Raw genomic sequence first — 144179 nt, forward strand, 5'->3', positions numbered from 1 at the left:
GAGTGATCATAATTATCACCTATTGTGAGCAACGACAGATTACTCATGCCACCAAAATCCTGAGCATAGTAGCTACTCGGCCTATATTAGTAGGACTCATAGGTAGATATATTTATGCATGTAGTTTCCAAAAAGTGCATGTAACGTAAATGCACATTATATATATTCAGTGATCATTTAAAATAAGAGTTATGCACCGAGGCTTGCCTTGGACAGACGGTGGGTCAACAAAGTCAGCAACGAATGGCTCTGGGGCTCCCTCCTGTACGAGAATCTCCTCCTTGTACTCCTCAATAATCTCCTCGTAGTCCTGTTCGTCCGTAGGCACGAACTCTATCAACTTGTGATCTACATACATAAAATGATGATGCAACACTTAATAATACGGCAACAGCAACTCTTAAAATAAAATACATCTATCAAGCTACTAAACTAGCTCTACCAACTAAGATGTTACGTTACTTATCATTTCCATTAAACAGGTATGCCACATTTCATGTATTAACTTAGCAACTAAAGGAATCCCTATTCTTAATATCGATTTACTCTATATATGATAAAACAAAGAGTACTAGCTATTCTATTTATCATCCTACTCTAGTGCTACAAAAATTATAGTAAACACATAATAATTTAATGAGCCTACTGTAAAAAATTCATAGCCAAAGCTATCACCGATTTGCCACAAAAATTCCTATCAATATTAAGCTAACTAATACTAAGCTTTCTAAATAGAATTTTATGAGTCTATTAATATCATAGTTAACTGTAAACTAACTACACCAACAGATAGACATCATTTTTGTGAACCTAACAAATTTTGTTTCACTGTTTTTGAACATCTATAGAATTTATTATATTTTTTCAAAGTTTAGCTCAAAACTAAATTGAATAAACATTTATTACTTTACTGGAAAATGAAAAACCTAATCTACCACGTGTCCCAAAGCACAAGCGGCTCGGCCCACTCTGGCGCAACGCGCGCGCGCACGTGACGCACGGCGCGGCCCAGCTACCGCGACGACGGCCCATGACAGGGAGGACCCGCGCGCGCCGATCATCTTACGAAAATGCCCTCGGACTACTCGGTAATCGCGCAAGCACTAAGAGCACTTTTCTGCCAGTCTGCTATCTTACAATTATGCCCCTCCCCCTTTTCATCTTTACCACGGCCATACCCTTAGGCCCCCACGCGCGCACCGGCGCGGCGGCACTGGCACCGGACGGTTATGCCAGCCAGACCAACCCCTCCCCGCCCTATCTAAGGAGCCGATATCTACCTAGGCGCGAGCGTGAGACGCTGAGCGAAGAAAGCATAAGCCGGGATGCCGCAGTAAGGCTGGACCACGGTGACGGAGCTCCTACAAAAAGGCGGTGGCGTTCCGGTGAGTTACAACAGCGCCGAGGTAAATAGGATAGCGAGTGAGCTCTAGGCACTCACCACGGAACCAATCGAGGCAGTGGTTCGACCGGAGGTGGCCCGAGCTGAGCTAGCCACGTGCGCACGGACGGTGCGATGGTGCACGACGGTGGCAATGCTGCGTCAGGGGTGGCTAGGCGGTGGTAGCGACTTGGCAAGGGTGCGTAGGGTGATGAGTAGGTGGAGGCGAAGTTGGCGGTGCAACGAATTGAACGTGAGCAGCTCTGGAGAGGGTGCTTGCCGTCGACGCATATCGACACGGTCTTATAGACTCGGCGGGAAGGAAGCTCCAAATTGGAGCATGGCACGACAAGGCTCACTGCAAGCTAGGGTCAGGTGGTTGGATGACTACACGATGGAGCCGCGGGCAAAGTTAATTGGACCGAGGTGCCTCCATTGACCCGAATTGAAAGCGCGGGTCCAGCGACCATGGCGACCGAGGAACAGAGGATGGGAGGCATGGCTTGGCTCGTCGCTGCCATGGCGGGACATGGCTGTCAACTCAGTGCACAAACGCGCACAGGCTATAGGGCAATGGGGGGGATAGCGAAACGTGCTCCAGATGTTGGTCGCATGGCCATAAATCACAAACTAACGACGACGGCTCGGTCCTGCGTGCTACAGTGGATGGCGTCGGTCAGCGTAGCGTCGCATTGAAGCGGATGTGATGGCAATGTAGGTGGGGCAAGCCCACACGTGGCAAGGGTACATGCGGGCAGGGCCATGTGCCAGTCGTAGCAGGCCAAGTGCGGCCACGCGCGCACGGTACCGCACTAGCGAGCGCAAGGCGGTAGAGCGGCCAGGCGGACGCGACGGCGGTGGCAGAACGCACGCAGGCGACTTCACACAAGCGGTCGCGGCTAGCAACAACACGGTGACATGACGCATGGAGTCAGCGACACGACGAAGCGGTGACAGTGGACTGGGTAGGGCAGTGGGCCCGCGACAACGGTGGTGGTGACGAAGCAGCTAGTCCGTCGGGCACAGCGTGCGCGTGCGTGCGTGAATCGCGTGCCCGGGGCGCAACAACGGCGATGCGGGGCCTACGTGGCTGTGCGCGTGTGCGCGCTAGGACAAGCCCGTGTCGCGGCGCCGAGCCGACCTGAAGCCTGGTGACCGCGTCCAGAAGCAGAAGCCGGCCGGGAACGTGCCTTGCACGCTTTTTAAAGCGTCCTAAAAATCCATCTCAGTGATCCAGTTGCTAAACCACCTATTTAACACTTGGGATGGTATGTCAAGCTACTAGAACACACCCTAAGACCATATCACTACTTAGCCCGATTCGTCTGCAAAAATTGCCGAACTTAGCTTTGTCAAACCATTTTCTAACTTAAGAAATGTGACTACGTCTTGATCGGTTTCGCGTCGAATGCGATTTCCAAGCTACTAAGTAAGCTAGCTAGTGAATCCCGTTCTCGACCGCACGTATTTCATCGTCACCTACGAAACTTACACTACAAACTTTATTAAAGTGCCAGATATACGTTCTATAGTATTTTCGTTCAATAAAAATTCGTTTAGAACTCTAAGCGATATAACGCGACATGAAATATAACATTCGTTTCATTTTTCCGATGAACGTTTCGAGTTACGTACATTGCTATACACCATATATTACACACATTTACACATAATAATGATGCTCATACAGTGTTTTAGCAAAAGACTGTACAGTGTAACACCGAGGGTATTACACGTAGCCCACTTTGCAAATGGTTGAAAATTGACTCTTGCTCCATAATTTCTTGTGAGACTTCCTAAGATATGCAGTTGCTGCTGGCTTAACTATCTCCATTGCAACCCAATGTTTGTCAAACAAATATTGGCTCCATGAGTACGCTGCTGGCCAGAGGTGGTCATAAAAAACCTTTACCATGATGCCATTTGTTGAAATTCATCACCAAGTGAAACATGCATTTCCTATGTCCTGCCTCTAGGAACATCTCAGCTACCCCTGACATCACTGCCTGCCCAGCATCTGTGCATATTGCTAACCCCCGTGGTGATCTAATGGCCTTCTTAACCATTTGCATAAACCAAACCCAATTGTCACTTGTTTCATAATCAAACACCCCAACACAAACCGGATATATCCAATTATGCCCATCAATAGCGGTAGCACTAGCCAACTATCCTTTAAATTTCCTAGTCAAGAATGTGCTGTCAATTGCTAAGTAAGGCCTGCAACCACTAAGAAAGCCATCTATGCAAGGTTTCATAGCAAAGAAAAATCTTCTGAACATGATTTTGCCATCTATTTCATAATGATCAATCTCTATTATGCTACCAGGGCAAGATATCTCAACTTGTGACTTAAATCTAAATAAATTGTCAAAGCTACTATCCCAATCACCATATAGTTCCTTCAATGCTAATTTGTCACCATCCCATACTCTCTTGTATGGGATGCTCACCTTGTGATGTTCTTTTGCTCCAAGGGTTGCATCTTCAATCAGCCAATCTTTCACATTTTCACATATCCAAAACTTGGTTGCATTCTTTATCGTTTTTTACCGTCTACTACTAGAGCATCGATGAGCAGCAGTGTTCTTTTTAACCTACACAAGACAAAACAAGCTTAAAAAGAGGCAATGAAAAATGATGCACAAGGTCAGATAAATGAATAAGGTTAGATTATTACCATAAATAGTGCGTATATCGTGCATTGTAGATGCATGTAACCTCCATGGACAATTGTCTTTGTCTCTCCTTGAGCAATAGACCCAGTATCTAGATGGTGCACTCTTCTCAATATTGAATTCGAATTCATATTTGATTGCATGCTAAGAAAGGGCCACCTTGAACTCTTTCATATTGGGATACATGGTACCTACTGCCATTGGAGGGTTGTTTTTATCATAATCGACATTAGGTGTGTGATCTTTCCCATAGCCAGCCAACTCCTCATCAACTTCCATATCCTCACTCCCATCACCATCCTCACCATCACCGTCCTCACCATCACCATCACCATCTTCATGACCATCACCATCATCATCTTCATCACCTCCCCTATCACCATCACCATCCATATGCTTTCCCACATTGTCTGTAGGAACAATCTATAGATACATACCCTCTTCATCAACACCTACAAATTCATTCTCTGGTAATGGGTTACGAAGGTAAGAATCATCTTTCGTTTCTTTTGTGTTCATATTAAGTTGCTCTTCCTCATCAAAATTCCACTCAGTGATAGGTTCATACATCTCAGAGGGGTCACAATATGCAACGAACATATGCACAACCTTTGTCTTATGGTGTTTCTCAAACATAGACATTAAATCTTGGTCACATTTCACTTCTAGGAAGGTTTTCAAAGAATCATCATAATACTGAACATGTGCAACTTCTAAATAGCCAGGAGGGTACTGCTGAACAATTGATTTAACTAAATCCATATAATTTGCCAAGTCCGAATCAAGAACCTTCTTAAAGTTAAAACATCTGACATCTTTTCTTGCTTTTTTTGGTTACCAAGCAACTTAATTTTGAGATAGAAAGTTGAATTTGGATCCAACCTATACATGAACAAGGAACTAGTTTCAGATATGCTGATGTCGTACATTTTCCTGCTATACTAATCTTACTGAACTGGGGCACAAGCATGGGGAACTCACCGATCATCCGAGTCAATGCGTGCTCCATGCTGTGTTTCCGGCTTGTACCGCGCCCTCGGCCTCAGCTTCCGCCTCGTCCCCGACCATCAGGAGCAGGGCGTCGCGCCCCACCCTGGCTGCTTGCCGCGGGCCTGGCCGCGCCCCCTGCAGGAGGCGGCGCCGCTGGCCGCGGCCCTTTGCCCCTTGCTGCGCCCACGCCCTTGGCTTGGCCCCTCGTCGCGCCCTTGGTTGCGCCCCTCGACGCGCACCAGGCAGCGCCCCTTGCCGCCCAAGCGCCGCTGGCCTAGCCCCCTGAGTCCACGCGCCGGTTTGTCCTCCTGCCGCGTCCGCCCGCGCCCCTGCCTCTTGATCTAGGGTTCCGGTGGGGGAGGGAGACGAGGGAGAAACAAGTCGGGCTTTTTTTTTCTTTTACAAAACTTGCTCGGTCATTTAGAAGGGAGAGGAGGCTAGGGGTATTTATGTCTCCTACAACACAATATGACAAGAGGGACCCACTTTTTAACTAAGAAATCTAACAAAATGGATGGTAGTGTCATATGGGGGCATTGAAAATGGAACACGGGGCCATACAAGAAATTTCAAAATTTTCAGGGCCATACAATGAATAACTGAGTTTCACGCCATACAAATAATTTTCTCCGGACAAAACGACGCTACCAACCAATACAAACCGGTGCAACCAATACAAACCGGTGCATGTCACTTGTCACGTCCGGCGCCGTCCGCCGTTTAGGCCAGGCATGTTTTTGTCACTGGCCAGCAAGAATTGAACCAACGGGACCAAACAAATCGCCGGAACGATACGTAGGTAACCCAATAAGAAAACGGTGGCCATTTTTTCGCCCACGGAATACGAATAACTAAAGCGACGAGCAAAGCATGTACTATGCAAAACTGACGAAAACTTGATTTCACGATGTCTGACTACCACTCGTATCAGGGGGATAGACACGACAATGGGAAATGCCCATTGCCAATGGTATCAGGGGGGATAGACACTACAATGGGAAATGGCCATTGCCGCATCTGTTCCTTTTCAGTAGTGTTATTCAGTGATGGAATACTCGCGGCCTTCTTCTGTTGGGATGGTAACTCTATCATCAACATCTCCGACTGAAACTGAAACCGGAACACAAGATTTGACGACAAGTCAACTCTGGTGCTTTTCATCCGCACGCTCTAGAGCTCATCCTGCGCAAGCATAAAACAGCAAGGAACGTTAGAAGTGGAAAACAAAATATATAGGGACGACTAGTTGGTATAGGGACGACGTTTTTTCTTTTTGATAAGGGTATAGGGACGACGTTAACGCACATGTTTCTTCTCCTCAGCAGGAGCATCTTTGCTGTCCTCGGCCGGCTTCGCATCGGAAGCGACCTTGCCTTCAGCGTCAGCAGAGACCTTGGCCACACCGGTAGCAGTATTATCAGCCTTGTCATCGTCGGCATCATCTTCGTCCTCCTGTCAAGCATAAGAAATTGCCACTTGGCGTTAACAAAAGATTGGCACAGTATATAGGCAGAAACTTAAGTACAAACAAATCAACCCAAAGCTTACATCTACATCTAGGTCGTCATCGTCGTCCTTCGCGCTTGCAGATTCCTGGTAAAGAGGAACATTGCAAGTTAATACAGTCTCTAAAAAAGAACAGGGATGGCATTGCACAAAAGATAGTGAGTAATTCTGCATTACCTCCTCAAGCCTCTTTTTCTCAGCCTCGTCAAAGGCAGCCTTCTCGGCCTGAAATAGATCACTACTTTAGTTGTGTGCAATTAGGAATGTGTAGTACAAAACAGTAACCCTATATAGACAAGTTGGCATACATCTTTGTGCTTGCCCCAGGTCTCATCTGCAAACTTCTTGGCGTACTCAGGGTCGTCTGTTATCAGAATGTTGTCGAACAAAGTTCCTGATTTAACCTAGTATGATATAGAGAATGAAAATTAGTGGGGGCATCAAACAAGATAACTAAGAAAGTCAATATGTTCATGGAGTAAATCAATAACCTGCCACAGCTCAATGCCAATGTGCTTCAAACTGTCAAAAGCGTAGATGTAAGGATCATCCTTGAATTCTGCATGCATCAATAAACAAATGCATATGAACTCCTAAAATAAGCATAAAAGGTGAAATGGACTCTTCTCAAAATTGAAATGTAAATATACCTGGGTTGTCAATCAAAGGGGCCTTCCACTTGCCCTTGTAATCAGGATTCTTGATTTTCTGAAGAACATAAGGACCAGCTCATGTCAGCAGCTGTGTCGTGGTGCACTTCAGCTTTGTCTAGCATAATTAAGCCACTTAGTCATGTTCATACCTTTTGTTTCCATGGTCCTTTGTACTCTGGGTTAGGAATGGTTGGGGCTGTCCATTCACCATCTTCCTCATCATCCCAATCCTCTGGCTGCAACAGGTATTGAAGAATGTGAAATCAAGGACCTGCTTAAGATCAGATCACAGAAGATGTATATACTATGGAATAAGTGCCATAAAAAATAATATGTAATAAGCAAAATATGCACCTTCTTTGCATCGGGGTCAGGAATTTCCTTGGGAATATCATCATAACCCTGCAAAGAACAATCGAAGTCAGATACCAACAGTGATAAAGATCATTCGTAAAAGGCTGCTTATAATACTACAATATAGGCTCATATTGTCATACAAGTAAATGATACTTTCTGAGTTACAGAACATAGTGGACAGAATATGACCCAAACTACTATGCCAAGCTTAGTAAAGTATATACCTCTGGCTTCTTGTCCTCAGGATCAGGAATGTATTCCTTATCATCCCAGTCTTCTGGCTGCAACCATTACATTCTACATTAAGCTCCTCTGTGAAAAGAGTTCAACCAAGATTTTACAGTATTTAGCAAAGGCAGGAAGAATTGTCTAAACATCACCTTCTTGGCTTCAGGGTCTTTGATCTTCTTTGGAGGAAGAATATCCCAATCATCATAGATGCTGCCAGATTGCTTCTCATCGTTATCAATGAGAATGCTGTATGTGGCATCAGGCCGGATGATCAGGGTGTAAACATGTGTCAGCTGGTCTGTCTCGCATGGCACCTCCTTCTTGATCAAATGGTTCTTGCCGTTCTTAGTAAGGATAGAATGGACCTTCTTGGTGGCATACCCACAGATATCCGGCCCAAACATGATGCTGAAAGTGAAAATTACAGATACAGTTTGTTCAATCAACCAGTCAGAGATGTTATACCTTGAATACGCAAGGAGATCGATGGAGACCGATCTTTACCTGTATGGGGTGTCGCCACCAAACTTCTTCTGATCAACATCAGACCCAAGCAATTTCACATAGCCACCGCCACAGTCGAGCTTCTGCTCGTGCTTCACCGAGAACTGCAGCAGTAGGGTCTTGTCCTTGTTGCTGAACTCGGGGTACTGCGCTGAAATGGCGTAGAACCTGTAGTCTTCAGAGGTCTGGATTCCTGTACCCACAAACAGAAATGGATGTCACTTAAGCAACATGCCGATCGAACAGAACAGAGACCATCACGGTCAGTGACCCTACAGATGTCGCTCCTCACCTTTGTCGTCGGCATCTCCGTTCCATTTGCCGGACGTGTGGTTCCACTCGCCTGCCGTGTTGTCGTCCTTCTTCCAGTCGGACTTGACCCATCGATCCTCCCATCCATCTGTTTCCGTCAGTTTGCACAATTCAGACGATAGATAGATTCTCCGGGTAATGACGAAGCCATCTCACAAACAACAGATGGCAAACATGGGAGGCACACAACGGCAAAAAATTGAACTCATACTCCAAACCTTGGGCCCAACAAAACCTATCGAGTTACCCGAAATTATTGCAAACTAATTAAAAACACCCACACGATTACCACTGGAACAGGTTGAATCAGTGTAGAATACAGACTTTCGCAAAAAAAAAGTAGAATACAGACGAAATGAAACACACTCCTAGACCGTGAGATCACGAGAGAAAACATCCAGCGGCGTGTTGGGCTAGAGATCCCTCGCGGCGCGGCGCGCGCGCTGGTCAGCCACGGACGCGAACGCGCTCTAGAACAAACGAGACCACAAAAAACAGCAGCAGCCGCACCGGCATCGCTCCACGAACCAACGAACAGCAATGCAAGCACATTGTCTCAGATCTAGCACCGGAACGCCTAACCTATTTTTGCTAGATCCGCCACTCGGGAGGACAGGAGATCCAGAGACCACGAAGAGACGGGTGAGATCCAGGTGTTTACCGTCAAACTTCTCCTGGAAGAAGACCTCGCCGGCGACGTCGGCGACGGACGCGAGCGCGATCAGGGCCGCGACGGCGGCGGCCGCGGCGGGGGACGACGACCTCTCGAGGACCGCCATCACTGTGGACGGCGAGCGAACGCCCACCACTTCGAGTGGAACCTGCTAGAACCTTCCGCTGATTCTTCTCGTGCCCCGGAAACTCTCCTGGTGGATAGCGAGCGCGAAACGCACCGCGCTTAATAAGGAGTGGGGGCGGCCGGTGAGGTCCATCCTTGTGTCTGACGGCTGGGGCCGCGAGATGACGAGGCTCGCAGTGCACACGTGTGCTTGCGTTGCGTGGCCCGCAACGGCTGCCCAATAGTAACTCACGGGAACAGCGGCTGGCCAATGAGGTCGCGCCGCGTGGCAAGGGCGACGTGTTTCGGAGTTCCGAGACGTGAGTGCCACTTGTCACCATGCGCGCCGGTGCCTCGCCCCTATCGAGTGATCGCTCTTCGTCCTTTTCTGTGCAGATGGCCCGCATGCTTGGAAGCTCTGTGCATTGTACGTGCAAATGCCACCTCTCCCCCAAAAAGATGCAATTCTGGATTTAGACAAATCAAACTTCCTAAAATATCACTAAGTTTTAAATAAATAGTATTAATGTTTGCTGCTCAAAATAATATTACTCTTTATACATATTTAATTAAAGTTGAGATAAATTGATTTTGTAAAAAAAAGCCACAACTACGTCCTTTCGGAGATAGAGGTAGTATATGCATACTTCTGTAGTTCCATTTTGTGCTTCCAGAAAGAAAGAGCATCAACACTTATGCCTCTCTCTGTTTCAAAATTCAAACTAACTACACATAAATTTGAGAGAATTCCTTATTTGACACCAGACAAATGACTTGTTCCTTTTTTTGACCCTCAAAAAATTTTCGTTCCCTATTTGACACCGAGTTCATCTTCCATTCCTTATACAACACTCCGTTCGATTTTTCATCCACGAACCGTTAACTGCTATGCGAAAAGACGATTTTACCCCATGGGCCCCACCACCCTTCTCCCTCCTCTCCTCCCTCCTGTCGTTCGACTTGGAGCCGTTCGAGGTGCGGGACTTCCCGGTGTGCGCGGTTGTCAACAGGGCGACTTCGCTCGGGTTCTTCTAGTGGCCAGGGATGGAGAGTTTCCGGCGAGAGACGCTGGAAGCCGAGGCTACTGCTGACGGCCTGCTCGTCAACACGTGCTCGGCCTTGGAGGGCGCGTTCGTCGAGGGCTACGCGGCGGCGCTCGGCCGGAAGGTATGGGCTGTCGGGCCGCTCTGCCTCACCGACACCGACGCGGCCACGATGGCGGGTAGAGGCAACCGCGCGGCGATGGACGCCGAGCACATCGTGTCCTGGCTCGACGCGCGGCCGGCGGCGTCTGTGCTCTATGTCAAACTTCGGCAGCATCGCCCGCCTGTTCCCAACACAGGTCGCCGAGCTCGCCGCCGGCCTAGAGGCGTCGCGCCGGCCGTTCATCTGGTCGACTAAAGAGACTGCCGGACTGGAAACGGAGTTCGAGGCCCGCGTCAAGGACTACGGCCTCGTCATCCGTGGGTGGGCGCCACAGATGACCATCCTGTCGCACCCCGCCGTCGGTGGCTTCTTGACGCACTGTGGGTGGAACTCAACGCTCGAGGCCATCTCCAACGGCGTGCCGCTGCTGACCTGGCCACAGTTCGCCGACCAGTTCCTGAACGAGGCGCTGGTCGTGGACATGCTCAGCGTCGGCGTCCGCGCCGGCGTGAAGGTCCCGGCCACGCACGTGATGCTCCTGAATCCCGGGGACCCGCTGGTGGTGCAGGTCGGGAGGGACGATGTGGAGAGGGTGGTGGCCGAGCTGATGGACGGCGGGCCGACCTGCGTGATTGGACTTGGACGGTACTCTGTAGGGATTTAGAACACAAGCGAGGCTGGAGGTGTGGTGGTGCTCTGCGACGGCTATGGCGACGATAGTAGCAGCAGTAGCGCGAGGCGGCCAGGGAGAGGAGCCGTGCTTGGCTGCTTGCTAATGCTAGTCCTTGCTTATCGGGGGAGAAAGTGGAGGGAGGTCGTCCAATTTTTTCTTGGTATTTTATATTTTGGGGACAAGTTTTTTATTTGCAGCTGCAGTATAGTTCAAAAAAGTTGCAGCAGCTGTAGCAGATAGAGAGAGAGAGCAGAGCAGATCGTATTTCCGTATTTCTCTATCATCGGCAGGCCAAGGTGAAGGAGCTCGCCCACAGTAAGGTGGCCGCGGTGACCAAGGGCGGTTCGTTGGACATAGACATGAAGAACATGCTCCGGCATGGGAGAAGGGTGGTGGGGCCCATAGGGGCAAAATAGTCTTTTCGCATGTCGGTTAACGGTTCCTGGATGAAAAATCGAACGGAGTGTCGTATAAGGAATGAAAGATGAACTCGATGTCAAATAAGGAACATAATTTTTTTTAGGGCCAAAAAAGGAATGGGTCATTTGTCTAGTGTCAAATAAGGAATTATCTCCATAAATTTAGAGCCCATTTGAGGAGGCTTTCTATAGCCCTGGCTCCGGCTAATGTGATACTATAGGTCGATATTGTAGTTGCACTACTCATAAAACGGTTTTTCTTTCTCCTAAAAAACAACATAGATTAGAGTCAAGGAAACCATCTTTTCTTTCTCCATTGGTTTTAGCTCCTCAGATTACTGCAACATGGAGCTTGTTCGCTTGAACTTATCAGCCATACCGTTTCAGCAAAATAACAGTGTTTTTCTCTCGCAACAAATCAGCATCAGCATCAGCCGTTTTTCCAGCCAGCCGAACAGAACGAAAGAAAGCCCTCCCCCAGCTCCTCAGGTTATTGTAGCGTGAAGCTAGAGCTTCAAAGTCCTCTCAAGTCTCAATCCAGCAAGTTGCAGCTCCCCGATGGAGCATTGTTCGCCCCCAAAAACAATGTGGAGCTGGTGAAGCCATTTTTTTTTTCCCCACTGGCTCTGGCTTCTCATATTACTGTACTATATAGGAGCTAGAGACACGGAGAGCCCCAAGTCCCAAACGGACCGGACCCTTAACGCAGGCTGCAGCTCCTTGATGAAGGATTGCCACTGCAACAAGCAAACAGGCTGTACAGTACGAGCCCGCAGGTCGGATGATGCAGAAGCAATCAAGCACAGACAATTTGCCATGTTTCTTACCTTTGAAGACACTTCACCTAGATATGACTAATAAATAGAGTGATCCCCATTTTCTAAAACCTTCAGAGACCTCACGTCTTGGGAAAATCCATTCGAGAAAACTGTTGTTTGTATCGGAGGTTCTCATTTGTTTCATACACATTTTCTGTTTCTAATGTTTGCAGCTATCTCCGAAAATACAAAATGCAAATGAAGGTAGAGGATTTTCTGGTTAAAACCAGAGGCTTTTACAGCAGAACAGAAAATAGTTCGCAAACATCATGGCAAGAAAGGCTCTTGGTCAATGCCAAGTATGATCATTTCATTTTTGACATAGCAAACTACCAACACAGGCACAGAAAAGTACTACTGCTTCACATCATCACATGTTGTCCTGAATTGAAGGAAACCATATAATGCTGGCAACTAAGTCTCCAAACTAGTGCAGCAAGAATCGAACTGCAGCTACAGCATCACCTTTGTGCTCTCGGAGGGTTCTCTCTGCAATCTTCTTGTCCAGCTGCATATTCAGATACACTTGAGAACAGCTTTTTAAAAAATAAACATTATTTGTCAGTCAAGGTTTTGGATGAGTACCTCAAGCTCATTAGCAATAATTTCAACATCGGTAGGGTTGATCTTGACAGCAGCTAGTTCTTTCTCCCTGATGAAAGAGTAAATGCAGTGAATGTGATAAAACTGTTACATGGCACTTTTCCGGAAAAAAAAAACAATATGTCAGCAATGGAAGAGATGGACTATATCTGCTTATTGTGTACATTTCAGATGGAGAGTTCATATCACCCAATAAAATAATATGTTACAAGAACTACAGAATAATCACAGAGTGCACAGAAATTGAAACATCAAATAGTCAAATAGCATTATAGCAATATAGTATACTGAAATGCACCGACCACCAAAAGGAAAAGGTTAGGCTAAAATTACAGAATCAAGAACGCTATATTCCAATTAGATTTTCTTCCAATTTGCATGCTACTTTCTGATCATCCAACTCAATCAAGATCCTGGAAGCTTTATTTTCATACTGTGCTGCAAAAAGTGCTGCCCTACCGAAGCTACCGTAGAGGAAGGATCGCAAGGAGCTAATAGTTGTGGACATGTTATGTGCTAACCTCAGCCTCATTGCATTCCAGTCAGCCTCTTTGGATGAAGCAAGTGCCGCCATGGCCTGCAGCAGTAAACAAAGCATGTAAAAAAGAGTTACACCAATTTAAAAGCATAGCTGAATCAAACACAACAGTTTCTCTATAACTCTGCAATTGACTTCTACTTTTATCTACGACTTTAGTATTCATAAAACTATAAAATAACGTTCAAGATCATTGCAATGAGCAGATAAGAATCAAAGGTGAATAGAAATGTTATCCAAGCAAATACAATCGAATGCCACTTATTGTTGATCCAATGCTTTCCCTCAAGTGCATACTCTAAATGTATATCATTTTGGACATAATAAGGTCCACATGTGGGCTTTCTTTTTACTACTAATTTCTCGCGCAGTTGTTGGTAAGAAACTACGAATCTGCAGTAAAAGTATTTTAATGACGAAAAACTGGTGTTACTTTACTCGGACAATCTAGATAAATTTAGTAGACACAAAAGAAATATATTTGTACATGGAGTGACAGCAAAAATTCTATAGGGTGCTAGAAAACTGAGTTTAATAATAGATAGCAGTTGACAATCATGTTGCAAACTATATTCATATCTGTAAGAAATCCTACAGACATCTTTTGTGGTTAAGCTAGAAATAAGTACATAACTCGACCACGACATGGCGTTACTGGTATATTTTGGAAGGAAACTTAAAAGAAGGTTAGAACAGATTGACGTGCAAACAGAACCTGCTAGAAATATCATGGGTCCTGGTACAATCGACATTCGGAAATTATGAGATGTCCATGTGCTTGCTTCCATTTGTAGCAATGTAAATAGCAGTTAGACTTCCCATTTGTGATGGCAGTCGATTCATAAGTGCAATAGCAGTTAGACTTCCTACTTGTGATGGCAGTTGCTTCATATGCGCAATGGCAGTTAGACTTCCGTAGCGGTCACCGGTCAATTCTTAAGTGCAATGGCAGTAGTACTGATACAAGATTTTGCACAGAACAAAACGTTTTGTTATTTCTACTAAACGCAGTATATGTTTAGTTGATGAACCAGGATTCATGCAAGCAAAATTACACATGAGCTAGCTATATCAGGATTCAGGTAAATTTACAGGCAGAACTTTAGGTGAAGCATGGCATCTCCGCAAAGCAGGTATACTGCACAAAATCTAAAACCACCTATGTGTGATGGATCCAAAAAGGGTAACATCGTCCAGCTATTCCTCACTAGAGCACTAGAGAGGAAGCAGAGAGAAGGAATCGGTGGGGGCGGGGAGGGGGGATTAAACGTACGGATTGGACACGGGATGAATCGAGCTGCCGGTCCTCGACGTGATCGGTGAGCTTGTCGAGCGCCTTGCTCTGCTGCTGAAGGTCCTTGGAGTCCACCGCCCCCTCGCCCTCGGCGCCGGCGGCACCGGCCCCCACAGCCGCAGCCGCCTTCTCGTCGCCCGCCGCACCCATCGCCGTCTAAAACCCTAGTCCGGATCTCCTTTTCTCCGATGAGACGAGTGTGCGCGGCGCGCCTGTGCGGGGTGCGGCTGGCGCGATGGCCGTGCGCTTACTTCTATTCCTCCATTCGTGCCTTAAGATTCGTGTACCATTAGGGCCTTATTATAGGGGTGAGACGCGAGAGAACACTGTGGTTATTACGGGGATCAAAAACAGTTACGGACGTTTACATTTTTCAAAGTTTAGAGACCTTGAAAAGTTAAGGACCCCTATCAAAGAGAGAGAGAGAGAAGTTCAGGACCTTGGAAAGTTTACATTTTTCAATGTGTTTAACTATAATTTTACTGTTTTGTATATATGTCAATATTTATTTCTTTAGATCTAAACAATGTGCATTTGTGTACTTTGTCCTGAGCATTGCGTACGTATATTCTACAAAAGTAAAATCTGAAAATACAGTCAAGCTCAAATTATTGGATGAGTCGTGCTTGGTTTATAACCAAATTTTTTTTATCTAGGTTAGGATTTTCTTAGTCTTTTTTCGACAAGTGCTCAGATTTAATTATGTCCTTGCTACATCAAATTCATAGTGACATGATAGGTCACAGTTATGCTAGCATTTTAAAACCACAAAAAGAGGAGAAAGCCATCTGAGTGAAAAGATGTTCTCTGTATCTTTTATCATCCAACAACTTTTCTATATCATATGCGCACTTTAGAGAGCCAATCTTATTGTTAGAAGGCATTTTCCACGATAAACTCTATCCCTGTCAATAAGACTAGAATTCAGCATCGGACAAGTTCCAATATTTTGTATTAATCTTTAAAGAGAAAAAATAAATCTATGCATACAAAGAGCGAAAATGTAAATCCCTTATCGTTGGGCGAACAAGTTAAAGAAAGCGTGAACGATAATGCGTTGGGCTGTTGAGACTTTAGAGGTAACAAATATGAGTAGAGAATCATGGAAGACGTCTTTCTAGAATACTAGCTTGTGTAAGTATGATGTACTACCGAATAATCCGTGATGGCCACTTGATACAAAAGTATATGAAAATGTCCGGAGGGGTGTGTGTATATATATATATTATCTTGACGTACACAAACTATTATTCTTGCCGGATCGAAGTCTTTGAGAAATCATGTGCGGGCACACCCGTATGCGATGCGAGCAATGCAAGAGTTGGAGCGGCACATCACGCTGGCCGCACGACACGCCTCGCCCGCCCGCCGGCCGGCGGCTGCTTACTTTAAAGCACGCACAAAAAGAAAACGATTATAAAATTTGTTTTTTAACGAAAAAAGGTTCACCTCACGTCCCCACCCCACCGAGCGCGACGCGAGCGAGGAGGCAGGCGCGCACCGCGTCGCACCGAACCCGACACGGCTCGCCCTGCCCGCTGCCCCCACATCCGGTCGTCCGGCTCGGCCGTTCCGTTCCCCTCCCATTCTTCTCGTACGCCGGTACGCGGCCGATGCGACCCTCGCCCCACTCGCCCCTCCCCACACCACACCACACCACACCACCGAAACTGCCCCGCCTCCGCAGCCGCCGCCCGCGCCCGCGCCCGCGCCCGCTCGTCCTCCCCGCGCCGCCTCGGGGACGCCCCGGTCGGCGATGTGGCGGGAGCATGCTGGGCCCGCTCCTCAGGCTCCTCTCGGCGTGCGGCGGGGTCTGGCCCACCTCGCCGGCCCCCGGCGCCCACGCCGCCGCGGCCTCCTCCTCCTCCTCCTCCGCGGACGACTCTGAGGGCCGCGACGGCCTGCTCTGGTGGCGCGACCTCGCGCGCTGCCACGCCGGCGACGTCTCCGTCGCCGTCGCCCAGGCCAACCAGGTGCTCGAGGACCAGTGCCGCCTCGACTCCGCCCCGCCCCTCGGCACCGTCGTCGGCGTCTTCGACGGACACGGCGGCCCCGACGCCGCCCGCTTCGCCTGCGACCACCTCGTCCCCAACCTCCGAGGTAATCCACGCCCGAATGCAACCCCGTCCCGCGGCCGGCGCGGTGAGAGTGAAACTGTATAATAGGCAGGCAGCTGACGCTTGATTGATCTGCGCGCAGAGGCGTTCTCCGGCCCTCGGGGCGTCACCGCGGACGCCATCAGGGAGGCGTTCCTGGCCACGGAGGAAGGCTTCCTCGCGCTCGTGTCAAGCCTCTGGGAGGCCCAGCCGGACATCGCCACGGCCGGGACGTGCTGCCTCGTCGGCGTCGTGCACAACAGGACCCTTTTCGTCGCCAACCTCGGCGACTCCCGGGCCTGTTCTCGGGAAGAAGGTGGGCCGCGCCGGGCAGATTACTGCAGAGCAATTATGCAGTGAGCACAATGCCAATCAGGAGGCTGTCAGGCAGGAGCTCAAGGCGCAGCACCCAGATGATGCTCAGATTGTTGCACTCAAGCATGGGGTCTGGAGAGTGAGGGGCCTCATACAGGTCGGTCTTACCTGAGTCCCCTGTATAGTATATTCATTCATGAATCAGAGACCTAGTATGTCTGGTGCTTATGATTATGTGGTGGCAGTGCAGGTGTCTAGATCAATCGGTGATGTATACCTGAAACATGCAAAGTATAACACAGAGCGGATCAAACCCAAGTTCAGGCTTTCTGAATCATTCAGCAAGCCATTATTGAGTGCTGATCCATCTATCATCTCCCGCAATCTTGAACCAAATGACTGTTTCATCATATTCGCGTCAGATGGTTTGTGGGAACACCTGAGCAATCAGGAAGCTGTTGAGATTGTTCACAACCATCAACATGCTGTAAGATTCCTTTTCTTTTAAGTTCCATAACTACTCAAATTACTTATGTGATTTTCTTGATCAATCCGGTATCCAGTCATTTCATATAGCAACCTTAAAACAAATACAAACAGTTTGCAAAATGTTCATGGCCAGAACACTTAAGATCACAACTATATATTAACACCAAATTCTGCAATATCTCTATGGAGTTTTTGTTTTGCAATGGTAGCAACTAGCAATACTTTCACTATACAAAAAGTTTAAGAATCATCAGAACTAGGGAAGTTGCTAAACACATGGTGAACCTATTATTCTACCCATGGAATTGTGGACTAGAATTATCAGTCAGTGTGATCAATTTGGAATGTGACGGTCTCTAGTTCTCATAGATTGCATTCACTTTAAAGCTCATGACTGTGATAAAATCCAGGCAAACACATCCAGAGTGAATACAACTTGGTTGCATTAAAATCCAGGCCTTACCATTTTGCCAGTATCAGTATGAAATTGGTAGTCCACTATGGCCAGCGCAGGTTGCTACAATACTAGCAATGAATTCATTCTGGATGTGTGGCTGGCATGCAACCTGTATCGGGATCCCACAGTTCTGCTCCTGTTGTGATCCAGCAAGCTGTTACAACCTTTGTTGCTTCGCATTTAGGGTCATTTATTAGGTATCAGTTATGGGAAAAAGTTTGCTGTATCAATGGTGTCTTTTTTTTTTGAGGTAAACATGCCTTTCATTAAGATTAAGGGACCGAAGCCTCAACAAGCAGCAGATGGCTTACACAAGCTGGGGCTACATGCCACACCTCCAGCCTAGACGAGTTTGTGACCTGCTTAGCGAGAGTATGTGCTATGTGTCAACGGTGTCCTGCCCTCCAGTAATGCTGCAAGGAAGATTGTGGTCATGGTATTTATTGTCAAATGACGCAAACTGTGTACATGGTTATTAGACCTATGATTAAGCGTAATAAATGTACTACTTGCATGAAAGGAATATCGGTTCTGAGTTTTTTTGTAAGTACCTGGGATGCACTACCATGACTGACGTCCACCTAGTTACTTTGTCCCGTCTTATTAGTTTTGTGTATTTGTTTGGTCTGCTGCCTCTTGACGACTCACTTAGCTGCCATGGCTGGACATGTTATTGCTTTGTACACTGAAATAGCATGTAAGATATCGCATCAGTCTCCAATTTGACACATTAAGTTACTGCAGCTAGTCTAACGTGCTCAAGTTAAGTTAGTTTATCTGCCACTGATGCATGTATTGCTTTGGTTTTCTTGGCTGTTGGTTAAATAGTACAATGTCCTTACAAATACATTGAATTACTTTTGTTACTTTCAAAAACAAGAGTTGCATTTACTATGATTGCTGCTTTTTTTCTTACTCAGGGAAGTGCAAGAAGACTCATAAAAGCTGCTCTACAAGAAGCAGCGCGGAAGCGTGAGATGCGTTACTCGGACCTTACAAAGATCGATAAGAAAGTTCGCAGGCATTTTCATGATGACATTACTGTCATCGTCTTATTTATAAACCATGACCTATTATTGAAAGGTGCTCCGCAAGGACAACCCCTCTCCATCAGATGTGCCCTAGATTATTGACAGTGAGCTAGTTCATCCACTGGTGTTCAGCTCCTATGGGCAGCCATATCCAGAGTCAGCTGACATGGTCAACCGGTTGTGAAAAGCGCACAACCTCCGGCACCAGTTTCCTTTTTTGTTTCCCATTTTTGCACATAAAATTGACAAGTTGCTGAATTGCCAGTTTTCCCCTCTTGAATTATGTCGGATAAAATGCAGATACTCTTCGGTTTTGGAGATATATGTCTAGACTCTAGAGCGTGAGGGAAGGTTACTGATCCTAATTCTGATCGGTTCGTTCTCTTGCTTACAGCTACAGCTAGTTCGTTTTGTACGTGACAATTGTCAGCACGTTTTAACCACAGCCCCTGACGTTTGACAGCGACCCGGTTACTGTACTTCAGGCTGTCATGATCAAAATTGTTTATGCATGCTTCAGAGTTGGTATTCAAGCATGAATTAGGATCAGTGTGATGTGATGATCATTGATCAATCTCCCATTCGGGAAAGTTTTTACAAGAAACATATGGGTTCAGAAAAGTCCAGACGTTTCTATACGTTATTAGACTTCAAGGCTTGAAAGCAAACAGCTGGTGTGAGCTTTTGCCAGTGAAAAAACTGCAGAATTCTCTCTTCTATTTTATTCATGAAATGTCCAATTGTTCTACCGGATAATTCCTTTTTTTTAATCACTGCCTTTTGATCCACTCACACACATCACAGTCCAACCAATCATGGTTTTCCACGTGCCCAGGAAAAGAAACGGAGCCGGAGAAGTCACAATTTCCAGCTCTAGTCCACAGTTTCCAGCTCTTCACCTAGTTCATTTTTTGGGTGAAGCTTTTTTTTTGGAGCCATTCATTTTTGCCGGAGAAGCCACAGCTTCCAGTTCTCTTCGCTGGAGAAGCCACAATTTTCAGCTCTCTTCGCCTAGTTTTTTTTTTTTTTTTTTGACTGGCTTCGCCTAGGAGCCATACCAAAGGGGCCTAAGTGTTGAAGAAATCGATCACCGGTCGTATGAATGAAGGAAGCATTTATGTATCATTTTCTTTGAGGTAATCACGGGGTGGGCGGTGTATGTGTAGAAACACTGCAGATAAGTTACATGAGTAGCAAGATACAGAAGGGGATGCCATTATGTTTTTTTTTTTTGGTAGATTTCTGTGAAGCAAACTAGATGTGTCCGGTCAGGGAAACAGAGTATAGTGTAGCGCATGAATGATAGAAATCACATATGCACACAAAGTTGAGTTATTCTGAACAATCTTTGAATGGTAGTATTTTGGACAAGCTGCATTCCAGTTAAGCTAAAAATGTAGAACAACTAGAGCATAAGATGTTGGGAAAATATACATATATATTAACATGCAGAACATTTTGCACAAAAAGGAACCCCACAAGCATATACATGGTGTTGGAGAGCGATGATCACCCAATGTTGTGCACCAGAACAATTAAATGTAAACCTTCTCTAGAATATTGGCTAGTAGGCAGAACACCACTATCCATGCCATATTCTTGTCACGAGCTGGTGACTCGGCCCTCAGGTCCTGTGTAGCGTGCACATTCTTTGGAATTATTTTTGTCTTACTTACCTTATCATCTTTTTGCTTGATCACCTCCTCCTTTGCTGGATAGCTTCATCGTTTAGCTGAACGACCAATATGAAAAAAATGTTGCGCAGTGAGCCCTTCAATTATCAAAATGGGATTGCGCATAAGCCCTTTAGTTCTCACCACACGGAATATGCCATTTCATATCAACCAAAGGATTAGGCCCTGAACATGACCAAATACTACAGCACAACCAAGAATTTCAATTACTTCAAACACACACAATATTCTGGTAACTAGAGCTACATCAACATGTTCAAGGCACCCAAAAAACATTAGATGTGTGCTCCAACAAAAAGAAAGATCATATTTGCTCTGTCCTGCCCACATTCATTAGTACAAAGCCACCAGATATTCTCCCAACATAAGAAGAACATGACCTCCTTTATCGCCTAAACATGAGATATTGCATGACAAGTACATACATGATCACCAATCATCGAATCTAGTAACCTGCAAGTATGCTAGTGAGATCATGTGAAAAAAGCAGAAAAACATCATAATTGAATCCAGTAAGCCTCTGCAGTTGCAGGCTTCCCAACGCAAAAAAGAAAGAAAGAAAAAGAAAAAGGACACATACATTCAAGCTAATATATCCCAGTTGGGCCGCAAATCCCTGATCAGCTGAGCCCAGAAAATGGGCTGATGCAGACGACACAAAGTACGGGCCTCGGCGAGCCGGCCGGCATGTCGATGAGCTCCCCAATCCGATTCCGATGCTGTGCTGCTGCGCCACCGTCCCTCCCGTCTCCGTCTCCTCCCTCGCATGCCGCCGACCCCCACGCGCGCCTCAGGGCGGCGGCAGCATGCTCCGACCTGCCGGGCGCTATCGCCGCCTTCGCCTCCATGTCATCCTCCTCCGCCGCCCACGCGGCCGCGCGCCCCGTCCTCCGCACCTTCACCGCGCTCCTCAAGCTCTGCGCGGCGCGCGCCGACCTCGCCACGGGCCGCGCCGTCCACGCGCAGCTGACCGCGCGGGGGCTCACCTCCGAGTCCCTTCGCTGCCACGGCCCTTGCCAACATGTACTTCAAGTGCCGCCGCCCCGCGGACGCGCGGAGGGTGTTCGACCGCATGCCCGCCAGGGACCGGGTCGCCTGGAATGCGCTCGTGGCCGGGTACGCGCGGAACGGGCTCCCCGCGCCCGCGATGGAGGCGGTCGTCCGGATGCAGGGGGAGGAGGGCGGGGAGCGGCCCGACTCCCGTCACGCTCGTGTCCGTGCTGCCGGCCTGCGCTGACGCCCGGGCGCTCCGCGCTTGCCGAGAGGTCCACGCGTTCGCGCTCCGTGCGGGGCTCGATGAGCTCGTCAATGTCTCCACGGCGGTTCTTGACGCCTACTGCAAGTGCGGTGCGGTCGAGGCGGCGAGGGCGGTCTTCGATTGGATGCCGGTCAGGAACTCCGTGTCTTGGAACGCCATGATTGATGGGTATGCTGAGAACGGGAACGCCACGGAGGCTCTGGCTTTGTTCTGGAGGATGGTCCAAGAGGGTGTGGATGTGACGGATGTGGCTGTGTTGGCAGCATTGCAAGCGTGTGGGGAGCTTGGATCTCTTGACGAGGCGAGGCGTGTCCATGAGCTACTTGTGAGGGTTGGCTTGAAGTCCAATGTGTCGGTGATGAACGCGCTTATCACCACGTACTCCAAGTGCAAGCGGGCAGACCTCGCTGTCCAGGCGTTCAATGAGCTGGGCATAAAAAAGACATGGATCTCGTGGAATGCGATGATCCTCGGCTTCACGCAGAATGGATGCTCCGAGGATGCGGAGAGGCTTTTCGCTAGGATGCAGTTGGAAAATGTGAAACCAGATTCGTTCACCTTAGTCAGCGTGATTCCTGCAGTCGCGGACATTTCTGACCCACTGCAGGCAAGATGGATCCATGGGTATTCTATCAGGCACCAATTAGACCAGGATATCTATGTCCTGACGGCCCTTGTCGACATGTACTCCAAATGTGGGCGTGTCTCCATAGCTAGAAGGCTCTTTGATTCCACAAGGGACAGGCATGTTATCACCTGGAATGCGATGATCCATGGTTATGGTTCGCATGGTTTTGGCCAGGTTGCAGTCGAGCTATTTGAAGAGATGAAGGGCACTGGCAGTTTGCCCAACGAGACAACATTCCTCTCGGTCCTTGCAGCTTGCAGTCATGCTGGTTTGGTTGATGAAGGGCGGAAATATTTTGCTAGCATGAAGGACTATGGGCTTGAACCTGGAATGGAGCACTATGGTACCTTGGTGGATCTTCTTGGACGAGCTGGGAAGTTAGATGAAGCTTGGTCTTTCATCCAAAACATGCCTATAGAACCTGGCATTAGTGTTTACGGTGCAATGTTAGGTGCTTGCAAGTTGCACAAGAATGTTGAATTGGCTGAAGAATCAGCACAGAGAATCTTTGAGCTGGACCCAGAGGAGGGGGTGTATCATGTCCTCTTGGCAAACATTTATGCAAACGCTTCAATGTGGAAGGACGTCGCGAGGGTGAGGACTGCTATGGAGAAGAAAGGACTCCAAAAGACTCCTGGATGGAGTATTATCCAGCTCAAAAATGAGGTCCATACCTTCTACTCCGGAAGCACAAATCACCAGCACACAAAGGAAATATATGCAAGGCTGGCTAAGCTCATTGAAGAGATCAAAGCTGTGGGATATGTGCCAGACACTAATTCGATACATGATGTGGAAGATGATGTCAAGGCACAGCTACTTAACACCCATAGTGAGAAGCTTGCCATTGCATATGGGCTCATTCGAACAGCCTCTGGCACGACAATTCAGATAAAGAAGAACCTTCGAGTTTGTAATGACTGTCATAATGCGACCAAGTTAATATCTCTAGTGACAGGACGGGAAATAATCATGAGAGATATTCAACGCTTTCACCATTTTAAGGATGGTAAATGTTCATGTGGAGACTACTGGTAGTGAAATACTGAAGGCAGTCTGAATATCCATTTTTGAGATCATATAGGAAAACTTCACTGGTATATGAATAACAGGTAAAGCTAGCTATTCTATCTGTTTCACACACATCATGTTTTGATTGGAGCATTCTCTATGTTGATTTCATGAGGAGTGTATACCATGTCTTTTTTATAGTCAGTGTAGCTACCCTTTGCATTGATGGTTCTTGGTTAAGCTAGTGAACTGTCCAGCAGTTCTTATGATCTCTTCACCATTTCAGGGAACCTACTGTAGAGTTACAGATTTCAGTCCATTTGGCTTTGTCCTTGATACATTTTAAAAGTTTTTTTTTTTACTTCCATACAAAATAAGCCTTAAAACTTCCTCCATAAGCACACTTGTCTGACAATATATTCTGTTGTGGCACTTCAATATGGCAGTAGCATTAACACAAGAAATCCAGCAAATAAATATGCATCTTATAAATATGGTTGTTCTCCATGTATTTGCAGTCACTCTCACAAATCATGAATGCTTCTATGGAGGAGCTGGCTCGATGCCCAGGAATTGGTCAGCGTAAGGTACTGCAACGTGCACACATTGGTTATCCCTTTGACAGAAACTGCAAACTCCCTATTTTGAGTTTTTTTTCTTCTACCGAACCCTGTTTCACTGTTTAACATGTGTGTGTATTGTTTTAGGTAAAACGACTCTGATACCTTCCATGAGCCATTCAAACGGGTTTCTGCCCGCCCAAACCTTGTCGTACCGGATACCCCCAGACCGAGAGAAAGCAAAAGGTCAACCTTCATCTACAGATGACAGTTTGCAAGATGCGGTAGAAAAGCCAGATGCGGCAAAGAAGAAGAAAGGTTCTGATGTAAGGTCGGCCCTTACCGCTGCCTTTGCCAAGTATCCAGAGAAGATCCGCAGCCAGGGCCACGATGCAGCAAACGAGGCCGGTGAAGGTACTAGCAGCTCAACCATGGAAGTAGCAGTAGGATGTTGACGGTACTAGAGAAATGCTAGTTCGTGCCTTCCTGTTAGGTGCCTGTTGTTGTTGTTCTTGTAGAAATTTTCCCTATGCATGTTCCCCTCTTGTAACTGTTCACCCTCAGAAGCATGGAAAATGTTCTAGCACGTAACAAATCCTTTTGCCTCCTCTTGTGAGAAGAAATGACAAGGCCACGCAAAATTTTGTGCTCGAAAGATCTGTAGATGTCCGGGAGAATGTTAAAATCACTATAAAATCTTCAGAGCCTGGGGGGGCAAGCTAAAACTCTAGTGAATGTTAAAATCACTATAAAATCTTCAGAGCCTGGGGGCAAGCTAAAACTCTAGTGAGAAACAAATAAGATGTCATTGTTGCTGTCCAGAGCAGTAAACAGAAAAAAAAAACAGTAAGGCCGATCTCTCAAATCAATCTAATTAAGGTGGATCAGAGACACCACGCACCTACAAATTAAGATATATGGAGATTGGAATTTGGAAGACAAATTGAGTCATGAATTCTAACAAGGAGGTGCAGTTACAATCAAATTTTTACCCATTTTTGAACAAGTATACCAAACAAAGGGTTGATTCATAAAAAAGAAGCTTGGTCACCTTTGAAGCAAGCTTATATGCTTATATAAAATAAAGGAGTTGCTGCTCCTACAGAGGCCATCAAGACAACATCTCTTATAATTGGTTTAATGAAAGTCCGATTGAAGAGAACAGCATGGCATAGCCCTTAGACAAAAACAACCGATGATATCAACATCGTTGCTATCGTTGTCATGTGTTTTTAAATTCACGTATGCTTCGTTCAAAAATACGAGGGCATATGTTAACAACCAAAATATGATCGGGAGAGTTGAAGATGGGACTAGAAAATCAAAGACAACAAAAGGATCAAATCTGGGCCAAACACACAAGTTTGTCAAAAGACCGGCCTGGTTTGGAGGCAGCAGGCAAAACTGGCCCAGGCCGGTTTCTCCAAAAAGAGTAGCCGTGTGCTATTCAAACCGGCCCAGGCTGGTTTCCAAAGCTGGTTTGTCGGGGGAAACTTGTCGATTTCATCTGGAATAGGTTTTCTAGTGGGTGAAGCCCAACACCCAAGACCAGGTTAGAAAAAAAAATACACCCAAGACAGAGAAAGATCACTTCAAGACCAGGCGTAGGCGGCCATCGCGCGCGAAGCGAAAACCATTCCCGCTCAAGACGCGGTGGCCGGTGGCGCTCTCCCGTCTCTTCTCTTGGACCCTCCCTTCCCGTTTCCCGCCCTCGCTCCTCCTGAGCTAGGGGTCCATGGATCCCGCCGCCGCCGCGGCCTCCGCCGACGGGGGCGCATTCCTGGAGTTCGTCGACTATGCCATCTCCATGCTCTCCTCGTCCGCCGGCGACGGCGACGGCTACGAGTCTCCGGGGGACGGGCCGGCGCCGGCGCGGCCGCCCTGGGGGTGGGCGGTGGCGCAGCTGCTCAAGTCCTGCTGCGCCTACTCCAGCGGCGTCACCGCCGCCATCCTTCTCTCCGACCTCTTCCAGGTTAGGTTGATTCGACTCGCTGCGTGGTAGTAATTGGGTTGATTTTTGTTTCTACCGAGTCCATGCTACACGTCTCAATATTCTTACATTTCCGTAAGCTGATGCGGGCCTTTGTTTATGCTTTGTACTCGGCTCGAATTTGAAGCAAATGTCAATGCCACGAAGGAGTTTTAAGCTAATAGCCTAATCTAGTCTCTACAAAAATTTGTACAACAAAGGCAATTTGAACCTTTTTTTTTTTTTTTGCTTATTACCATATCTTTTTTTTTGTACAGCCGACAGTAGGATTAAATCTTAGCTTCTCTTGTTAGTCTTGGACAGAACAGCGAAAATCCCTGACCTCGAAGAGGAAGGTCGAGCTGGCCAAACTTATGAACACGAAGAATAAGAGGAGGCGGCTTCCAAATACTGTTACAATCGATTCTATCCATGAGAAAAACTTCCTTTCTCCCAACAGTGTCCTTGAAGCTGTTGTCATTGACGTGTTTGTCCTTCCTGGTATGCTTGTTCACTTACACCATACTTCTATGCTATGAATAAGAAGCTATAGTTGTTAGTAACTTTCCTGGTTAGTTGAGTGATGCAGCATCGTAGGGTTCTCTCTGTTAAAACCATATGACTGCCATGCGTAATTTCCGAATTTCTACTCATTGGTGCAGCAATACATCAAATAGAATTAATGGTATCCTTCAAAAAATAGAACTAATGGTCAAACCTGCTTACAATTTTAGCTCACTTTTTGATACATGACTATCAACTTGCATTTCTCCACAGCATCCTTAGTCATGTGTCTTTCTTCTCTAGGTACAAACATATACATGCTTACCTTGGGAGACATGTGGAGTGCATCCACAATCGACCTATATTTACACCGAAGGTAGAGCTGACTACATATTGCTTAGTTTATATTTGTTTAACTGATGTATGCCAGTAAAGAATTCATCAGCAAATTTGGATGGAAACCTATGTATGCAAGGAATTCTGCAATGCTAACTATGGTTATTAGAAATTATTGTTGAACTTTGAACACTCTGAATCATTCATCGCCCTGAAATGTGTATAATATGTAAATTTTCTAGTTGTAGGATAACACAGATCTTTCTGATTTACAAAAGTTAGATTATTGATCCATCACCCCAAATAGTGCGCGCTATCGCGCCCCCTCCCCATGCTCAGTCAGTAACTTAGCATTGTCAGTAATTTATCTTTTGGAGTGCAGTTCATCGATAGAGCATTCTTTTTTATTTCGTTTTGTTGTATTACTCTTGGTATTTGGAATACTTATACAAATTTTGTATCAGGTACTATGACTGCATAGGACAAAATGGTATATTGAAGAAGGGTCGAGAAGTTATGCTCACAGGATGTTGTCTTCGTACAGCAATGGAGGGATCTGGCCATGCTCGTATTTTGCCAACAGAATACATGATGATATTATTGGATGAGGTAATGGTTCATTGTATTTATGTGTATGAGGCAGCACTGCTCAGAGCACATAATTTACTTGCAATTTATTACTTTTTAGGTAAAGTTCCTTTGTATAAGTTGCACATTCAGTTGGCACAAAGTCACAATGACTTTTCATACCACAACAATTGGCTAGGAACTTAAATATTTTGATAAAAATGTCAAAATCATTTTATGTCTATTTTTCTTGCTGCAAATTGTAAAACCCTTGCTTCTTTCATGAATTCAGGCTTGCAATATTGTACTCGTTTCTTTTGGCTTAGAAAAAAAATACTGTATGTGCTTCTAGTCAAATAATTTCAGCTTTAGCTATTAGAGATTAAATTGGGCAAACTGCTGCTTAGTAAAATTTGTTTTTTAGCTCACACACGTTTTATTTGTGCAGGACCAAGATGAAGATGCCTTGATACTTGCTGCACAGTTTTGCACCTATTCATTCTCTTCTATGATTCTAGAGGAAAGTAGAAACAATGTTCCATACTCATTTTATGCCAGGTAAAGTGATATTTATGGGTTGTTATACTTACGAGCATAATTATTATTCTCAGTTTTAGTTTTAGTTTCTACATTTTTAGTTTTAGTTTCTACAAAATTTGCAATTACTTTCTTCATTTTCTGTGCTCTCAGATTTACAAAATCTGGACACAATCATTTTCTTTTGATTTTTTAAATATTTGTCTGCTGAAGGGCGGGCCTGGTTCAAGCGGTAGAGTCTTACCGCCTGTGACCGGAAGGTCCCGGGTTCGAGTCGCGGTCTTCTCGCATTGCACAGGCGAGGGTAAGACTTGCCACTGACACCCTTCCCCAGACCCCGAACAGAGCGGGAGTTCTCTGCAGTGGGTACGCCCTTTTAAATATTTGTCTGGTAAAATATATGGAGACACGGTCACTATGGTAGTATGGTTTGCTGATAAACATGAGGGAATCGAGGGTTTACTACTTACTAGTCTACTACTTTGTCGCACAGAGTTTCAAAACACTTCATCTTTTTTTTCTCTTTTGCAGGATTGAAAAGATTGAGTCGTTGGAACCATTTAGATGTACAGAAAGAATGCAGGTCATTCTTGAAGACAATGATGATGCAAAGATGAAGTTAGTTTTATGGGGAGAGCAGACTTTACTTGCAAATCTGTTCAGGTTCATTCCACTGATCCACTCTATATAAGAACTAAGGACCAAATATTTATTCAGACTACAATAAGCTAAACATATTATTTCAGTGTAGGGAGCATGCTTGCACTGGACAGACCTTTCATAGCAAATTTTATAGACAATAATCATGAGGAGTCTCAGGAACTGTGCCTTGAATATGGCAGTGCAACACAGGTTTACATGGTGCCAATTGCTCAACAAGAGGAACAGGTTTGTAGGGATATCTTCATAGTTCTTTCTGCAGAACTCCATTTTACTAATATGTAACGTGTGTGCTAGGTGCCTTTTACACCTACTACTCAAGTAAAGAGCCAAGGACCTCGTCTGTCATGTGTTCCGACTGGATAACTGTAGCTTCGCAAGTAACATTACCACGTGATTTGCATGGTTCAATTGATTTCAGCAAATACCCATTTCGAGTATGTAACTTACCTTCATTCATTAGGGTCTTCTCAGAAGATAGATTTTGCAACCATGATGATGTTTGGAACCTGAATACTTACCACTTTAGCCTTCAACAACTGATTCTGCTGATCCTTAAATCTCTATTTACTACTGATCTATATTGGTCTGCTTGTGATACTATCATGTTTAGCTAAACATACTGCTTAGTTTGCCAGTGTAAAAACTGAAAGCATTGATCTCTTATTAGCTATTACGTCTCATAATATGATCAGTCCGGGGTAGTTCTTCTCAATAAATATTGTGCTTTTATTCCACCAACTTTCTGCTTAATCACTAAGCGGTGGGTGTCCATTTGCTTACTGCTTACACTTTTTAGAACATTGGTTCCAAAAGTTCCTTAGCATGCACATGCAGATATTACCCTACCATCAGTATTGCTGTTTCCCTTTTTATTCTCTTCATAAGTAGAAACATACTTCTTGAGAGGAACACCTGATGTTTCATGCTTTCTGTCATTGTTTTCTGTTTCTCAAATTTCTAACGATCATGTTTTCTTCATGTTTTTGTATAACATGCCTATTTTTTAGGCATATGTAAGTGACCTTCATGATAAAATGGTGGGAATCAGTCTGTTTGGTATCATAACTAGTGTTTGCAAAGTAAGCACATCAGGGACTACATTCTATTTGGAGTTAGAAGACACAACAGGAGTTGTTCTGATGAAGCTTATCTTTATTGGACCCTGGTACCGCCTTTTGTACTTAAGTGATAGCCTATCTATTTATTTTCTTGGCCATGCATTCCTTTCTCTGAAATCGCATGCTTGTTTGACTGATAAATCAAATGTATCATTATTTCTGTTTGTCATGCTAAACCGAATGTGCTTTATGTGCAAGAACCTTTTTTTTTGGGCAATGGTTAGGTTGACATGCATTAGCAGTTTGGATGAGTTTAAGTGCGAGATCTTAGATTCCTGATGCTGGTCACCACATTGTACTTAATACACTTGGGCACTGACAGTATCAAACTGCTTGTGCGTCTGTGTTATCAGTATGGTATAATGATTGAAAGAAAAGCTATCCAGTCTTTGCCTTTCTAAAAATTGCTTGTTTAAGAGTTTTACATACGATACAAAAACAATTTGATTTACAACAAAACAAGTGATTCCCCTCTGTTGCCTGGGCACATGCACTGATGTTATGAGGTCATAAATTCATATTACATTCAAACGTTTCTCACTGGACCTGTTGTGTGGGCTGAGTGCTCTGGCATTTGATATCTAAAGCAAAAAATCTGTAGTAATTTTAATATCTTTAGGATGACATGTCTTTGTAATAATAACTAGCAGCTAATAACTTGATATCTGATGGCTGATGCTATATTTTGCTACATCCATCTGACAGGCTGTTGCTCTTGATCTTTCAGTAAAGTATGAGGCTTTTCACCTCAATAATAAGCACTATGTTGTCTTTGCTATTCCAGATTCCATCATTCCTGCCCACCATTCTTCACATATCTGTTATTTTGACATATTGTTGCTTCCTATGCCAATTGAACTGTTTATGTCCATCATGCACCTGAATTCCATAACAGTATATAAATGTCTCTTACTCTGCAGGTCATTGGGTAGAGTAGGAGTTGGGCATATGGTGTACATCTCCGGTTTGACTTGCGCCTTGAGTTCAACAAATATGTAAGAAGCATTTTCCTTTATATTAACATTTACTGTCTATACGGTACTATGTGGGCAAAATTCTGATTGCTGGCTATCTTATGGTTAATAGCCTTGAAGTCTCATGGCGTGAAAAGGAGCAAGGGTCTCAATTTGTTAACTTAAGCTTGCTGCCAGCACTCCTGAACTCAACGTGCCTGCATAATTTATCACCCTTGTCAGATCTTCCCCGTTCGACAAACAGAACACATGTAAGTCTTCTCTATTACTGCCGTGAGGTTGCTTCCAGACCTTTTCAAGTTTAGTTGAATTGGCATTTTGCTAAAACTATTGATACCATATTACCATTCTAGAAAACGACTACCAGATCACCTTTAACATGCTCCCCATACGGAAAAGACTAAAAATATATTAAAAGGGCTAAAAACAGTCACAGATTATGTTTATTTCTGTTCAGAACTCCATTGCATTCTTCAACTGTGACTTCAAGAGTGACCAAATTGTTTTCTGATGCTAACATCCTTTATTTGTTTGACGCCTTGATGTTCAGATATCCCATGTTCGGTTAGATCGCATTGATTGTGACAGTTTAAAGGTGTCACTGTTCCATAGCATTTGCGGCAGCGTTGTGAATGAACATTCAGGTGGACACCAGTGTTCATTTTGTAAGTGTGCCTGCGAAAGTGCATGTGCGCATGGCTTTCAGCTGCACTTGACCATCGCAGACGACAGTGCAGAGGTCTTCGCTTGGTGTGTTGGGCAAACAGCTATCGAGTTCCTTCAGATATCTCCTGATGAATATCTGGAGCTCCCCGAGGTATGACCTAGGAAAAATATGCAGCACATAACAAAACATTGTCTTTTGAACTTGCCATGGCAAACAAGCTTCCACCATTACCATGGGTACGGTTGCATGATGGAAACGCATTACTCTCTGTTCTGATTGAAATTTCGTGATGATAAAATGATCAGGATGAACGGGCAATGTATCTCTACACTCTCCAGAATGAGAGCTTCGTGGTGGCTATTGCGAATACCAGGAAGCGAGCCGATGGATGTGTTGTGGGTGACGAAGCTGTCCCAGCTTGGGAGATCACGAGAGCCCAGAAATGCGAATGAGTCCATTTAGCACTTGAGAAAGAAATGCTGATGCTGAAAACTTACTGTATTACATGTGTTTCAACCTTTGGTTTTCAAAGGTGGCGTCATCAATTCATCATTCAGCAATGCTGCTTAAGTGAGCTTAAGCACGATAGATGCTTCAGCCTGTTCGCTTGCTCGTAAACGATCGTAAATTTTCAGCCGGGAACCGTGTTTTTCTCTCACACCAAATCAGCTAGCAGTAAATAATCCACGATCGTTTACGGCCTCCCGAACAGATGGGTTCTTCATTGACAAATTGTTTAATTCCGAGAGTAAGACGTCGAGGAAGGCCTAGCGTTTGGATGCGGGCATCAGCATGCGTAGGTTCCTGTGGCACCGTAGTTCTAATACTACACTACAGGAAGCTGCCGCTCTTCATGGTGTGTGACAGCTTTGTTTGGCAATGCAGCCAGAGCCAGCCGAGTTCAGATTTCTCTGAAACGGTGCCTTATATTATATCTTGGGAGTTGTACCCAGCAAACAACACCGTGCCTGGTACGTCTGGTCAAAGAAAACAAACGATGATGGTGAATCGTGAGTTTATTTTAAAATTTGATAGAATGACTCTTACTCAGATCGTGAGGAATGAAGTGACGAATTTACATGTTCCATTCCGCAAAACAAAAACAAAAAAAAACATAGAGTGATGAGATGGACTAATTTTATCTCTTCAAACCAAACATCCTAACGTTTTCTTGGCACAGCGGTTTTCTGAATTTCAGATACAATTTCGGAATTTCCTTTTGTTTTCGATTGCTGAGCCCTGAGCTCCTCAGCCTACGCAACCGCGAGTAAAATATATAGGTTGATGACTTTGAAATTACATGTGACAGATTGACGAGGATAGGGTATCGAGTTGATTTACTCCCACTTACGCAGTCAATCAATATACAAAGTGCATAAATAAACTTTTGTGTTTGCGATGATACGATGCGCATGGTGTTGGGCTGTGCTTCTGTCCACGTGTGCCGCACTTGGCATTGCCTAATCGAACGGATTAATTTATAGTGGCTCTAAAGATGATTAGGATGGCGTGGCGTCGGAAGTTAAGGCGCAGCTTTCGCTTCCTTGCAAAGCTGGAAAAGCAGGAAGCTCTCTTTTTTTTTTCTCCACTAGCTAATGGCCCGTGCGTTGCTACGGGCAACAAACATACAAATCCAATTCATTCATATGAATAATAAATGAGTAACATCTAAAAAAAATCAAGCAAGTAACAAAAGAAAAACTCATATATTCATTGCTAATGATTTTGAAAAGATGTAGATGAATAGAGCGTGCTCACGGGAAAAAAAAATCATTTTACAATTAGGAAAAAATCCAAATTACTCCCCCTCGAGTTTGGCATATATCCATATTACCCTCTAAACTTACATTTGGTTCAATTTACTCCCTCCAACTATTTCAGTCGGTCTAGTTAACATGATTTGTTATTTTTGTTTTTCCACGTATTAGTTGAGTCTTATATCAACTTTTGTGATATGATAGAGAGACATCATAAGTTATGTTAGAAAAATATATCTTAACTTTTTGCCACTATTTTGATAGCTTAGGAAATTTAATAATAAATTAACACTAGAGATACAATATCGTATAAATCATAATGATGAAAAATTCATAGTGCATTTTTCTAACACAAAATACAATGTCATCTATCACCTCACAAAATTTGAAACTAAAATATAATTTGTACATAGAGAAACAAAAAAGAAAAATCTCTTTAAGGTGTTGGTTGGACCAACTTAAATAGTTGGAGGGAGTAAATTGAACCAAATGTTAGTTTAGGGGGTTATTTGGACATAGGCCAAATTTGGAGGGAGTAATATGGACTTTTTCCTTACAATTACAACTTCTTTATTGTCAACAAACAATTTTAAGATCGCTGATTGCAAAGATGCACATAGGCTGCTTTGATGACCTCCGCCAGCACATGCCACCTAGCACCTCCTGTTCTTATTCCTGGCCGTTGCAGCAATTGCAAAACATAACCCTACAATTATTGCAAAAATCCTTCCAAGTAGTAAGCTACAATTGTTAGTCAAATTTGATCATACAACTTAGCTAGGAGTTGGCAAATGGTGGCATGGACACAATATCACCGAGCTGTCGCTAGGCCTGATCTCACTTACAGCACATTAGTCACCTAAAGCAATTCAATCAGGGAAAAATAAAACAATAAAGGCAATATAGGAAACAACCAGAAAAAAAACTATCAACAATTTTCCATACATGGACGATAATTAAGTTTTCACTTGATTTTTTCTTTTCAAAATGAGAAGTTATTTTATTTCCCTTGACAACCAAAATATTGGCATCACAACACATTCATTAGTTCATTCATGGAGGGAAAAAAGCTCCAGGCCTCCTCAACACTGTCAGACTGTCCTAAAGACACTTAGTAGTTTGATTGATTGGAAACTGCTGCTTAACAAAAGGAAAACCTCATGAGACCTTGGATGGAGCAAAAAAAAAAACATGTATTGATGGGATACCAACAATAATTTTGTCTCCGAATGTAAACTGTAGGCTACTGTCCTTGATCAGAGTATTCACATCAAAGCTTGTTTTTTTGTCTAAAAAACAACTGTTTACTGAAGAAAGCGACACATATATTGCATTATTATATGAAATAGTTCTTATAGAGGTCTGAAGGAAAAAGGAAAGGCTGACCTTTCTAAATCAACTCTGCAAAGCTGATGGTGCTGCCCAACCTCTCTAAATCAATTGAAAGGCAGCACTCTTGATCGTGGGGGCACAAATGGCTCACCGATGAAGGTTGTGATAGCGCCTTGAAGCTGCCCATCTCAACCTGAAAAGCACCAATGTAGACCAGGAAAAAGAAAATCAACTCGTTAGGCATTTAGAGGAAAGGAGTTTCCACACAAGCAACTGCTATAACTCAGCTCCACTGACGCTCCTTGACAAATTCCTGGATGAAATACAGGTTATGAACCACAAGGCTGCTCTTTCCATGCTTTCCAAACAGCATGGTCGACAGCCATGGCTGCTGGCTCATAAGCTCAGTCTGAATAACATTCACTTTAAACTTGTTCTTTCAAACAGCAACAATTTAGTTTTGTCGTAAGCTGCAGCCAAGTGCTGGTCAACCAGACATGTTCATTGTCACCTGAAACCAAAAACAGACACACTGATGAGGAAGTAAAAGCATGCCAGCAAGGACATTACAGCTTTGATTTCTTTGAAGGTAATTTGCCCATGACTGGAGTAGACTATTGACCACCCAATGCAAGTAAGCTCATCAACGAAAACTTAACCAAAGATCAATTAATAGAGGCACCTAGGAAATGGATATTGAATTATTCATCATATTCTTTATAAATAGAATCGTAAATAACTGCACAAATAAAAATGTCAGATGAGAGATCCCGATGATACATCAGTCTATAGAACTTAGAATAAACAATATTCTGAAATGTGTGTTTTTTAACGTATAGCAGATAGCAACAGCATGATAACTTGCTACACTTACCTTTCAGGTTACAACTGTCTGATGAATGGTTGATCATCATGTTATCCAAATTGTGTCTGGAGTTACTGAATTTCTTGATGTCCTAATATTGTCTGAAAAAGAATACTCAATGCTTTAGGAGCTTCTTCGATTTGGCCAGCTTACATTGCGTAGTTCAATCTAGAATGCAAATGCTACTGTGCACCCGATGATCTAAACAAACTGTGAATACTAAAGAGAGTTTGGCAGTATGCTTACAATTTTGTCAATGAAATGCACCTCTCTTGGACCCCTATCAGTAGAAGAAACCCACACCTGCAGAACTGCAGGCCGACATGGCTCTCGTGGACCTCTGTAGCAAGGGCGATCTTGCCAGAGCCATGGATCCCGATAACGGAGATCAACTGCTGCACAAGCTCGTCCCTGGGATCGTCGATGCCGACAATATCGGCATTTAGGGTATACGGAACAGATTCAGATGAACAGGAAGACCGTCACGTACCCGTGCGGCTACGCCGAGACTGGAGCAGGGTCGCCATGACCGCGTTGCCGCAGGGGGAGAAGCCAGGGTTGCCCTGCACCCACGGAGCGCCACCGCCACGCCATTGCCGACCGCCTATGTCATGGTGTCCCGCCAGGCTATGGCCTCGCAGGCCCTCCGCGCTATGGTGGGATACTGGCGTCGTGTTCTGTCCGGCCCCGCGCGCCCCCCGCCGGGAGGAGACGCCAAAGTCACCGGGGAGCTCGGATCGACCGACCTGACCTGTGCATGAGACGGCGCCGGAGGAACCGGAGCGGGAGAGGCAAGCGGAGCCGGACCCAGAGTCGGGGCGAGTGTGGGCAGCGAGGCCTCCACAGGCTGCTGGCGCTGCAGCAGGGACGCGGCGCGTGGCGCGTGGAGGCGATACTTGGCCATGCACCACCAGGCACGACGTTACGACACGAAACAGGAAAAAAAAGCCCGACACGAACCCGGCACGGCCAGATGAAACTCGGGCCCAGGCTGACCCGGCCCGCTGCTCAGGCTGTGCTTGGGCTGACCCCCAAGCCCGAGGGCTAGCACGACCCCGCACGAGAAATGGAGGGAGGCCCGACAGCGGCCCGAGGCAGCCAGCCCCCCCCCCCACCCCACACGGCTACCCGCCACCGCCAGCGCAACGGCCATTTTGGCCCATCATCAGCCCACACTCGGCCCCTCCCTTCATATATAAGGGACACGCCACGGCCGCCGGCCGCCCCCTCTCCTCACCTAACCCTAATCGGCTAATCCATTCGACTCCACCCACCGCGCAGCGCCCACACCGCTCTCGTCTTCGCCGCGCCGCCGTCTTCTCGGCGTCCGACCTCATTGACTCCGGTGACCTTGATCTGCCTTCCGTCGTCGGCCAGCCTTTCCCTTCTCCTCCTTGGTCTCCTTCCTCTCCCCCTCTCCCTTCCCCTCTTGGTGATATGTGAGTTCGTGTTCCTGTCAGTGTCATCCCTCCTCCGCCGCTCGCCGTCCTTGCTAACGGTCTGTCATCTTCTCTGCGGGGGTCATAGTCTTTTCCGGCACCGGGCTCCGGTTGCGCACGTAAACCCTAACCCTAACCCTAACATCTTCTTTCTTGATCTGATTCTATCATCTAATATGTTTCTTGATCTGTAGGTCGGTAGCCGATGCTTCCTCTTCTAGCTGTGGCGTAGAGCGAGCTCGGCGGCCACCCACACCGTCGAGGAACGGGGCCGGAGCGGTCACTGCCATGTCGGATGACGATGCCGTCCTACCGGGCATGGCCCCCGAGGGCGAGGACGACGACGACCTCCGAGAGGACGCAGCTGCCTTGTTCGGTGTCGATCTTGGAGCTGAATTTGCCGGTGTGTTTATAGAATTGCGGGCTGTGGGCTGGCACGGCCCGATATTTTCGCCGGGCTAGTCGGGCTGGCACGGCCCGAAAATCAGCCCGCAGGCCCGTGCTTGGGCGGAATGCTAGGCACGAGGCCCGTGCTGGCACGGCCCGCAGGCACGACGTGTCGTGCCGGCCCGAGAAGCTGCGGCCCGTGCCTGGCCCGTGCCCGGGCCGAGGCGTGCCGGGCCGGTCCGATGGCCATATATACGACGAGCTCGACGGTGTCAGGGGAGCGGGGCAGGGAGGCGTCAGCGCCGATAGGGAGCTTTTCCACGCGAGGAGAGGGCATGGGCCCACATGTCGGCGAAAAAAAAATCACAGAGGAGGCGTTAGGCGCCGCGACTTCACCACGGGAGTGAACGTGTCCGGTTTGCTCTTTTTAGATTAGATCACGCAAAAGATTTACGCGTCTTTATATTAATATATAAAAAAAATTTAATACAACATGTCTCAACGACGTCCTAACGGGTTAGAAAAGTTGTACATTAACGCTCGGACCTTCCCTAGTGTACTAAAGCTATGGTGTTACATTGGACACTGATCAACCCTAATTGTGGTGCCGGCTAGGAGGCCTATGCCTGGGTTGCCGAGCGGCAACGGCGCTGCTTGCGCGGACCCACATCGCCATCATGTGGGAACAACTCACGTAGCATCCGCATATTACCTGGGTCACCGCTGAAGATTTCTTCGTACGCCTTCAGGGTCGACGTCGACGGAGATGATATCCCGCTGGTTAGTTGCAGGTGCTTTAAGACAAGGTGCTCACCTCGCTTTGACGCCGGGATCACTGCGCCGTTATCCGCTTGCTTCTCTTGGGGAGCACGGGCGGTGTACGTCCACCGTAGGCCGTATCATCTCCGAGTAGCTCCAGGAGTGGCGACTGCCTCGCATTTGTGATTCGCTCGATGAAACGCTCGAGGCATCTGTCGTCAGAGGTCATATGAGGGGACAGAGTGCGGTTGCTGATGTCCGTGGCAGCCACGACTGTCGCGTTTTCCGTGGTGGCTGCCCCGACTAGCGTTGGGTCAGGGCGCGCCTCGACATCCATGACGCCAAGCCCCCCTCCCCCCCGGTGGTGGCCCCTGCATAGGCACTAACGGAGGCGAGTCAATCGTCCACTGGGCAGCAGGGGCGAAGCCACGTTGTGTGTACTGTGGTGCACTGGCACCATGGTGCACCAAAAAAATTATTAGTAAATTGACTAACACTCGCCATGTACTATGAGAAGAATTCATTTGTCGCTTCAGTGGTGCACCACCATAACATTGATGATAGCTTCGCCCCTGCTGGGCAGCCTCTACCGGAGAGCAGGCGACCACCCAGGATGCGTCCGCTTCCTGAGCGGCTGCCGCCGAAGTCAGCCGGGCGCTCAGTCACTGCTCCAGTTGAGCGACTCACGACGAGCGAGACGGCGAGCTCCTCCAGCAGGGTCGATCGCTCACGCACAGAAAGCTGGAAGCTTTCCTAAACTGGGTAGCTTTTTCAAGCTGACAAAAGCTTTAAAAGCCACACTTCGTGCTAAAAGGTAGAAAAGCTCTCTCAGGGGGCGTTTAGATCAAAAAAATTTTGGATTTTGGCTCACTGTAGCATTTTGTTTGTATTTGATAATTAGTGTCTAATTATAGACTAATTAGGTTCAAAAGTTTCGTCTCGCGATTTCTCGACCAACTGTGTAATTAGTTTTTTTTTTCGTCTACATTTAGTACTCTATGCATGTGCCGTAAGATTCGATATGACAGTTACTATGCAAAATTTTTTGGCAACTAAACATGGCCTCAGAATAGTCTTCCGAGCTTTTCCACGCAGCTTTTCTAGGAAGTACATTTGAAAAATTCTACGGCTCTGGAGCTCCCCAAATAGATAGCTTCAACAGGAAGTACTTTTGAAAAGAGCTATAGCTCCCCAATCAGACCTAACACTTGTGTAGAGCCTGGATTCTTGTAGGTGCTCTTCAACTTCTTTGCGCCAATTTAAATGTGTACTTCTTTAAATTAATTTATAGAAAATGTTATTCACACTTATGGCTTTAAATAAATATATTATCAAATGTGTTCCATAATTAACCTAATAATAACCGCTATCATAAATACTAGTAATCTTTTTTATATAAATTTAGTTAAATATAAAGCTATATGATTTCTCAAAAACAAGAGTTACATTCGCTACATAGGGAGTACTCCCTCCGTTTCAAATTATAATTCGTTTGACCACTCGTCTTATTCAGAATTTTGTGTAAAATATCATTTCTTTTGACGTGACTTGCTTTATTAATAAAAGTTCTTTATGACTTAAATTTGTGTATATTTGCACATTTTTTTTTGGATAAGACGAGTGGTTAAACTTTCAGTCAAAAAAGTAAAACGAACTATAATTTGGAACTAAAGTAGTACAATATAACATTATACTCCATCCTTAGAGTTGTTCTTAGTTAAATTATTTGAAATTTATAGAAATGAGCATCAATATTTATGACATCAAATTAATATAACTATATATTATGAATGTACCTTTATCATTTGGTTTCTTAAGTGTTCCTACTCTTCGCTATAAAGTTGGTCAAATTATTATTGATTTATTTTAGGACCGAAGGATAAATCATAATCACCAGTTAATTAATAGACAGACCTTATCCTGGCATCCGATCCGATCCTGATCCAAGTGCCACGCCCGCATCCGTGCCACGTGGATTCCAGAACGCACGGGCGGTGGCACTGACAGGTTGGCCCTATCCGACTAGGAGACAAGAGGCTACAGCTCATCAGCACGGGATCTCCCGACGGATACAAAGGGGTATAGCCCAGAAAGAGAGAAGGTTCTACAAGTCAATCGCAATCACGACGAGTCATCACGCCATACAACACGGACAGCGACGAGACGCCGCCGCCGCAGGCGAAGCCGGTGCGCAGCGCGAGAGTAGCGGCGAGTCGGCCGCGAGAGTGACGGCAAGGACATGGCCACCTTACCCGGCAGCGCCCCCGCCGAGGCGGCGGAGCTCGTGCCGACGCTTTCTTCGCTGGAGCCGGTCTACGGCGCGGGCGCGCAGCTCGACGAGGCGCGCCTCCGCTTCGCCCGCCTCGGGGACCGCTTCCACGCCGTCTACGGCGCCCGCCCCGCGCTCTTCGCCCGCTCCCCAGGTCCGCCCGTCCCCGTCCCTGGACTGCGCGTGCGCGTGTGTGCTTCAGAGTGGTTGAGGCTGAGACTGAGACTGGCCGCGCCGCGGGCTGGCTGGCTGTTGCTGCAGGGAGGGTGAATCTGATCGGGGAGCACATCGACTACGAGGGGTACTCGGTGCTGCCCATGGCCATCCGCCAGGACATGATCGTCGCCATCCGGAGGGCCGAAGGCGGCCAGGTGCGAGTCGCCAATGTCGACGACAAGTTCCCCCTCTGCGTCTACCCTGCCGACCCGGACAAGGTACCAATGCCCTGCTCTGCTGCCTGCTCTATCCATTTAGATAGATTGGTAATACAGTTTTTGGGCGGTGTTGATCCGATCGGGGCTTCATTTCGACGGTGATTTGGGGGAAAACATGATGCTGTCACGGGGAATTTTTAGGCGCGATTCTCCGGCCGTGCTCCAACTAATCTGCGTTCTTAATTTAATTTACTCGTGGAGGGGGGAGGTACGGCACGAGGATCTCGTCTCGTTCCTACCATTGGAGCGCGGCGGCGGTTGCATTGCTTCCGATTAATTAGCATATCGCAACAAAAGGCCCGTGACGTGGGGCAGGTCCGGTACCTTACCCGTGAACTTGATAACCTGTGGTCCTCAGGTGGGTCACGGAACTGACCTGCTTTGGACCTGAAGGTCCTTCCCTGCTACTTCAGCGCAGTGGGAGCAGTTGACTAGTAGGATAGTTTCAGCTACCCGATGGCACTAACAGTGAACTTGTAAATGCTGCTAGTAGTTTCTTGGTCGTGATGCAGCCAATGTATACCTTGTGCTAAAGAAATTCTTGTGTCAGGTATAGATTTCCAATTACTTCGTGTTGATAGTAGTACCAGCTCTGCTTGCTGCACAAAAATATGTTCGTATTTGTTTGCCTGGTCTTAACAACATTAAGTGTTTTGTTTCTGGTGTAGGAAATTGACATAAAAAATCACAAATGGGGGCACTATTTCATGTGTGGGTAAGTTACAATTTTGAATTCTTGCTGCAGAAACCTGGATATTGAAGTATTTTGTTCCCAATTATTTTTATTGTAGAAAATGAGTATATCAGTATGTGATATGCTTGTATCCACTTGATTTGCAATCTGCAGATACAAGGGAGTTTATGAGTACTGTAGATCAAAAGGGATAGATCTGGGCAAACCTGTTGCACTTGATGTTGTTGTTGATGGCACAGTTCCTCAAGGTTCAATTCAGTTCTTTAGTTGTACAAATCTTTCCTTCTGTTCAAATGACATGTTTTATAAAGGTTTGCTGCTGTTATTTCTCTTATTAGGCTCTGGATTGTCAAGCTCAGCAGCGTTTGTCTGTTCAGCAACAATTGCTATCATGGGAGTCCTTGAGAAAAACTTTCCAAAGGTATTACTTTAATGCAATTAATTTTGTAAAGCGCTAATATGTCGCACAATTGGCAAGAAACAAGTGCCTTTTTGCCTTTATGTCAAATGGACGTATAAGTGGCAGATGCAGCAGAAGTAAACACCCTGCTTGTTAATGGCTGTACAAATTGGATAGCCAAAGTTGATGGTGGTTGCTGATTATGCTGATGCATTGTTTCTGACATTGACTATATTGGTGATCAGATGAATTTTCACCCATTTATATTCTTTTTACGTGTGTTTAGCACAGCAAACTTCCAGTGGTCAATTCCTATTTATATTACTTATTATATTCAAACCATGCAGAAAGAAGTTGCTCAATTCACTTGTCTGTCTGAGCGCCACATTGGAACACAGTCTGGAGGCATGGATCAGGTAATACAATCCAGGAATTTTTTGTTGAGATTTGTAGGGTGTTTCTTATCTTTTTTGTAAGTAATGTCAGTTGCTAAAGTAAATTAAAACGCTTTGCTTAACTCAATTGATCTTGTTCCCATTTAACATTTCATTGTTTTTTGTAGGCTATATCTATCATGGCCAAACCTGGATTCGCTGAGTTGATAGATTTTAATCCAATTCATGCAACTGATGTCCAACTACCTCCAGGTGGTACATTTGTGATCGCCCATTGTTTGGCAGAGTCCAAGAAAGCAGAGACAGCTGCAACAAATTATAATAACCGTGTTGTGGAGTGTCGCTTAGCAGCGGTAAATGACAAATTAGTTTTATTATGGGCTTGCTTCTAAAGTATTTTCAATCTCATGCTCCTTTTTAGTACTGTATTGTGACAGTACACCTATTGCACCAAAACAAATGACTAATATCTTAATAATGCTCAAGTATTATCAGTTGTTTTTTTATAAAAGGAAACGAAAGAAGTAACATTGTAGCTTATGTAATTCAGATTTTAAGGAAATATCACTGTTTTATGTTGTATCTGGGCTAGAGCATGGTACTGGTTATACAGGTAGAAGGTTTCCTCGTCATTTCTGTTTGTTGAGCTAATAGCTTTCCCTTGCACTTTTCAGATTGTTCTTGCCATCAAACTAGGGATGGATACGAAAAAAGCTGTCTCCTCTGTTACAACCCTCTCCGATGTTGAGGGTCTATGCGTTTCTTTTGCTGGGAAAGAAGGTTCATCTGATCCTGCAATAGCTGTGAAGGTGCACGACTTTTAACATGACTTTAGACTATTGGCAAGAGAAATATGCTTATGACTGAAGAATTGCCCGCCCCATCTTCATTGTTTGTTCTCGAAGAGAGATTCACAGTGCTAGGTTGTTGTGTTTTTACAATTTTATTTAGTATTTGGTTCTGCCATTTCATCCAATTTATTTAATTCTTGAGAACACATACGCGGACTGTGCATAATCACATTAAGAAAGAAATAAAAGATGACACTTTACCCAAATCACAAAGGCCAAACAACCAATACTAAGCCCGTGCCTTGCTGAGCCACTGGGTGGTCTGCCAGTTTTTGGAACCTTTTAGTTCCCTTTTCTGCATCTTCTTATTCTTCCTTGAGTAGGCAGATTAATTTCAGTTTGAGTGGCCAATTTTTTTTCAACAGTCTCTTTTATAGACTTTCTTTTTTACAGTTTTGAACTTTTGATACTGTGTGATGTTACTCAGTAGGATGGTTTATCTTTTTGATGTTGGGAAAGGATAATTTGATTTTTTGATGTCTGAAAAAAGATCAATGCTGTGCAAGATGGAGTAGCAAGGATATTTTTTTAAGCCATACAGTTTTCCTCATATTGCTGTGCAATATTGCAGAAACTTTTGCATGAGGATCCATGTACAGCTGAAGAAATAGAGAAAATTACAGGTGAAAGCCTGACAGCTGTCTTCCAGAGCTCTCAAACTTCCTTGGATGTTATAAAAGCTGCAAAGCACTACAAGCTATTTCAGGTGGATCTCATGCGCTTATTATTATTTGTATTCTTGTAGCCATCCAAGTTGTGCTATTTCATGAAAACAACTGCATAGGGTCAGAGGACCTGTTTGCGAGTTTAGAACACTTTGAATAGACGCTTGCTAGTTTCTTTTAACATAGATGCTACTTGAACTGTGTGGTGATGCTTTTATTAATTTCAGCGTGCGACTCATGTCTACTCTGAAGCAAGGAGGGTTTATGCTTTCAGGGATACTGTCTCTTCAAAACTCAGGTGGGTTCACTATTTGTAATCTGCTTCTTCCCTAGGTTGTGTGTATCTTCACAGTACTTTGAAAATTGATCCTAAAAAAATGTGTTTTGTCATATGATACAGTCATTCTTCTGCTGACACATACTGTTGTCTCCGTGCAGTGAGGAAGATAAGCTTAAGAAACTTGGTGATCTTATGAATGAAAGCCATTACAGCTGCAGCGTGCTATACGAGTGCAGGTATCTTTGCAGTATACTGATGGTAACAGTTCAAATTCGTTGTGGTGATTTTTCTGCCACAGGCTGTTTATGTTAACTATCATCACAAGGCACTTGGCGTTGCTTTGCGAAACTTATGAACATACTGACATATTTCCCTATATATACCAGTTGCCCTGAGCTGGAGGAGCTTGTGAAAGTCTGTAGAGATAATGGAGCACTAGGAGCACGTCTCACAGGAGCTGGGTGGGGTGGCTGCGCGGTTGCTCTGGTCAAGGAGCCCATCGTCCCTCAGTTTATTCTGAATCTAAAGGCAAGTTGAATGTCTCATCTCTCATATTCTGACTGCTGCATCCAAAACTCTTGGTAGTAAGTGAGCTTGTGACATTAGAAAGTTACAGACATATAAATTGTCCATAGTCTGGTCTGTTGTACCCCGATTTGTATGCGTAATCCTTGCCTAAAAACCGCCGCAAGGATCGCATGGCATGATGCGTCTGAGCTTACTTAGGGTGGCTGTCACTATCCTGTTTATAACTGCATAGTGTGATGGTGCATGCAGACACACAGATTCTTCCATGGCTTGGCTTTGGCTCTGAAGTCTGACAGCACTGATTTCTAATTTACACAGGAAATGTACTACAAATCAAGGATCGAGAGGGGAGTAATCCAGCAGGGCGATCTGGGCCTGTACGTGTTCGCATCGAAGCCGTCGAGCGGCGCGGCCATACTGACGTTGTAGGCAGGCAGAGGCAGCCGCCATTCTTTCACGAGCCCGCTGTAAATTCGTAGGTTCCGTACCACTTGGCCCTGTAAAAACATGGAATAAGTTGCCTGCATCTCGATGAACTGTTGTAAAACATGCAGTATTAAATTATCTCAGGCAACACACGCATTAGGAATTGCTTGCTTGAGTAGTAGTATTTTGCACTGTTGCTCCAGATTTGAGACACGCGACACGAGTTCGTGGATGGCTGCCATGGATGAAGTTAAAGAAAAGAGGAGAAATCCGAATCTATGTACACGGATGCTACTTGGACTTGATATCCGTGCATAGATAGTACGGAGTGCTCCCTCTGGCCCGTATTCCAATTTACATGGCGCAACGTTGACATGGGTCTCAAGCAGCTGAGACCTTTGCATGCATGCGAAATCGTTGGCCAGGGGAGGGAGGCGGGCGCAGGTGAGCTAGGAGTCGTTGGGTACTTGAGGTAAGGTAAACTCCCAGGGCGAGCGCAGCGCACGATGCTGCTTTAAATCCTCTTCCTTGTTATTCTCATTTTTGTTGGTTCGCCGACCCGAGGAAGTACACAACAGTTGAGTGGGGCTTCTAAGAATTCGAATTTGGTGCAGTTGTACTATGACACGGCGACGAGCACCACAGCCTGCTTGAACTTAAGTCCGACTTATTAGTTATGGTACAATGTTTATCTCTTATAACATGAGAGCATCAGTCGACTGACATATCAGTCGAAAAAAAAAAAAAGCCAAACAGCTCCACGTCGACGGTGAGGCGGTGAACGATCGCCCAGCCCATGCCTGCTGCATGTGCGATGGACACTGGCCCTGCGCCGCTGGTTCCGCGTTTACATTTGGCCAGTCGCCCGCCCAGCTGCCCAGGCCATGTCTCTCCATCAAGTCCTTCATCTTTTCCGAGGTGCTACAAGTCTACAACTCCGTTGACCATTTCACACATCATTGTCCGATGCTTTGGACCATCTAAGGTCACGTTTAGATGACGAAATTTTTTGGCTTTGGCTACTGTAGCATGTTTGTTTGTACTTGACAATTAGTGTCTAATTATGGACTAATTAGGTTTGAAAGTTTCGTCTCGTGATTTCTCACTGAACTGTGCAATTAGTTTTTTTCGTTTACATCTAGTACTCCATGCATGTGCCGTAAGATTCGATATGACACTTTGGGGTAAAAATTTTTAGAACTAAACGGGCCCTAAGCACACCCGAGTCGTACACCCCTAAAACCTTAGGCTTGGCTGTACTCCCTCCGTTTTTTTTAAGTGTCGTATTTGGTTAGGCTACACAGACCAAGGAGAACGCTTCGTACTCAGCGGCTCATTGGCTGCATGCAGGTTTTAATTGCAGCCAGGAAGCGGCCGGACTCCAGGAACGAAGCGAACCGGGGTGGATCAAGATAAACACGGATGCTGCGTTTTTTACGGAGAGCAAACAAGGGGCTACCTCATGTATAATCAGGGCAAGTATAATAGCAGGCTATAAGCCGACTAAATACTGAGGTAGAGGAGAGAGGGGAGAAGAGAGAAGAGAAGCGGGCTATAAGCTTACAGCCGGCTTAGGCACAAGAACCAAGAAAGTCTGTGAGAGAGACAAGTAGGACATGTATTAACTGTAAAGAGCTAATTACTATATGAGTGGGCTGAGAGAAGACTGCAAGAAACCTTACAGCCAGCAAGCCGGCTGTATTATTAGCCTTGCTCTCAGATATGAGCGGTGCTCTTTTCTAACAGCCTGCAGAGATGGCCTGAAGCTAGCTGGGCGCCTTGGCTTCCAGCGAGTAAATTTGGAGACCGATCGACTGTCTTCAATTTGTGCAGCTCTGGAGGAAGAGGGAGTCGCAACGATCACTCATTGATGCTATTTTGAAGGAGATTGTCTTGCCTTTCAGGAGGTTTCCTTTTCTTATGTTAATAGATCATGTACTAAAGTAGCACATGTTTTAGCTAAACAAGTTTCGGAGACGTGGCATGTAACTCCGACGTGCGTGTACGACTTGATCATGTTTGAGGCTTCGGCCAGCTGATAATGGAAGGCAAGAAAGTCACACAAAAAAATACGACACTTATTTCCGACATTTTTCCAAAACCAAATACGGCACTTATAAAAAAACGGAGTAGCTACTCCTAGGACTATTTAAACTCCTCCTTTCCTTCTAAACTAATTCAACTTTTAGAATTGTCCTACATCAAACTATTTTATATTTGATCAAATTTTATAGCAAAAGAGCACGGTATTTATGACACCAAATTAATATAACTAGATATATAAAATACTTATTTGGTATCATAGATGTTACTATATTTTCATGTAGAGTTACTTATAAACGTAAGATAGTCTGACTTATGATATTTTTAAGATTTTCTTTTTCTACGTAGGGAGTACCAGCACAATAAAGTTGTACCATTAATACTTTGGCTTAGCTCTATCTACTCATAGTTTTGGACTACTTAAACGACTCCCGTTGTCTCAAATTAAATCGATTTCTAGAATTATTCTAGATTATGAAACTATTTTAAACTTGACCAAATTTTCTATAAAAAGAGCACCGACATTTATAACACTATTTAATATAACTAGATATATCATGAAATATATTTTTATAATATACTTATTTGATATCATAGATGTTATGATCCTTTCATAAAGTTGCTCAAATCTAAGATATTGTGGCTTAGGATGATTCTAAGAGTTTTTTTTGGGTACAATGGGGTGCCTAGAGTTGTACGACCACTAACATCTAGGCTTTGCTCTAGCTACTACTAGCTTTAGACCATGTAAACTACGGGTAGTGTTCTACCACTAACACCTTTGCTTGGCTCAGGCTACTCTTGACATAACGTACTCCCTTCATTCAGAAATAAGTCAAATGACAAGTGTATTTTAACAACAACAAAAAAGTCATATATGATAGATTTTGATTCTTAATTTCTTTAACAATGCATTATCAATTGCTAATATCATCTACGTTAGAGGCATTATCTATGAATGTAAACCTACTGGTGCATGTTACGTATAAGTTTTAAACTTGCCTATAATTTGACTAATCGTCTATCAGACTTTGCAAAACTTTGACCTTTAATTTCTCTAGTCAAAATATACTTATTATTTCTGTACCATAATAACCAGGTTGGATTTCTCTTTTCCCGGCAGGAGCTCCGAAGAAAACGCGAGGCGCACCGCCGCCTCACCGCTCACCCGCACGCGTCCGTGGCACGCGCCTCTCAAAATCTCGTCGTCGTCCTCGTCGCAATTTATGAAGCGCTACCGTGCAACCCCTGCGCGCGTACGAGACTAGCGTGCACGCCCACACGCGCGCGCGTGTTCAGACACCCTCACCATATGCGCGCGCCTCAGGTGGTTCCACGACCTCTCTAACTGTCCGCGAACTCATTCTTCCTCTCATTAATTAATGAATTATTAATCAATTATTACGACTTTTTATATGTATATATGAGTATATTTATTATATACTATAATGGAAATACGTATGTGCGATAGAGCTAATTTTGCGCCAGGTATTTGGATGTTTGCATGTGACATGATCCCAATAATTGTGAGTATGGCCAAATTTCCCTCGGCATGTAGTCTGTCCTTTTCCTTTCTTTCTTTGGAAACACTTCTTATAGGGAGTCTCACAGTTCGGATGGACCCCGTACTCGCCCATGCCGCCCCCCTCGCCCGCGTTGCCCCGGCTCGCGCCCCCGCCGACCGCCCGCGCTAGGCGCTCGCTCGCTCCCGAACTCGCGCCTCCCGTCGCGGTCGTGCTCTATCCGCCTGCCCATGCCCCTACCGAGGTCGGTGCCGCTGACGAACTCCACACCGGCAACCTCAGCACCAGTGTCGAGCTCCACATCGACAAGTCTCCATTTGTCCAAGCATCAAGCAGATGCTACGCTGAAAACGTATGTTACAATAGTATGTTTCAAGAGTTTCAAATGTTTTCAAGGTATGTTTCAAGTGTTGTATATCGATGTTGCAAAAGTAAATTGTGATGTTACACATGTTGTAATGGCCATACACGTATGTTTCAAGTGTATGTTCCAAATGTTTCATCTGTTCTAGACGAATGTTGCAAGTGTTTTGTCTGCATGTTGCAAAAGTAGATCTAGATGTTGCATATACATGCATGTTGCAATAATATGTTTCAAGTGTTTTCAGGTGTTTCATACATATGTTTGTAAGTGTTTTATCTGTATGTTGCATATATTTGTAATGGTTTTTAAATGTTTTTGTCATTTTCACAAGTGTTTCAGACGTTTGTTTCAAGTGCTTCATCTGTCTTTTTTTATATGTTGCATCTGGATGTTTTAAAAGTAGATCGAGTGTTGCATATTAGATACGCGTGGAAAGCGGCCGGCACCGTGGGACCACTATTGGTGCGCTTCCTCGTGAGCCCGACGCGCTAGGCGCTCGTGGGCTCCCTGTGCCGGCAGCGTAGCAAGTCCGTTCTTTCATTCTATCTTTTTGAACGAGGGGAATTCCATTAGATCGGCGGATCCGAATCCGATCATATTCATCAATAGCTTGCATCTGCATGCATATTATATACAATAGAAGCGAATACTATACTCCTGTCCAACACATAAAAAAACACATCATGTAGTGATATGAGACTCAAATACTATACTCATCCTGTCCAACAGGATTTTTTTTAATTTTAACCCTTTTTGAATATAATTTTAAATCTAACACTGTCATTTTTTTTAAAACTAACACTTTTGGCCGCGCCTATTGCCCTGGCACGGCCAAATGCCTGTGCCGCGCCATGCATGGTGGCGTGGCACATGGCTGACGTGGCGCGGGCCGGCCGGGGGGGCCGCTGACATGGCGGGTCCTACCACGCTACCAACCATGGCGCGGCAGTGCCGCGCCCTAATCTATGGCACGGCCGGAGCAGATATATACCCCGCGCGCGAGCCCGGCCACCCCCACGCACGCCTGCCGTGCTGAAAGCTCTAGTTTGGTTTTGGTTAATTGATGAAACCCTAAGTGCTAACCTAGTTTATCAAGATAATTATGAGATAGGTAGCACTACTCCAAGTGATGAAGCAATGTTGATGGCATGGTGATGGTCAAATGCTTAAACTTGGAAAATAAGAAAGAGAAAAACAAAAGGCCCAAGGGAAAGGTATAAAATGTAGGAGTCATTTTGTTTTAGTGATCAAGACACTTAGTGAGTGTGATCATATTTAGGATAGATAGCCGTACTATTAAGATGAGTGAAACTCGTATCGGAATGCGGTTATCAAAGTGCCACTAGATACTCTAATTCATTGCATATGCATTTAGGATCTATTGAAGTACTAACACCCTTGAAAATGTTTATGAAAATATGCTAACACATGTACACAAGGTGATTCACTTGGTGATTAGTACATTTGAGTAAGGGTGAAGAAGACAGAGGTGAAGCCAGCGTCGGTCAAGTGACCGGACGCTGGATCCGAATGCATCGGACACTGACTGCCTACGTCCGGTCACGCTGACCTGGCGGTACAGTAGCTAGGGTATACCACCGGACGCTGAGCTGTGTCCGGTTGAGGTGGACCGGATGCGTCCGGTCAAAGAAAAATGGATTTCGACCCTTACTGTACTCAACCGGACGCTGAGGCTCCAACGTCCGGTCAGTAATACCAGAGCGTCCGGTCGGCATGTAGCCGTTGAGATCTGACGGTTCTGTTTTAACTCAAAGTGACACGTGGCAAAGGTCAGTGGACCGGACGCTGAGTCCAGGGTCCGATCAGTATGACCGGAGCATCCGGTCAGAGCGTGTTTTGCCCAGTGAAGGGGTATAACGGCTCTATTCCATGGGGACTTCTATTTAAGCCTCATGACCGGTTGTAGCTCCAACTCTTGCACATTTTCATTGACATAGCAACCTTATGAGCTTAGCCAAAGTCCTCCCACTTATCTCCATCATTGATTCATCATCTTTGTGAGATTGGGAGAGAATCGAAGTGCATTGCTTGAGTGATTGCATCTAGAGGCACTTGGTATTCGTGTTGCGCTGTGGATTTCGCTTGTTACTCTTGGTGGTTGCCACCACCTAGACAGCTCGATGCAGCGGTGGAGGATCGGCACGAGTTGGTGATTGTTCGTGGCTGTCTCCGGTGATTGTGAGAGGAGTTGTACCTTCCTTGGCGGAGCGCCAAAAGGTAACTCTAGTGAATTGCTTGTGTCATTGAGTTACCTCACTTGTGGGTCGATTCTTGCGGTATCCTATCGTGTGGACGAGGTTTGTGAAACACCTCTTAGCCGTCGAACCACCAAGTGTTGGTCGACACAACGGGGACGTAGCGTATTGGTAAGCACGTGAACCTTGGGAGAAAATCGATTGTCTCTTGTCTTTGGCATTCTCCCGGTGATTGGCTATATATTCATCTTGTGATTGGTTCATCCCCTACATGTCTGTATAATCACCCTACTCACTTATTTACATTCTTGTAAACTAGCTGATATAAGCTCTTTAGTGTAATTAGAATTGAGAGCTTGCTTTATTATTTACATTCATCTAGTTGAGCTCTTTAGAGTAGCAAGATTGAGAGCTCTTAGTGAGTAATTACATAGCAAGTTTGTGTGCCTAAGTAATCATTGCAACTAGAATTGTTGGATAGGTGGCTTGTAACCCTTGTAGAGCTAGAACAAGTTTGCATTACGTTATTTGTCATACTAATCAAATTGCTCTAGTTGATTTGTAGATTTTTAAATAGGCTATTCACCCCCCTCTAGCCATATTAGGACCTTTCAAGTGGTATCGGAGCCGTTGTCACCATTTGATTGAAGGCTTAACAACCTCGGTGTCAAATTATGGCTCAAGTTGTGTTCAACCATGTGGGGGGCAAACCACCGTTCTTTGATGGCACATGCTATGATTATTGGAAGAGAAAGATGAGGATGTATCTTGGTTTAATCAATGATCAAGTATGGAAAGTGACCGAGAATGATTATGCTATCATCGATCCCGACAATCCCACCAACCAAGACAAGACTAACAAGCAATGCAACACAATGGCTCTTAACACCATATATAATGCCATTGATTCCAAGGTGTTTGAGCAAATCAAGGATTGTGAAAGAGCTAATGAGGTGTGGACAAGATTGAAGGAAACTTATGAGGGCACACCGGAGGTGAAGAGTGCCAAGTTGTATATTCTCAAGGACAAGTTGACAAGCTTCAAGATGAAAGATGATGAGAGCATTCCGGAGATGTTTCATCGGTTACAAGTAATTGTCAATGACTTGAAGGCTTTGGGAGAAAAGATCAAGAATGATGATGTCTCTCGCCGGTTCTTGATGTGCCTACCTCCAAGGTTTGAAATGTTGAGATTGCTCATCATTAGAGGAGGATTGAAGGAGATCACCCATAACCAAGTACTAGGTGATGTCATGACACAAGAGACATACCGTGTGGAAAGGGAGGGGGATGACAAGGAAGACAAGAAGGAAGAAGAAGACAAGAAGAAGAAAAGCATAGCATTCAAGGCTAGCTCCTCATCATACAAGAACAAGGGCAAGCCCAAGAAAGAATCAAGTGATGATGAGGATCTTAGTGATATTGATGATAAAGCTATGGCTCTCTTTGTTCGCAAGATGGGCAAGTTCATGAAGAAGAAGGGCTATGGTGCAAGAAAGAGAAGAGATCACACTAAGAGCAAAGAGTATGTGAGAAGATGCTACAATTGCAAAAGCCCCGATCATGTTGTAGCAAATTGTCCATACAATAGTGATAATGATGAGGATGAGAAGAAGAAGCATAAGGAGGATAAGAAAGAAAAGAAGGAGAAAAAGGAGAAGAGAATGACCTTCCAAAAGAAGAAGAAGGGTGGAGGCTATGTGGTCACATGGGATAGTGATGGCTCTTTGGATAGTGATAGCTCTAGTGATGATGATAAGAAACATCTCAAGAGAGCATTAGCAAGCATCGCCATCAATAAGAAGCTATCCATCTTCGACACTCCATCAACATGCCTCATGGCAAAGCCTACCAAGGTAAAATATGATGAGAGTGATGATGAATGTGAAAGTGATTCTTGTAGGGATGATGATGAGGAGGAGGAGTACACCAAGGAGGAGCTCTTGGACATGTGTGAGCAAGTGCACGCTTGCAATGAGATGAAGAGAAAGGAGTGCAAAGAATTGCGCAAGAAGCTAAAATCTCTTGAGCAATCCTTTGATGAGCTCAATGCCACTCATGAGAAGCTTGACAAAACTCACTCTAAGCTTGAAAAGGCTCACTCCTCTCTCATTGAGCAAGTCAAAGTGGAGGAAGCTAAGAAGGAGCAAGTGATCATAACATGTGATGTGGGACTAACATGTGATCTTATTGATGAATCTTTTCATGAACCCATTATTGTTGCTTCCACTAACACTTCTTGTAGCACTACCACTTCCACTCCATCTATAAATGATGCCTCACTTATGGTGAAAAATAAAACCCTCAAGAAGGAGGTGAATGAGCTCACTCGTGTCTTAGGCAATGCCTATGATGGAGAGCCCACTTGTTAAAGTGCTTGGATATCCAAAGATTTTCTCTCAACAAAGAGAGATTAGGCTATACCCCAAGAAAGGCAAGGCGGCCTTTGTCACTCCCAAAGCTAGCTTTGTGAAGGGCAATGGTCGGTTTTGTAATAGATGCAAGCAAGTTGGGCATATAGAGCAAAATTGCAAGACTAACAAGAACAAGCTACTTAATGTATCCTCAATCAAATTTGATTCTTGTTACATGCTTTATAAGGGTGCCAATAGTGTGAAGGCTAAGTTCATTGGTGCACCAATTATGGGCCTAAAGAAGAAGGCCATTTGAGTACCAAAGACCTTGATGACTAACCTATAAGGACCCAAGCAAGTTTAGGTACCTAAAAAGAATTAATCTTCTTTTGTAGGTAAATTATAAAGCCGGAGGAAGGCATTGGGTGCTTGATAGTGGGTGCACACAACACATGACCGGTGATCCAAGAATGTTCAATTCAATCAATGAAAGCAAGAGCAATGGGATTGATAGTATCACATTTGGTGACAATGGCAAAGGCAAGGTCAAAGGGCTTGGTAAGATTGTAATATCCAATTATGTGAGCATTTCTAATGTGCTACTAGTAGAGAGCTTAAACTTCAACCTATTGTTGGTAGCTCAATTGTGTGATCTTGGTTTCAAGTGCATATTTGGTATGGATGATGTAGAGATCATAAGTGTAGATGGCTCTAACTTGATATTTAAAGGATTTAGATATGAGAATCTATACTTAGTTGATTTCAATGCTAGAGAAGCTCAATTGTCAACATGTTTAATTACTAAGTCTAGCATGGGTTGGTTATGGCATAGAAGGCTTAGTCATGTTGGAATAAAATAATTGAACAAATTGATTAAGCATGACTTAGTTAGAGGCTTGAAAGATGTCACATTTGAAAAGGATAAGCTATGTAGTGCATGTCAAGCCAGAAAGCAAGTTGGTAATACACATTCTAAGAAGAGCATGATGAGTACATCCAAGGCATTTGAGTTGATGCACATGGACTTGTTTGGACCAACCACATACACTAGCATTGATGGAAACAAATATAGATTTGTGATTGTGGATGATTTCACTAGATACACATGGGTGTTCTTTCTTGGTGATAAGAGTGATGTGTTTGCAACATTCAAATAATTTGTTAAGGGCATTCACAATGAGTTTGAAATAACCATCAAGAAAGTTAGAAGTGACAATGGTAGTGAATTCAAGAACACTAGAATTGATGAGTTGTGGGAAGAATTTGGAATTAGACATCAACTCTCGGCCAAGTATACTCCTCAATCAAATGGGCTAGTTGAAAGAAAGAATAAAATCTTGATTGATATGGCAAGATCAATATTGAGTGAGTACAATGTGAGTCATTCATTTTGGGCCGAAGCAATCAACACGGCTTGCTATTATAGCAACCGACTCTATTGTCATCCCATGATGGAAAAGATACCTTATGAGCTATTGAATGGAAGAAAGCCCAACATAGCATACTTTCGGGGTTTTGGTTGCAAATGCTATATATTGAAGAAAGGCACTAGATTGAGCAAGTTTGAAAAGAAATGTGATGAAGGTTTCTTGCTTGGTTACTCCACTACTAGCAAGGCTTATAGAGTTTAGAATTTGGCTAGTGGTACTCTTGAGGAGGTTCATGATGTGGAGTTTGATGAAACAAATGGTTCCTAAGAGGAAGATGAGAATCTAGATGATGTAAGAGGCACTCAATTGGTCAATACAATAAAGAACATAGACATTGATGATATAAGGCCTAGAGAGATGATTGATATTAAAGATGACAAGAATCAAGTGCTCTCTAACTCAAATGTGTAAGCTAGTGGTTCTCATAATCAAATCCAAGCAAGCACTAGTGATGGCAATGTGCAAGATCAACAAATGGCTAGTTCATCATCTCAACCAAGTGATCAATCAAATGCAAGCAATCAAGTGCAAGTGCTTCAACCAACCAATGTTGCAAGAGATCATCCATTGGACACTATCATTGATGATATTTCAAGAGGTGTGCAAACAAGATCAAGATTGGCTTCATTTTATGAGCATTTCTCATTTGTGTCATCCATTGAATCTAAGAAGATAGATGAAGCTTTGAGAGATGTTGATTGGATCAATGCTATGCATGAAGAGCTAAATAACTTCACAAGAAACTAAGTATGGGATTTAGTTGAGAGGCCTAAGGATCATAATGTGATTGGAACTAAGTGGGTCTTTCAGAACAAGCAAGATCAAGATGGGATAGTAATAAGGAACAAAGCAAGATTAGTGGCTCAAGGTTACACTCAAGTTGAAGGTCTTGACTTTGGAGAAACATATGCCCTGGTTGCAAGATTGGAAGCAATTAGGATCTTACTAGCTTATGCTTATGCCCACAACATCAAGTTATACTAAATGGATGTGAAAAGTGCATTTCTCAATGGGTACATCAATGAGCTTGTGTATATTGAGAAACCTCCTGGTTTTGAAGATGAGAAGAAACCCAACCATGTGTTCAAGTTGAGAAAGGCTTTGTATGGATTGAAACAAGCACCTAGAGCATGGTATGAGAGATTGAGGGATTTCCTACTCTCTAAGGGATTCAAGATAAGAAAGGTTGACACCACTCTCTTTACCAAGAAGCTTGGAAATAACTTGTTTGTAATGCAAATCTATGTTGATGATATCATCTTTGGATCAACAAATTAAGAATTTTGTGAGGAGTTTGGCAAGATGATGGCAAGTGAGTTTGAGATGTCTATGATTGGAGAGCTTAGTTACTTCCTTGGTCTTCAAATCAAGCAAATGAAGAATAGCACATTTGTGAGTCAAGGAAAGTATATCAAGGACATGCTCAAAAAGTTTGAAATGGATGAGAGTAAAGCTATTAGTACACCAATGGGGTCAAGTGGAAGCTTGGATATTGATGCTAGTGGCAACATGATGGATCAACAGATGTATCGGTCTATGATTGGAAGCCTACTCTATGTGACTGCATCAAGGCTGGATATGATGTTTAGTGTATGCATGTGTGCTAGATTTCAAGCCTCACAAAAAAAAGTCATTTGAAGCCAACTAAGATAATATTGAGGTACTTGAAGCATACACAACATGTTGGATTATGGTATCCCAAAGGAGCAAGATTTGAGTTGATTATATATTCAGATTCCGATTATACGGGATGCAAAGTTGAGAGAAAGAGCATATCGGGCATATGTCAACTATTGGGAAGATCACTTGTATCTTGGTCATCAAAGAAGCAAAATAGTGTAGCACTCTCAATCGCTGAAGCGGAATACATTTCGGCCGGTAGTTGTTGTGCTCAATTACTTTGGATGAAGGCTACTTTGAGTGACTTTGGAATCAAGTTCAAGCAAGTGCCATTGCTATGTGACAACTAAAAGTGCCGTAAAGCTCACCAACAACCCGGTTCAACACTCAAGAACAAAGCATATAGATGTCCATCATCATTTCATAAGAGATCATCAACAAAAAGGGGACATTTGCATAGAGAGTGTGGGCACCGAAGATCAACTTGCCGACATATTCACCAAGCCATTTGATGAGAAGAGGTTTTGCAAGCTAAGGAATGAATTGAACATACTTGACTTCTCCAATATATGTTGATGCACCCCATTATATGACATGCCTCTCCTTCGAGCAATCCAAGGTAAAAGTTGATTGGCATGGCATACATCCTTGCTAAGGACATGATTAGTGCATCTAGACATATTTCACATTTGAATAGGCTCATTCATGAAAATCAAATGAAGTTGATGCTTGTATGGTACCACTATTGCTTGTATGTTTGAAATGATCTAGTGGTAGCATATGACATGTTTGTGGGCTTGTAAACCTAGTGTTTGATTTAGAAAATGAGCTTTAAGTGTTTAACTCAACATGGTACAAGATAACCCTTAATTGGAGGTGTGAAGAAGCTTGTCCTTGGATCAAACCGAGTTAAATATCTTTTGCAAGTAATCTAGATTGAACCAAATTGGGAAAATGATCCTTATTTCACATGGTTTAACCCCAACATATCTATAATTTAAGGTCACCCCTATCTATACTTTAAATATACTTTAAGTCTTTGTGGTCATTGATGGCAAAGGGAGAGAAATAGTGTACAAAGATAGTGAAACAAAGGGGGAGAGATAATATATGACAAAAGAAAGGGATCAATTAAATTTTTTTAGCATACAAATAGGGGGGAGCAAGCTCATAAACTTGTATGGTGCATTTGAATGAGCATTACATATGTTTGCTTGCATGGCATAAGTTTTAATTTCAAATATCCATGCTTGTGTGGTGTATGCTAGTTATAGGTTTGAATGTTGAAATGAAAAACTAGCATGCATAGGCTAAGTAACTAGACTTATGTTCATTCTATGAAAACTAGACCCTTACATGTAATGTTGATCTCACGGGGTATTCTAGTTCTTGTATATGTCTAGTTACTAATGGTGCTAAGGATGGTATATTAGTGCACTCCGATTGGTATCACGCTTCAAAGGTCCATCTCTTATACCTTAGCATCATTTGGTAGAAATTGACTCCTATATTTCCTATCTAATCATATGTGCAAAGCTTCAATCCAAACTCTTAGCATATATATAGGGGGAGCAATTGCTATCATATGGAGTTCATGAAATTTGTCCATATCCTTTACACATGGTAAATATGCTTAGGCAAGCAACATAGATTCAAATGAACTTTAATTCATATCTTTGTATAAGGGTTGTTATCAATTACCAAAAAGGGGGAGATTGAAAGCTCTAGTTTGGTTTTGGTTAATTGATGAAATCCTAAGTCCTAACCTAGTTTATCAAGATGATTATGAGATAGGTAGCACTACTCCAAGTGATGAAGCAATGGTGATGGCATGGTGATGGTCAAATGCTTAAACTTGAAAAAGAAGAAAGAGAAAAACAAAAGGCTCAAGGCAAAGGTATAAAATGTAGGAGCCATTTTGTTTTAGTGATCAAGACACTTAGTGAGTATGATCATATTTAGGATAGATAGCCGTACTATTAAGAGGAATGAAACTCGTATCGGAATGCGGTTATCAAAGTGCCACTAGATACTCTAATTCATTGCATATGCATTTAGGATCTAGTGAAGTACTAACACCCTTGAAAATGTTTGTGAAAATATGCTAACACATGTACACAAGGTAATTCACTTGGTGGTTAGCATATTTGAGCAAGGGTGAAGAAGACAAAGGTGAAGCCAGCGTCGGTCAAGTGACCGGACGCTGGATCCGAATGCACCGGACGCTGACTGCCTACGTCCAGTCACGCTGACCTGGCGGTACAGTAGCTAGGGTATACCACCGAACACTGGGCTGTGTCCGTTCGAGGTAGACCGGACGCGTCCGGTCAAAGAAAAACAGATTTCGACCCTTACTGTACTCAACCAGACGCTGAGGCTCCAGTGTCTGGTCAGTAATACCGGAGCGTCCGGTCAGCACGTAGCCATTGAGATCTAACGGTTCTGTTTTAACTCAAAGTGACATGTGGCAAAGGTCAGTGGACCGGACGCTGAGTCTAGGGTCCGGTCAGTATGACCGGAGCGTGCGATCAGAGCGTGTTTTGCCCAGTGAAGAGGTATAACGGCTCTATTCCATGGGGGCTTCTATTTAAGCCTCATGATCGATTGTAGCTCCAACTCTTGCACATTTTCATTGACATAGCAACCTTGTGAGCTTAGCCAAAGTCCTCTCACCCATCTTCATCATTGATTCATCATCTTTGTGAGATTGTGAGAGAATCCAAATGCATTGCTTGAGTGATTGCATCTAGAGGCACTTGGTATTCGTGTTGCACAGCGGATTTCGCTTGTTACTCTTGGTGGTTGCCACCACCTAGATGGCTTGGTGTAGCGGTGGAGGATCAGCACGAGTTGGTGATTGTTCGTGGCCGTCTCCGGTGATTGTGAGGGGAGTTGTACCTTCCCCGGTAGAGCGTCGAAAGATAACTCTAGTGAATTGCTTGTGTCATTAAGTTACCTCACTTATGAGTCGGTTCTTGCGGTGTCCTATCGTGTGGACGAGGTTTGTGAAACACCTCTTAGCCGCCGAACCACCAAGTGTTGGTCAACACAACGGGGACATAGCGTGTTGGCAAGCACATGAACCTCGGGAGAAAATCGATTGTTTCTTGTCTTTGGCATTCTCCCGGTGATTGGCTATATATTCATCTTGTGATTGGTTCATCCCCTACACGTCGGTATAATCACCCTACTCACTTATTTACATTCTTGCAAACTAGTTGATATAAGCTCTTTAGTGTAATTAGAATTGAGAGCTTGCTTTATTATTTACATTCATCTAGTTGAGCTCTTTAGAGTAGCAAGATTGAGAGCTCTTAGTGAGTAATTACATAGCAAGTTTGTGTGCCTAAGTAATCATTGCAACTAGAATTGTTGGATAGGTGGCTTGCAACCCTTGTAGAGCTAGAGCAAGTTTGCATTACGCTATTTGTCATACTAATCAAATTGCTCTAGTTGATTTGTAGATTTTTAAATAGGCTATTCACCCCCCTCTAGCCATATTAGGACCTTTCACCTGCCCGCCCGCCTGATGCACAAACGCCGCCGCCAGCCGCTGCCAGCGCCCTGCCTGCGGCCGCACGCGCACACGCCCGCCCGGCCTCGCCTCGCCCCGGCCGCGCCTGCATGGCCCGTCCTCGCTCGCTCGCCCACGCCGCGCCCAGCCACTCCTGCCGCCCTAGCCGGCCACGCCACGAACGCCGGCGCGTCAAGACCGCCCGTTCCTAAGGTACCTCCCTTTCAATTTCATATTTTTTTATTATTATGTAGTATAGTTAGTATTTTTTCTATCTACTATTAGTGTCTTTGACCAAATTTATATAATAGCGTACTAATATTTATGAAACATAATATGTACTATTACATTAAGCATGGAGTATACTTTCGTAATAAACTTATTAGGAGATAGAAATATTGATACCGTTTATTTAGTTTTGATCAAACTTAAACATATTTGACTACTCGAGAAGCAAGATATGTATTTATTTTGAGACGGAGAGATTACTTGTAATTTTAGAACCAAAGTTTTATATGGATTGATTATGTATTTATTATCTAGTATAGTTAGGATTTTGGGTTTAGAGATTTAGGCTAGTTAGGTTAGTGAATTTATTTATGATTTGTTTGTGAACTTACTAATGTTAACTTGAATTTTGTTAATTTGAATACTCTAACGCTTTGTTTATCAATTTGTAACAGGATGACCCCTCCCACGCAGCACCCGTTGTACCCTATTCTGGAGGTGCAGTACGACGACCAGCACCGAGCACACATCTTGAGTGACAACGATGCAGAGGTATCCTTGCCTCCTTTGAGGCCCCGCACTCACACCAGGGCACATCAGTAGGACGAGCGTTATACGCCGTACATACGGCGTGCCGGCTTCCTCGAGCTTGTCCATGTTGTCAACCACGGTCTTCCGCCCCTTGATCCAGCACTACTTACTGTAGCCGTGGACAGGTGCGAGTGCATTCTTTGTACGTAAACTTTCTTGTAATAAATTGGAGGCAACTAACAGTCATTCTATTCTTATAACAGGTGGAGGCCTGAGACCCACACGTTCCACCTATCATGTGGCAAGATGACCTTGATGTTGCAGGGCGTCAAGGCTATTTTAGGCCTTCGGTTGGGGGACTTCCAGTGATAGAGATAGTTGACAACGATCACTGAAGGGAGCTGGTGGCTCAGTTTACTGGTTTTCTTCCACCGGACGACGATGCTTTCAAGAAAAATAAGTGAGTAATTCACGGCTATTTAATACTTGCATTGCTTTACAACTGGCATCGGGTCTCATTTTCTTTGATCAATTACAGGAAAAGTTCCGGTGTTCCGTCGTCCTGGATCACAGAGCGCTTTGAGTACTTGGACCCACAAGCTGAGGAGGCACAGATCGACAGGTTCGCTCGAGTGTGGCTCTGTCACTTTCTTAGTGCTTTCCTCTTCCCAGACGCCTCGGGAAACACCATCAGCTGGATCTTCCTTGACATACTTCGCCAGCCATAGGAGAACATAGCGGGGTATAGCTGGGGCAGCGCAGTCCTGGTATGGACGTATTGACAGCTATGCGTTGCCTGCCGTCGCACCTCAGGACATATGAACCTTGGGGGTTGCTCCTACCTACTCCAGGTTTGGTGTTGGGAACGATTGCCCGTTGGGAGGCTCCTTAATAATGGTTTACCGGTAAGTACTTCGGTTCATTATATTCTTCTAGGCAGTTAGATATGATGAGATTATTTGTTGCTAATTCATTATCATGTTCAATGCAGCAATGAAACGGGCATGATAAACTCCCTATAGCTCTGTATATCTAGACGGAAGCACAGTTAGTTAGAGGGAATGCGTGGCGCAAGTACAGGGAGTATACGGATGGTCTCAATGTCCTGACACAGCACCAGGCTACGCTCTCTATACTATCGTAGCAGTGTCTTCTTCGATGTACACTATATCATAACCTAACACAATTACAAAATTTCAGGTGTTTTGGTGTCCTTGGGATTCTTCGGAGCTCCAGGACTATCTGAGTCGTGTTACTAGGGACGAGTCACACGAGTATCGCTGCGACGTCCCTCTTATTTTCTTTCATGTGGTCGAGATTCACTTGCCCATCCGGGTCTACAGACAGTTTGGAAGAATGACATGCTGCCCACCACTGCTTTACTCCACCAATCAAGTATTGCACGGGTGCGTTATCGATTAATAACAATGCTACAATTCAGAGGTGTGTTTGGTACAACTAATATCATTTTGTTGTAGGTTTGACCGTAGGAAGAGGTACAAGACCAAGGATTGGCGCGTGACACATAGCTCATACATCCATTTGTGGCAGACCAGGGTACCACATGCGGTCCTTGAGGGTCCTCCACATGACCAGCACACCTTCGATGAGTACCTGCGGTGGCTTCACAGGTCTACGAGGACACATATCAAGCCCCCATACACTAACGTGACGATTGACGAGGACTCGGAGGAAGATGTCATCGAAGATGTGTACGACGTTACCACTAGGGAGGACACATAGCTACAGAGAGCCCTGCTTCAAAGATACGTGGTAAGATACTTGAATGGTATAATTTGTTATCCTTTTGTTATTAAGTATATGTACTAAAACTGTCCAACCGCGTTTCTGTACCTAGGCGACACAATTGTCAAGGCTATCCAACGAAGCAGCGTTCCGGCTTCACGAGTCTAGAGGGCAGGGCCAGGCGTTCTCACGGCTTTTGTGGAGGTAAACATAAACTTGTCCGTTTTGAAAATATTTCTTTATTGTATATGCGTTTGGGTAATGAACTAACTTTAACGTCTATTTATGCAGAAGATGAAGAAGAGCTGCAGGAAGCTAGCTCAGAAGTTGAGCTGCATGGACACTCCTTACGAGGAACCGCCACTCCCTGTGCGGTCGGGTGGCACGTCTTCAGCCTCTTTGAGGACACCAGCCGGCTCTTCTCAGCCAATGACGCAGGGTGCCACTTTCACGGTACGTACACCACCATATCATAGCGCTGGGAAGGACCCTGCAACCGAGGACGAGGAGGAGGACGATGATGACGACGACGAACCCCCGGGCTTCCGCGGACAACACAGCCAGTGGGACGAATGGCTGCAGGACGAGATCGGCATGTCTCAGCTAGGTGGTGCCCCGTTTGGCACCCAAGGAGCCTCACAGGTACTAACAAAGATAGTTTGTTTCAATATGTATGCTACATGAACTAACGATCATACAGAATTATAAGTAATCGTGCGTATCATATACCTACAGGGTACGAGCCATACGCACCATCGACGCGACTATACCGACATTGGCTACACTCCCAATGTGTTGCCAACAAATCCGAAGAGACAGAGGCGCCCGAGGGATCCTTACACTTCTAGGTCTTAGTTTGTTTAGGTCAAACGAATATTGACATCCGAAACTTGTGGGGTTATTTGGTTATGTTATGTCAAACTTATGTCAAAACAGTGAATATGTTATGTGACAGCTTGTCAACCTGCTTCTTATTCGTTTCGTTGAGTCGTGGCAGCACTGCCGGCGAGATTAAGTACCCTGCGTTCAGGAACCGGCAGTCCCGGCGTATCTGGACACCGGTGGCAATTTTTCATAATTGATTAGTTAAAATGGTGCATAACCGTATTATGAAAGACGAAAAACTAATTATTGGCTTATCAAATTCTCTATTCGGCCGTGAAAAAAAACTCAACAAAATACGGGCGCGACGCGTTTCGATTCTACCATCCAGGTAGCCCGGGCCGGCGGCAGACACAGCGGCCAGGTGGTGTGGCTGCTCACACGGTATGGTCGGTGGCGCGGCAGGACCCGCCACGTCAGCGCCCCCCGGCCGGCCCGCGCCACGTCAGCCATGTGGGCATTTGGCCGCGCCAGGGCAATTGGCGCGGCCAAAAGCGTTAGTTTAAAAAAACGACAGTGTTAGATTTAAAATTATATTAAAAAAAGGGTTAAAATTAAAAAAAAAATCTCAGCATTTTGTAACTTACGTCTTACGATATGACATCTCAACCCATCCGTTCATTCATACGTACATACTGCTGACTTATTCATTCTCCGTCCCATCATGAACATATCTATACACACACGCCGTTTTAAAGATTTCTACCAATCAATTGTTTCTGATTTTGGCACTTTTTTCCTCAAAATCTTGTCATATGTGAGTATAAGCTAAGTCACTCTGGTTGAACTGTTAATGCCAATCCACCACCGGTGCTGGCAGGGATTGATCGAAAATAAAAAATCATGTGTTTCCCCTATCGCTCGCTAGATCCTTGGCTGTGTCACACTTCATCGGGTCATAAATTATTCTATTCTCTATCTTCTTATCTTATCTTAGATCTCCGAGAGTTTCCTAAACATTCTTCTAATCTTTTTTTTAGAAAGATGGGAAAAACACCTCTCCAATAACTTTTAATCTTTACTCTTAATCTTTTAGGACTTGGAAAATTCCTCCGCCTTCTACATAACTTTACACGGACGAAGCCGCGCGCGGAGACGCCATTCCTGCGCGTCGTCGTTCTTCCCGCGCCGTATTTTGCCGCGAGGCCATGTTTCGTGCGCTCTCCATCGGTGGTTCTGGGTCGCGGTAGAAAGAAGTTGCTCCTCCATTGCTCGCCACCAGGAACTCGCCGCTCCATCACTCGCCACCAAGAAGAGGATCGATGCCGCCGTGGACGTGGGCTTGCTGCGCCGCCGCCGCCACCTTGGCTTCGTGCCGGCCGCCGTCGTAGGCTGGGAGGTGGTGTCGTGCTGCCTTTCTTGTTCGATTGCCCCGCCGCCGGCCGGCCACCCATTTGATTTCAGAGTTGCATCAACATCCATCCATTTATCTAATCGATCCATAGTAGTATCCTGTATCGATCCCCTGTATACATCAAAGTTACGCACTTGGGAAATACTTGATGGCCGGCTGCAAGCTGATGGCTACCTGCTGCTGCTACTTGATGGCCGGCAACCTGCTGATGCCTAGCTGCTGCGTACTGCTGCATGGTACTGTATGCATGCGTGGTACTGAACTACTACAAGCACTGGCGGAGCCAGGGGGGGGCTGGCAGGGGCCATGCCCCCCCCCCCCCCCCCCCAACGTTTCACAATAAAAAAAATTAGTAGTATGACTTAATATTTTTTATTTATATTAAGAGGAATATTATATAAAATTCTTGTCATATATACTTATTAATATATCTTCTAGATAATATAATCATACAAAACACAACTAGATAATAAAATTATCGCAATGAAAAAGACCGAGCCGGCCCCCCCTAAGTATAATTCCTGACGGCCGGCCCCCCTGAGTATAAATCCTGGCTCCGCCGCTGACTACAAGTGCTGGAAGGAGACCACGGTCGGCTGGGGGGCGCAGGCCGCCGGCTGGGACGAGCAGAGCTAGGGCAACACGAAGGAAGATGGCGGCGGCGGCGTACGTATGCGCGGGGACGAAGAGGTACGCACAAAAAAAAAAGAACGCAAAAAAAGCTGAGTGGGACCCAAAATTGATTTTTGAAAAGTGAAATATTAGAAACTATTGGAGATTGTCTTCTTTTTTCTCCTAATATATTTTTAAGGAGTCAGGAAACACAAAGATTTTAGAGAAAAATTTAGGGAACTCTTGGAGATGCTCTTATCTTATCTTTTTATTATATCTCATACTACAACTAAAAAGAACAAAGCGTGAACACTTTTTGGTGCGGCATTCCAATATGGGTCCATCGTCCTACCTCCCCGTGCGATCCTGCAAGTACCCGAGTCTCTTCTTTGGTGCGACATTTGCCTCCGTAGTTCTGCCTGCTGCGCCCTTTTGGTGCGATCCCGCACCCCTCGCTCTATCCCGTCCACCCTCACCGCGCCGCTGCCGCACGCGCCCGCTCAGCTCCCGCGCCCGATCGCAACTTTCTTCGTGCCCGTGCATTGATGCAGTTGCTACGGGATACACCGGTGACGAGGCCGGCTCCCTCCACGCGCGCCTCACCGACGCCGATCCAGGACGCCCACGCCAACGCCAGCGCCTCCGAGATCTTCGCGGGCCACCGTGCTGCTTGGATGGATGCCGAGCGTCGCCTCCAGGTCCACACCGCCGCCGCCGCCGCCAGGGACGAGGCCGCCTCCCTCCACGTGCGCCTCACCGATGCCGAGGCCGCGCCGCGCATCCCGCCTGCGTCGCACAGCACCAGGCTCAAAACCAAGGTACACACCGTGTCACATTCCCCGCGTTCAACAAAAATATTCAATCAATTCGCCCATCTCAGCTTAACCCTATAGAATCGCAGACTAATTGTGCTTCCGTTTCCAATTGCCCAGGTAGAATCGCTGATCGAGATGTTGCGGAAGCCGTGGAGCCTGAGCCTCGGCGCGCGACCAGCGGCTGTTGTTGCGGCGGAGTGACCATCCCCTCCCAATCCCCCGCCCCCACCTTGGTCGTGCGTGCCTGCATCCTTCTCTTCTTCAGCGAAACGAGCCGGCGCCGGTCGGCCGGCCACCGGCAAGGTTCACGAGCGGTCGCTTGAGGAGGACATTGTTGTGACAAGGTGATGCGTTTTTGCTCTCAGCTCACCTATTTTCCTTGCCAGTCTTCACGTGGGCGTTCAGTGCAATCGGTTGGTCAGTTATATGTGTTCTTTTTTACATCGGTGCTGGTGGAATTGCAGAATAGTGTATTTGAATGTTCGACCACGCGAATCAGAGAATCACTAACTAATGAAACATTACGCATCCGACGCTATGTTTTAGGGGTTGGGATACAAAATAAGGTTGGGCACTTAATTATGGATCAAGGGTACCCGACTTATATATTTCTGAATCTAAATTGTAGGTTCATATGTCAGTGTCATGAAGTTGAAAACTGATAGTTGTAGAATAGGAGTAGGGCAGAATCATTTTCTGACTTTTCCGCTGCTATAGGTCACTTGATTATTTCTCCGTGGCATTATCCGGGCACATATATTTATTTATTGGTTTCATTTTTGCCATGTAGGCAGATTGATGGCAATGGAGGGGACCTGTTTTATGCTGTCCTTCGATGCAAGCGGAACTGCCTGCTGCTGTGCTGATCAACAACTCCCTGGCCAAATCCAGGCAGCTTGAGACTGCATTGTTTGGTGCCATTTCAAAATCCAGGAACATTTCAAGATTCATTTCTCCCGTCACAGCCATCTACAAAGAACATAGGTCCATGTTGGAGCTTCAGCTCGTCTTCTGATGGCAATGGATGCATGGCTGAGAACTTTAGTGAGAGTGATGAAGATTAGTTAATTCTACTGTGCTAGAAGCAGGTAATTCTTCACACAAGGTGGTCTGCTTTTATATGGAGAATGCCATGCTACATTCAAGTTTTACTTAGGCTTTGTTTATTTGCTACGCTGGACTTAATTTTCCGATGTGATCAATTGTTTGACTTCTATGTTCTGCTCGTTTAGCACAAGTATCTTACTATGTGAATAAAAAATCTGAATGATTTCCATTGTGGTTTGTAGTTTATATTGTAACTGTACTGAAATTTAAAGTCATTTTTTATTGGTTTGTATTTCAAAATCCACTATTTTTTCTCAGGAGTTGGAAATGACAAATGTATTTGAGCTGGATTTGGAATTCTCATATTTGGATATGGCAAGGACTCAGTTGGTTCGGATATGGCCTATCCGATTCTTTATTTGGTGTCCTTTCTAGATGCGGCAGATACCAAACCAATAGAACAACAATTTTGGAAAGAACAATTGGAGCAGTCAGTCAAACACAAATATTTTGCCACCCAGATTTAACATGGTGATTCAGCTAACTCAAAAAAACAGCATGATAATTGATGATTCCTATATTGCTGATGGTCTACAACTATTCAATGGGAGTACATCATTTTCTTTAACTACTCTGTATCAGCCATCTCGAATATCACTAAGGCACTGGTCACCACTCACCAGTATTTGATCTCTGAAACTATTGCCTTTCAGACTGCAAATGGAAGGCACAAGCAGGGAACATTTGTGTTAGGTCATTCTTTTTTTAAGACCACAAGACATGTCATTCAACTGCAAGTGCAGTGAGTTATATTAGGATGTACTCCCTCTGTCCCAAAATAGATGACAATGGTCTAGATTGTAGATTCATAGCTAAAGTGTCATCTATTTTGAGACGGAGCGAGTGACTTAGTTGTCTGGTAGCTTGCACTTGAGTTAAAACTATACTTTGCAAGTATCATGAGGGCATGTTTCAAAAATCTGACATGTCATTGTTTCTGAATTACAGGCTACTCCTAGGGCTGGAGGATGACCATGCAGTTTCTTTGCACCCATACAACTTCCACGAAGTAGTGAGGTCCTGGGATCATGCGATTGGGAGGTCATATAGTGTGGAGGGGATGATCAAGGAGCAGAGCTTGTTTACGAGTGGGTGGTCGAGCATGGGATGATGCTTTGATAGTGTTGAAAACTTTAGACATGTAGAGGTTCACTGGAACTGGATGGTGCTCGGGAGGTATTAAACCTGACAGCCATCAACCTCAATGAAGAGTTGATGCTTTTCTTTGCCAAGCAAATTTAAAAACCAATGTTATAAGGTGGACAAAACTTGATTTTGTGGTTTTCTGAGAAGATAGTTTTCCTTGTGATATGGTTTGAAGTTTACCCCGGAAAATTTCCCCTGAAATGGCATTATTTACTCTACTTGTGCGTTTATTTTCATGTGTATTAATATTTGCTTCTATTTTCATTGTAATCCATTTATCTGAACAATGTTTGAGGTGAGGGCACGGTTACAGTTTTTAGTAGCTTTACGATATTGTCCAAAGCTATGAGATGATTGATGGCTTGCAATGATCCTTTCATTAATTTATTTTTCTATCTATGTTTAATTGTTTATCCAGTCTATTTTATAGACATGCCGGTAGATAATGGATGACAAAATTTAAGCATCCATAATTTATCTCTTTGACTTTGAGCATGAGTTTTTTTAATTGATATATTGTCCTTTTTTTACCGCAGCGTTAGCACGGGCATGCATGAAAAATGAAGATGTCTTTACACTTCAGAAATCTTTCAAGAAGAACATGCATAGATTATTCTTGTATTGAATATTATATGTATATACAATCACCTAAATATTCTAATTAAACTACAAAATTTTGAATTAGGATACGAGGTAAGACATGCAAACAGATATTTCAAAACTACCTGTAGAGTCCAAAGAACTTAATAAATAAATCCTTCTGGAAGCTATGCAAATTCCCTTGTTAGTGTTATCATAGTACCTGCATGTATTCATGGAAAATAAATTGTATTATTAGGGCAGTACCAGGCTTCCTCCAAAGATCAGGCAACTCCTTCAACCCTAGAAATTATATCAATTGATTACTGAAGAGAACGATGTAAGGTAGAGATGCCAATATCCTTGAGACAGATAACATAAAGGACGAGAGTCCCTCTATGAGATTGCTCATAAGAGACTCAAACTTATATCTGATCATGGTAATGTTGAATTGCTTTGCATCAAAAGCATCGGCAATGATAAACGAGGACGTAGGTTTTAGTATGCATAGTGGAGGAAAACTCAACCTTGGCCTTCTACGTGCACTCAACGGCAGGGTTGGTGACGGCGGGGAGGCTTTCACGTAAAGAAAAGGGAGGTGACGAGAACGTCGCTGCTCGCGCACAATGCGCCCGCTATAGCCGAGCCCGGCAGGAACGAAAGAATTTTTCATTTCTCTAGGGCCAGGCCCAGGGGTGCTTTGAGGGGCGCGCCGGCCTAGCTCGTGGGCTGGTCCAAGCAAACAAACAGCCCACCCCCGGGGGTCAGTGGCCCATCTAGACCAGGCAAACAAACGCCCCCTTACTAATCTAACTCGTCGCTCTCGCAAGTGCTCGTAAGGCTAAGGTGTGCGTGCATGCATTTAGAAGAATGAGCGTGCGTGCGTGTCTAAAAAATTTTAATATTACACACAAACCTTTATAAGAAATAGTCGTAATTTTTTTATGTGACATACCGCCAGATATATGGGCCAGAGGTACATGCACCGCTCATATATGTGACCATCACCAGGCTATATGACTTTGATCTAATCTGTGTAGCTTGCTTGTCTTGCTGATATGGAATGGAGGTTAAGTGTTCAGATGGGAGAGCTTACAAAACTACTTACGTACAAAACTGTTTGCTTAGGACTGGGAGGGTGATGTCACCATGGTTATGCCAGCAACAATAGCTCATGTATTATTTTGAGTTCTGAGTAGGTTATTAAGGTGAAATGCAAACACTTTGAATTCAACAATTTCCCCTGACACTTCCCCAACTTACTATGTTTGTATATTAGTCAGAATCAAACATAGTCAGAACTCCAGATAGCTGCCAACCAAGGCTGCAGGTGCACATGGGAGAAAGTGAGAAACGCTCTGCAATCAACTGACACAGACTAAGAAATAGAAATGAGAGCTTTTTTTTTACGGAAACAGGAACTCTGAGACTTTGACTGTTTGATCAACCCCCATTTGCCTAGGTTGCTCTTCGTCACGACATGTAGGGTGTCGTAAAGAATTTTCAGTCTGGATTCGGAGTGTATGAGCAAATGACAGACGGAAAACACCTTGTCACACAGTACCATCATGCCTTGAGTTACCACCAAGACAGAATTTTTTCTTGATATAATATTATTTAAATAAATAATTATAAATTTAGATGCCACTTTTAAGAAATTGCAAATCTAGTACCCTATCGGCAATTAAACTGCTGATAGGCCCCTATCGGCCACTCGCTGGCCGACAAGGTACTAATCGGCTAGAGGATTGCCGACTGGAGCTCCTATCGGCTCGTGGTGTGCCGATAGGTCCCCTATCGGCCACTCGCTGGCCGACAAGGTACTAATCGGCTGGAGGATTGCTGACTGGACCCTTCTCGGCACAGCCGATTGGTCCTATCGGCTCGTGGTGTGCCGACAGGGCTTCACCACCTTTCCAATGGACTTTCCTTCTTCTTTTTGCAGCTCGTCTAAATCAATTTGCACATCGACTTATTTATCCTATTACTGCTAATCCAAATTCTAAGAGGCTTATTCCATGGGTATGCTATTCTAATATGATTCTATATATTATTTTTAAATCAGGGATGATACGTGGAAATTTGAAGCATGGTAAATTCGTAATGGTGGTGTGACACAAATTTCGGCGTACTCAGGATGTTTTTCTTTCCCTTTTTGTTTATACCAAATTTTTGGAATGGATCATGAAAATCACGACGCCAACGGTATCGGTTCACGCGTAACAAAATTGGACTATGCTAGAAAGGAAATCGTGGAGTTCAAATTAGATTATTTTCTTTTTACTCAAGAATTGTCTAGTCGTATTTGTCTAGTTCTCTGTATCGGCCCGGGGTACAAATGTAGACCTCGGCTACTGTAACATTTTCATCTCTCGATCAATACACAATCTATTTTTCCAGCTTCACGCCATCGCACTAGGGGTAGGGGTAACGTAATTCTCGGCGAGTTAGGAGTAGCGTAATTCTCGGCGACTTCTTCGGTAGGCTACATCATTTGATCTCTTGCTAGATTTGATATTAATTAAAGTTATGGGCTCTATTGTGTTTAGTAAGGCTGTATCTTGTGATCCAGCCTGTGGTGGTGCAACCGGCCATGCTTGTTTTCCCAGATGAGAATGAGCCAGCCTGTGGTCGGAGGTCGCCGGAGAGTCGTCGGAGAGGGAGGGGAAGTCGCCACGCCGAGCTTGATCCTGCATGCACTCAACGGCGGGGTTGGCGGCGGCTGGGAGGCTTTCACGCAAAGAAAAGGAGGTGACGAGAACGTCGCTGCTCGCACACAATGCACCCGCTATAGCCGAGCCCGGCAGGAACGAAAGAATTTTTCATTTCTCCAGGGCTAGGCCCAGGGGTGCTTTGAGGGGCGCGCCGGCCTGGCTTGTGGGCTGGTCCAAGCAAACAAACAGCCTGGGTTGCACCCCCTGGGGTCAGTGGCCCATCTAGACCAGGCAAACAAACGCCCCCTTACTAATCTAACTCGTCACTCTCGCAAGTGCTCGTAAGGCTAAGGTGTGCGTGCATGCATTTAGAAGAATGAGCGTGCGTGCGTGTCTAAAAGATTTTAATATTACATACAAACCTTTATAAGAAATAGCCGTAATTTTTTATGTGACATACCGTCAGATATATGGGCCATGGGTACATGCACCGCTCATATATGTGACCATCACCAGGCTATCGGCCCAACAGCCATCAAGAAGGAGGCCCGCAAAGGCTGACGCGATTGACCAACGTGGAGATCAATGCAAACCAGGGTGGCGCGCATGACGTTTTGGCGGTGTGCTGACCATCCCGACCTGGAGGACACCGCGGTGGTGACCACCGTGACCATTCAGCCCGCGGAACTTGTCCACCGGCTGCACCACTCGCTCGAATACCCGCGCCGTGAAACCAACGCGCCGCGCCACCCAGCACGCGTACATCCCGGTCCAGATAGGCATGGAGAACACCACCATCGCAACGCCTAGCCCGACGGTGGCCAGCATGGAGAACCACATAAGCAGCGCGCCCACGGCCAGGGGCACGCCGCCTAAGCTAGACCAGAGGATGACGAGTACCACTGAGAACGCGGCTTGACTTTTGGATACGTGCACCATTAAGTTGCCCGTTTGGGCATGTAGTATTTTTCCAATTTTTTTTTGTCATTTCGCACTCACTTAAAAATTAATTTTATCAATTTATACTTCCAATTTGGGCATGTACTAGTTAGATTCTCATGTTCGTCTCAGCGGAATCATAGGCCTAATGTGAAAGGAAGTGAATCGATCACTCTCATGTGTTGCCAGAGTGAATCACTAGCCCTGACATGATAGGAACTAAGCCGCCACTCTCACGTGTCGTCCGAGTGGACTAATAACACGGAAACGGGATGCTTCTGAACCATGGCATCAGAGAATGTGCTAAGAATCCACACATATGACTCAATTGTCTCCTGGGAAATAATTCCACATGCAAAAAGAACTGTGCTGCCATGGTGATTCACCCCAACAAAAGGAACAAGGGGCAGGTTGTACCGATTCGTTTTGTACGTGCTATCAAATACGATGACATCACCAAATGCTGCATAATCAAGCCGACATTGACTATCACACCAGAGCAGTCCCTTGAGGTGCCCTTTCCCATCAGTCTTGTAGTTGAAGAAGAAATCAGGATCCCTACGTCTGCACTCTATCAGGTAACTAATGACTGTTTGAGCATCACTAGCAGCAACTGTCTCCACCTTATTGCGATAGCAGAAATTATACAAGTCCCTTGTTGTAAATCCAACCTTATCATACCCATCATACTGCATTTCCATAATATCTATTATCTGGTGTTTGCGGATCCCAGAAATTTGCATCGCCACAATATTAGCTTTTTGCTCATCGCTGATTCTTCTATGTAAACGCAGAAGACAAGCAAGGTCTCGTTCCGCCATTGGATGGTTGTGTTCATAGATGAAATCCTTCACATACCACTGCCTTGTGTTCTGATCCCATGCAATCACAAATTTAGCAGGGCATCCAACACGAGTAATATTCCGTGGCTTCCGCTTCTTAATCTCCCTCTTCAGCTCATTCTCTTCGCGGAAACCTTCACAACTGCAAACAAACTTTCGAAGGGTCCTCTCATTGTGGCCGTTGCCCCACTCACAATAGCTTTTCCTAACAGTAAATCATTTTCCCTTAGCATATTTGTTATAAAACAGATATCCTTCAGTTTCACTACCAAATATCTTCCTAACAATTTCATTGTACTCCAGCAAAGAATCAAGAACCGGCATTTCCTCCTGCATCAATAAAAAAACCGAGTACATTAGTATGCCACGACCAGATAGTTGCATCATTCTACAAGATATCTTATGTATAACAGATTCTTTGCCTACAGGTTCTTTGTCTATCCTTTCTAGAGACAATGCGGCATTTTGTCTGTCCTATATGTCCACCTGCAGGGATTGTTGTTTGCTCTCTTTTTTTAAAAAAAAGAAATTGTTATATGCTCTCTAGGGTGCACAGATGCTTGCTGCACCCTGCATGTGGATGACGGTGCACAAAAAAGATTACATGAGAAAACCTTATCTCAATTTAAAGTAAATAGTAGCGAGAAGTTATGATATAGGTAACAAAGAAACCAAGCTTCACTAAAAGATGATGATACACAAGTTATCACCATCTGATCAGGATTCATTCAATGAACATTACCACTAAAATTGATTGTATTGCAAGTCACTAACAGGGGAGCAATACTACAGCTCCAACTCACATTAAGAAGCACTGCAGAAAAAAGGTCAACTACAAAGTGCTTAGGCTTTAAATGTGTTGACAAATTTTGCACAATACTAGTTTTTCTCAAGATTGGATTATTGCTCCAAAGGAGGCAAGCCTACTCAAGTCAAGGTCAAGCATCAGGTTATTTTCTGAGCTAGGTTGTTAACCTTCCCGAGCAGTTTGGCATAAGGCACAAAAATCTTACATGTGAGCTACCATTCTGAACCTTGTTCAAGTTAAGATGAATAGGGCTCAGCTGCAATTTTTGTTACTTAGCAGATGGAACAACCAGAATCCTAATTGTCGTAACTCAATGTCAAATGAAGAACAGAACAAAGTGAACTGGCTCTGGGAATTTCTTCACAACCCAACTGTCCATTTGAACCAGAACATAGGAATTAGGACAATTCTTGCTTGCAAGCAATTAATTAAACAGCTAATGAGATACTGTAACTGTGACCGCTATCTATTCACTGACTTGACTCTAATTCAAGATAATACGTGCGGAAAAATGACACTAGCAACAACGCTAGCATTATAGTTTGATTGGCGCGATTGCTGTAGAACAAAATCGGAAATCAGTGGCGCTGCAGCCCGCTGCAACAAAAGAAGCACCGCCAGCAACTGCAGGGCGGCATTGGGGTAGAGACAGGATCAGGCCATCAGAGGGACTTACCCGCACGGTGTTGCGGCGGTGCTCACGGGCGGCACTGCAGGGAGCGCGAGGGGCAAGAGGGAAGCGGTCTGTAGAGGCGGAGGTGCCGCTCGTGTCAGGCGGCGGCGTCGGGGAGGAGGGAGGAGCGACGGCGCTAGGCACGAGCGAGGGTAGGCCGGCAACGTTTCCCTTCGCGTGGGTGCGTGGGCGGGCTGGGAGGTGGGCCAGCGGGGGTGGTGAGTTGGCTTTGCGAAATGACCATGATGCCCTTGAACGAATAAAATCAATAAAAATAGCTATTTTAGGTAGGCATCAGGAAGCGTCAGCAAGCGTTATGAAGCATTTCCAACCATTGTAAAGGGGCTCATAATATATATAGGTGACTGTCGAGATCAAGGTTGTCAAAATCGTAGGTTCTAAATTGAATCGGAAATCTTTAAGTAAGATGGTTATCATATAGTTGTAAACATAAAAATCATGAAAACGTAATACTAATTAGAATCATAGAATCATACCCCTTAGTTAAGGTCGCAAAGGCGTATGATCTCATATCAAATTCGCAGATTTTAGCAACTATGTCGGGATGGCCTTTTGTTTTAGTTGAACTTGGTTGTATGCACGCGTTAGCATGTGGTGTACCAAAATATCACTGTATGGACATAAAAAATATCACTGTATGGACATAAAAAATCACTGTATGGTTTAGATATAGCTTAATTTGCTCTGGGGTCATTCATTTCTCTCTTTATCATCAACCAAATTTGTACATACTGGATGCATCATGCATGTGCTTCAACATTACGTGTGTATTTTTTTTTCTTTTGCACAAGGAGCACAAAACATGTGCGGTGAGATTTGAGTTCTCATTCTAAAAGTGTCTGTTTGTTTTTCGAAACATCGTCAATATAGATCTTAAAATTATTAGAGTTGTCATAGAGATTTAATTGCAGTGGCATCACAACAATTGGCACAGACAATGACAGGTTTTTTCTTTTTTTGCCAGGCACATGTGGATGGCGTTTTAATCTTAGGAAAGATAGTGATTAGAGTGGCATGTTCTTATTTTTTATAGGTTGTGTGCTTATATGTTGTGGATTAATAAAATCCTTCCTTTCAAAGGTAGTCATTTATTGTGAATTAGAATATCACCTACTATTTAAAGTATAATTGACCAAAAATATGAGTATATCTACAGTTGGAGTCCCGAAGCAAGCCAGCCACTACTGCAGATTCATGCCTAACTGAAGGAAGAGGACAATCGGTAGTAGAGTTAAAAAAGAAAGGTACTTTAGGGGGTTGATTGGTTGGCTGCATATGCCTCAGCCAGGCTTGTACTGCTTTCTGGGCCTTGCTCGAGGGATGCAAAAGAGGCTTCTTAGCCTGGCTACGTAGATACACAGATTTTGAGGGCGCGTTTGCGCACCTGGACCAGCACGGCCTAGTCAGCCCAAATAGACCAGGCGTGGGCAGGTCTACCCCAACTGCTGCAACGTAGCTTGTTTGTGCACCTGTACCGATTCAGCCCGGCCCAGGCGAGCTGGTGTTTGTGACCCAATACTTAGCCGGGCTCAAACGCCAACCGCCACCAACTGCCGAGCACAGATTGTGTTTGCCAGCTGCTGTGCTCGGCCTGGCCCAAAGAGAAGGAAGAACAGCATGATCAATAGAGAAGCAAACACTTTGAATGAAAATGTACAAAAGACATAGGCCTCAGACTAATTCCATTTAATCAACACATACATTGCCAGCTACATTGCATAATCAAAGAAGCAAATTAAGAACAGTAGCAGAATTAAGTAGTTTGGCAAGCCGAGAAGGGCAACAAGTTAACAGAAAAGAGAGTACATGAATCAAAATGGCATGTAGCCAGCTAATGCAGTCATCCTATTGTGTCATCATCGGCCTAATTAAAACAACAGCTGTGGCACATGAACAGCTTGAGTGACAGACCAACTACAACCATAAACAAGATCAAGATGACAACATTTTTGCAACAGCCTTGCAGCCTAGGTGAATGAGGATAGATTTCAGAACCTTGAGCTGTCAACAGTTCATGGGATGCTGATGCATCCCCATGAGGGGCATCAATTGGTAACAGCAAGGGTTCTTGAGGTACCCTTGCATTAAAATCTCTAAGAGTATCATCATAGTTGTTGTACTTCTGATAGATAGCCCCTTCTTCCCTAAGCACTTGCTTAGCACACTTATAACATGTAAAATAAATCCCAGGTTTCTTTCCTTCAAAGACCACATAGCAAGGAGGCATTCTCTGAAACCAACCAAATGTAGAACATGTAAGTGGTCTGAATGACATGCCTCAGTCGACCATTCAGTTTGAATGATGGTGAACATCATCGGCTACTTGATAAAAAAATTAGCCTCAGCTTAGTAGTTTGGTGGTTTTTTTCCTTGTTTAGTCATTGGTGGCTACCAAGAATTGTAAGAACCAAATAAAGAGGCAAATAAACAACAGTTGCACTCACTGTCATACAGACCTTTTGATCAGTTGCACTCGTCGCCATCAGCCATCACAAGAGGATGTTGTTGCTATGGAGTACAACTAAGCATAAGTGTAGAATGGAAGGATAGGCAAATAAAGAACAAATCACAACAACAAAACCATCAAAACAAGAATAAGGTAGCCACCTCATGTTTGTTTTATGCATCATAGGCCTTTAAATCCCACAGTTACCACCAGGGCATAAACAACACAAATAGACAACTAGTTATCAAATAAAAAGTAGCCAACAGAGGCTACAAATAAGTTTCTTACAATACCAAGTTCAGCCCAACAGCCAAGGGCTCAAATGTTCCCAAATCCTTGCCTATTGTTAGCCACCCTCCTAGGCAAACTACACCATCAAGGTCAGATGTCAAAAGAACAAGCAGACTGCACAAAAGCTCCTGTTGTCAAAAGAAGAGAGAGTGGGTGAGGGGGGTGGAGGAACTATACATCTCTACAGTCAACCCCCTCCTAGCCTTCTAGCCCTTCATGTGTAGTGGAACTACACATAGTAGTTTTTGGCCAGGAAGGTCCTAAGCCAAAGGGCTCTGTGGGCATCACTCATGTTCACAAAGCCCCTGCCTTGGGCCTTGTTGTCCAGGAGGAAGGTGTAGGCAACAATAAGTGCCTTCTCACTGAAGCCAGGCATCTCCATCACAGCAAGGTACAGATTGGCATCAACATGGGCAGGTCTAGTCTCCCTAAGAGCATTGGCCACATTGTTCACAACATCTGACATGTTAGTCAACATGAGCATCTCCTCCTCACAGAAGTTCCCTCTCTTCCTCTTTGGGCCAGCAGTTGAGGAGGTAGGAAGCAGTTCAGTGGCCTTGCTATCCCCTCCCTGTTCACTGGGAACTGTGGTGTGGGTCAAAGGAGGACCATCAGCCTTGGCACCAACACTGTCAGCCTGGTTCTGCCCTAAGGCTTCACCAGACCCAAGTGCAAACTTGCCTGTGGCCATGGCATTAGCAAAGATAGCCTCCATCTCAGTGTAGAACCTAATAGGGCAGTTAAGAAACTCTGCATCTTTAGGATGGTCCTGTAGGGTTGGGCAAATGTAGTTTAAGAAAGGCAAATGTAGGTAGTCAAGGCAAAGACGAGATCAAATTGCTACCTTGCAGTGGCCAAGGTAGTGCTCTTGCTCAAGCATGATAGCATGAGCCTGGTCATCCCAAAGAGCACCACTAAGGTCCTTCAGCTTGCTCACCCTAGCCCATTTCTGCCTCCACTTCCTCGAGTGGTTGTACACTTGAGTTGGGCTAACAACCTCCCCACAGAACAGCTTGAGGGCTTTGGCCACATAATTCACATCTTTGTCCTTAAAAACCTTGTCAGGCCTGCTACCATCACTAACAAGGGTAGCCATCCTCCTTAGCACAAAGCTAGAGGTGGTGTTGGTCCACCTCATTGCCCTCACAGCCCCATTCCCAGCCACAGGAGCAGCAACATCAACAGGGTTTGCTGCACCTGGAGTTGTATATCATTCTCAGTGTTCTGTCTGTGCTGTTCATTTTCATCCCTAATCAGGGCCAGTGCTATAGGATCAGGTAGTGGGGTTTCAGGTTCAGGGGTTTTCCTTTTCAGCCTAGTGGATACAAAGGAAACCATAACAACAGTCAAAGATAGCTGCCTTCCTGCACATCATGTCACAGCTCAAAGACAGATCCATCTACAAGCATGTAAAAATATAACATGATTTCAGCTTAATGTACCCTGCTAGGCATCAACATGAAAGTGAAATGAATGCATATAAACAAAAGCACGGCTGCATCTTGTATGTGATGCCTCCTAGTGCTAAATTTGGACAACATCATCGACCAATGATAGAACAAAAAACTCAGAGCAATAGTAATCAGAAACAGATCAACATCCCTAACAGATCAAGAACAGCAAGGTACAAGTAACACTAACAACTGCATCAAACAGTTATGAACAGCAAGGTACAATACTAATCTGAAACAGATCAACAACCCTAACAGATCACGATCCCAACAGATCAAGAACAACAAGGTACAAGTAACCCTAATAGGAGCATGAAGCAGTTATAACAAGTATGAAACCCTAACAGATCATAAACAACAACGAACAAGAAACCCTAAGAACTTCAAGAAGCACCACAAAAAAGAAGATTGGGGGTCGATTTCACCTTGGCTCGGGGTCCAAACAACGGAGAGGAGGCAGATCTGGAAGTAGAGGATGCAGATCAGAAAGAAGACGAAGCAGATGCGGACGGAGAAGAAGAGGAACACCGCCGCCACGGAGTCCCAGCAGCAGCCGGAGCGGGGACGCGACGAAGAACCTCGGCGTCGGTGACCGAACCCACAACCAGCCGGAGGTCGCCGCCGCCGCCACGCACCACCACTCACCGCCAGTCTCTCACGAGGGAGGTGGAAGAGCAAGCACCGAGTGGAAGAAGGAGAGAGTGGAGAGTGGGAACCCGTATATAAAGGCCGGCGAAATCGCCGCCATTTCGCTTCGCGTGCGGCGGCTAGAGCGAGAGCGGGGAGCGGGGACGCGCGCGAAGAAGTTTCCCCTTCCCGCTAGAGCCCGCACGAGCCACCCCGCCGCCGCCCAAAATTGCCTGCGTGCGCCGCCACGAGCTCAGCTCCAAAGAAACGAGGGTTTTGGTCATTTCCAGAGGGCCAGGCAGAGAGGGCGTTTTTGGCTCTGGGAAGCCAGGCTCGCTCGCGGGCCACAACCACAAACATGGCAAGTTGCAGCCCACGGGCGCAGCCGGGCCTCCGGGCCAGGGTCGCAAACGCGCCCTGAGTGTTTCTGGGGAGCCAGGCTCGATGGATGCTTGTGATTACCCAGCTGATGATGTAGTGTATGCGTAGTAAATATCAAGTGATATTAATGTGTTTTAAATAAGTTTAAGACATAATAAGATAAAATAAGAGCTTTAAGAGTGTGTTTGTACTAAAAAATCATAGTCATAATCTTGTATTATTATTTTTCTCATGCAACATTCTTCATACACGCAATCAAATAACATCTCTTGTCAACCAGGCTGAATAGGTGCACAAAACACGACGGTGTTGCATACGCTCAGCCTGTTGGCTCTCACATACGAGGTAGCCTCTACTCGTACGTGAACCAATCACCTCCTAGACTGTTGGTAGCAGGAGTCTACCCATCCAAATAGCCCAACAAATTTTTAGCTAGTTATGTTTAGCCGGAGTTAACAATTTGCTCTAGCAATTACCACATGATATATATTCTTTCTTTTGTCAAGTTGCAAAATCCGTCCATGCACACTGTGGCCATAATGTCTCAAATGTCATGCACTAGCTATTTATTTTGGGATTGAAAGAAGCTCACATATATTAAATTATGCGACACCACCCGGCCATCGACGGAAGGTACTTGAACACTGCACGTCTTTCTTTTGGTTCGCGTTTCAGTTTCTTCAAAGCTTAGGCAGCATAGTCTCCAGCTTGCATTTATTCAATGAGAGACAAATACTGACCATGGATGTATATATATACATATATGCAGATGCCTGCCATTGCCGCCTAGCTCCACCGATCCACTGCTCCATCGCGCAGCACAACGCCTGCCAAACCTGCAGCCATTGTCGCGCGCGATCGAGCTACTAGCTACCTAGTCCCTGACCCTGCAGCCATGTCCAAGGCCTTCGCCAAGTCCCTCTCCCAGCTCAACAAGGCCCTCATCAGGAGGCTCAACGCCCTCGTCATCAACCAGGCGCAGCCTGCGCCGGCGAGGCCGTCGCCGGATGGTGGGCGCGTGGCGACGCCGCCGCAGCTGGACCTGGTGGACGCGCTCCCGCCGCCGTCGTCCGCGGCGGGCGGCGTCGCCGTGTGCAAGGTGGAGGGCGGCCTACTCAGGTCCTCCTCCGCCTTCCCTTACTTCATGCTCGTGGCCCTGGAGGGCGGCGGGTTCGTCAGGGCGCTGCTCCTGCTGCTGCTCTACCCCGCCCTGCGCCTGCTCGGCCACGACACGGCGGTCAGGGCCATGGCCGTCGTCACCTTCCTCGGGCTCCGGAAGGACGCGTTCCGTGCTGGCGGGGCCGCGCTGCCCAAGTTGCTCCTGGAGGACGTGAGCGCCGAGGTGTTCGACGCGGCGGTGGCGCCGCCCCGCCGGCGGTGCGTGTGCGTCAGCGTCATGCCGCGGGCCATGGTGCTGCCGTTCCTGGTCCAGTACCTCGGCGTCGACGCCGTCGTCGCGCCCGAGATGAGGGAGTTCAGGGGGTACTACCTGGGCGTCATGGAGGACGAGAGCGAGTTGCTGCGTGAGCTGGACGTCGGGAAGGTGATCGCCGGAGACAAGGCCGGCGGCGGCAGTGCCGACGACGTCGTCGTCGGCGTTGCTGGACTCGGGTCCTCGTTCGCCCAGGTGTTCCAAAAGCATTGCAAGGTTTGTACGTCCCAGTTTAGTATTCCAAAAAACAGAGGGTGTCCCATAAACTCTGCGGTAACTACCTACTGCAGTCACCTTCTCAAGACTGCATTAACATGCATCAAATTATATCGATTTGACACATGAAAATGACAATATAACAATAGACTCATATATGGTAATCGAAAGATATACAAATAGATTGATATTTGGAAGAAGTCAATTTATTTTAAGTTTGACTATTTTTATAAAAAAACAACATCGACATTTCTATATCAAATAGATTTATTATAAAAATATATGTTTTAAGTAATCTAATGATATTTATTTGGTATCATGAATATTAGTATTTTTTATATATTAAGTCATGACTCCCTAAAATGCAAGCCGTGCACTTATTCTGGCCTGAAGGAAGCACTTGTCACACATATTACCCAAATAAAATGTCCCGATTGTATCAAAGTATATCTGTGATGCAGAGATAGATGTAAATGTAGGTTCGGTTGGTCACTTTCGAAACTGTTATTATTTCGCCACAGATAGAAAAGAAATTAAAGAAAGAAAGAAAAACAGGGATATCTATGGTCAGTGTCTTGGTGATTGCTGGCTGCTGCATGACCAGACGGGCTGATAACGTAACCTAACACGTAGCACGTGTAACAGTGTCAAGAAAAGGAACTCGTCACCATTTATAAATTGATCTTCGGTAGACGTCCAACTCGTCTCATTAAACCATGATCGTGCCATATAATAGTGTTCTCGTGTACCCCCGGCATTGGAACATGCATGCATATGGAAACAACATCAAGGGTCATTAGTATCAACTTTATTATATGACATAGATTTTCTTAAGTTACAGTTCGGCTGATGGTTTCTGTGGCTGAGATAAGCCGGCTGATGTTGTTTTGTCGTGAGAGAAAAACACTGTATCATAGCTGATAAACTGGATTGATAAGTTCAAGCGAACCAGGCTTATAAATTTCATCGGGGCAGTGGACTCTAACAAACCCCTCTAGATCCACCACTAATACATTTATATACTTTGTTCATGTTATATATACTTTGTAGTTTGTATGCCTAGGGCCTGTTTGTTCCGGTGGCAAAGCTTTTGTCACGCACTTTTAGCCTATTTTTTTTTGGCAAATGGAGCCAAACACCTGAGCTAAAGTGAGCAAAAAAGGGTGGCTAAAGTTTAGTCCATTTGCGCCTCAAGAGATGCAAAACTAGGCTAAAACTTCTTAGGGTGCATGCTGGACGCCCAATACCCCCACCGACCCACCTGCGCCCTCTCTTTCTTAATTAAATGAGCGGCAAATCAGTCAATTTACAACGAAGGACTAAATTTTTTCCATAGATCCAAACACCCTATGTAGGACTAAAGTTTAGCAACAAAAGTTTTGCCATGGCAAATAGAAACAAACAGGGTCATAGTCGTTGTATAAGCACACACGCACGCACACTCACTCCTCAATCCCTACGAATACACGTGCTAGACGGGTCAGGACTTTGAATTGTTTTGAAGATTGTCATGCTCTAAATGTCACCAAAATATACTATGAGCTGTGCTATGAACAATTAGACTGGCACCAAACTATGAACTGTATTATGACTGTTTTTGAGCAGGCCGTCTGCACCATCTTTGATAAAACTTGAAGTAATGAGAGTAAAATTAGGCCCAACACTGGAACGTGCTTGAGTGCTCTGTTTGACTGCTCATCGTATGATGACTTGAACGAAATGAGAGTAGATTTGGTGAGACATTTGGGCATGAATTGCTCAAGCATGGTTAAGAAGGCCAGCACTACATGTATACCTACTAGCTACTCCTTGAAAATATTATTTTTATAATATACTATATTGATATACCTTAGCTAGATAGTAGCACCACCAATTGAAACTTGGCTTCACCTCAACTAAGTGCAAAACACACACGCACGCACACAGGATAAAACATGCAAAGTGCTTCACCTTATGCTCAATCAATTCCTTATGAAATGTGCTTGATTCCATTTGAAACCTTATGATCAATTCCTTCGTGGCATTGATGTACGTGGCGGATGATGCAGGAGGTATACGTGCCGACCGAGTCGGCACGGCGGCGATGGCACGCGCTCCCGCGGCGGCGCTACCCGAAGCCCCTCATCCTCCACGACGGCCGGATCGCCTTCCGTCCGACGCCTGCCGCGACGCTCGCCATGTTCATGTGGGTGCCACTGGGCGCGGCCCTCGCCGTCGTCCGCAGCGCCACCTTCCTCGTCCTCCCGTTCTCGCTCTCCGTGCCCCTCCTCGCCGCCCTCGGCATGCACAGTCGCCTCATCGCCAACCCCTCCTCGGCGTCCAAGAACCTCTTCGCCTGCAACCACCGCTCCCTGCTCGACCCGCTCTACGTCGCCGCGGCCGCGAGGCGCGCGGACCTCGCCGCCGCTACCTACAGCATCAGCCGCCTCTCGGAGGTCCTGTCGCCGATCCCCACGTTCCGCCTCACCCGGGACCGCGCGGCGGACCGCGCCGCCATGCACGCGAAGCTGCAGTCGCGCGGCCCCGGCGGCGGCGGGCTGGTCGTCTGCCCCGAGGGCACCACCTGCCGCGAGCCGTACCTGCTGCGGTTCAGCCCGCTGTTCGCCGAGCTCGGCCACGACGTGGCGCCCGTGGCGCTGCACTCGTCGATGGGCATGTTCCACGGCACGACGGCGGGGGGGTGGAAGGCGCTGGACCCACTGTTCCTGCTCATGAACCCCGTGCCGGCATACATCGTGCAGTTCTTGGACACCCTCAAGTGCGGCGGCGACGGCCCGGAGGCGGCGCGCGCCGCGGCGAACGAGCTGCAGCGGCGGATCGCGGAGGCGCTGGGGTACACGTGCACGGGGCTGACGAGGAAGGACAAGTACCTCATGCTCGCCGGCAACGAAGGCCTCGTCGACGTCAACCACGGCGGCAGCGCCAAGAAGAAATCTCCTACTTGTGCTACCTAGTTCTGAATTTCCATTGAACGCTTCACCGCTTCAGTGAAGGATAACAAAAGGATAAAATCAAAGTTTTTTTTTTGTGTGTGTGTTCATTTTATTTTATTAACAGTTTTATAGATATATGATTTGTGTTATACTCCTACTTAATTATTGTAAGGTAGTGTGCTGAAGTCGTCGCCTGAGTGTAAATTTTGAAAGATGTATTTTGAATTCATAAATTAAAGAGGTGAGTTTGATCGAGTGGTTATACATGCAATTCAGCGCCACTCTTTTTTCATTATTTATTTATTATATTATTAGGTCAAACTAAGATTTCCTTTTGAATTCCTCTGTAGGCCTAATAACTCTATACTCATCCAACTCAGCGCCACTCTTTTTCTTCCTCATTATTTAGTCATTAGGTGCAAATTAGCTTTTCCTTTTTGAATTCCTCTGTAGGCCCGCCTAACCCGAATTCGCAATTACACCTCACCTGTGTCACTGTAGACGCTGCATTCCATTCCATCCCATTCAATTCCGTTTAAGATACGCAATGTCTTTGTTATATATATATATATATATATATATATATATATATATATATATATATATATATATATATATATATATATATATATATATATATATGGAGAGGCTATTCAGTAGCCGGCTACAGAATAAGTTATTCTGTAGCCACCTCCATTTACTATAATTTTATATACTAATTTACCATAATATAAATACATATTTACGATAGTTGGGTTAGGTTACTATAACACATGGGGATATTTACCATAACGTTATATTAAACCACTTAGTAAGGAGTTACTATAATCTCGTAAAATAACATAGTAATTATCGTAACTCAAAGTGGCTACAGAATAAGTTATTCTGTAGCCAGCTACAGGATAGTAGTTCTCTCTCTCTCTCTCTCTCTCTCTATATATATATATATATATATATACAGTAGCCAGCTACAACATAATTTATTCTATAGAGCTACAACATAATTTATTCTGTAGCCACCCACCTCTATTTATGATAAATTTATATACTAATTTACGATAATATCAATACATATTTATGATAGTTGGATTACTATAACACATGGGTATATTTACCATAACGTTATAGTAAACCTCACTTAGTAAAGAGTTACTATAATCTCGTAAATTAACATAGTAATTATCGTAACTCAAAATGGCTACGCGCGCGCGTATGTGTGTCTATATATATATATATATATATATATATATATATATATATATATATATATATATATATATATATATATAGACACATACACGCGCGCGTGCAATGTCTTTTGTTGTGATGGCTACAAAGATTCACTAGACATATAGACACGCGCGCGCGCGCGCAATGTCTTTTGTTGTGATGGCTACAAAGATCCATTAGACATTTGGGACCTGACCAAGAACGGACTCGCTGTGCTGACCACATTACTGGTAGTGCCAGGAGGGGCTCCTCGACTCCTTGTTGCAACCTGATGTTTGCTGTAGGCAGTTTATATCTTAATACTATATATAATCCCAGCCAGCAACGCCTAACCACCACCCATTTCTGACCTATTTAAATGCCGTCACTGGCACGGCCTGATAAAGCCCGGCAATTGACGACGGCGGCTTCATGACCATGACGCTGCAAAAAAAAAAAAAAAAAAATCGAACTACTTTTCCTGTGTCCTGGTCATCAGTTTGCTGATTCTGAATTCTGATACCAGTGTCATTTCAGCACAACAGCGCAGCATCTACTGAGACTAGGATAGTGCAGCTCATGCTAAATCACCTACAGTTTATGCACATATCTTTACATATCTATGCATTTTGCATTTCGATTATATCTTTTTTCGCAAGCAAGTTCCCAGGGCCAGGACGATACATTAATTAACATCCGCCAACACTCTTTCCATGATGAACCAGGACTTACAATGGCCATTAACATCAGCCAACACTCGTTCCATGATGAACCAGGATTTACAATGGCCCCTCGTTACGAACCATTAAGTCGGGGGCCGATTTTTCCGAGTTGTATTTCCTTAACCAAAACGCTTATTCTGTTTCTTTTTCTTTTCTTTTTTTTTTTTGTCTACCCCGGGTACCTGCTTTGCTTACCACTGTTTCTTCCCCTTCTTCTTTTTCCTACTACTACTGCTACTGCTACTCTTCGCATTGCTTCCGCTACCAGGAGAAGTCGGGTCACCTTGTGCCCCGAATGCAGTTTCAAACATTCCAGAGTTGACTGCATTCTGGAACCACTCGAAGAACTCTTCCTCGTTGAGTCCTCCATCCATGTTTACACCACTTGGGGCCTTACCACCCCTCTGTGCTGAGGTACTCCCCTTGCCACTACTCTGCTTTGCCATGTTGGCATTGACATGAAAGGTTGCCTTGTGAGTGTTCGCCGGGCATCTCATTCCCTGGAAAAACAGAAATTCAAATATCAAATCACGCATTCATTACTTCTTTGCCTGCTTTCATGTTCTACAAAAGAGAAACTTCTGTTTGCAAACAAAGCAGAGCCAGAGTTTTTACACCTCTGCATGTATTTGTAGATCATTCCATTTGGCACCTTGGATTTAAGAAACCATATATATACTTGCTGCAACTACAACTAGAAATATCTAAACTTTGTTGGCGAAATTTAACCTTGTGGTTTAGCTGGAAAATTAGTAATCACAGAAATGCTACAAGAATTTGTAGCCCAGTCAACTGATCTTGTATGCATTCTTTGCTTGTTTAGTTTTAAATAAATCATACATGTTTTTCATATTTTTTAGAGATCTATGGAAACTTCCAGATATATGCTTTATTAAAATATTTCTTTAGGTAACTTTATGTCCGGCCAATACAGATCACATGCTAAGGATAAGATGTGGCAATGCTGAACTCTATAGTGCCTTCTTGACTCAAGCTTTTACTGTGGACATCTAAGGTCTTCTATTGGCTACATATCCACAGTACTAAAAATTATACAAAATGAGAAGAAAAACAAATCACTAGCTACTCTCGTTAATAGTTACTGCTATTAGATGCATGGGTTATTCAAGGGTACAATGCCCCTGCACAGATCAAAGAGTATTACACATGGTACTCCATACGCAATACTCACTAACATGAAAGTACTCACAAGCTACTCGCTCCGTTTTTAAATAATATGACATTTATAACAAACTAATAGTTCATTTTTACCTAGCTAGCTTATCCTAAACGTCGTATATTTAAAAATGGGGGTAACAAAGTAAAAATGATGACCCTTCATGCAGAACAAGCAAATGTTTGTGCAAAAAAATAATGAACAGATCTGAATTTTTATTGAGAAAATCTGAATCACCTGACAGTTGAACCACTCAGTGACATCAAATATGTAGCTTTCTGCACAAACATATGCATGAGGTAAATCAAGCTGCAAAACAGAACAAATCATACCATGTCAGTCACAACTTTGTGATTCCTAGGTTTTATGTTTGATGCGTACAACTGCTCTAGAAGTGGTGCACAAATACATCATTTTATCTCCTGAAAAGAAGTTAAGTTCTTAAAAAGCAAGATCAAAGGTTCGAATAATTTTGCATTTACCTTCTGCAGCATGCCAAATAGAACAGGTTGAAAGGACTGTTCAACCCATCCATCGCCATCTTTAGCTTGATGGAACTCCTTGCAGTCCTGCAATGTAGAAAATACGTTAGTTAATTTAAGACATTTATTAGTAGCACAGTATTAGAAATCACCCATTTCACATGTCAAAAGAAAGCACCTGACACCACCTAGCTTGTGATTTAGCTCTTCCAGTATAAATCCAAAGATGAAAGTCGCCGCATTTTTTGCAAGCTATTCTTCTGGAAAGACCATAAGGACCTTCATCAACACCTTCTGAAGGGCTGAACCCATGTTGGAAAGTACTGTTTCTTCCATTCTAGAAGAATCAGAGAAATCATGCCAATCAGAAATGTAATGAACTAAAACCTTTCTAAGGATGAAATAATGCAACAAACAGGATGGTCCAATGATTGCCCATTAAACAGTAGAGTTTCCATGCAACATATAGCATAGTAGCTAATAATGCAAGTAAAAAAAAATCACCTTAGTCTATAGATAATGTCTTTTGATGTCAGAATTCTTATATTAGGTGTCCTTCAGTGAACGAACCTTATAACACCACATGAACTTTTTGTATTTTTATAAAGTTTGATAAAATCACTTTAACTGCCAAAAGTATGAGTGCAAAACTAAAACTAGATGAAGCCCCATACAGTATAATTGTCTCGTTTGCAAATGATGTATCAAGTTATTAGCATTTCGATTTCCAAATCATACAATGCATGTGAGACAAACAGCAGTCTAATAGCAGGAATGCAGGATTTATCTAGACTTCTTTCGCCATCCTAATCAATCTTTGTGAAATTTTAACTAATTTTCAACAGCACTTAACAAATAAGCACAATGCAGTAAACAAAAATGGACCCTTGATATGTCGGATAAAACTATTCCAGCAAAACTTTCCTAAAAGATACACTGAACAAGCTGTTCCCAACTTGCCATTGAAACCAAGAACAGTCTAAAGGGGTGTTTGAGGACACCTAGAAGTAATAATGTTTTCCTCTAACAAACAAACCCACTACCACACGGAACTGAAAACACTAGAGTGATAAACTATGTAATTCCTGGATGAATTGAACTTTAGTGGCTGTCAATGAACATTTATGGGTCATGTTTTCGAAATTATAAGTAGTCCAGAGCTGATTGTGACCATATGTAAAGTTGAGTTGCACGTCCTCAAATGGCCAAAGCCCCAGATTAATATGGTTACGCCAGTAGGTGACTTCATTCACTGTAATCCTCTTCTGTGATACTTGGAAGAACAATGAGTTACAAACTTGCCCAGTGATATAATGTAAATCCATGCATGCACCTAAAAATGTAAACACTCCAAAACTAAACTAGTTCCAAACTTGTCCAAATTTGGATAATTTTTCAGTCCAGTGAAAGTAACCAGTTTCCCTACTACAGTCCCCACTCATCAAACTGTAACAGGTCAGCGGTAGTTGCAGGTAGCCTTAAGAATGCATGCTTGAACTACCTCAAAGTCAAGAATGGGAATATAGAGAAGTTTAACAAAGCATAAATGGCAAGCATAAAGGAAAATTAATAAGACCTTTTGAGAAACACTCTGCCTGAAGTAATTCAGGAGGTCCTCCCTCCTCAACTCATCATCATATGTCTTGCGTTTCAGTGAATCAAGAAGAATCTGTGCATTTAGTAGGAACCTCATGAATATACATGACCATAACAAAGATGCGTTGTGATTGGATCTATGATTAGCTTGACAAGGACTACACACAAACCTCATATGCATTTTGAAGCTTTTTAAATGCATCAGCAGCTTTATCATTGCCCATATTCTTATCGGGATGGACTAACATAGCCTGAAAAATCAGTAATCACTGTTAACAATTATTATTATCACGTCACAGCTTTGAAAAACATCAATTTAAACTGAAAGGTGACACGTGCAAAACAAAGCATATGCTTTAGTTCATCTTTTAGCATCACCTTTTTCTTGTATTCTCTCTTAAGAGATGATACATCTATGTTCTCATATCGACGGAAACCTAATGCTGAATAGTGGTCAGTGCAGTTCTGTAAACGAGCCACTTCATCTTCAGAGGTCAGCTCTTTCTCAGATCCACTTGTTGAAGGATCACCTGGACCTCGATCTGAAGCTGGAGCATATCTGGCTTGGGAGGCGCTATCTGCTGATGGCTGAAATTCTTCAAAGATATTGCCTGGTCTACCTGAGCTTTGCTCCGAGTTCCTTGAAGAACCATTGAATTTCTTATTGTCTACATTGTCCCTTAGGAACTGCACTAGAACATCACTAGAAAAGAAAGATAAGTTGAGGGCCAAAAGCAATCCGAGCCATCCGACGTAGCATCTCGCACAATACATCGAATATAAACAGGCAACAAGGAGAGCTATTCGTTCACGTTTCACGAAAAAGAAAACACCTGCATTTTGGAAACAAGGGATATCACCACTTAGTTATCAAGTAGTACTGCATTTACAAACTGTAAAATTTGAATAAAATACATCCCAAATAAATATGAGTAAGTTGCAGAATATGACCTCCAAGAATTATTACACAAGTTGTCGTCCAAAAACTTCCATAAAACCATAAGATTACCACTGCAAGAACTGAGATAAGCAGGATAGCAAAACCTAGACCTATGAAGGCAATCGCAGAAGCAGCAATCGCCTGAAAAAAGAGAGTAGCAAAGATGAAAAGAATGATAAAGCACAATGAGCATAGCAATTAATGATTTAAACAAGAAACAGCATGGCAAGAGCAAAAACAATTTAAAACAAAACCAGACATAATTCACCTAGCAAAGTAATCTGACAATGCAACTTTTTTACTGAAACCACATTTACTGATTTACAACCATGAGGCAAGAGAAGATTAATCACATAAGAGAATAATATAATAGGTAATAATTATATATTAACTGTTACCAGACTTTGATTTTCAGTTCACGCAAAGCATTTTGAATTATATTATCACTTATCATAATTGAGAAATCGGTAAAATTAGTAAACAAAATATGAATTGAGATGACATAAGATTGAGCACGTGAAATGCAGGATCATATGAACATTGTACTGTACATTTTGAATGTGAATGATACATGTTGCATACCAACTAAACTCATTTTTAGTATCTGGAGAGTAGTGACCATTGACCAAGATCATCCATAAAGTCTTCCTCTACCACAGATGCAGTATGATGTGTTGTTTATCACAACGGGAAACCTGAATTTCATTACTATGCTGTGTTTTTTTATCACAACGGGAAACCTGAATTTCATTACTAGTATGAGGTGCTGCAGCCAGTTAATCGAGAAACTGAAGTAATGAAATGTTGGCGAGCAGCAGATTGGCAATTCTAAGGTCTACATTTATTGTAAGCAGGCACATATCATCATGTTACAGAAAGCACAAAAATGTGAGGTCAAATGAAGGATACTAGAGCTAAAACTTCCATTAAACCATACAAAAGAAAACATCATGTAAGTGTTGCATGATAAACAGTTTCTTGCTCTAAAGGTCTTGCTAGCAAGATGCCATTACCGAAGTTGCTCACACATGTTAATTCACAAGCAAAATGGCATTTTCATTACTGAGGTTAATAAGCCCAATGTTATTTTGATCTGTATTGGGAAAAAAAAATTGTGAAAAATGAAATATCATAAATTAAGCTAGTACACATTGACATTATCAATAAATTTGAGCAGAAGCCTAAGGGATAGTTAAACCATACCATGAATGTGAGCATCTTTTTTATCCCAATCATTGAAAAAGTTGACAGCATGCTGCACCAAAGTACTGCTAGGATGGAGTTTGTCCCCCCCAACCGTAGCAAAGAATCAAAGCCCCTTAGATTGCAGTCTAGCCAAACCGTCAACAAGAGCAACATCAACCTTCCAGCATTAAGCATCCAAGCTCGAACTATAGGATAAAGTCGATAAACATACGCAATTTTGCTTAAGACATAGGCATGCCCTTTGTTCACAATAGCCATGTAAGCGTTGATTGTTGGCCTTCTTCTGTCGATAAATTTTTTACCTTCCTCAACTAGATATATCATGGAAGCTCTAATAATGGATGCAGCCATGCAAGCAATGCACCTAGTCTTCTCCAAAACATTTCCTGCCAATCCAGACGATGTTGTTTGCTCAATTGAAAAACTTCTACCAAAACCGCGCCTAGAGGGTTTCTTGCTACCTCTTCTATTTTTAGTGCCTCTTACCGAAAGCTCATTTTCTTCTGAACTGCTTATATCACAACTGGTATCCATTTGTTGCTTCTTTCCAAAGGATGATATGCCATTGTTTCTGCTGTTCCTTTTGCTGCTTCTTCCTTTCTTCTCACTGCTTCCTTCAGGACCCTTTGATCTGCCTTGAACATGTGAACTCGGATTTTCACTATCTGCAGCACCCCTTTCTCGTGTACTTAGTACATCACCATCAGTTGTATTTTGCCAGTTAGGTGAAGCATGATTGGGACCACTCTTGCTTTGATTTCCTTTTCGTGCCATGATTTCACTTGAAACTAGGATACTCAGAGTTTATATAGGTGTTAACACATGAGGGCTAATACATTATTCCGTTCCTTCAGCAAAATGAGTACCTATGGGCGCACCAAAACAGACCACAAAGATACATGAGAAAACAGGAAGGATGAAATGATTAATAAGAAGATAAAAGGAATACTTCTACAAAAAAGATGCTCACATTCAAGTGTGACATTTTTTAATGAGACTCAGAAACAATAAGTTCACTGGCTATATGTTAGTTGTTAGATATAACACAGCAACCTTGCCATGGTATGATAGAACTTTACCAGCCCAGGGTTCCTGTTACCGAGAAGGTTCCTGCTAGTGAGCAAAACTAGTGAAATCTTGCAAGTTTTAGAATCTGAATTTTAACTTCAAATTCAATATGGAATATGGTAAGAGAAGAAAAGAATGACTATCGTCTTTATATGTATGCAGGATTTGCTGATCAATCCGTTGATGTTGCTGAGCTAAAGGAATATTTTGCTGATCAACCATTATAAGCGTTCTCGTTACTTATCACATGCATGGCATCAACTAGCAGTACATGTTCAAAGTACTCTACTAATGTAAGGGGCAACTAGCTTTGGTGTCCTGGCGTTTTGTCGACTTGGACACTGAATGAAGCATCCACATTGCTCAGAGTGGAGTGAGCGGCACTGCATGCATTCATGTCTTATCTAGACACATACCCAACACCAAACACTGTGCCCAGCATTTTCTCTCTCAAGCCCTGGTACCACCTAAGCTGATGCGAACAGTCTCATATAGAGGCCAGGTCCAGGATTTCAGGTATTGCAGCTAGTTGCATTTCCATATAGGGAGTTAAGCCACCAGATAGGCATGCTCCTACAATGCAGCTCACATACTTATCCAATACTGTAACTGAATTTGAGTTAAGCTCTGATTCCCTGATGTTACAGAGCTCAGTAGAGCAGCTCTCAACCAGGGGCGGACCCAGTAAAGGACGGGTGTACACATGTACACCCAATAATTTTTTCAAAGAAAGAAAAAAATCGAAGTTTCTACGCATAATACATGCATACTACACTTGTGATTGAATCAGATCAGATCCGAACACGGATAGCTTAAGCTAGGGTTTGGGTGCTCGGTTTCAGGCACAGCAGGAACGGAAGAGAAGGGGTTAGGGATGGCAGCGTACCTGCCGGCCAAGGTCCCGAAGATGGAGACCTGGGAATCTGGCGGCCGTCGGCGGCGGCTGCGGCGGCGGGCAGCCGCCTAATCGTCGCCCTGAGAGACGGAGAGCACGCGCGAGGGGCACGGGAGAACCACGAGAAGAGAGAGCATGCGGCCGGGGGGGACGGGAGAACAAAAGGCTGGGGCGCCGGGCCACAGCTTTTAGCAGTGTGGTTTTCAGTTTTTTCACGTGTATAAAATGGTACTACGTCCGTCCAAAAAAAAAGTGATATTGTGTGATTCGAAATTGGTTCAAGAAAAAAAATGATGGTCTAAGTTTTAGGTACGTTTTTAGCTTACAAGAGAATCTACATGCGCAACAAATCTGGCCTTTAATTTCTTTAATCAAACACATCTGGCATTCCGCGCATGTTAATTAGGCAAGTAAAGCACGAGACATCCCTTTTTAAGGTAATAAAGTGCAACGAACCAAGGGTATTAGGGATGTTTCTCTTCTCCACTAATCTGTCTAAAAATCCTAAAACATCACTTTTTCTGGGACGGAGGGAGTTCACCATGTTCGGCCGATACAGTTTCAGCTGATTTCGACTGATTTCGGTTAATTCAATAGTGTTCTGTGAGAAAGAATAAGCTAAAACTGGATCAGCCGAACGCTTAACTTTTGACCTCTACTTTCTCCTCTATTAATGCAAGCATGGGAGGGCCCTTTGGGACACCTTCAACAGTGACTTACAGTCTGTTCGTTTCGGCTAGATTGGCTTATAAACCATGACTGAAAGTACTGCTGGCTGGTTTGGTGTGAGAGAAAAATATTGTTCAAGTCATAGATTATAAGCTAAATACGAGCAATCCAGCCGAAATGAACAGGTTGTTATGAGTTAACTCTAAACATATTTATTTTATATTTTAATAGGAAGGAGAAAAAATCATCTCTTAATCCTTAACTCTAAACATATTTATTTTATATTTTAATAGGAAGGAGAAAAAAAATCATCTCTTAATCATGTGTTAGTCTCATGCACACACTACAAGATCATACAAGGTTGACATATGGAGCTATTCATATTATAAATTATGTGCTAAAAGTTAATATCATTCAAACAAAAGTTATCTTAGAGCTAGCAACTCTCTCTCTGTATTGTTAATGGTATGCAAGCATGGAAAGGCTACTATAGGCACTTTAAAAAGAAGTTTTGGGGTAGTGCTATTGGAATAATATTCCTATAAGATTAAGATGCCATGAACATAGATTTGATCGCATAGTCCAAACCCGTCACGCTAGTGAGCTGAGCAAAACAAACATAGGAAAACCATTTTGAAAGAGTATAATGTTATAGATGTAGCTTCTAAATTTAGGGAGCTTTCACCTTAGAAATTTCAAAGAATGAAACCATAGCCAAATAGCTAGAGCAACTATGGACCTAGAGGAAACAAAAACTAGGCAATAGTTGAGGGATAGCTAGGAACATCTTGGACTGTGAATGGGAATGCATTAGGAACATCTTGGACTGTGAATGGAATACAACTTACCTTAGACAGTATCAAACCAACGTCGTAGAAAGAAACTAATTTCTACCTTAGACAACTCTAGGGACCGATAGAGAATACTAGTGACAAGCAGAGGATCGTAGTAGACTTCTTGTGGCAGAACCGTCCGGAATAGCATGTTTTCGGAGACGTTCGTTTTCCATCAGACCCTAAGCACCCTTGAAAACTGGCTACATTGGACGGTTTCGTCTAGCACACCCCAAGGGAGAACTCAAACAATCCACTTTTTCCCTCTAGGATCCAATAATGAGAACGAGTTTGTAATACTTAGTCTATTTCATACAAGAAGAGTTCTCAGAAATACATTATTACAATATCAAGTTCAGAGTGCGGAATTTAAACAACGGAATTAAAATAAACATCTAACGATAAGATACAAGGATCCGTCTATGCCCACCAGAAGAATCCTCCACACAACACCTACTCCTCAAGCTGCACCTGCAACAGAAGTAAATAAACCCTGAGTATACAATATACTCACAAGACTTACCCGACTAGTGGGAATAATTTCCCGGCTCCAAAGGATGTGATAGGCTTTATGATTTACGGGGTTTCCTTTTTGCGAAAAAGCATTACTAGTAGTGAATTCTTATGTATGTGTTTTATTAGCGGTCATGATTAGATCATTAGCTAACCATTCTAAGTAAGCATCTGTTCTACTTTTAAGTAAGAGTTGAGCAATCAGATCCATTTCACCATCTTTTATCTTTCAGTTCTTACTATGGTGCTAGATCGTAGACAAGTCGTACTGTATTATACGGCGATTTGCGAATCAATATAGCCCAGTTGGGTACCCCAAAATACACGTCCCGCTTATATCCCAGGCACAAGCAGGACCAACCCGCCACTCTCCTGTCAAGGGATCTAGGTCTCCATCCAAACTTGGACTCCAAACCTCCACACTTGAGTTCCGGACTCAGTGTGGTGCTTAGACCTCCACCATCTCCGCCTCCAATCAGTCGGTACAGAAAGAGTCGGAACCCAGGATAGGAGAGCAACGAGCATTTTCGCTCCCATAAGTAAGTATGTGCTTAGAATAATAAGTCTGTGACCTGACTAGAATCCAATGCAACGGTTGGTTCTTAACCAACACGGATAGAGAAAACAGTGTAACCAAGCTATGTCCCATTGACCGTGGGACACAACCAGTTACACCCACCAATACCCATACCATATCCCTGCCCGGTCTCCATTTCCTTTTACCATTTTATCATCAGAGTAATAATAATAATCACATATTGTGAGTAACGGCAGGTTACTCACATTACCGATAGCCTAAGCATAGCAGCTACTCGACCTATGCTAGTAGGACTCATATGTAGGTTTATCTATGCATATAGTTTCAATAATAAGTTTGTAACGTAAATACACATTACATATATATATCTAGTGATTATTCAAAATAAGTGTTATGCACCGGAGCTTGCCTTGAGTAGACACGATGTCAACTCAGTCAGTCAATGGCGGCTCTAGGACCTCCTCGTACTCCTCGATCACCTTCTTGAACTCATGATTTCCGATGGTCACGATCTTTGCCAACTCGTTCTCTACATGCATGCGATGATGATGCAACACTTAGCATTTTGGCAACAGCAACTCTTAAAATAAGAATACACATGGTAAACTACTAAGCTAGCTCTAATGACTAAGATACTAAGCTAACTATCATCTTCATCAAGTAAAGTGTTGGGTTCAACTAATAAACACCTAGCTTTACAAATAAAGGATATATTTCTATTTCTACTAATGATTTAATGTATATTTGAAACAAAGAGCATTTAACTACCCTTATGTTAAGTCTATTCTAAAGCTACAAAAATTACAGTGAGCACATAATAATAATATGAAGTTACTATAAAATTGTTAAAGCTAAAGCTATCACCATTTTGCCACAAAAATTCCTACAATATTTAACCTAATAATATTAAGCATTCTTAAATGATTTAATAGCTTCTGGTATCAATAAGTATATATATGAACTAAATACACTAACAGATAGAGCACAATTTTAGGAACTTAACAAAATTGGTTTCACAATTTTTGAATACCTATATGATTTTATATTAATTACCAAAGTTCTGTTTAGAATTAAAATGAAAAGCTATTTCTATTCTCCATGAAAAAACTAAACTGATTTTGGCTCAACGCGGCCCACACACGACACAGTGCGTGCACGCGCAAGCGCACGGTGGCCCGCGGTGCAGCCCATAGCGAGGAAGCCCGTGCGCGCTGGCACATTAGCAAAAACGCCGTCGCGTTATTATAAAATAGCGCGAACTCTACATGTACTATTTCTATAGACAACGACTTTACAATAGAACCCTTGGATATTTCTCCTCTTTACAACGGCAAGGCCCCCGGCCTTCCCCGCGCGCGCCGACATGGCGAGCGGTGGCACTGGCGCTTATGCGAGACGATGGGCGGTGGTTGCACGAGCCGAGACACCATAGAAGGACCTCTCCACGATGACGGGCACCCTACGACAATGGCGACGGCGTTCTGGTGAACCACAGCAACAACAAGGCGATAGAGGTAGCGAGTGAGCAACGATAACTCACCAGTGACCTTACCGAGAAGCCGGCTTGGCCAGAGATGACCCGAGCGAGGCTAGCCATGTGCACGTTTTGAGGTGAACGACGGACCACAAAGGCATGGCCGCGTCAACGGTGAGGAGGCGGCACTAGAGCTGCGACTAGCGTGCGCATAACAAAGAGGGAGCCAAGGCGAGCTAGTGGTGCAGAGGAATTAGCACGAGGTGAAGTGGTGGAGGCTGGCCACGACGCGGGCGATGACGGGCCTTAACGGCACGGTGGCGGGCAAAGCTCTAAAATTGGAGCTCAGCATGACGCGAGTCAAGGCGGGGTGGGGTCGGCTGGAGAGGGGGCATGAGGGCGGAGACGCGAGCACAAGGAATTAATGAAAGGTGCTCACTCTTTGACTCGCCGTGATGCGACTTGATGATGGCGGAAAGCAAAGAGAAAAGAGAGAAAGAGTGAAATGAAGCACGGTAGTGGGCTCGGCTCGTCCATGCCTTGGCAGGACGCGAGCGGCGAGCTCAGAAGGCCCACACGCGGTGCTATGGACAACATGTGCGCGTGTCCAACCGACGTGGCCCGTGTGCCACAGTGCCATAAATGGCATAGCAACGGTGGCTCACCCACGTGCATGTGGCAGAGGCAACACGCACAGGGCTAGCAACAACGTAGAGATACAGTGGACCGGCATGGACATGATGACGATGCGACGGTAGCGGCAGCGTCGTGACACGAGGAGCATCAGCAGTGCGAACGCAATGGCAGCGCAGTGCAGCTGTGGCGGCACCCAAACGGTAGCGCAAGGCAAAGCAGCAGGGCGTGGGGCCAGTGGCTCGCTGCGGCCGGCCCTTGCCGGCCAAGCACGGTGGCATGGTTGACCACGCGGGATGTGGCCATGTGCGCGGTGTGAGAAGGCCACACGGTGACCACGCACCCGACGCCAACCAACCCGAGATAGTGACACGCATGAATTTTAAAGCGTTCAATACGATCAAACGATTGCTTTAGGACCTAAACCATCTTCACCATGCTCAAGATGGCACATGAGACTACCAAATCGAGCTATAACACTAGACCACTCCTTAACCCAATCTGTCCTTGCTAAACATAGCAGTGTCTAATTGTTGGCAAACTTGAAAATTTCTAAGTTTTTTAGCTGAATTTGATTTCAATTTGTGATTTCTAAGCTAGTGGAAATATTAGCTAGTAATATTATTTTTCGACTGTGTCAACATAGAATTTTGTTTCGTGCCGAGGACACATGTAGCAAGCCGGAAGGGTCCGCTCGATGGAGCTAGAGATCTGCCTAACTTCAGCGTAAGGGTGGTCGATCCTATGCACTCCTCTTGAGACGTGCTAGTCAATTTGACCTTGCAATTGACAAGGAGAGAAAGATTATTAGTAATTAAGGGCGGGTCATGTCGTTATTGCCAGACAGTCCCGAATGTGTGGCTCTGAAAACCGATATGAAAGGAGATCGACTAAATTGCTGATTCCAGCATATTCATAAGAATAAATCGGTTAAAGCTCATAGGGTTGTGTAAGAAGAATCGATTATCATTATGAATGTCGTTGTTTAAACAAATATTGGTCACTGGCAAAAAGATATTAATAATAATTAGTTTATGCTAAGCCAATGACTATAAGTAACCGAACTCCTTTATAAAAGAAACAGTTCATCATCATTCAACCATTTAATAGAAATAAATCTAATAAACATATTAGATCTCATTTATCACTATGACCAGTGGGGCATGAGGCAGAATCATACAGGCCGTAGAAACAACAATAGACTCGATGACCCTAACTTATTACTAATATCAGTGGGGCATGATACAGAATTATGCAGGCCATAATACAATAATAAGATTATGGGGCTAACATATCTTTCAACCTATCGCTACTTTAATAATCTCGTGATGCGAACTGTTCATGAAAGCGCTCGATATCGACTAAAACAGCCGATTCAGGCATAGCGCACAGTTAAGGTCATGCCCTCTCAAGAATAGATCTACCAAATAACAATCCCTACTCTACGGTGCTAACAGTGGGGTGTGAGGCAGAATCACACAGACCATGATAACGGGCCATGGAACAGTTTTCGCTAACCAATAGATTAGTTTTAGATTAACAAACGATGGGTTAAAAAGGATATAATGCTGATCTAGATCAATCCCAATCGGGCGAAGTGATATTGCTATAATTAAATAAATAATAGAAGCAATAAGCAATATCGGTAACTTAATGAATCTCTACGCATACTCTGGAATTGGCTATTGAGCGCTACCACTCGTTGAGCCAATTATCCCAGGTTGTCAAATTCTTGTCCTAGCAGCTTTTCTTTTTATATTGGCAGTATTTCTTGAATAGCTAAAGCAGCCAGTTGATCATCAGCCAAATTTAAGGAGAAGCACAAGTTCCTAATTTCTCGGAACCTCTAAAGAAATTTAGTGTCTGATTCATTAGTCTTCTGTTTTATAGTTGTCAGATCGGTAATCTTCTTAAATCCAGTCCTAGTGTAAAAATATGTATGAAACTTTTTCTCTAGGTCAGCCCAATTGGCAATAGAATTAACTAGTAGTGATGAAAACCAAGTGAAGGCTGGCCCTAATAAGGACAAGAAGAAATGAACTCGATGGACATCCTCAACTGATGCTTTGCCCAGCTATGTAAGATACCGACTGACATATTCTATCGTGCTTGTACTGTCTTGGCCAGTGAACTTAGCAAACTCTGGAAGCCTATAATTTGTGGGAAGGGCGACCAAATCATACCATTTTTGGATATGGGCGTTTGTACGAAAAGGTCAGTCCTTTTGGCTTCAGACCGAACTGATCCTTCATCATCTCGGTCACCCTCAGCAATAATTCATCAGCTTGCGGATTTGGATTCCTCTACACCAGCTGTCGTAGAACCGACCAATTTATAAGAGTACAAGTACAATGGTAGCCCATAAATGGTCGTACTGTCATACTTGAACATATATAAACCTGGTAGTCCATCGAGTACCACGACGGGTCTCGATAAACAATTTACAACAACCAAGATCGTACATGATTCAACATACATGTCACATATTACATAAAGTTCACAGATACATTTCCATCATCAGAGTATGAAACAAAGTTATTACAAACCAAGTTTGATAAATAAAAGCGGAAGCAAATTAAGTTTTGAAAGTAGCATTTGCCAACATAGTTTGATACAGTGCCAACATACGATCACAGTCCATAAAAGCATGTAGAGGGATTAATAAAGAAGCCTGCCCTAGGCTTACTCCTCATCCACAGCGAGATAGAAGCAACTCTTGCAATAACCATGATAAACAGTGCCATCTGCAATAATGGGAAATAAAACCCTGAGTATGAGAAGATACTCAGCTAGACTTACCCATCATAAACCAGAAATAAAATGACTCCAAGGATCATGCAAGGCTGTATAAATGGAGATAGCTTGACAACAATTTGCATAAAAGGCGATTAACTCAGTTATACCATTATAATTCTATTATCATGTTAATTATGACTATCCATCTCTAAATTAGCAACTATCCTGTGCCAAACATGTTGTATATCATTTTAAGAGCATACAATAGTAACCATAGCAGGTATTATAATTCCATATTCATTCAAACCATCATATTCTATAGTACAGTTACTACGATGTTGGGGCTAGCCAAGTTTCTCACTATCCGGGAGAGACGGCAATTCGAATCGATTTCAACCAGCTAGGAATTTATTCCTAATACAAACCCAGGTCTACCAGCCATGGTAGCCTTAGGTCACCTTTGGTACAACTCAAATATATATTTCGTGGGTTCGCCCAGTGCCACACAATCAGGGACAACCAAATGCCAGGACGTTCAGGCCCAGCCTACCCTTGGGCTTAGTCTGGCTCCCCGCACATCCTTACTACCATCCAGAGTACGCACTCTTATAGAGCAGGGCCCAGCCTGAGTTGAGCTACTCAGCTTCACGGTCAAAACGAGTTATCCGGCCAGCTAAGTGATAGGCATGCGTTCAATCTTGTCAGAAGTGCCAACAATGGTACGGTCCTTAATCGGCACAGACGGAATCACATGAGTCAACCTACCATAGACTCCGCCTGGCCTTAATTTACTTTTACCCCATGGTTCTTTTCCACGATAGCAAATATAGCCAACTGTGCTTCGGTATCCACCTATATCTCGCAGGTGACAGGAAATCACCCGGCTTCTACCGGTCTAAGCATGGCTAAGCATTATTTGATCCTGGACCTATACAGGGTTAAAGGTACTAATCTAGACAAGGAATTTATATGCATCAGTGGTTCCAATCAACTCTTATAACCTAATGCATCAATCATAAATGACTCAAGTAATATTTTGTAAAATACTGGGAGACTTAGAATGCTCTAGGGCTTGCCTTTCATAAAGGAAGTGGGCGGTGATCAGGACACTCCGAAAGCTCCTCTGGGGTCTGCTCCTCGCCTTTGGGAGCCGTGGCTTGAGGAATCTCCTGCTGGTCCCCTTCCTCTTCTTCATTGAACTCCAGCAACGTTATCTCCTCTGTCGATCCTATATGCATGGATATGGCATAAGACATTACGAATGCATACATGCTGACAAGTATAGCATGGTGATACATGATGAATGGATTCTTGTAAGCATTCTTAACAACATGGTGTTAAAGTAATAACAAGTGCTTCACATTTACTGAGTATGTGCATATCTCTTCTTGATTATTTAATCAATTACTTCAACAATGCATTTACTATATCGCAAAATAGCAGCTACTTGTTTTACTCATAACTGAAGTTCTACTTATTCAAACGTGGTGATCTTAGACTTTATGAAAAGCTTATAAAATTATCTACAACTTTCCTTCAATACTCTCACTGTGATTCAAGAGTTAAATTGGGCAAACAAATCATTCAATCAAATCTATCTAGAAAGTAAACCCTTCGGATAGCAAACTTGTAACAGCTAGAACTCAAAAACCCTAAGTCCCATGTCTATGAAAATTTAACCCAAGGTAGATTAGTAAGTTATATACAACTTTGTTATTAACAAGTTTTACAGTAGAGACCATTATCCATATGAAATCACCCACATAATCAAAACTATACATGCAGTCTTGTATTTGAATGATTAAGCGATAATTAGTTATTTGTATACAATCAATGGCTTATAAGCCTTACCATTGACATCAATAGTTACTATGCATCATAAGAACCATAGAAAACATTATGCTTAATCACAATCTAATTATTTAATTGCCTTTCTTAATTTAATTAAATAATTAGGGTAATTAATAAACATATACCAAAAGTGCATCATAAATTCTCAAAAAATTACAGTGGCTTACTAGTGCTACCAATAGACTACTGTAAAAGTTTTATGCCATTTTACCAAGGAAAACATCCTATGCAAAAATGACAAGGCACAAATGCTTAAAATAGCATAAATAGAAAACCCTAGTAAAAAGTGTCAAGCAACAGATTTTATATTTTTCATAAATACTACACTTCCTAAGGAACACTACAAAATTTGGTTTACAAGATTTGGATCTTTACAACCCCACTTATCATTTTTCAAAGTTTGCAACAAATCTGAAAACAAATGAACTAGTTTTCTCCATCGAGTCACTGACAGCTGGAGCCCTTGGTTCAGTTGACCCCGCACGTCAGCGACTGTAAAACAGAGCACGGCGCGGGACAACCGAAGTTCGCCGACGGTGATGCTCTCTGGTGATGGCACCGACCCAACGATAATCCCCATGACCTCCCGTACCTATTGAGCTGACAAGCTAGACCTATTACCGGAGTTAAGCACGGCGGCGGCATCAATGGCGGCATGGCAGAGCAGGACAACGACGCTACACCGGCGGTGACCGCTACGACTGGATCTAACGAGTCGATGAGCTGCTGCATGCGACGGTGGTTCTAGAGTACCAACCACTATGGCGAAAGGCGGTCGGAGGCGGTGCGGCCATGACGACTTACTGGGCATGGTTAGTAAGCAAATGTGGGCGCGGTAAGACTCTGGGATGACAGTGGAGTGGCTGCGGTGCTCGGCGGAGGTGGCGCGGTGCTCGGCGGAGGTGGCGCGGTGCTCGGCGAAGTTGGCGTGGTGATACGGTGGAGTTGCAACAGCACTGCTGTGTTGGTGGAGGAGCGACGTGATGTGGTGCAAGGCGAGCGGGGTGGCCGGAAATGGTGACGACGACGCTATCCGTTGTTGTGGCTGCTGTGAGTGGGCGAAGGAAGAGGCAGAGAGCAAAATGAGAGCACGGGGATGGAGTGGGCGAGTGCTGGGGATGATGAAGGCACATTGTGGCTCAATGTGGTCTGGCTGCTCAGACTAGCGGTGATGGCGGCTTCATTCCCTCCATGCGGTAGCCATGCTCTGTTGCCAGTCGGCCACTGAAGACCGAATGAGTTGGCCATCAGAGCCCTGAACCGAGCCTGACGACGTGATTTCACGATGATCAAACAGATAATCCATAGCTCCATCATGCAAACAACCTAAATGGGAATTGCAGACCTATGTACCGGCTCTAATTTCTATTTAGAACTCATGCCCTAATTCTCAACCAAACTCAAGTTATTTCATACCAAAGTCGAGCTTGTCAAATTGTCGGTGTAGCTGACTTAGAAAAGTTTTGCTAAGTGTTGAAAACAGTGAATTGATGACTTTTGTGAGCCTAATTCAAGTATGTTAGGAGCTAAACCAGTCTATGACCCAAAAATAAAAGTTGTTCCTCTACTCAAATACTACAACATTGCTATGGTAACCACATCCATGCAAGGTCTCTATGACATAGTTCAAACTTGGTCAAACATATTACATTCAAATGACGACTTGTACTTGGACTATGACTTAGTGACCAATTTAGCCCTAGCTATGAATACCAAAGTTGTTCATAATAATCTTCTAAACATGTTTAAGCTATTTGTAAGGTCACACAATCATTTCATACATTGGTTACACATAAAGCTATCTAGGTCAACATGTATAGCATCACTTAAGTACTTGATCATGCAAAGTGATCTTCATGAACATTGTTTCACTAGTCATCCTAAGTGTAGCTAATATGTTTTAGTGACTCACATCCATCACTTACATGTATTCACTCATGATCATATGCATATATACAGGGAAACATGAAATAATAAGCAATGTTGCAATTGTTTCAATTGTAAAAGCTTAAATATGAATGCATGATGCTCATGCTCATGCAATGCAAGTCAATTTATGCAAGGCTAACACCTAGGGTGTTACAACCCCTCCCCCTTATAAAAATCTTATCCTGAGATTTGCAAGACCTACCATTCTTGGAAAAAGGCAGGATAAACCTCTCATAAATAATCTTCTCATTCCCACGCAGCATCTTGTTCACTGTGATTGTTCCACACCACCTTATAGAACTTAATGATCTTACTCCGTGTTACTCTTTCTATCTCTTCTAACACTCGGATTGGTTTTTCTTCATAGGTCAAATCTGATTGAAGCTTTATGTTGGTGGGTGCAATAGCTTCTTCCAGTACACGAAGACATTTCTTCAACTGAGAAACATGGAAGACATCAAATATTGCACTCATCTCTGGTGCAAGTTGTAACCTATAAGCAACATTTCCTTTCCATTCCATAATCTTGTATGGTCCTACATATCTAGGCGCAAGCTTCGTTTTCACTCCAAATCTCTTCACCCCTTTCATGGGTGATACTTTCAAGTATACATAGTCACCCACTTCAAAAGTCAGTGGTCTTCTTCTTTTATCAGCATAACTCTTTTGTCTCGATTAAGCTGCCTTTATATGCTATTGGATAATACGCACTTGCTCTTCAGCTTCATTTACAAAGTCAATACCAAAGTATCTCCTTTCACCAGGCTCAATCCAATTCAATAGAGTTCTACACTTTCTGCCGTACAAGGCTTCAAATGGAGCCATCTTGATGCTTGCTTGATAACTGTTATTGTAGGAGAACTCAGCTAAAGGTAACCATTTCTCCCATGAACCTTTGGAAGATATAACAAGCTCTCAGCAAATCTTCTAAGATCTAGTTCACTCACTCAGTTTGTCCTAAAGTTTGTGGATGGTATGCTGAACTTTTGATCAATTTAGTTCCTAAATCCTGGTGCAAGTGTTCCTAGAAATGAGCTATGAATTGTGGTTCTCAATCTGAGATTATGGTTCTAGGTATCCCGTGTAGTCTCATTGTCGGTGTGGGACCCACGGGGTATCCCGCAAGGAAGGGAGAAGAACTAGCCTGACTAGGATTCTTCCCCTATAATCTTAGTAGTAGTATTATCCTATAATCCTACTAGGAATTCTCACTGTCTACCGACTAGGACTCTGGCCTCCTGACTATATAAAGAAGGGTAGGGCTCCTTGAATTGGGGGTTCAGAAAACAATTGCACAACATAACTCTTTACCATCAATCCAACGCAAAGGCTAACGCCGACTGGAAGTAGGGCTATTACTCGATCGAAGATCGAGGGTCCAAACCAGGATAAATTGACTATCTCTTATGTTTACCATCAAGTTCTGCATACGCTGAAGCCCGAACAAACTACCCCGGGTACCCCCGTGGTAGGCTATCGGTGGTGAAACATCGACAACTGGCACGCTAGGTAGGGGCCTTTGGTGACTTTGCATCCGAGAGCTCGATGGACCTTGACAACATGATCTTCTCGAAGGGATCGACCTTCATCTTTGGTTCATGGATCTACAAGGCAGGCGACGATGGCAAGCTCCAAGGCCATCTCCTCAAAGATTTAGATCATCATTAGGACTTTTCCATTTTGGCGACAACAACAGATCAGCTGACCGAAAGATTCACACAGCTCGTAATGTCCAATCCGACTCAGATTTTATGACTTCACGCATCTGATTCAAAATCAAGTTCCGCTTCCAAAACGAAGTCTTATCCGAGTTCTTTCAGAAAACCGAGTTCTTTTCTGACAAAGGTCTGGAATATGACGTCAACATATCAAGAATACTACTCGGAGTTCACTGAAAGTACTTCAAAGAAGTCGGGTCCTTTTTCGTTTAGACTCCACAATGTGATGACATCTTATCAGACATGGCCCGAAGGATCCACTTATCTCGTGCTTAGAATGCCGCTAAAGGGAGCCCAAGAAGGTCTCGTTTTAACCATAACATCTCAAGACTGCATCGTTCACTGGCCAGGTACCATTCCTGAGGATGACAGAACCCAACTAGTCGACGATACGACAACAGCAACTCTACCCTACCAAGAAGGAGACTCGATCTATAACCTTGAAACCTCTACTAAAGTTATCAACAGCTCTAACAGTACGGCAATCAACAACGATGACAAAACAACTCACGCTAGAGAAGTATTCATTATTCGCCATCCTCAATCACCATTAATCCTCCTAGAAGTTCCTGATGTGAGGTCTTCAGATGAATCCGAATCCAACATATCACCATTTATCCAGGAGCACGATGGTGAGACCGAAAGTCAAAGGCAAGCAAGAGAAAGAAAGAATAAATTGAAACAAGGACGTCAATACTGTGCTAAGCAGCAAAAGGACACTTGGATCAAATATGAGTCAAATCTAGCCGAGTACAATAGAAGAAAATCAGAACAAGAGGTTGAAGAAGGACGAGCAGCAAATACACCCTACGATAAGATCCGAGAAGCACTAAAAAAACTCAGGGCGACCTCATATCCCAATGAAAAACAAGAACAGCTCTGAGATTTTCTTTGATCAACAGTCTTTAAAACAAACGATGGAAGGGCAACATCTCATGAATAGGAAGATCAAAATCAAAGGAAGTCCACTTTCGAAAGACTTGGACCAAGTGGAAGTCACAACGGAGAGAGCCAAAGAAATCACAGTCAAAACAACCGAGTCGAGCAACCAAGAAAGGCCAGAAGCAGAGCACCTACTCAGACAGCCACATAGAACTACTCTCACCAAGACAACAGTTGACAAGAAGGGGGTGCAGAATAAGAATATACAGAAGCCAGAACGCACGATAGATTCTCCTATTTTACAAATAGACTTGCTTCAATACGACTACCTCACAAGTTCAAACCGTCCAACCACTCCAAGTACGATGGCAAGACCAAACCAAAGCAATGGCTCAGGATTTACTCACAATCAATTGAATTAGCCAGAGGAGACGATGACATCAAAACCTTGTTCTTTCCCATGGCCCTAGAAATCATGCAGCTTTAATGGTTTGACAAATTGAATCCAGGATCAATCAGAAATTGGAAAGACTTGCAAAGAGCTTTCTATGAAAATTTCACGGGAATTATTACACATCCAATTACCATGTAGAATTAAAAGGACTTAAGCAGAAAGGAGGTGAAAGTCTCAGAAATTACTATTGACGATTTGGCAAACTACGAGCTCAAGTACATAACATCACACAATGAGAAGTAATCGAAGCTTTCTCTCATGGAATCATGGCTAGGTAGCAATTTCAAGATTTCTACAAAGAAAACCTAAGAAATAATGAAGAATTTAGATGGACAGTGGAAAAGATGATTACCGCAGAGGAAAAAACAAGAGAAAGATTCCTGGATAGAAACAATAGAGACAACTCGGACAGGCAAAATCCTCAAAGCAACAGACATTAGGAGAGAAAGCAAGGTCCAGACAACACAGTAGCAATGGTTGACAAATCAAAGAAATTTACCAAGCCCAAAAGATATGACGACATTAAGATCATACGTTGCCCCTTGCACCCCAATGGAAAGCACACCATCAGAAATTGCTACACCTTCAATGAAAGATACACTAGAAAAGATAGTAAGGGAAACAATAAAGAAGACAATCAGAAAAAAGGAGACAACCATGAAGACAAGGGATTCCAAAAATCCAGAGGGACAGTGGCAGTAATCTTTGCCGGGGTTCTAGACTCCAGAAGCAAACATCAAGAAAAACTAGCGTTACGAACCATCATGGCAGCAGAACCTGCTACACCAAGATATCTCAACTGGCCAGAGTATCCAATCCAATTTTCAAGAGAAGACCAATGGACCAGCGTAGGAAACGTAGACCATTACCCATTGGTCCTAGATCCAACCATTGTTGGTATGACTGTTACGAAAGTACTAATCGACAGAGGAGCCAGACTCAACATTATTTTTTCAGAAACTCTAAGGAAGATGGGACTACAACTCGCTGGGATGATCACACCAACAAGCACACCTTTTTATGGCATAGTACCCAGCAAGGTAGCAATGCCACTTGGACAAATCACTCTACCGATTATTTTTGGGACTCCCTCAAACTACCGCACAAAGTTCATCAAGTTTGAAGTTGTAGATTTCGATTCATCATATCACGCAATCCTCGGGCGCCTAGCACTAGCAAAATTCATGGCAATACCGCATTATCTGTACCTATTGCTTAAGATGCCAGGGCCTAACGGTGTTCTTTCTCTTTGGAGTGATTTAAAGCGCGTATTTGACTGTGACGTACAGGTAATCCAAATTGCAGCAAAGGCACATGCAAGCGATGGAAGAAAAGAAATAGCCACTATCGCCATAGAAATAAGCCAAGAAGAACTAAAGATACTGGCTAAAAGGCCAAGCATCCTAGCACCACCAAAAGAAGCCAACGTTAAGCAAATCGGCCTAGGCACCGGTGATCCTTCAAAAATAGCAACCATTAGTGCCCACCTATCAGTAAAATAGGAACTCGCGCTCACCAACTTTCTTCGGGACAACAAGGATATCTTCGCTTGGAAGCTAGCCGATATGCCAGGGGTCCCAAGAGAGTTGGCTGAGCACGAAATTGATGTCAATGAAGGCTCCAAGCCTGTGTAGCAACGACTACGATGATTCTCTCTCGACAAAAAGGTAGCAATTAAAAAAGAAATTACAAAACTAATGGCAGTTGGATTCATCAGGGAAATTCTCCATCCAGATTGGCTAGCAAATCCAGTTCTGGTACAGAAAAAGAACACGGACGAGTGGTGCATGTGTGTTGACTACACAGATCTCAACAAACACTGTCCAAAGGATCCATTTGGGCTACCATGCATTGATCAGATAGTTGATTCAATAGCAGGATCTACCCTATTATCCTTTCTTGATTGCTATTCCGGATATCACCAGATCGCATTAAAAGAACAGGACCAAAGCAAGACATCTTTCATCACTCCGTTCGACACCTACTGCTACAGGACCATGTTGTTTGGACTTAAGAATGCTGGAGCCACTTACCAAAGAGCCATCCAAACATGCCTTGGTGATCAGATCAGCGAAAACGTAGAAGCATATGTGGATGACATGGTTGTAAAAACAAAGAACCCAGATACACTGATTGAAGACTTAAAACAAACCTTTGAGAATCTAAAAAGGTGGAGGTGGAAATTGAACTCAAACAAGTGTGTATTCGGAGTTCCTTTTGGACAACTACTCATATTCTTGGTCAGTCATCGCGAAATAGAAGCAAGCGCTAAGCAAATTCGAGCCATAACAGAGATGGGCCCTCCTCGAAGCATCAAAGATGTATAAAAACTAACAGGCTGCATGGCGGCACTCAACCGTTTAATATCAAGACTCGGCGAAAAAGTGTTGCCTTTCTTTAAACTACTAAAGAAGACAAACAAGTTCGAGTGGACGAAAGAAGCCAATGAAGCTTTCAAGAAACTTAAGGCATACCTCACCTCCTCACCAGTCCTCACACCTCCAAAGAAAGACGAAGACATGATGCTATGTATTGCAGCAAATTCTACTGTAGTCAGCACGGCGATAGTAGTGGAAAGGGAAGAAGGGTGCATGTATAAAGTACAACACTTAGTATACTACATCAGCGAAGTATTGTTAGAGTCAAAAATCCGGTACCCGCATGTGCAAAAACTACTCTATGCCCTACTGATTACTTCACGTAAGCTTCGTCACTATTTTGAAAGCCACAAGATTACCGTGGTGATAGATTTCCCACTAGGAGACATCTTACACAACAAAGATGCAACAGGACGCATATCCAAGTGGGCGGTTGAACTCGGGGCTCTCAACATCGATTTCACCCCATGGAAAGCAATTAAATCTCAAGCCCTTGCTGATTTTGTTGCCAAATGGACATAAATTCAACAACCCATGTCAAGCGCCATCCTTGATCATTGGAAGATGTACTTTGATGGATCACTCAAGCTAGGCGGAGCCGGTGCAGGCATCCTCCTAATTTCTCTAGATAGAAAACAACTAAAGTATGTCCTTTTGATATTATGGCAAGCTACCAACAATGAAGCAGAATACGAAGCTCTCATACATGGGCTAAGAGTGGCTATTACCCTCGGAATCAAGCGATTACTCATATACGGCGACTCGACAGTAGTCATCAACCAAGTCAACAAAGATTGGGATTGCACCAAAGAAAACTTGGGTGCTTACTGTGCTGAAATCCGAAAACTCGAAAAACATTTCCAAGGATTAGAAATTCTACATATCCTGCGGGATTCCAACATTGCAGCAGATGTCCTTGCCAAGCTTGGATCAGACAGGGTAGAGGTCCCACCCAGTGTTTTCATAGAGGAGTTATCAGCCCCCTCTATCAAACAACCGGAGAAATAACCCTCAAATCTCAGCAAAAGGCACCCAGATCTTGGTAATCACCACTTCATGGACCTAGGTTTTTATTGATTACATCAAAGAGAATAAGTTGCCAGCGAAAAAACAGGAAGCCACATGAGTCATTTGCAGAAGCAAGAATTATGTTCTAATAGGAGACAAGCTATACAGAAGAGCTGCATCATCAGGAGTACTTCGAAAATGGGTCTGATTTGAAGAAGGCAAACAAATCCTAGACGAAATACACTCAGGTTGCTGTGGAAATCACGCCACTTCAAGAACACTAGTTGGCAAAGCATTTCACACTAGTTTCTACTGGCCAACCACTTTGAAAGATGCAGAAGAACTCATCAAAAGATGCAAAAGTTGTCAGATGTTCGCAAGATAGGCTCATGTGCCAGCCCACAACCTCATCTGCATCCCACCCGCTTGGCCTTTCTCCTGTTAGGGGCTAGATCAAGTAGGACCTCTCAAGAAAGCAAAGGGCAGTTTTGAGTACATCTTTGTAGCAATTGACAAGTTCACCAAGTGGATTGAATACAAACCACTCGCAAAATATAGCGTAGCCAAAGCAGTCGAGTTCATCCAAGACATTATGCACCGCTTCGGCATGCCCAATCGAATCATCATAGACTTGGGTTCTCTCTTCACAGCTATAGAATTCAAAAGTTGGGCACAGGATTGTGGCTTCAGCATTGATTACGCATCAGTCACACATTTAGAAGCCAACGGATAGGTAGAAAGGGCTAATGGACTCATACTAGCTGGATTGAAACTAAGACTGTATGAAGAACTAGTAGACTATGGATCAAAATGGATTGAAGAATTACCCAAGGTTGTATGGGGGCTACGGACTCAAATAAGCAGAGCCACCGGATACTCACCTTTCTTCCTGGTGTATGGATCAGAAGCCATACTACCCGCAGACTTGATCTGGACATCACCAAGGATAGAGCAATACGACGAAGGAGAAGCAGAACACACACAAAGATTAGAACTCGATAGTACAGAAGAAGTCAGAGTAAATGCTACCCTGCAATCAGCAAGATACCTCCAAGGACTAAGGCACCACTACAACAAGAATACCCAGTCTTGATCATTACAAGTCGAAGACCTAGTACTAAGAAGAGTACAAAAAACCGACGGACGCCACAAACTACTCAGTCCATGGGAAGGTCCTTTTATAGTCACAAAAGTCATCGGACCAGGAACATACAAGCTCATAACTAAAGACGGAAAAGAAGTCAACAATACATGGCACATCAGTTAGCTATAAAGATTCTACGCATAAAAACAACTCAAGGGAAAATATGTATACAAGACACAAGAGATCAACGTTCATGATCAACAAAGATAGCGCTATGTATCATTGTAACACATCAATATTCATGATCAATAAAGATGATTATCTCTCGACAAACATATGTCTCATGGCTCTCTCTGAGTTGTTTCTTAAATGCAAAATGGCTGAAAAGATGCCTGAGCATCCCGACCGAGAGCAAAATAGCTGAAAAGACGCTTGAGCTCGCCGATGAGGGTAGCTAACAAGCTAACACCCGAAATAAAATGCAAAATGGCTGAAAATACGCCTGAGCATCCCGGCCGAGAGCAAAATAGCTGAAAAGATGCTTGAGCCCGCCGATGAGGGTAGTTAATAAGCTAACACCCGAAATAAAATGCAAAATGGCTGAAAATAAGCCTGAGCATCCCGACCAAGAGCAAAATAGCTGAAAAGACGCTTGAGTCCACCGATGAGGGTAGCTAACAAGCTAAAACCCAAAATAAAAAGCAAAATGGCTAAAAAGACGCCTGAGCATCCCGACTGAGAGCAAAATAGTTGAAAAGTCGCTTGAGCTTGCCGATGAGGGTAGCTAACAAGCTAACACCCGAAATAAAATGCAAAATGGCTGAAAAGATGCCTGAGCATCCTGGCCGAGAGCAAAATAGCTGAAAAAACGCTTGAGCTCACCGATGAGGATAGCTAACGAGCTAACACCCGAAACAAAAAGCAAAATGACAGAAACTAAGCCTGGGCATAGACCAGAGCAATTTCAAGATAAGACCCTCTAGCTACTTGTTCCAAATAGCAAGAGGCTCGGGGGCTACACTGGAGATACCCAAGAACACAAAGACCTACATATAACGAGTTGTTTACATGGCACAGAAGAAGGCCAGACAAGCACTCGATAGATCAGGAAAGGTTGTCAACAAAACGACCTACATATAACGAGTCATTTACATGGCACAGAAGAAGGCTAGACAAGCACTCGATAGATCAAGAAAGGTTGTCAGCACAAAGATCTATATATATAACGAGTTGTTTACATGGGACAGAAAAGTACTCAACAAATCAAGAAAGTTTGTCAAAATAACGCGTAGGGTTGTTTACAAGGCAAAGATGAAAGCAAGACAAAGTACTCGGCAAGTCAAGTAACTCTGACCAATTGGACAAATCATCCAAGGAATAAACAAGGCATCTAGGCGGAGAAGACATCAACAAAAATCTTCATTCAAAAGAAGCATAATGTCTATTACAAGGCACGGGCATAAATGTCAAATACATCAAGCCTCATCATCAAGAGGAGAGATAACAATATTAAGATTATCTACTATTCTACTAGCTAAGTCTTCAACCTCAGGCTCCATCCTCTCAACGGCATCAATGTATTCTTGACTGTCAGCCTCCTCTGCTATCTTGGACAAAGGAGTCGCTGGAGCAAGAACTCGGACCTAGGCTAGGACATTCTTGGTACACAGTTGGGCACACCTCTTCACAAACTCTTGGAAATGAGTAGGAATTCGAGAAATCCACTGAGCCCAAGATTGCCCATCATCCGCTGGAGTTTGGAGAACATTGGCTACTGAATGAAAGGATTTCCACAAAGCTTTCTAGTTTTTAGTAGCCATCGCCAACTTGCCAGATAAGTCTTTAATATTTTTTTGGGCCTACACAAGATCTCTATCAGCTCCATGCCTAATCAACTTAGCAAGCGCAAGTTCCTCCTCAGCATGAGTAATTACCTCCTCAGCCTTGTTGTGACTCGTACGAACAAGAGTCTTCATTTCATCAACGCCCTCCGAGAGTTTCTGCTTTTCAACCCAGAGAGCTGGACAAGGCAACAAACAACAAGTCAGCAGAAAGGAGAGTTTGAATGCAGAAGGAAACAAAAAGAACCTACAATACCGTTGCACTCTTTCTTCACGGCCTCCAAGTTCTTCATGGCCTCCAAATTCTTTTGAGCCTCCTAGAAAGCAACATCCCTCTGCTTCTTGGTCTCAACGACCTAGGCATGAAGAGATTTTTCCTCCTCTTGATGTGTTTGACACTCAGCCTCCATCTCGGCCCAGAGGAGGTCAAGATCAGCTTTTAGGGCGCTCACTTCGGAAGACAACTTTTTCTCATTTTCAAATGAGAAAAAGAAGCCGGCATGATCATGAGAGAAGGACTGAGCAAGAAGAGACAAAGAAAAACAAGGAATGAGGATAGAAGAAAAGCGAACATCCAAAGAAGGAACGACGAAAAAACTTACCTAGAGCTTTTCTCCAAAAGAAGTCGCAAGGGACGATAAGCTTCCCTAGGCAGCAGTTAACTCCGATAGCCGATGAGTGGCATCAAACTGCTGCACCACATCATCAGCAAAAGGCAGACCACCGGAGGTAAGAGAAGGAGAAGGAGAAGCTGGCCGAGGTGAAGAAGGAACGACCAGAGCAATCTCCCGGGAAGCCAAGGCCAATCCTTTAGAAGGACCCACCGCAATGGCCACGGTCACCTCTGGGGCAACCAAGTCAGCAGCGGCATTGTTGCCAGAAAGCCTTGTTGCCCCACAACCACTTCACTAATAGTGTGCTACGAGTCCTAAGGCTCAGTACTCAGTGGCACAATAGAGGGCTAAGAAGAAGTCAACGAGGGGATGAGAGAAGACGAAGACCTGAAAGTTGATAAAAGAGCTCGCCAATGAGAACAAGAGAAAAGGAAAACAGAAGCAAAGAGACGAAACTAGAATCCACTCACCCAGCTATCTTCTTCTTCGCAAAACAAAAAGAAGACCTCACAGGGGGAACCATGGTGGCAAAAATGTCCCCGCCACTTGGCAGCAGCAGCGGTATAACCAGTGCCGGAGCCCCAAAAGAAGCCGGTACCGGAGTCCCAGAAGAACTCAGTACCGGAGCTACGGAAGAACTCGGTACTAGAGCTACCGAAGAACTCAACACCGAAGCTATAGAAGAAACCAACGCAGGAGCCTTAGAAGAACCCATACCCGACGTCTGATTACTACAAAAAGATCAAGACTAAAGTCAAAACAAAGAGGAGGAATTCAACGGTAGGAAAATATGAAAACAACTCACCGCCGCATGATAAGGGGTGCATCATCATCCTCTTCTCCCTTGGTCTCGACCAAAGCCACCAAGGCACCAGCTGAAAAAAGAACAAAAGTACTCAGTTCAAGATAAAAACAAGAAAACAAAGGGACAAAGAGTATTAATATGCTCACCTAAGAGCATGCTAGCTACAACTGGAGTACCTAGACGAGTACTTGGCTTGCGAGACTTCTTGGAAGTAGGCAGACTAGATGAAGAACCATCCGTTCACCCCCTCTTCGAGACACTACAAGGACCTCGAGGGACTGGACGAGGACATATTCTTCATATACATCAACAAATCCAGAAGAAACTCCAGGAAACACTATGGCGATTGGGAACTTACTGGTTACAGAAGCCCTAGCAAGGTTCTCCCCAGTATTCACCATGGCAGTGAGGACATCAAGAGGGATTGGGTCAACAAAGTTGCGCCCAAATTCCTACGAAAAAGAATAAAACAACAAGACAAGGAAAAGTTAAGTAAAAATGGATACAACAAAAATACAGAAAGTACCCGAATGAAGAGAAAACGACTTACAACTGGAGGCAGGTTGTTGGCAAAGAACTTGGAGACAGTAAGCAGGACAACACTTGCTCCTTTTAGCATCTTCTGGAGACGCTCGAGTACCTCCTCGTCAGTCAACTCAAGGGCTGGGACCATGTATGAAGTATCCTCAGCCCTAGAGTACTCGAAGCCAAGGTGCTCTTGCTCCTTTAGAGGCTAAACTCGGCGACAAAGAAAGCTCGAGACAATACTAAAACTGATCAAGCTCTGTTGTTTCAGAATACTTATCCTATCAAGAAATGGCTAGATTGCCTAAACCTCAGTAGTTGTCACAGGGTTCTTATCCCATCGGTCATTAACCAAGGGACCAGATCTAGAGTGAACAACAAGAGAAGGAATCAAATTGGCGACATAAAACCAGTCGGCATGCCAATCCCTCACATAATCGACCAGGTCATAGTCAAAGAACTTGCTCTTAAGACCCTGGCGAAATTGAATCCCGCAGCCACCAAGAACACTGGTGTCTTTGTGATGGGGTTGGGGTTTCAGATGAAAGAAGTAGCAAAAGAGAGAAATAGAAGAGGGAATTCCAAGGAAAGTTTCACAAAGATGAACAACAACAGAAAGGTGAAGAACTACATTGGAAGCAAGATGATTCAAGCAAATCCCAAAATAGTTGAGAAATTGATGAAGAAAGGTGGAGGCGGGAAGACAAAGTCCAGCATGAATGAAGGAGACAAAAAGAACGATCTCACCAGGACCTGGAGCAGGGACCCGATGCTCGCCTAGAACTCTCCATTCAACAATGGCCTTGCTCTGGATCAAACCATCGCTGACAAGTTCCTGAAGCTGATCTTTGGTCGTCATCGGAGCCGGCCAAGCCTTCTAGGCAGCCCTCATAGCCACGAACTCTTGGTTCTTAATCACGGAGAGTGATGATTCCTCGTCCACAAAGGTTGACTGGGACTTGCTCGCGGCCTTCTTCTTACCCATGTACTAAAGGAGGCAAAAAAGCAACTAGGGGAAGAGAAAGCTTGGACGACGGTGCTAAGACGGTGGCGGCAATGGTGACGGTAGATTTCTGAAAGCTAGGGTTTCAAGGCAAGAGAAGGACAGTAAAGAAAAAGAAGATGAAGGGTCTTTAAATAGATTTTACAGCGATAAAAATGGCCCACCAGGCCCATTAAAGCACCATATGAGAATGCAACGGTCCATTTACTGACACAGCTAAAATGATGGAGGGCATAAATCCATACAACGGTATAATTCAACGGGCAGATTTCATACTTATCCATCCAGCACTATGGTAGAGTTATCAGATTACTACAAAAAACAACCCATCAACCATGAAGAAAAGAAGGGCTACCTCATAAGGAACATAAGAACTCGGTTATTATGGAAAGAACTCGAAAATCTCATGAACAATAGGGATTACAGCAGAAAAGTAAAGGACAACTCAGAAGGCAAGATTTGTTCCATTACAAGCGACTTCAAAAATATAAGATTACAAATCTTACAAGACCCAACGAACTCGGTACCACGAAAAGCAAAGTAACAAAGAGGAACACGGACATGGCTAGGCTCTAGAACGACTATGTGTCCCAAATTGCTACTTGGAAGGACAAACCGCCATCGGCTACACTATTTTCTTCAAAGGACGGACGCAGTGCATCCAAGGCGGAAATCAGTAGCACGGTAGGACATGGAGCAGAGAAGGCCGGCAGGCATCTATCTACCCAAGACCGATGTGATGCTAGATATAGTGTTGATTTGCACTAGACAGTCTCAGGACAGGCGATGAGGATCAACCCAGAACTGCCAGATGAAGGAACGAAGCCCACATCACAAGACTTCCTCCAACTACCACCACGTACATCCTGGTACAATGCTGCTATGGGATTAGCCTACCTCTAATCCCTATCACAAGACTTCCTCTAGCTACAACAAGACACATAGTAACTACAAAACACGCCCAGGGGCTACTCTACTTCACAAACTACCATGTTCACGACCACGAAGGTTTCAACAGAATGTTCAATGGATAAAAACAAGCACTCCGAGAGGGTATTTATAGATCAAAGGAGCGGTGCATATGAACTAGGAGTACCAACGAAATAAGCCTAATAAAGGACACAATGAAAAGACAGGACTCAATAATGGAAGACTCAGGCGAGAGGGAACAATACTCAAAGATGAGCATATTCGGAAGAATATACCAACACAGTATAACCCGTGAACAAAAGGCATTTACACTCAACCACCACCATACAACTACATCTGACAACAGCAGACTACTAGAGAATACACCAAGACTTTGCATCTGAGTTCTTCCTAAACAAAACAACCTGGATATATGCTTGGGGGCTGCAAAAGGAGAGGTATACAATTCTATCGAACAACTCAAATTCAAGACCCTCCAACTTTTTGTTCCAAATAGCAAGAGGCTCAAGCGCTACACTTAGTGAGTGCACTTTTTTCTCCAAAAAAGTGCACGTCACTCAGAACACTTCTTCAAGACAGATGACTTCAAGGCCACAAGATAAAAAGAACTTAGACATAGCTATATCCGAGCTCTTTCCGACAAAAAGAACCCGAACACAGCTAAATCAGAGCTCTTTTCAACAAGGAAGCCAGGGAACCTTTCAACGAAGAATCAGGAAGATTTCAAGAAAAGACCCCCAAGCTCCTTGTGCCAAACAGCAAGAGGCTCAGGGGCTACATCCAAATGGGGGTACTTTTTTCTTCAAAAAGGTACACATCACGTGAAGATCTCACAAAGCGCTACACAGTTTCGCTCAAGAAAGCACTCGGACGACACTTGTTCCTACTCGACAAGACTTGAAGGAACAAGACGAGGCTTCTAGAACTCAACCATGAAGTGCTCAGGGGCTTGTCGGTGCGGGACCCATGGGGTACCCTGCAAGGAAGGGAGAAGAACTAGCCTGACTAGGATTCTTCCCCTGTAATCTTAGTAGTAGTGTTATCTTGTAATCCTACTAGGAACTCTCACTGTAAACCGACTAGGACTCTGGCCTCCTGACTATATAAAGGAGGGTAGGGCTCCTTGAATCGAGGGTTTAGAAAACAATTGCACAACATAACTCTTTACTATCAATCCAACACAAAGGCTAACATTGACTAGAAGTAGGGCTATTACTCGATCGAAGATCGAGGGTTCGAACCAGGATAAATTGACTGTCTCTTGCATTTACCGTCAAGTTCTACATACGCTAAAGCCCGAACAAACTGCCCCGTGTACCCCCATGGTAGGCTATCGATGGTGAAACATCGACACTCATGATCTGGGAAACATACAGCTCAGCGTATTTCCCCACGTGATACCTTACGTTCATAGGTATAAAATATGCCGACTTGGTGAGATGATCTACAATGACCCATATTAAATCGTGACCTTGCGGTGTCATTGGAATGCCTATGATAAAGTCCATACTAATTTCTTCCCATTTTCAACCTAAAATAGGCAATGGCTAAAGTAATCTGGCAGATTTCATATAAACAGCTTTTACTCTACTACAGTTATCGCACCTAGCAACATAGGCTGCGATCTCCTTCTTCATCTTAGTCCACCAAAAACGGGTTTTCAAATCTTGATACATCTTACTACTACCCAAATGGATAGACAATTTGGATGAATGAGCTTCCTTTAGAATTTGATTCCTAAGCTCACGGTCTTTCGGTACCACAAGTCGGTCCTTAAACCATAATACACCCTTTTCATCTAATCTAAAATGCTTGGTTTCTTGCTCTTGCATCTTTCTCTTGATGTGACTTATACCTACATCCGTTTGCTGTAGCTCTATGATTTTACTCTCAAGTGAACAACTGATAGTGATATTGTGTAGTACAATAGGATGTAACAAATTGAAGCCATCTTCCAATAATGCTTTCATAGTGTTGCAATGAGCTTTTCGGCTAAGTGTATCAGCTACAACATTGGCTTTCCTAGGATGGTAATGCACTTCCAAATTGTAGTCCTTAATCAGTTCTAGCCATCTTCGCTGTCTCATGTTCAGCTCTGGTTGGGTAAAGATATACTTGAGACTTTTGTGGTCAGTATATATATGATATACATTGCCCAACAAATAATGCCTCCATATCTTTAATGCATGTACTACTGCTGTGAGTTCTAAATCATGTGTAGGGTAGTTGACTTCATGTTTTCTCAACTGCCAAGAAGCATATGCAATAATTCTTCCTTCTTGCATGAGCACACACCCCAAACCTATACCTGATGCATCACAAAATACATCGACAGGCTTCTCAATGTCGGGTTGTGCTAAGACAGGGGCTGTAGTTAACAGAGTCCTGAGGGTGTGAAAAGCTGCTTCACACTCTGGTGTCCAATTGAACTTTTCATCTTTTTGAAGTAGCCTGGTCATGGGCTTAGCTATCTTTGAGAAATCTGGAATAAAACGACGATAATATCCTGCTAACCCTAGAAAACTCTGAACTTCATGAACCGAAGTCGAGGCCTTCCAATCCATGACCTCTTGTACTTTTGATGGGTCTACAGAGATTCCATCTCTTGATAAGATATGACCTAAGAAAGGTACTTTGCTCAACCAAAATTCACACCTGCTAAATTTTGCATATAGCTTATGCTCCCTCACTGTATAGAACAATCCTCAGATGCTCTTCATGATCTGCCTCGTTTTCTAAATAAACCAATATATCATCGATAAACACAACCACAAACTGGTCAAGCTCAGGCATGAATACCGAATTCATTAGGTACATGAAGTAGGCAGGAGCATTTGTTAGTCCAAAGGACATAACCAAATACTCATATAAGCTATACCTAGTTGAGAAAGCAGTCTTAGGTATATGCTCTGGCCTAATCTTTATCTGATAATAGCCAGACCTCAAATCAATCTTGGAGAATACCTTTGCCTTCGCCAACTAATCAAACAAGATGTCGATGCGAGGCAATGAGTACTTGTTCTTGATGGTCACAGCATTGAGTGGTCTGTAATCCACACATATTCTCAAGGACTTGTCCTTCTTTTTCACAAATAATGCTGGACATCCCCACGGAGATGAACTAGGTTGAATGAGACCCTTGTCCAATAGATCTTGTAACTGAATCTTAAGTTCTGCTAACTCATTTGGTGGCATCCTATAAGGTCTTCTTGAGATAGGTGCCGTATCTGGCACTAACTCAATCTTAAATTCCACTTCTCTATCAGGTGGTAAACCTGGTAAATCCTCTGGAAATACATCTAGAAACTCATAAACCATGGGGATATCACCAAGGGTAGTGGTTTGGATAGGACAAGCTAAGTGTTGGAGTTTAAAATTTTGGGAGAGTGGTACTGTAAAAGCATTTCCTCCCTTGGGTTCTCTCAACATAATAGTACAAGTGCTAGTGTCAATGAGAACACCATGATCCTTCATCCAATTCATGCCTAAGATTACACTTATGGATAACTCGGGCAATACTATCAAATCTATTGTATACTCTCTCTCTAGAATAGAGATGAGCACATTTCTAACTATCTTATTTGTAGAAATAGTAGCCCAGCCGAACTTATATTATAACCACCCTTGCTTACTTCAATGATTTTTTGATCATGTCTAGATGCAAATGCTTGGCTCATAAATGAATGAGAAGCTCCTGAATCAAATAAAACAATAACGGGATGCTTGTTGATAAGAAACATACTAGCTGTGACAACTTCTCCAGTGAGCACTTCCTCAACAATGTTATAGTGCACGTACCCTGGACGTGCCCTTGAGTTCACCTGCCTCTGATTGTTCTGATTCTGATTGGCATTCTTCTTTGGGTGGGGGCATTCCTTGGCCCAATGCCCCACTTGATTACAGTTAAAACAGGGTTGATTACTCCTAGGTCCTGTGGAGCTTCCCTGACCGCCATTTCCTTTAGGTAAGGCAATAGTGAATGCCTTACAAAATGCTTTCTAAGGCCTGCTGTTCTGAGCTTTTGGTGGTGGAGGCCTAAACTTAGGTGCAGGTGGGTAGAACTGTGGCCTAGCTATGATAGGAGCTCTGGACTGTGAAGATTCGGAGACACCTACCTCAAATGCCCTCTTGCGACCCTTAGCTGTCGCATGCATGTTGTTATGATTTTCTTGGGTTAGAGCATCACTAATAAACTCATTATAGGTGGTGCATTTGGAATTGGCCATGGTCTTCATCAGTTTGGTGCCAAGACCCCGCTTGAAGCTCTCTATCTTCTTCTCCTTAGTATCCACAAAACCTAGAGCATACCTGGACAGGTTATTGAATGCATGCATATATTCGGTGAGGGTCTTTGTCCCCTATGTGAGCCTCATAAATTCATCCACCTTCATGTGCATTAGGCCTAGAGGAATGTGATGCCCCCAAAAAGCCATCTTGAACTACTCCCATGTTACTCGCGCATTCGCAGGTAGAGAGGACAATAAATGTATCCACCAGATCCTTGCTAGTCCCTACAACTGGCGGGACGCATACTCAGTCTTCAGGTGCTCGGTGACTCTTAGTAGATGAAACTTCTGCTCAATGGTGTTGAGCCACTCATCCGCCTGTAGTGGTTCCTCAGTCACCTTGAAGATAGGAGGCTTTGTATCCAGAAATTCCTTGAAGGTACTGTGCTGATTAGGCTTGAGCCCTGGTTGCTGCGGGTGGCCATGAGCGGTGTTCTGCGCGATGAGGCACAGAGCTTCCTCCATTGTCCTTTGGCTTCCCAAGAATTGGGCAAAGAACTCCTGAGCAGACGGCGGTGGCGGTGGTGATAAGTCACCGTCATTGCCATCATGGCTGCTACTAGCTCCTACACGGGTGTGAGTCATCTGCGAAGTTGCAACAATAAGCAATTATTGGTTGATGTCAAAAGATTCCAGATGAATTTATAATCATGCCAAACTGAAATTACTGGAGACAATCTCAAATTCATACAATAAAAATAGAGGCATAATAATTTATTCCCACAACATGACACCACCAATTTGATCACTTATCGGACTCATAGCACGTTAATATTCAAATCATGATCACTGATAAATCAACTAGAATTTGCATTAGCGTTTAACCAAACATGCGATAGTCATGCAAATAATAATATTACATGATAGTCCAATCACCAACACCAAATTCAAACTACAGGTCCATTACATAACCAATGATGATACATGAAGCACTTCTACCAAGTACTACGTGATCTAATCCTCATCATGATCACTATCGAGGTCAGAGATAGGATCATCTCCTTCCTCAGGCTCCACTTCTTCCTCTTCCTCATCATCATCTTCCTCCATATTTGGACCATCTTCTTCCCCATCAAGGATTGGGTTCAGCTGGTTGTTCAGATAGTGCACTTCATGCTGAAGGTTCATCACTTGAAGTTGAGCCTGTGCAAGCTGCTGACGTAAGCCCCTTTCGGCATGGTCCTGCGCGTTACTCATGTTGCGGTGCCGATCTCTTTCTATCCTTACTACAGCGACATGGTTTTCTATTGCATCTCACTGGCGTCTAGCTATGGACACCTCAGCACGGGCGGCCTCCAACTACTCCCATAGTCCTGCAAGCAATGCTTGGTCATTAGCTCTTGCTTCTTGGGCTGTTGCTCTCTATTGATCCACTTGCTCCATTTGGGCATGGAGAGTGCCCAAAGCTGCATAGGCTTGGTTAGATTCCCATTGAGCTTTACTTGCAGCTTTCTTTTGCTTGCGCACACACTTCTTGAGCTTATGTTGTGTGGCTTTAGCTCTCATGAGCTTGTCCATGCAAGTGGTGTATGATTCCTGATAGAAATCCCTGGTGTCCTAGCGTGTATAAAACATCTTCATCACCGCAAATATGGCACTCATGGTAGGACTAGAGCTATTTGCCCGCTCATCTCGATCTCTGATCAATGCATTTTGTCTGTGTTGTTCCCATATTGCTATGGACGGATCCACCCAAGGAAACATACCCATGGCACTACCGATAAGTGCATCCCCATGCTGCTGGTAGATTTGACTCAAAACCTCAAAGGCCACTACTTGGGCAGCCTCCCAAGGAGTTTTCCCCTCCGATTCTGCCTTCCACTCCAGCCAGAAGGGTGCTTGTGTGCAGGCTGATATAGTTAGCCGCACCTCATACCATAGTTGTCCCTCTAAGTACTCTTCATTCCAATGGTAAAGGGGCGGTTCATGGTACCCCACAAAGTGCAAAACTCTCCACAGTAGAGTAGGTGTTCCGAAAACCATCAGGAAATTCTCACATCCAGCAAGTGCTACCATCTGTACCATCAACATGTACAACTTTGTGTGAGATAAGACCATAATGGATAAGAGTTACATAACCGAGTAAGAAATTTATAAGGGGAGGAATAATGTAATTATTTTAGTGATAATTATCATGATGCATGCTCGTTCCATACGTTCTCACAAACTTAGGAAAATTATTTCTAATGATATATACGGTGCCATACATACGTTCTCTCATATATAGCGTAACTAGTCGAGCTACACATTTCGTTGTTAGTGTACATGCATAAAAGTTTCATTTCAGCCCATCCCATAATTAACTATGCAGAATGTAAATCTAAATACTTTCATATATGTATACCCATACATATACTTCCATATCAAAACAACCCGATAATAGCTTATATCCACAATTAAATACGCACCACATACACATGCAAGCATGCATACATAGTCGTACCAAAGCTAACTCTCCCCGACCGCATGCTCACATCTTGCGGTCATGCCACTCATCAACTTACCTTGGCGTAGAGGTATTTGATCCATACATTACCATTCAAGTGAATGGCATCCATACAATAGCACGCCGTATGGACGACGAAATTTAAAACCCCCAAGTTAGTACTTAAATAGCCACCTAATAGTCCTTAACTTGGGCATGAGGAAAGTGATCACTAGCACACTTTAGATTTCAAATACCTATTTGTATAGCTATTAGTTGCTGGAACGGTTTTTGGAAAATAAAAACTTTTATTTTAAATACACATGTGACAATTAACATTGAACCTTGCTCTAATGCCAGTTGTCGCAGAACCGACCAATTTATAAGAGTACAAGTATAATGGCAGCCCGTAAGCGGTCGCACTATCATACTTGAACTCATATAAACCTGGTAGTCCATCGAGTACCACAACGGGTCTCGATAAACGATTTACAACAACCAAGATCATACATGATTCAACATACATGTCACATATTACATAAAGTTCACAGATACATTTCCATCATTAGAGTATGAAACAAAGTTATTACAAACCAAGTTTGATGAATAAAAGCGGAAGCAAATTAAGTTTTGAAAGTAGCATTTACCAATATAGTTTGATATAGTGCCAATATACAATCACAGTCCACAAAAGCATGTAGAGGGATTAATAAAGAAGCCTGCCATAGGCTTACTCCTCATCCACAGTGGGATAGAAGCAACTCTTGCAATAACCATGATAAATGTGGCAGAACCTCCTAAGAAATCAGGCCCACGTGCACCTATCATTGTCTTAACAGACCTCGGATAGCATTCATGAGTTCCCAACAACTCAACATGTCTATCGGGTGTCCTCGGGAAACCCGAATCATCCACGATTCTCTTTTCAAATAAGATCCCAATCACAGACATTGCAGATTACAATAGTTTATTCAAATATATATATCAGAGTAAAGATAGTGGAAGTCTAAAGATAACATAGTTTACAAACCAGTTGTTTTCAAACTTACAATACCATAAGTGTCATACAACCATAGTAGCGGGATAATATTACATTAACATTATTTATCATACAAACTAGAGCCTTGTCCAAAGGCCATTCATCATTCCTCATCGTCATTGACTTCAAACACAGACATGCAGCAGGGACCAAAACAAGCCTGCGCATGCGACTCACCTGCAACACGGATTAACAAACCCTGAGTACAAAAGTACTCAACAAGACTAACCCGATGTAAAGGGGTGTAAGACTTTTAGAGATGCAGGGTTTGGGGCAAGGTAAGGATGTAGCAAAATTCAAGTCCTTTGCCAAAAGCTTACTATTCTTATCCTATTTTCAAGTTTTACCCCTAAGTCCTTTTAGTTCATTATCTCAACTAAATGTACATTTCCCATATTCTAATCCTTCTCATTCCATTCTTTTCTCATATTTTAGTAATTCACCAGTCCTATATTGCTTCTATAATGAATCGAGTCTCCATATCCACGGAGCACTGGCAATTCGAATTGTTTCAAGTCCTAGCTAGGGATTCCTTATCATGCGACATATGTAGAACTTAATCTTGCATATATCAACCTCGCTACTAGATCCTCCTATACTAAGCCATCTCCATGCCACCCAAGAGCATAGCACACCTCAAATCCGGCCACATTCCAGCCACGAGGGTACACGCTACTCCCGCCATCTCTCCACTCCCAGTGCGTGGGCATTTATCTTAGTATCGGATTAGCCAAAGTAGGCTTACCGGAGTATGTGACCAGTACTACAAAGTGTCTCGTTCAGAAGATCCACAATGAGTGGCCTTTAAGTGACATAGTCGGCAGCATTACCCAACATTCAAGATAAGTCACCTGACTAGTCTCTAATTTATTCTATGTTCTTTCTTTCTTTAGCCAGTATGCCATCTTTGATTGTATCGAAACTTTTACTTTGAAAGCCTACCATAAAGCATACTAAGCATTCTACGCCTTTGTAAATGAAATCATCTTCAAGGATGGTAAACAATTAACAAGGTAGGCAAATGCATCAAGTAGGTAACATTTGAATTAATCAACTTAATGCAATAGGTAACTTAGGTGATAAACTTTTCAAAGTAAACAAGGTAATGGTTTAATGCATAAACTAGGGCTTGCCTTCATTGACGATCTCAGGTTCTGGATCAGTACCACAATTATCGAATCCCGTGATAACCGGGGATTCTTCCAAAACTTGCTCAACTAGAATCGTTTCACTCTCGGGTTCTACATGAAATAATAACATATGCTTCAACATGATGATAATGTAAACATGATGCTTTCATGGTACATGAAATGTAAAAACACCTCGAATACGACTTTCCTTCACGGTACAGTTGTAAGCCAACAAAACCAACTTGCAATTCTACCGTCAAGAACCACACATGTGACTTGACCAAATGAATCTTGAAACCCTACTAGTCACAAAACATGACCAAAACAAGATCCAACACTAATCAAACACTTAGGGGTTGCTTTTATTTATTTTTGAATTAATTTGGAAATAAGCCCAAAAATGAACTTGTTCCAAATGACCTCAAAATTTTATGTAAGCTTCCTCATGACAAATTAGTGTACCAAAACAAATTTCATAATTTTTGGAATTATATAGTGGCCTACAAAAATCATGGAAATTGCATTTATCAATTAATGGACTGAATTTTTGAACATTAAAATTTTATTCAAATTTCTAGTTTCATAATTTTAAACCATACTAGAGCATGTACAAAAGCTACACACAAATTTTCAGAATTTTTGGAGCTATTATTATTTTTCTACAAATTCCCAAAGATTCAGCACTATTCAAAATTAGAAAATATCAAAATCTTACCGTTCTTCTCTTTCTGTCTCACTGACAACCCGACCCCACTCGTCAGTGACACATAACAGGACATGGCGGCACTGCCATCACTGGTCGGCCCAAAACGCGCCAATAGTGACGCTCTGGCGAGGCAGACCGCACCTAAATGATCTACACCATACTACGAATTCATCCCAGCCCTCAGAACGGCAGCAGGCGCACCGGAGGGAGCTCCACGCCGGCCATGGCGGCACGGGCACAACGGCGCATGGCGTAACCCTGGCAATGATGTAGTAGAGTCTAAAGCGAAGTGAGCATCACGTTCAGTAGCTCACCACGATCACGCCGGTGTGCTTGGTGAAGACGGAGATGGGCTGGAACGACGTGGCCACGGTGAGATCGATGGTGGTGGTACTTTGGCCGACTCCGAGGAAGAAGGCGTTGCGCCGGGCGATTTCGGCCAACCCAAACAACGCGAGCAAGCTGAAGAGGAGCGCAAGGCCGAGGCAATCGCGTTGGCGTAGCTAGGCACGACGTACGTGGCTCAACGGTGGCTACGGCGAGCAGCGGAGCTGACTGGTGGCGGAGCAGAGCAAAGGGGAAAACGAGAGACGACGACAGTGGTTGCTGCTATTTATAGACGGGAAGGAGACGTCCGGCGTCGACAGCGCACGAACGAGCTCGCCACGGTGCCGGCTGCATGTCAACGCGCGAGGAAGCGGCGCAAATCGATCAGCGGCGACAACTGCGTGGCATCGGCGGCAAGCAGAGAGGTGGCGCTCGGCTGATTTTTAATTTTGAAGTATTTACATAATTGCCACTACATTAATTTTGCAAATTACTCAAAATTTTCTAAAGAAGTTGAAAATCTCCAAAAATGAAAGTTGCTCAACTTTTGAAACCCTACAACTTTGCTTCAAGGAACATTTTCAAATTATGCCTCCATTTTGAAATTTGAATTTGGGGTGCATTTGAGTATTTGAATCATTTCAAAATTACTCCAAATTTTATATGTAAACTTGAAAAACTTTGAATACCAAAGTTGATCCTTATAAAATATGCTTCAACTTTGCTTTTTGTCACAACCCCAAATTCCAAATGGATTTTGAATTAGACAAAAGGGGCAAAAAGGACTTTTATGATTTGAATTTGAATTCAAATTTGATTTGTTTTCCTTTTACTTTAACTTTGATTTTTGACCAGTAACATGGCCCATTAGGGTTATTTGAGTCAAATGACACATGGCCTCACATGATCATATGAAATTTGACCCTTGTATTCATGATTTTTATTTAGGGTTTTGAGTCACATCACATAAAATAACAACATTATGAAATAAAGCTTATTTAGTGAATGTATTCAAAATTTTCTACTTTATGAATGCTTTGCAATGCATATGATGACTTATCAAGTTTTAGTGCTAGGTCAAAACACCAGAGGTGTTACAACCCTTCCCCTTAAAGAAATCTCATCCTGAGATTTAAAACCTAGAGCTAAGTAATGGAAAAGGAAATGTGTTAAGCTAACACATTATAACTTTATTCAAAAGGCTAGTGAAGGGGTTTTTCCATCCTGTTGACAAACGAGACAAGTTACAATATAGACAAGGTATTGCAACTAGGTAGAAGCAAAGAAGTCAGGAAAGTTTTCTTCTAAGTAATCCTCGGACTCCTAAGTAGCTTCATCCTCAGTGTGTTGATTCTATTGTACTTTGTAGAACTTGATTGTATGTCTTCGAGTAACCCGATCTTTCTAATATAAGACTCTAATGGGGTACTCGGCATAAGTCAAGTAAGGTTCTAATTCTACATCACCAAAGTCGATCACTTGGTTAGGTACATAAAGACACTTCTTTAACTGAGATACATGGAAGATATCATGCACAACTGACATGTGATCTGGTAGCTTGACACAATAGGTGACCGATCCACATCGTTGTTGGATTTGAAAAGGACCTACATAACGGGGCGCAAACTTTCCCCGAATCCCAAAACGATGAACTCCTTTCATCGGTGATACCTTGAGGTAGACATAATCTCCCACTTTGAATTCTAGCGGTCGTCTCCTCTTATCAGCATAGCTTTTCTGTCAGGATTGAGCTACCTTCATATTGGCTTGTATGAGTTTAACTTTCTCTTCAGCTTCCTTGACCACATCTAGTTCAAAGAACCAACATTCTCCAGCTTCTAACCAATTTAAAGGTGTCTGGCATCTACGACCATACAATGCTTCGAATGGTGCCATTTTAATACTCTCTTGATGGCTATTATTATATGAGAATTCAGCTAAGGGAAGGCATTCATCCCATTTAGCACCATAGGAAAGGACACATGCTCTTAACATATCTTCAAGAATTTGATTTACCCTTTCAGTCTATCCATCTGTTTGCGGATGATAAGCAGAACTATGGATAAGTTTAGTTCCCAAAGACTCATGTAGACTTTTCCAAAACTTGGATATGAATAATGATCCTCTATCAGAGACAATGGTCTTGGGTGCCCCATGCAGACTGAAGATTCTATCAAGATAAAGCTTTGCATACTGTTTCGCTCGATATTTATCTCTGACTGGTAAGAAATGAGCTATCTTAGTTAGGTGATCAACAATAACCCATATGGAATTATAGCCTGCAGATGTCTTGGGCAATCCCATGATAAAGTCCATACAGATATCTTCCCACTTTCAAGATGGAACTGGCAATGAATGTAACAGACCTGCAGTCTTCATATGAACCACTTTGACTCTCTAACAAATATCACACTTTTCTACATATTGAGCTATTTCTATTTTCATTTTAGTCCACCAATATCTCTTTCTTAGATCATGATACATTTTGTTACTACCCGGATGAATGGAGTATCTTGTAGAATGAGCTTCATCAAGAATCTGCTTTTGCAGCTCTAGATTTTTGGGTACTACCAATCTATCCTTGAACCATATGACATCTAATTCATCAATCTTGAAATATGTTGGTTTTCTAGATCTGGCTTTGTCCTTGATATGGGCTATGCCCTTACTTTTCTGTTGAGCAGCAATGATCTGATCTTTGATAGTGGACTCAACTGCAATATTGGATAGGGAACCTTATTCTATAATTTGTAAATTCAGATGCTCCATCTCTTGACACAATGTTCGTTGCATAGGTTTCACAGTCAGACAATGGCAATGACTTTTGCGACTCAGGGCATCGGCAACCACATTAGCCGTGCCCGGATGATAATGCACTTCTAAGTCATAATCTTTGATAAGTTCTAACCATCTTCTTTGCCTCATATTCAACTTTGACTGAGTGAAGGTGTATTTCAAACTTTTGTGATCCGTATAGATATAACATATATTGCCTAATAAATAATGTCGTCAAATCTTGAGTGCATGAACAACAGCAGCTAATTCAAGGTCATGGGTAGGACAATGTTCTTCATGCTTCTTGAGTTGTCTAGAAGCGTATGCTATGACTTTGCCTCCTTGCATTAGAACACAACCAATACCAATTCCAAATGCATCACAATAGATATCAAATGGCCTCTCGATATCAAGTTGTGCTAATACTAGTGCAGTGGTTAGCAATTTCTTCAATGTCTGAAAGGCCTTCTCATAATCTGTTGACCAAATAAACTTAATTTGATTTTTCAGCAATCCAGTAATTGGCTTTGCAATTCTAGAGAAGTCAGGGATGAACCAACGATAATACCCTGCCAACCCCAGAAAACTACGAACTTGATGAACAATGGTACGGGCTTTCCAGTTAAGGACTTCTTCTACCTTGCTCAGATCAACAGCTATTCCACCAGCAGATAGCATATGACCTAGAAATTATACTTCCTCCAACCAAAATGCACATTTACTAAATTTGGCATATAGTTGGTAATCTCTTAATCTTTGTAGAACAATGCGGAGATGTTCCGCATGTTCCTCTTTGCTTTTAGAGTAGATAAGAATGTCATCAATGAACACCACTACAAACTTATCCAACTTGGGCATGAAAACTAAGTTTATCAGGTACATGAAATGAGCCAGGGCATTGGTCAGCCCAAAAGACATGACTAGATACTCATATAGACCACATCGGGTAGTAAACGCTGTCTTCAGCACATCTTCCCGTCTGATCTTAATCTGGTGATAGCCTGATCTCAAGTCTATCTTTGAGAACACCTTAGCTCCCACAAGTTGATCAAAAAGCAAATCAATTCGTGGTAAGGGGTATTTGTTATTTATGGTAACTTCATTTAATGGCCGATAGTCAACACATAACCTTAAGGTTTAGTCCTTCTTTACGAAGATAGCAGGGCATCCCCAAGGTGATGAACTGGGTTGAATGAAACCCTTGTCTAACAACTCTTGTAGTTGCATTTTTAATTCTGCTAGTTCTTTGGGTGGCATCCTATATGCTCTTCTAGACACTAGTGCTGTTCCTAGTTTTAGATTAATTCTAAACTCTACATCTCGGTCTGGTGGCAGACTAGGCAGATCATTGGGAAAGACATCCGTAAACTCACATACCACTAAAATTTTCTTGGCTTCTTCAACAATAGTTGCATAGACTATTTTCACTGTACTCTTAGGAAAGGGAAGTTGGATGAGAAGTTGGGTTTTGCTGTCAGGTGCATTTACCCTTATAGTTCTACGCAGGACATCTATGATAGCCCCATGTTGGGTTAACCAGTTCATACTAAGGATCACATCTATATCTTGATCCTTTAATATCAGCATATTGGTAGGGAACTCATAACCTCCCAAATCAATAGGTACATGCTGAACTACCTCCCTTGTACAGATTCGTCCCCCGGGTGACTGTATATGGTAGGGTTCTTATAAGTGCATCTAGCCCTTTAGTGGGTTTTGGTAAATTGAATGACAACACAATTAAAGGTCTAATAAGTTTGCTAAGTGTTGAACAGGAAATTGAGTCTATTGCATATACTTATGGGTTGTGTATTAACAAGTATATACAAGGTTCAACTAGTAGGCAAACTTGATGATATGCCACATTGTGTTAAAGTGAATGCCAAACTGTGTATTGTTGTATTGGAAGTTTTTGGAAGCAATTTAGTTCAAGCAAAAGACAACAATGCAAATGGAATCAATGAAATGGCTTTTATGTTATGGGATATCATAGCATCATGTGAAAGCAAACATACTTGATAAATGACAATATATAGTGGATATAAGTCGATCTCTACATTGGTTTGTTTATATGGATAAATATATGAAAGATCAATTGGAATGTCAAGCCAAAATGAGAAGGGAATAAGGAATTATGAATTGGCTTGATCATATTGAGGTTGATCCATGTATGTCTCTATGTGAGACAAACTGAAGCTTGATTGATCTCAACATTCATATCTAGAAAATATTCAAGCAAGGATCAAAATATTGAAGAAATGGTTTTTAATGGATGCTTAATATAATGTGACTTAAGTATGGCTTGATAGGGTGAAGATAGCAAGGAAAAGGCTTCGAGGTACTAAGCGAAGGTGAAGGGCAAGCGATGGCTTGGCGACCGAGGTACCATGGCTAAGGTGAAGAAGAGAGTACTTGCATTGAGTCGAGGTACTAATCAAGCTATGAGGAGTCATATTGTGTTGAGGATCAAATCATTAGTGGAAGTGACTTGAAGCCATGAAGGTAAACTCATATGTATGGAAATGGTTCAAGTCACATAATCAAGGTATAATGAGAATGAGGAAAACATATTCGATAATAGTTCTCAATTGCCAAATGAAGTGGCAACCAGCTCAAAGGCATTTACATTCTTTTATGCTTTGAATTTGAGTTTAGGGAAAGCCATACTATAAAGAGGGATTCTAGTACAGTTGGTCAACTATGCAACCAGATGCTCAAAACTTCAGATCTACATCCTCTTACCCAGCCAAAGCAGCCAGCCAAAAATCTCCAGATTCTACCTATTTTGGCTAGGGCGGCAGTGCCGCCCATAAACGACCGTTGGGACCCAAGAGGTATAAATACCATTTGGGCCGGCCCACTGCATAGAGCCTTCTTCTCCAATGGTTTAGTTCGAAACTGAACAGACCAAAGCTCACCTCTCTCTCCTCCATTGTTGCTCCTTCAAGCTCCCAAGCAATCCTTAATTTCCACCATCAAAACTTGAGAGAAAAGGCAGCAAAACTCGATTGGAGAGCAGATCCACTGATTCCCAAAGTCTAAGAGCATTTGGTTCATGTTTGGCCGACGGTTCTAGGGTTTGTTACTCTTGGAGCTTGCTCCTAGCCGGTTAGGCATCGCTCTTGTGCTTGCCAACTCATGTGGCAGCCTTGGGAGGTTTATAACCTCATCCTACAGCTAAGAAATTACCCCTCACTTCAAGAGTTCATTCTCTTGATTTGAGAATGAGGGCAAGACAAGCCTTGGTGGCGAGCTAAACCACGGGATAAATTTTGTGTCTCACGTGCTTCACTTTATGTTCTTGCTAGTTCAACTCTTTGCTAGCTGTTGTTAGGATTTTGTAGCTCGATCCTCTCTTGTGTGAGATTTCTATGGTATCCAGTCTTCGAACTGGATTTTGTCTTTCCGTTGTAGGATTGAGCAGTTGAGAGGGTCAGGTTACTATCTGTGAAATCTCAACACTATCTACTTTATTTTTGAAGAGCGGTAGTGCCACCCTATAAGGCCGGTAGTGCCGCCCTCTGTTCTAATAGAGTTTTGAGTTGAATTTGTAGGATTGAGTAGTTGAGAGGGTTAGGTTACTATATGTGAAATATCAACGCTGTCTGCTTTATTTTTGAAGAGCGGCAGTGCCACCCTATAAGGCCAGTAGTGCCACCCTCTGTTCTAATAGAGTTTTGAGTTGAATTTTTATAGGCCTATTCACCCCCCCTCTAGGCCTCCTAAGCGACATCAAGGTCCTTTCAATTGGTATCAGAGCCTGGCTCTCAATTTCAGGCTTAACTACCTTGAGAGAACGATGTCGACAAGTGAGGAGGTATCTCTAGAACTTTTACTTTTAGATGGATTAAATTATACATCTTGGTCTGCTAGTGTGCTTGATGTTTTTAGGACCATGGGTCCTCAAATAGAGCAGATTGTAGATGTGAGCATTTCACCTCCTCATGATGATTTGATCTACTTATCTAGAGAGGAAGTGAAATGCTTACAACTCAATGCTTAAGCTGCTAATATCTTATTTAGTGCTTTGAGTGAAGATGTACTTGATGCTGTCATATTTGGAGATGGTAAACCACTTGGTGATGCTCATATCATTTGGACCACGCTCAAGGAAATGTACGACAACTCCAAATGTGAAGAGAGCAACCTCTCATTGGAAAAACCACTTAAGGAATGCTCAACTTCATCGACAAATGATGAGCCTCAAGTGATTCTCTCAAAAGGCCTATTTGATCTTGCCACATCCACTTCCTCGCCAACATATGACTTATTGGATGGTAATGAAATAGTTGGTGAGAACAATATTTTTACATGTGGTACTTCTACTTTCTTTAGATATTGTGAGACTAACATTTTGAAGGAAGAAGAAGCTTGTGATTGGTGGAAGCCAAATGATGAATCCACCTTACCAAGAAGCTCAACTCTCTATTCCACTTTACATATCGGTCTCATGGCAAAGAAAGAGAAGAAAGTGGAAAGTGAGAGTGAGAGTGAGAGTGACAGTGGTAGTGATAATGATGAGATCAATCAACACCTTGCACATCTAAGCAAGAAAGACAAGTTGATAGTGATCAAGTTCATAGAGAAGATTCAAGAGCAAGAAGAAGATCTCTACAAGCAAGAAGAGCTTCTTGTTGAAAAGATCAAATGCTTGGAGAAGTTGACCAAAAAGCATGAAAAGCTTAAGTGCTCTCATGCTAGCTTGGTCCAAAGGTATGAAAACTTGTCAATTGAGCAAACTTATACTATTAACTCTCTATCTTGTGTTGCTCAATTAGAAGATCAGAATTATATGCTCAAAGACAAGTTGGAAAAGCTTACTAGCAAAAATGAGACTTTGCAAGAAAGTCATGATGGGCTTTTGTGCTCTCATGAGAAGCTTATGGAGTCTCATCTCATGCTAGAAGTTGCTCATGAGGTTGTGGTAACAATGGTAAAATCATACCAACCTCACACTCACAAATGCACATATACACAAGGTTCATCTATTTTATCATGTGCTAACAAGTGTTGCTCTCAAGCAAGCCAACCTTCCGTTGAGCATGTAATTGTAGAAACTTGTGATGATTCCATTACAAAACAAAATGAACAGCTCAAGGAAGAAGTTGAAATGTTAAAAAGGGACTTGATTCAATGGAAGGGCAAGTGCAATGCTTAACCTTCTCAAGATAACCATGAAGACATGGTGAAGAAGCTTGAGAAGGGATCAACCAATGCATGCATCAAGCCTTATTAAAAGGGTTACAAGTCCAACAATGGCAAAGTGAAGGGGATACTTAAAGAAGTACAATCTGTCCAGAATGCAGTACTTCAGCCAACTGCACAGATGGCGGCAGTGCCGCACCCCAAGGGCGGTAGTGCCGCACCTGGATAGAACAGAAAAGTTCCCAAGGCCATCAAGGTGCAACGTCAATCAAAGAAGACTCTCATCACTTGCTTCAAGTGCAAGAAAGAAGGTCACCATGTCAGAGATTGCCCCTTGAAACGAGAGACAGGCATGAGCAAGATCCAAGAGAAGAAGAAGACGGCTCATGTCAAGTTCTCCAATATGGGACACAATGCTTCTATGTGTTCCAACAAGGTCGATGATCAAGCCACACTTCCAAAGAACAAGACAAGAAGAAGCAAGAGGAAGTGTTATGGTTGTCATGAGAAGGGACATGAAATTGGCTCATGCCCTAATAAGAAAAGTGAAGGCTTGTCATCATCAACAAAAAGGTTCATTAGCAAGGTAGCAAGCAAAGTGCAAGAAGAAAAGGCTAGAAAGAACAAGAACCGCCTATGCTACACTTGCAAAGGAAAGGGACATTTAAGTAAGGATTGTCCCATGGGTAACACTTCTAAGATCAACTTGTCAATTGATTTAAATATGCTTAGGAGGCCCAAAAATGACACTTGTGCTAGAAAGGTGATTGGTTCACCATATGCTAGCACACAGGCTATTTGGGTGCCTAAGTCTCTTGTGACTAACCATAATGGACCCAACATAGTTTGGGTACCAAATTGTACTTAGTAAGTGTTGTAGGTACTTAAAGGTGATATGAAGCTTCGGGGTGCTTGAGCAAGTTGATTGAAAATACTCACTCAAGCTATCAATCAATTCACATTGCATATTCTTATATGGTTGACCCAAAGATGAATCAAAGGAAATACTTCAAACTTCATATTCACCTCGGTAACTAGTACCTAACCCTTGCTAGCTAGCCACTTGACATGTGTAGTCTCTAATAGTTCACAAATATATGTGTGTTTGTGAATTATTAAGAGTGGCTAGAGTACTTTAAGTCTAAATGAATCATTTGTCATATGATGCTTTTAATGGCTCTCTAGTAGAGCAAGATCTTATTCATGTTGTAGGTAATGAGGAACCACCTTGTGGGGCAATCAAGAAAATGGCCATTGATGATATAAGACCACAAGAAGTAATGCTACAAAAGTGGAAGCTCATCAAGTTGCTGTTGTACCAAATTCCGCTAACAACTCTGATGCAGAGGTGCAGCACACCCCTGCTACAAATCAGCAGGGCGGCAGTGCCGTCCCTCCTACATAGTAGTAGCTGACTCCACTCTAGTTCGTGGACAAATCTACAACCTTCATATGTGCAAGATGAAGATGAAAAGACCACCTCATCCATTACAATCAAGAAGGGTGGTAACATCTCAATCTCAAGTGCAATTTATTTGAAACTAAACTCCTTTGTGTCTTGTGTAGCCACTTAGGATAATAGAAGCACTTGAGGATATTCATTGGTTGCTGGTCATAGAATAGAAATATGATCAAAATTGAATTGATCATCCACATCAAGCAACATAGGTGACTTGACTTTCCTTTGTGGACTTCAAACCAAGAAAAACAAGATAAAGCAAGTTTATGTTCGTGCACATTATGAGTTGGTTTGATGGATTTGGAATCTTGGTACACATTGGAGGATACAAATAGATTTCAAAATGGCCAAGAATAAAGAATCAAGCTCAAGTCAAGTAAAAGGACTTATTACTCACAAGTCAAGAACTTCCTACTTGATGGAATCTTGTCATATGTTAGATTGCCAAATTCTCATTCTCATCTTATGGGCATCTACATGCTATAATGGTTGTGAGTATCTCTTGGCATAGTTCAAATTGATTACACTATTGTTGCCATGACCTAGACATAGAGTGAAAATCTCAAGTTCTTAAATGAATAAAGTGCTATGTGAGAAATTCAAATACTTAGAGCACTTATAAAAGGAGACTTTAATCTATGGCTAGAGTTGTGAGACTAATCTTTCTCTCTAAGTGATTTATGTAGTCTCACTAAATGAGAATGTGTTTCTCAAATAGAGTGTGCTATTATATGAAGGCTATCAATCCAAAACCATGTGATGTATTTTCTCTCTAGCTAATTTGGATTAGATTTGTCTATGTTAGCCACTCACCATAATATGGGTTAAATCTGCCCTTTGGACTTAAATGACCAACCATGCACATTTACATTTCCATTCCACTCAAAAGAATGTGCATGAGGCATCAAGGGAGATTTAGTCCATGTTATGAGGTTTCTCCATTTTGGTAACCCACTTGTCATCCATATATAAATGGTTACTAAATGAAAAACTAGTGCTTGTGTTACTAATGTCTTCTTGTGATTGAGCTTATTCATAGAAAATCAATAAGAAGATGTTGTGCTAATTTAATCCACAAGCTTAAATGTTATTCTTCACCTAAAGAAAGATGTTGCTGCTAAAGACCATTTAGATCAAAAATTTTAGTGTTGCTTGAATCAAGTTTGAGGTTGATTTGAATAAGCTATACAAGAAGAATTCACAAGATTATGAGTGTTGATGAGAGGACTGAATGCATATAACATCTTGTATGTATTTTCAACTAAAATCACCTCAAAGATTGGACAAGAAAAGAAGAAGAATCATCGATCATCAAATCTGTCTAGAAAATTGCAAATCTGAGTTGATTGCCTTCAAGCACGGATTTGGAGATTCAAATACTGATAAATTGACCTAAAACTTTGTGAGCATGCTATACACATCTAGTACTTGTTGCTGTACAATTGGTATGAATATTGGTTTTGAAGAAAATCAGTTTTGAGTTGGTTTCTGTCAGCTTCAACAGTATAGTTTCAGATTTGAGCAGTTTTGGTAGAAAATTATTTTCACAGACCAAATGGAGTTCAAATGAGCTAAATTTTTTTGAAAAGTTATAGGACTCATAGATGAAGATCTCTACCAAATTTCATGCATATTGGGCTAGTGGTCTGAGAGATATGGATTTTTTTAGGATGACGGAATCTGAAAACTGACTGAATGGAATTGGATTGCATTGTGGCAACAAGATTAAGTTAGCTCTCAAGTTGGTTATGAAGAATCAGTAAATATGAGAAATATAAATTTGGTCTAAAGGAGTTTCAATGAAAGAAAAGAACTCACTCAAGGGTCCAAATAAGTTGCAATCAGAGTACAAGCAGCAGCAAGTGATTGCAAATAGTTGGAACAAGAAGTAATCAGCTGAGACTATTGAATTGCAAGCAGTTTCAAGGAGTTCAAATCAGTTGAAATATAGTGCAAGTCACTCCCTTGACCTCATATTGTTAATGTGCTTAAGTGAACTATGTGTACTCTTGTATGCACAAATTTAGGGGGAGCTTAGCCTATATCTTGTGGGATTATTGGTTTCTTTCAAGTGTTTGATGTGCAGTCACACACATGGAAAAAGGAGGATGGGTAGTTCCTTTGGATTCTCTAGGTGTTTCACAATTATTCTAGGAGGTCTCGGTCTTTATAAACCAAGTGCTCATGGTTTAAATGTTGAATGTCCCAATCCTTTAAATGGACCTAGATTTGGATGAGATGGAGAAAATAATTGAAGAGTGGGCTTTCATTGCTATTTCTCCTCTCTAAGTGCTCATCAAGTACCTATGATCCATCCCATTGATCTCCCAAGATCTTATCAACAAAGAGTGGTAACTTCTAGTTCATAACTTGCAAATTTTATGAATTTTACCTTTGCTCTCTATGTGAGTTGCTTTAGGTAAAGAAAGAACTAGGAAACTAATATGGATCTTGGATGATCACAAAATCTTAGTTTTACCACATTTCATCAAGTGAGAACTATAGCCATCCAAATCATTAAAGTCTCACCTATGATGATCATATCGATGAAAATTTATGTGGTGATCTATCTAGCTTGGTGGTGGTATGTTTCCTTGGCATAATTTCAATTGTTGCAAATTTTCATGCCTTGACCAAGATATAGGATGAACTTCCCTCGACTCTTAAACCGATTCTAGTGCATTCCACAAGTAATTCAAGCACTTGATGCACATATTAAGGGGGAGCCCATTCTATGCCTTGTGTCTTTTAAGACCAACCTTTTCTTCTAGTGAATTTGTGTAGTCTATTGCTAAGAATGAGTCTCTCATGAGTATGCTACATTAACTCAATCCAAATTGGTTATCTCTCATATTGATTTGGATTGTATTTTTATCTCTTAAGTAGCTACTCTCCATAATATAGCTTAAATTCCCTTGTTTGGACTTGATTGACCAAAAGTGCCTATGTTCTTGCCTTCCACATGTATATGTATGCACTATCAAAAAAGGGGGAATTTAGTCTATGTTATAAGGTTTTGTAATTAGTGATCTACATGCCTTCCATATCCAAAATGATCACTAGTTGTGAAATTCTCTTGTGCAATTTAATGCTATCTCTTGTCTTTATGAGCATTTCCTAGGCAACATCAAATGTCCAGATCCGATGAGAGTAGTTGTTAGATTGTGAGTTTGAGAGTCGCTCAAAACTCTATTTTATGAAATATACTACTTTGTGACAAATTTGCTTTGGATATGGACATGTATTCATGGTTACTGTTTTAGCTTGTCATATTCTGAGTTTAGATTATTTTATATTCATATGATCTATTATAGGAATCTAATTGCTACCTGACTGATATAGTTAGGACGACAGTGCCGCCCTCTATGGTCGGTAGTGCCGCCCTATGCTGTATCAGCCAGAGTCTTGTGTGCTTGAACTAATATGACCTATCATATGCATCACTCTTATTCCTGTGACACTTTGTTCAGCACCCCATAGCAGGCATGGATGTAGGGAGAGGTTCCCATCACACCTAAAATGTGAATTGTGGCCTTTCATGCCAAATTGATAATTCAAATCTCTATTCACATATTTAGGGGGAGGCTCCTATACCCATGGTTCGAAAATCTCAGTTTAGATTTCATATCTTTTGTAAGCTCTAATGAGATTTATCGAGATGACAAGCAGGGAATCAAAAAATGAGGATGATGTACAGGTTGCAGGTGTCCTAATTACAAAAGAAATTTGTCTCCAGCTGATATCTCAATATGACAACAAGAGCTAGCAATGGACTTTCAATTGATATCAAGCACAAGTTTATGATATCTCCTTAAAAATGATGATGATGAGAGATGGGAACAAATGAAATTATCTTGCATAAAGAAGTACTAGTCCCATCAAAGCACTAAATCCAAGTATTGAAATCATCTTCATGGTGGAGATTATGAGGCTTAGAACAAAGGTATATCGCTCCATGAATTCATGTGTTACCTTTGTGCATCTAGGCCTTTACATGCTAGTGTGTGCATGTGTATGTAATTTTTGAGTCACACCATAAGTTTGTTCTTGTGGTGGTGATTAGAGAATTCTTTAGATATTTGGTTGATACCTCTTGTGGTGATGACATGAGTTTGTCTCATGTTATACTGTCGTCTAAGTGAGGTATGAGCCAAATATGCTAACCTCTCAAGAATCTTGACCTAAAAGTTGCATACTTTGTTTGGTAGAAAATAGGTGAGAAATTCCATATGCTAAACTTTTACCTACTCTTGCCCTCACTTATCGACCAACATTTCTTCCTTTTGGTGGAGAGATCCTTTTTGGAGATTAATGCCAAAGGGGGAGAAATATTAGGGGAGAATGTAAGGTGAGAGAGATTGATATGAGGATGGAAAGGGGTAAAGGAGAGGCATACATATAAGTTTAAAAAAATATTATTGTGGTGTGTGTAAGGATAGTTTAAATTGATGCTCTTGATAAGGACCATTTATGCTAGTATGTGGCATTCATGCCTTGAATGATGCTTGTTTTCTCCTGTGCTAGTCAGGCAGGTGCGGCAGTGCCACTCTCTAGTGCGGCAGTGCCACCCTCTGCTGGTCAGCAATCTTTGAGTGCATGAACTATCATGAGCATCACGGTTATCATGTTACACCTTGCACCCCATGGATGCTAAGATATAGGGGAGTTCCCACACTTCATCTTAAATATGTGCATTTGGTGTTTGAGGCCAAAATTTGAATTCCTTCAATGCACACATTTAGGGGGAGCTCACTATATAATAGGATTCAAAATCTTAATGTTTATCAATCTCTTATAAGCTTTAGTTGTGTTGTCATCAATCACCAAAAAGGGGGAGATTGTAAGTGCATCTAGCCCTTTAGTGGGTTTTGGTAAATTGAATGACAACACAATTAAAGGTCTAATAAGTTTGCTAAGTGTTGAACAGGAAATTGAGTCTATTGCATATACTTATGGGTTGTGTATTAACAAGTATATACAAGGTTCAACTAGTAGGCAAACTTGATGATATGCCACATTGTGTTAAAGTGAATGCCAAACTGTGTATTGTTGTATTGGAAGTTTTTGGAAGCAATTTAGTTCAAGCAAAAGACAGCAATGCAAATGGAATCAATGAAATGGCTTTTATGTTATGGGATATCATAGCATCATGTGAAAGCAAACATACTTGATAAATGACAATGTATAGTGGATATAAGTCGATCTCTACATTGGTTTGCTTATATGGATAAATATATGAAAGATCAATTGGAATGTCAAGCCAAAATGAGAAGGGAATAAGGAATTATGAATTGGCATGATCATATTGAGGTTGATCCATGTATGTCTCTATGTGAGACAAACTGAAGCTTGATTGATCTCAACATTCATATCTAGAAAATATTCAAGCAAGGATCAAAATATTGAAGAAATGGTTTTCAATGGATGCTTAATATAATGTGACTTAAGTATGGCTTGATAGGGTGAAGATAGCAAGGAAAAGGCTTCGAGGTACTAAGCGAAGGTGAAGGGCAAGCGATGGCTTGGCGACCGAGGTACCATGGCTAAGGTGAAGAAGAGAGTACTTGCATTGAGTCGAGGTACTAATCAAGCTATGAGGAGTCATATTATGTTGAGGATCAAATCATTAGTGGAAGTGACTTGAAGCCATGAAGGTAAACTCATATGTATGGAAATGGTTCAAGTCACATAATCAAGGTATAATGAGAATGAGGAAAACATATTCGATAATAGTTCTCAATTGCCAAATGAAGTGGCAACCAGCTCAAAGGCATTTACATTCTTTTATGCTTTGAATTTGAGTTTAGGGAAAGTCGTACTATAAATAGGGATTCTAGTACAGTTGGTCAACTATGCAACCAGATGCTCAAAACTTCAGATCTACATCCTCTTACCTAGCCAAAGCAGCTAGCCAAAAATCTTCAGATTCTACCTGTTTTGGCTAGGGCAGCAGTGCTGCCCATAAACGACCGTTGGGACCCAAGAGGTATAAATACCATTTGGGCCGGCCCACTGTATAGAGCCTTCTTCTCCAATGGTTTAGTTCGAAACTGAACAGACCAAAGCTCACCTCTCTCTCCTCCATTGTTGCTCCTTCAAGCTCCCAAGCAATCCTTAATTTCCACCATCAAAACTTGAGAGAAAAGGCAGCAAAACTCGA

The 144179-nt window shown here is 43.3% G+C and overlaps 6 protein-coding genes, 1 long non-coding RNA gene and 3 pseudogenes across 8 annotated transcripts; 6 read left to right on the forward strand and 4 right to left on the reverse strand.

Annotated features, from left to right (window-relative positions):
- Positions 1-5922: 5922 nt before the first annotated feature.
- LOC136480759 (calreticulin-like) lies at positions 5923-9493 on the reverse strand. Its single transcript, XM_066478220.1, has 14 exons — positions 9274-9493; positions 8593-8700; positions 8301-8493; positions 7946-8204; positions 7790-7846; positions 7563-7610; positions 7358-7444; positions 7206-7263; positions 7047-7114; positions 6864-6959; positions 6733-6780; positions 6598-6642; positions 6355-6501; positions 5923-6231 (listed from the first exon to the last, which is right to left on the reverse strand). The coding sequence occupies exons 1-14, from the start codon at positions 9389-9391 to the stop codon at positions 6220-6222; spliced, it is 1344 nt and encodes a 447-aa protein (XP_066334317.1). The 5' UTR covers positions 9392-9493; the 3' UTR covers positions 5923-6219.
- Positions 9494-10278: 785 nt separating this feature from the next.
- On the forward strand, positions 10279-11625 carry LOC136455385 (UDP-glycosyltransferase 73C4-like; annotated as a pseudogene).
- A 921-nt stretch (positions 11626-12546) lies between these two features.
- On the reverse strand, positions 12547-15119 carry LOC136480769 (uncharacterized). The gene is made up of 4 exons (XM_066478229.1): positions 14861-15119; positions 13571-13626; positions 13032-13098; positions 12547-12954 (listed from the first exon to the last, which is right to left on the reverse strand). The coding sequence occupies exons 1-4, from the start codon at positions 15029-15031 to the stop codon at positions 12874-12876; spliced, it is 375 nt and encodes a 124-aa protein (XP_066334326.1). The 5' UTR covers positions 15032-15119; the 3' UTR covers positions 12547-12873.
- A 1359-nt stretch (positions 15120-16478) lies between these two features.
- LOC136497558 (probable protein phosphatase 2C 36) lies at positions 16479-19652 on the forward strand (annotated as a pseudogene).
- Positions 19653-21679: 2027 nt separating this feature from the next.
- On the forward strand, positions 21680-24782 carry LOC136497398 (pentatricopeptide repeat-containing protein At1g11290, chloroplastic-like). The gene is given in 6 exon segments (XM_066493222.1): positions 21680-21699; positions 21701-21962; positions 21964-22164; positions 22166-23961; positions 24379-24447; positions 24568-24782. Coding segments are annotated over 4 exon segments (2205 nt in total). The 3' UTR covers positions 23888-23961; positions 24379-24447; positions 24568-24782.
- A 1272-nt stretch (positions 24783-26054) lies between these two features.
- LOC136497480 (uncharacterized) lies at positions 26055-32287 on the forward strand (annotated as a pseudogene).
- Positions 32288-33670: 1383 nt separating this feature from the next.
- LOC136480777 (uncharacterized) lies at positions 33671-36596 on the reverse strand. Of its 2 annotated transcripts, XR_010764623.1 has the most exons (4): positions 36200-36596; positions 35956-36120; positions 35719-35810; positions 33671-35355 (listed from the first exon to the last, which is right to left on the reverse strand). It is a non-coding gene; the product is annotated as an uncharacterized lncRNA (long non-coding RNA). The 2 variants fall into 2 exon arrangements; XR_010764622.1 differs by having other exon boundaries at positions 35956-36596.
- A 3778-nt stretch (positions 36597-40374) lies between these two features.
- On the forward strand, positions 40375-45399 carry LOC136480788 (galactokinase-like). Its single transcript, XM_066478241.1, has 13 exons — positions 40375-40717; positions 40825-40997; positions 41666-41712; positions 41845-41939; positions 42030-42112; positions 42439-42507; positions 42654-42839; positions 43161-43295; positions 43909-44043; positions 44230-44300; positions 44441-44518; positions 44669-44810; positions 45129-45399. The coding sequence occupies exons 1-13, from the start codon at positions 40534-40536 to the stop codon at positions 45237-45239; spliced, it is 1509 nt and encodes a 502-aa protein (XP_066334338.1). The 5' UTR covers positions 40375-40533; the 3' UTR covers positions 45240-45399.
- Positions 45400-81218: 35819 nt separating this feature from the next.
- Positions 81219-85264, forward strand: LOC136480798 (probable glycerol-3-phosphate acyltransferase 3). The gene is made up of 2 exons (XM_066478249.1): positions 81219-82081; positions 84130-85264. Exons 1-2 carry the CDS (start codon positions 81329-81331, stop codon positions 85033-85035), a joined length of 1659 nt encoding a protein of 552 aa, XP_066334346.1. The 5' UTR covers positions 81219-81328; the 3' UTR covers positions 85036-85264.
- A 1570-nt stretch (positions 85265-86834) lies between these two features.
- LOC136497647 (uncharacterized) lies at positions 86835-94490 on the reverse strand. Its single transcript, XM_066493523.1, has 10 exons — positions 94301-94490; positions 92344-93212; positions 91152-91281; positions 90579-91033; positions 90371-90451; positions 90181-90273; positions 88783-88941; positions 88605-88691; positions 88360-88431; positions 86835-87445 (listed from the first exon to the last, which is right to left on the reverse strand). The coding sequence occupies exons 2-10, from the start codon at positions 93118-93120 to the stop codon at positions 87137-87139; spliced, it is 2163 nt and encodes a 720-aa protein (XP_066349620.1). The 5' UTR covers positions 93121-93212; positions 94301-94490; the 3' UTR covers positions 86835-87136.
- Between the last annotated feature and the right edge of the window lie 49689 nt (positions 94491-144179).

This window comes from Miscanthus floridulus, chromosome 1 (assembly GCF_019320115.1).
Source record: "Miscanthus floridulus cultivar M001 chromosome 1, ASM1932011v1, whole genome shotgun sequence".
Lineage (NCBI taxonomy): Eukaryota > Viridiplantae > Streptophyta > Magnoliopsida > Poales > Poaceae > Miscanthus > Miscanthus floridulus.

Excerpts from the sequence above, each read along its gene's own strand:
- LOC136480759 (XM_066478220.1), bottom strand. The coding sequence starts at position 9,391 with ATGGCGGTCCTCGAGAGGTCGTCGTCCCCCGCCGCGGCCGCCGCCGTC. Across the intron at positions 6,960-7,046 it reads TTGGCATTGAGCTGTGGCAG|GTTAAATCAGGAACTTTGTT; the intron begins GTTATTGATTTA and ends ATATCATACTAG. Across the intron at positions 6,502-6,597 it reads ATGACGACCTAGATGTAGAT|GAGGACGAAGATGATGCCGA; the intron begins GTAAGCTTTGGG and ends TATGCTTGACAG.
- LOC136480769 (XM_066478229.1), bottom strand. The coding sequence starts at position 15,031 with ATGGGTGCGGCGGGCGACGAGAAGGCGGCTGCGGCTGTGGGGGCCGGT. Across the intron at positions 13,627-14,860 it reads ATTCATCCCGTGTCCAATCC|GCCATGGCGGCACTTGCTTC; the intron begins GTACGTTTAATC and ends TTACTGCTGCAG. Across the intron at positions 12,955-13,031 it reads TTATTGCTAATGAGCTTGAG|CTGGACAAGAAGATTGCAGA; the intron begins GTACTCATCCAA and ends CTGAATATGCAG.
- LOC136480788 (XM_066478241.1), top strand. The coding sequence starts at position 40,534 with ATGGCCACCTTACCCGGCAGCGCCCCCGCCGAGGCGGCGGAGCTCGTG. Across the intron at positions 44,044-44,229 it reads AGCACTACAAGCTATTTCAG|CGTGCGACTCATGTCTACTC; the intron begins GTGGATCTCATG and ends TATTAATTTCAG. Across the intron at positions 44,811-45,128 it reads AGTTTATTCTGAATCTAAAG|GAAATGTACTACAAATCAAG; the intron begins GCAAGTTGAATG and ends TAATTTACACAG.
- LOC136480798 (XM_066478249.1), top strand. The coding sequence starts at position 81,329 with ATGTCCAAGGCCTTCGCCAAGTCCCTCTCCCAGCTCAACAAGGCCCTC. Across the intron at positions 82,082-84,129 it reads TGTTCCAAAAGCATTGCAAG|GAGGTATACGTGCCGACCGA; the intron begins GTTTGTACGTCC and ends CGGATGATGCAG.
- LOC136497647 (XM_066493523.1), bottom strand. The coding sequence starts at position 93,120 with ATGGCACGAAAAGGAAATCAAAGCAAGAGTGGTCCCAATCATGCTTCA. Across the intron at positions 88,692-88,782 it reads CACAAGCTAGGTGGTGTCAG|GACTGCAAGGAGTTCCATCA; the intron begins GTGCTTTCTTTT and ends TCTACATTGCAG. Across the intron at positions 88,432-88,604 it reads TATTTGGCATGCTGCAGAAG|CTTGATTTACCTCATGCATA; the intron begins GTAAATGCAAAA and ends TCTGTTTTGCAG.